Source organism: Cyprinus carpio, chromosome A25, assembly GCF_018340385.1.
Source record: "Cyprinus carpio isolate SPL01 chromosome A25, ASM1834038v1, whole genome shotgun sequence".
Classification (NCBI taxonomy): domain Eukaryota; kingdom Metazoa; phylum Chordata; class Actinopteri; order Cypriniformes; family Cyprinidae; genus Cyprinus; species Cyprinus carpio.
In genome coordinates, this window is record NC_056596.1 from 15232627 (window position 1) to 15376197 (window position 143571).

Consider the following 143571-nt stretch of genomic DNA (forward strand, 5'->3'; position numbering starts at 1 on the left):
AGCGGGGGCCCGCGCCCTCAGAGGAGAGAGATCACACACACACACACCACAACACACACACACAAGGAAGAGAGACAGGACAGTATAGACAGCCAGATAGATGATAGATAGTCAGATTGATCATATAGATAGATTAATCCAAGAATCCAAGAAATCTCCCACAATATAAAACACCAGCCACCAAAACATCATTAAACACTTCAAAATCTAAAACATTTAACTCTCAAAATCATAACAGAATGCTGACAGATTGATGGCCAAACATTAAGAGTGCAATAAATTCACCAAAAATGGAGTTGCATACAAAAATTAATTTTTCTAAAACATAAATGGGAATATCATTTCAGTTTTCACGCTGGTTTCAAACTGGTTCACCTGTATGGAAGCTATATGCTTTCGAGAGCAGATGCATAATAATAATAATAATAATAATAATAATAATAATACTAATAATAATAAAAAATAATAATAATAATAATAATAATAATAATACCCAGTAACATAATCAAACATTCAATGTAGAAGAGTGTCTGTCTGATTTCTGTAGTTCACATTCTATCACTGTGTATTAATAGTTATAATGTTTTGTAGAACATGAACATGCATGAAGAAATTAATCTGTGCTCTGAGACTGACAGCTGCCTGTTCTGTGTCTGAAGAGCATTTACATAGAGACACTTGCATGAGAGTGTTTATAGTGCTGTGAGTTTAAACACTTCATGATGAGAGCAGAACAGAACACCAATCTTCATCATCACACAAGAACAAAAACAACAACAATGAACAACATCATCATCCTCATCTGGACTCTCACACTGTTTGCCTCAAGGGTTGTAGCAAAAAATTTCAGAGACAAATAAATTTTACACAAATATACATCATTTTAATTCTTATCATTTGTTCATTTCTTTCAGAGTGTAGAGGACAGTACACTGTAACTCCGAGTCCATCAATACTAACAGCAGCTCAAAAGGACAAGAAGTCAGAATAAACTGTAAACCAGTATCTCAGTAATGTCTACAGTGATAGTAATGGGTTTCATGGATGAGCTGGTATTTACAGAAACCGGAGAAAGCTCCTAACTTCCTCATATATTATTGCACACAAGCCGTTACACTGGAACTCCATCTAGAGTCAGTGGCAGTGGATCTAACACGTGATTTCCACTCTGACCATCAGGTGGTCCAGACTGAAGATTACAGGAGATTATTACTGTCTGAGTTTTCCACTATTCAAACAGTAAGATGTGTTCACACAGTGATAAAGAGTCGTACAAAAACTCCGTCAGTCAGAGTCACAGTGACCTGCACTGATAACAGCTTGAGAGATACTGCAGCTGCTCATAAAACACAATCACAAGCAACACTGATCAGTGTGAACAAACACTAATAACACAATATCATTACACAATAAACATCAATCCGTGATGTTTCTGAAGAGAAGAGTCAGTGTTTAATGTGATCATCATGTTTTAATTGTAATATATTATCCCTGTCAATCAAAACTGAACAGACTGCATTCAGTCACATTCTGCTGGACGTGGTGCTTTCCATTTGACCCACAGAAAGATTTACATTTCTTACACAATTAATGTCAGAACGACTAATTTTTAATTCTTGATTCATGATTATTGTAATTTTTATACATTTTTCTATATATTAATAGAATAACAATATTTATCTCTCCTACAAATGTAATGATAGGTTTGTTTGTGTGCTGCATGACTACAGCAGAAGTGAAACTGGTCTGTTTCAGTTCAGATCATGTAACCAATCAAACAGAGACACTGGGTGTTACATTCAGTGACTTTCAGTTTCCTTATTTGGTCATGTTCCGTTCCTCGTTTTGTTAATTGATTACTCCCCACCTGTTTCCATTCCTCTGATTACGTTCCTTGTGTTTAAATACCCCGTCTGTTTAGTTCCAGTTTGTCCGCTATCGTTTGATGTTTGATGACATTGTTTTATACTACGATGATCTGTGTTTATTGTGATTAGGTTCTCCTGTGGATCATTAAAGTACCCTTTTCTTTTATCTCCTTCGTCGAGTTCGGTTTTACTAGCACACCAGCCCCTGTAGACACGGGGAGTGTGGACTGAAAATCTCATTTGCATTGTGAGTGTGGAGTGATTGTGATCTGAGATACTCAGATAGATACGCTCATCTTCCAGACGAGAGCAGCGCTCACTGGAGAAAAACATCAGCACTGCGAGCGGACTAACAGCAGACTCTTGTGGAACGAGGCCTCATGAGGAGCTCCATCATGTGTTACTCTGCAGACGTAAAGCTCTCCCTCTTCCCAGCGTGCTTTGCTGAGCGCGTCAGGACACTACTGCGGCTGTAGCGGCCGTCCTGCTCGCTCTCTGCACTTTTGTATAAAATGTGCTTGTAGTATTCACTGGATTACAAGAAAAACACGAGTAAAAGAGATTCAAAATCATTGACTGAACCAGAGAAAGTAAAGCTACATTTATATTTTAATGTCAATCACAGTCACACTTTATTATAAAGTCCAATTCTCTGTATTAACGAACAATTATTCACGAATTTTGCATCAATAAACTCCTAATTTGCTGCTTATTAATACTTAGTAAGTTTATGTATGGGGTTAGGTTAAAGGATTATAAATATATTGATGCAGAATAAGGCATTAATAAAAGGATTTATAAATCATTTATAAACTATTATTAACATAATTAATTTAGTTCTTCTGAATATCTAAATGTGTTTTTAAACAGTAAACAATTTAAACTATTGTAAAATTATATTTATTAATTTTAATAACATTTTAAATAATCTATATTGTATGATTTATTGGAGATTTACAAGAGACAGACGTACTGAGGCACCAGATTACTTCCTCCACCGAAAGTCCACCACAGTGATACAATCTAATGAAACACTCGTACATAAACAGTGGTTATTCTTTTTGATATCCAGCCCAGCTAACAATGACCTGTTGGTCTGCCAGTGCTGTTTTTTTTGCCCGTTATGGCGGCACAAAGTCAGCATCTTGACATGGGCTGCAACCTCCGTCTACATACCATCAGTGAGCTGACCAAAGCTCATTGAATCTTTGTTGGAAACTATTGAAGTGATTGGTGCTCCAAGATGGCGGCTCTGTTGACATCCAGTAACTGGAGCAGCTGAATCTTATGCAGCATCTTATGTGTCTCTGTGGTGGTGGCCATAGCCTGATGATCTCTTTACCTGAATATTGCTCACCATTTCTTCTCATAAATCCCTATAATCAGACACTGCTGGCTGCAGAATAAATGGGTGAGAAATATGCCTGTGAAGAGGATATTTCTACAGTGACTTCTGTGTGATGCTGCATTCATGCTGATATGTGTCAGTATAAATCACAAGGAGAAGAAGTTAACCAGCTCGTCGTAGGTGTGACAATAACGATCTGTCACTGAATGTCAGCAAAACAGAAGAGATCACTGTTGACTTCAGAATGAAGCAGATGGTTCATAATCCACTTACATTTAATGACAGTACTGTGCAGTCAGTGAGAAGCACCAAGTTCCTGGGGGTGCATATCTTGTCATGGACCCCAAATACCACCTCCTTGGTTAACCTCTTAACCTGCGCCCCTATTTTTGAGCATTTTCTGAAAAACGACATACCCAAATAAAAATGTCTGTAGCTCTTGAACCCTGTGGTCTAAATTTATAAATCTGGTATTGTCTGAAACTAGACACTAAACCTTTATTACTCTGGAGTCATAATAACTCAAACTAGTATAGGCAACAGAGTAAAACAAGGTAAAACTTACATGAAATTGACTCATGATATCTTTTTGAATGAAATTCACTAAGGGAAAAAATGATAGTGACTTTTTTGCCAAAGGCCTTAAAATGCCATAAACTAAAGCTGAATTCACTGAACATATTTTGATTCAAATTTGAAGATGATACTCCCAAAAATGTAGGTTCTGTTAAGCTTTTATTTTAAAAAAGTCTAGGGGCGTCCTTTCAAAAAAGCCATTTGGAGACTTGACCAAATAGTGACACCTGGTAACAAAATGACCCCAAATGAGTGCCAAAACTGCATAATGCATATATGGTATATCAGTTCAGAACTGCTCTGCTTCTCGCCAACCATAATAACACAAGAAAAAAAACTATTCCTTGACTCATTTGGTTCATTTTTGGGCAACCAAATTTGGGCATTTTTTTTGAAAGGACGCCTTAACTTTTCCTGATATAAAGCTGAAATAAAACATTTTAGGTGTAAAACTATGCAGAAAGTACATCTTTATGGTATTTTATTTAAAGCAAAGCTTTGGAAAAGTCATTTAGCTTCTTTTATTTCAAGAAAAGTCTATGGAATACTTTCAAAAAGGCTATTTAGAGACTCCATATGACACTGCATACTACATACACTACATATGTATATCAACTCAGAACTCCATCTACCCATGAAAACCACAAACAAAACACAAAAACTATTTTCAGAACAACATTTAAACATTTTAACTAAACTATTTATTTTTGAACAATTCTAATAATGATAAAACCAGATCAGTGATCATTTTAGAGTGAATGAACAACAAAACATGCAAAATACAATTTATTTATTTTACATTTTGTAATTGTACATTTTTTTATCTCTGCTAATTATTATGAATATCAAGTTACTGAAAAACTAAAAAGCAACTATTTACAGTATTTACAGTGTAGGAAGACACTCAAGGCAGTCACTAAAAAGGTTTGTTCTTTGACCAACAATGCACACCAAAGTCACTGAAACACAGGAAAGGGAGAAAAGAGTGTGTAACACAAAACAAATCAAAACTTGCAAAACTGTGTTTACATGTTGTATACACACACATAAATATACATACTCAATGCTCGTACACATAAACATACATATATACCAGACACACACACACACACACACACACACACACACACACACACACACACTAAAAATAAAAATACATATATACTCATGCATACGCACAAACACAAACATACTCAATATACATACACACGCACAAACATGCATAAATAAATCATGTAGCCCCCTCATATTTTCCCTCTCCGTTGTCATTTTTATAATCTAAACACAGCTAACATGAATCAAAAGCTGCAAACACATGATAAACATATATAAACCATTCAAGAGAACAGCGTTGAAACTCACGTGCTAATGCTATCCCTGGCTGCATGCAATCTCTCCGGGTCTTTCTGCTGCTCTTCGCCGCTGCTTCTCATCACGGCCTCCAAAACCCCGATCAAACACCACAAAAACTCGTCTAAAGTCGACGTTCTTTGCTGGAGAGATTCAGATGTAAGCTTTGGAGAAAATCCGCTCGCTGATAGATACCCGTATAGCGCTGCTGCGCCGCTCTGAGTGCGCCTCGGGCGTAAAGACGAGAGCGCACGAACACACAACAACTTTTGCGCTCGCTGAATCTTCTAACTGATTACGAAACGGTGCAAACTGTGAATCACTGTAAACATCCTTGTGATTGGCTAACACTTCCATCCATCAAAAACATTGCTGGCTAGGCATTGGCTTATCTTTACAAACAGCCAAAACTGAGGTGCGGTGATTGGCACCTCGCTAAAAACCAGTTCAGTGACTCCTGCCCTGTTCTGGGTTATAACAGAGCCTGTGATTGAAGGAGAGAGACGAGGGAGGGCTCATTTTGCTCGGAATAGACATTCTATAGGAAACAAAAGCTGGAATACGAATTAGAATCGATATTTCTTTGAAAAAAAATGGACGCTATCGACAACTATAACTCGAATCGCTGTCATGTAAACAAAGGAGGAGGCTCTTTCGTTTTTCCCCTATTTTTTCGTTGTTTTGGATTAAAAAGGGGATGCATCTTGAAGAGTAGACCCTTACCTTTGAAATGTGTGCTGGTGTTTCTTGGGAATAGTCCGAGCAGACCAGAACTATAGGCGATGAAAAGTAAGTACTGCCGTGCACTGTTTGTACATGTTTAAATGACCGGTATCCTTCAGCATTTATGTTAACCCTTTCCTCTCTGGTGTATTGATTTAAAAAACAAGCTCAGAACATCGATATTGAGTGTTTTAGCTTTCAAATGATATATAGTTTATGATAGTTAATTGAATATTTTTCTAAAACAACGGTTATAAAATTCACAGCCGCGCCTAGACGCGCCCTTGGTGCGGGTTAAGAGGTTAAGAGGGCTCAGCAGCGATCCCGCAAATGGACTGTTCATCCTTCTGCCTTCTGACAAACACTATCAAAGTATGCAAGGCAAGACTGCCAGATTCAGAAATAGCATCTTTCCACGAGCTATTAGACTACTCAGTTCACATTGACACACACAGATATAGGTTGCTGGACTGTTGATACATATGTATCGACTGATTTAATAATTTGTGTTATTTTTGCTCTAGGCTGCTACCTGATGGACTGATGATATATATGTACAGACTGGCTGAATCATTTATCTGGTTTTCTTCTATTCTGATATTTATGAGCAGTATTGACCATACGATTAAATTCAATTCAATTAAGCTTTATTAGCATTACTGAGTAAAACAATGTTGCCAAAGCATTAATGTGTATAAATAATAAAAAGAAAGAATCAATAAAGAAAAAAATAAATAAATAAAATCCATCTAAATAAATAAAAAGATAAAGTGAGTCAGTTTAGAGTTAACCATGTTTAACACCTAACACTGTGAATGGCTGACACAAATACAGTGTAATTAGTACAGTGTAATTACTCACAGTGTAATTATGTGCAATACACCCATTTGTGCACTACACTCATTAGTCATTATGTATAGAAATTGTATTGTTCTAGTATATTTTGAGTTTAAAATTGTCTTATATGGTGATGTTATTTGTTTGTTGTGATGTATTGTCACATGTATTTTCCTGTTATCCTTATTTGGTCCTTCCTGTGCCTGTCCTTGTCATGTAAATTCATTCCCTGCTGTGTTTCATTAATTAGTTCATTTGCTCCATATGTATATTATGTTTATTTAATGATTTGTTATTAAGTTTGCATTATCATGCACATTGATCATTGGTCTAGGAGAAACACTTTTTTTTTTTTTTCTGCTGGATGCTTGTTGTAAGGTTTGAATGACAAAGTATTTGAACTTGAACTATAATGAGAACCAGTGAAATACCCACTAAAATTGACTTAGTGATCCTTTAAAAATTACACATTTAAACCGTTGTTATCACACAATGGTTCAAAAATTGTTACTGAACAAATATAATTGTGAGAATGTAAAGTTGATAGTTCTAGATCAGTGTATATGAGTTTGTTAGCAGCTCAAGCTGTTGTAAATCCTGCCCACTTCTTTGCATCATCAGCACATGCTTCAGTGCTCTGAGAGTGTTTATAGTGCTGTGAGTTTAACACTTCATGACTGAGAGCAGAACAGAACACAATCTTCATTATCACACAAGAACAAAAAAAACAACAATGAACAACATCATCATCCTCATCTGGACTCTCACACTGTTTGCTCAAGGTCTGTAGCAAAACTTTAATAATGACCATTAATTCATATTAATTAAATGTGAAATATACATAATTTTTAAATCTTATACTTTGTTCCTTTCTTTCAGAGTGTAGAGGACAGATCACTGTAACTCAGAGTCCATCAATAACAGCAGCTCAAGCAGGACAAGAAGTCAGAATAAACTGTAAAACCAGCAGTAATGTGTATAATGGTAATTATTTAGCCTGGTATTTACAGAAACCTGGAGAAGCTCCTAAACTCCTCATATATTATGTATCTATTAGTTACACTGGAACTCCATCTAGATTCAGTGGCAGTGGATCTAACAGTGATTTCACTCTGACCATCAGTGGAGTCCAGACTGAAGATATAGGAGATTATTACTGTCAGAGTGAACACTGGCCAGGTAGCACTAGGCTGTTCACACAGTGATAAAGAGTCGTACAAAAACCTCCGTCAGTCAGAGTCACAGTGACTGCACTGATACAGCTGAGAGTTACTGCAGCTGCTGATGGCGAAGATGATGGTGAATGTTTAGCAAAGATTAAATAATTAATGTGTTCATTTATTTATTAATAGAGTAAATAGATTTACAGGTAGTTATTCAGTTTTTTCTTTAAATAAAAGTTAGTGCTGGCACAGAGGTTTTTGATGTGTTTTCAGAGTGGTTTCTTTTACCGGAGAACATGGAGAAAAAAAGAAAAAAAAACAAACTAATGAGATTGTGTCTTTGGTAAAATCACAGCTGTGCTGATAACTGCACTCTGCACACTGATCATGTGATATTGTGGCAGGATGAAAGAAAACAGCAAAACACTTTAAAACTTTTAAAGATAACTTCAGCATGGATGTGTTACTCTAATAGAAATTATAGCAAATTCTATTTGTACAAATAGCATTATCATCAGATGCCATTTATTTTAAGTGTATATAGCAAAATAAAAGTATTTAATTAGCACTAAGTATAAATAGTAGGTTTGTCTAACGCAGTACTCAAAGATTTTTTTTTTTAATATTATAAAAAAAGAAAACAAGATAAACAACAAAAATAATACATTGTTGTTATTTTTTTTTATATTTTTTGTGTTTTGTTTTGTTTTGTTTTGTTTTTGCTTTGTTTCTAAATATTTAGACAAACTAATACTGATGTAAGAGCCCCTTTTTGGATTTTTCTCTGCATTTAATGGTTTTCAAGCTGATATCTTGGTGTCAAAACTTGTAAAACTGGGTGTAAATGCCTGATCTGATTCAGATGTGCTAAATTAGTTTTAAATCGTTAAAGTGAAGCAAATCTTGTCATTGGTGGTCAAAACAAATGAACGAAAATTGGAGCACCCCAGGCCTGTGTCAGTTCTGCCGTACTTTTTACCTTGTAGACAGATGACTGTCATACAGACAGAACTAATCAATATATCTTATAGTATGATGATGATATTGTGTTAATATCTGTGTTATGTGACTGTAGGAGCATGTAGGTGTCTAAAAGTAATGACAGATAATATGTTCTCATGGAAAGAACATAATGAGAGCATGTGTAACACAACAAGGCAGAGACTTAACTTTCTTTTCCATCTTAGGTGCAAGAAAAAAATATTATCCTTTATATCTATGACCATGAGTGCTTTACAGTACTGTAATTCCATTTGGTACATAAATAATAACAAATTGTTCAAAAGACAACAGAGCCTATTGAAAAGTTACATGAATTACATTATCATAAGAACCCCTTAAAGCTGACCAGTAATATTCATAATGAATTTGTTCTTTTACTATTTAATCAGTGATACAAGGGCCCAAGATTCCATTGAGTGAGACTAAAACATTATTTTTTGCATCAAGATGACCTAGAATTCAGTTATATATCATATATCATATCTCATAATATTTATTGAAATCATACATGGATGCTGCCTTATTCTGAGCTCACTCATTAGTGTCCCTAAAGCCGACATATACATCTACCCCAAACCATATCTCCTTTAAGTAAAGATGTTCACTTTTCATTTTTATGTAAAGTAAACACTTCTCTGAGCTGAAAGGTGGATTTGAACTTGGGTCAGTCTCGTCAAAAACTTTATCCACTGTCTTTACTCTCAGAATTCATTACCTACTCTATAGTCACAAATCGTATTGCAGCATGGTATATACACAATCTAATTTTTTTTTAGTGAAGATACATTAGCATGCATTTAAATCACATCACCATAGTCCAGCACAGAAAGAAAACAACTTTGAATAATTCTCTTTTTTGCTTCAAAAGGAAGACATTTCTTTAAAAGAAAAAGAAACCCCAATTTGGGTCTGAGGTTTTTTGAAAGATTTTCAATATTAATATTAACACCCAACCTTTCATCAAGACATATGCCCAGGTATTTATAGGTATTTTTAAATTGTTGGTAACAAGTTTGTTACGAGAGCGAGTATATTTAGTTTTTTTTATTTTTATTAATAATTTTAAATTAAAAAAAAAATGAAGATTGCAATACCTGGAAGCTCTATGGCTTTTTTCATGGACTGTGCAGCTGTATAAATAATTGTATCAGTGTATAAATGCAGTTTAGCTGTAGTTATCTCATGACCTAAATCATTTATATAGATTGAAAATAAAACTGGTGCTAAAATTGATCCCTGAGGAACACTTTTCTTAATTTCTAGTTTTTTTGAAGTGAAATTTTCGACTGAGACACACTACGTTCTTTCAGATAAATAATTTTTAAACCAATTTATACTCATTTTACTAAAACCTAAGCAGCGGAGTCTGTTTAATAGAATTTTGTGATCTACAGAATCAAAAGCTTTAGAGAGAGATCAACAAATAATTTTATTATCCAAAGAATAATAATATCATTTGTGATGAGTGTTGCCGCTGTTACAGTACTATGGGCTGACCTAAAATCTGATTGAAACTCATTTAAAATATTATTTTCTGTTAAAAACTGTTTAATCTGATCATTTATAAGAGACTCAAAAACTTTTGCCATTAACTGATAACCTTCAAATAGGACAATAGTTTGTAGCAAATTAGCTCAAAAAAGGGAATATTTATAATTATAACTGGTTACAATTAATAATGAATATTTAGATTAGATTTTAGAATTAACTGTAGCAGAATTTATATTACAATTATTCGATCTGTCCGTCCACCGAGCAGACAAAATAACCACTAATCAATTCTAGAAAAGGTTATTCTCCTGGCCAAGGAAGATTAACTGTTCTACTTATGCAGTACTAGCAGTAGTTTAGCATGTAGCAAGATAACAAACATTCAGTGACTTTGAATTGTGAGCAACACACAGAGACAAATCAACTGTGAATATAAGAGATTTAATAAGTGAACCTATAGCTAGCATATAACTAAATCAAGCAAAACACATATGTAGATATACAGAATGAAGGCAAGTAACAAAAAGAAAAGAGAGAGAAGAGCAAAGGAATGGCAGTATTTCACATCAATTAACCACAACCTAATGAGAATCATCAAAGAATCAAAAATCACCTTAAAAGGGGCTCAGACTTAAACACGCATCTTAGTAGTTCTAAACAGTTACTTGCATTAGCTTCATTGCTGAACAAGAGTCCTGATGTGGTAGAAAATGGAGGTTCTTGATGAGTTCTTATTAGAAGGAAGCTGGAGATTTTCCTCTGGTTCTTCTGAAGATAGAAAAGCCCTCAGCGGTTCAACAAAGTTATTTTGAAGAGATAAACTGCCGGTAATTAAAACTCAGGAGAGTTTTGAGGAGTCTTGGAGAGTGTTCGTCTCGAAAAGCAAGGGTTTCTGAGCACAGATTATCCAGAGATAATGGCTTTTAACAGTTTCTATTCACACCCACCTTTTGGGTGGAATGCCCAATCAGAGGCATGAATTTTGAGCGGGAGAAATTTCCTTTGTCTCCAGTTTAATGGCCCATTGGCATGTTTATTGCTAGTCTAGAGAATTTGTTTCAGTTTTAAAACCCAAACTATGGTACAAATAGTATGATGCCTATTAGGATCACAGTGTACATAATTGTTTGAGGAAAAAAAAGCAGATCATTTTGTTACTAAGAACGCAACATGTAGGAGATCTTAAAGCAGAGATACACTTATATACCTGAATATAAGCACTGAGAGTCTAACTAATACAAATAAAGAATTGTAACTAGGCTACTACAATACTGAAACATACAAACAATACATGCGTATACCAGATACATTTGTAACTGATTAATTATAGTCTAAATGAATAAATGTGTTTGTGTGTGTGTGTGTTGTGAGAATGTGAACTGGCTGGTCAGCCAGGGCCATTTGGTGTCTGGCATCGAGGGCTATCTAGTTATCTCGGAATGTGTTTGAAGTTGGATGGGGAGACCCAAGAGTTGGTCTGCTCAGTATCCTCCAGATAATGGGGGGGTAAACATTGCCATTAAGCACTCATATAAATGTATAGCGTGGAGCCAGATTCTGTAATTTATATGCAAATGTCAAAAGGCTAAAGGAATCGTAAACCCAAACGATCGTACATGATCCTAAGCAGATGCTTCAAGTTATCTAATTCATAGGGGTCACCCCCTTTTAACAAGGGAAGAACCATGGCTGATTTCCATGCATAAGGGATTACATTTGAATTTAAACTTAAATTTTGGGTGAATTTGGGTTTACATTTGAGTTTTGATTTGTTCTGCTATACGATCTGCTGCAATTTTTTTTAAAAAAATATGGTTCTATATTATCAGGCCCTGTTGCCTTTTTACAATCTAAATTTAGTAGGGCTTTATGAACTTGTGCTACTAAAACAGGATTAAATGTAAAAAGCTGAGTGGAGTGGTATGTTTCAGCTTCAACATTCCCTTTTCTTATACCGTTTGTTAAATGACTAGGGTCAGGGGCTGAACCCGCAGCAATGAAATAATTATTAAAAACCTCAACAATATTTTCTTTCCCTTTTTATAATTTTCTCCTCTACTTTTAAAGAATCAGGTAAATTCATAGAGGGTTTTAGACCAGAAACTGATTTGAAACAACTTTCAAAATGTAGAGGAATCTTTCAAATTTTCATTCATCGCATTTAAATAATAATCACATTTAGATTTTTTTACCAGTTTGATGGATGTCGCATAAGGAGACAGCTTTCCATTTCCATAGGCCCACAGACATCGCAGTCCTTTTGGCCTACCTCTCAAAATGAACAGCCCCCGGCGAATAAGGTGAATCTCGAGAACCCAGGTCCTCATGGCAGTATCTCCATCAACCAACTCAGAAGTCACGGTGTTCGGAATGGTCTAAAAACACATGGCGCATATCCAGCTCTCCCTTCGGAGCTTGAAAACATGCAGTCCATTAAAATCCACAGTAGCAGGCAAATGAGCAGGCAAACGGTCACTCTGGATTTTTTGCTGTGTATGGAATACGTCTTCATTTTAACAATAGTCTTATGCATCATAAAACAGCATTGATATGCACTAATGCTGTAAATTGCATAATTGTGGGTGGTAGTCCAGCAGGAGAGGCATACACCCTTTGGAAAAACTTAGAATGACAGTCCAATCTGAATGAAAATGCTCCATATAAGCACCTCAGACGGAATAAAATTACCCAAACCGAAATGGTAATCGGTTTGAGAGGGTGGGATAACCTTCTATAAACAGAACAAAATTAAAATCCTGCCATGTAAACGTGTTAAACCGATTACTTTGTATCTGTGTAATCACATCAAAAAGTCATGGTCATCAGAATGGGAATGTGATGTCGGCAACGCTGTACATTCTGTGATTTGTAGACACCGACACTACAGTAGAGACTGGGTAATAGTGGACGTAGAAGTTAAAATTTCAATTATACAATTAACACACATTAGAAAGGAGAACACTTGCTGTGTTATGAACGGTCATATCTGCACTCATGACCGGAGCAGAAAGCTGATGTAATAAATGAAGCAACATTTACTGCTTTTCAGCTTGGAAACAACACAATGATAGTGAAAAGCTCAATGAAAATACAACTTGACCAAAATTTGCCTTTGTCATTTGTATTATTACAGATTCATAATAAAACCCATTTGGAAATGCTGTGTGATAGCTCGTTGCAGCACTCTCTGTGTTCATAAACGCTCCTTTGATTCATTGTTCAGCAACACTTTGTGAGAAATTTTGTATTTTTCCATTTAAGTACAGTAAAACTTTTTTTGTATCAGAATACAATTCATTTCAGAGCTGCATTACAGAGGGTGTTAGACTACAGTTATTTCCCTTAATGCTTTAACATTAAGAAATTAGGACGATATGATGATATAATTATCAACTGTTGAGAGCTATATCGGTTCTATATGTTGTACGATAGAAAACGGCCATAGTGTGTATGTGATCACGTTCTGGCCACATGACTGAGCGCACGATTGAACACTAGGGGTTCAAATATTAGTCTGTTTATTCCAAGCAAGTGCAAGCAGTTATAAAAAAATATTAGTGCAAATGCGTTTTTTTTTTTTTTTTCCTCTGGTGATTTTGTATCTGGTGGTTTTTGTGGTGCACTTCGCATGTCCCAAAATCGAAAGCACGGGCACATGTAAGTCATGCTGCTGCAAATATGCTTAACATTTCGCTCCTGCAACCGATGCAAAACGATGTTAACCAAGCAATATACACAGCGATATGGATTAAAAGAGCATTCACTTATCTTAGATGTGAATTTCAGATGTTCTGAAACACGCTGCAACAGTTTGATTTGTAAGCAGTGATGCCAGTTAATTGCAAGCAGCTGAAGAATAGGAATTTAAATAGGCCGCATGTGATAGGTGTCAACACTGGATTGGTACACAGATGTGAATTTCAGATGTTCTGTGATGAGAGCTTGACTAACGTGGCCTGCCTGAACTAACATGATGCTGAATTTTCAACAAAGAGGATATAGTTTGTCAGTATTAAAAGAAGCTCATGGTAAAGCCCAGTCACTGAAGAGGGATGAATTGTTGAACAAAAAACTGAAACTGAATGCAGGGTCCTAATAACAAGTTACATTTTGTCACAAGATATTGTAAAGAAGTGAGACAAATAAACAGATTATTTAAAGAAACGTATATTTTACAAGTTGATGAGACTCTAAGGGAATTTTTTAAAGAAACCCCTAGTTCTACTTTTAAACGTGCCCCCCACAATAAGAAAAAAATGTTTAGGAGTTTTCTGCTTCCAGCATCAAGACAGGAAACATGGCTAAGATGACCAAAAGGGAACTTTAGCTGTGGTCATGGATCGCCCCGGGCCTGGGGCCCGGTAACTTTTGAGGTCCTGGTAGAAATTATGACATAGATCTACAATAGTATAGGTTTCATTGGGGGTTCATCTCCCGAACGACACACAAGATCACACAAAAACTAAAATTTCAAAGCAGAAGCCACAGACATACCCAAACAACATCTTAGTGCGATGCATGATGCCACCTCCGTCTATTAACATTTGAAGCAACTCACATCAGAATATTTAACTGCTGAGCCAAGAGAGCGCGAAATAGTGAGAAGCAAAAGCTAAAGCATCTAAGAAAGGAAGAGTGGGTGGTGGGTTAGGGACTGAGAGGAAGGTGGGAGGAAAGTGGCGGCCGTGGGAGGGGGAAGGGAAGGGCGGGGGGGGGGGGGGTGGGGAGGCTCATGGGTGTGTAAGTCTTTCTTTCTGAGAACGCTTCACAAACAGTCTACATTTATGCGTAGATACAGAAGCGCACATTACATAGCATACTAAAGAGCTCAGGATAGAGTATGCAGTTGAGTAGGCTGCGAGGTTTGGAATGATCCTATCTTCTAGACCATCAAAAGGAGAAACTGACCTTTGGGAGCGTAAGGGGGTACGCGGCAAAAGATAGAATTGGGAGATTTCATCTCTACTCAGATCGTTAGGCTCCGAGCAAGAGTGAGTTTAAAAACGTGGTTTAAAAAGGGTCCGAAAGAAATTAGAGATAAAAAAGAAACTAGGAGAGAGAAGGTATGTGTTGGGGGGGGTGGGTCATCGCTCTAACAACAGAGTTCTGGTGGGGGGGGGAGAGAGGAAAAGAGAGGGCATGTGGGTGCGCCAAAATAAGATCAGACGAATCTCATTAACTTCTTAAACTGGTTTTTTGTACGTAATCGTCGTGAATGAATAAATATCCATTCGAGAGTTGAAAGAACTGAGGTTGCTCGTCAGGGTGTGGGCTGTGTTCGGTCGTTGGGAGTCTAGATCCGACTATAACTTTTAGCTAATCTTGCCGTAGGTAGTTAATGTTGCAACGCATAAATGATAATGTGTTTTGGGAAGCGGTGTGGAGGGGTCAAAAATAAAGCCACACATGTGAGTGAGGGTGCGTGGCCGGGGAGGTGCTGGGGTCTCTGGGAGCGAGCGGAGAGGGTGGGTGGGGCGCTGGATATCGGGAGGTCGGGGTGGTGTTCTCGGAGGTGTGGTGGGCTGGGGGTGAGGGCCAAGGATGGGGGGGTCGCGGTGAGCGGGAGTGAAGCGGGGGGTCGAGAGGCAGAAGAGTGGTGTGGTGGAAGCGAGCACGACGTGGTGAAGGTGAACCAAGGCATACCCTATGTGGGAGCTTAGGTCATAATCGACAGACCTCAAAAGTTACCCGCCCAGCCCGGGCGATCCAGGACCCAGCGAAAAGTGTCCCGTTTGGTCATCCTTAAGCCATGTTTCCTGCTTGATGCTGGAAGAAAACCCTAAACATTTTTCTTTATTGTTGGGCACGTGTAAAAGAGAACAGGGGAGGCTGTAAAAAATTCCCTATAGTCTCATACTTGTAAAATAACGTTTCTTTAAATAATCTGTGTAATTTGTCTCACTTCTTGACAATATCTTGACAAAATGTAACTTGTATTAGGACCCGGCATTCCGTTTCAGTGTTGTTGTTCAACAATTTCATCCCTCTTATGCTGGCTTACATGACGTCTTTTAATACTGACAAACTATAATCCTCTTTGTAGAACTTCAGCATCGGTTAGTTCAGGCAGGCCCACGTTAGTCAAGCTTCGCATTCAGCCGACAGTCACTGTTTTCCTGACGGTACGGCATCCAGTGTTGACACCTATCCCGGCGGCCTATTTAATTCCCATTCTTTCATCTGGCTTGCAATTAATTGGCAGTCACTGCTTTACAAATCATGACTGTTTGCGGCGTGTTTTGTCAGACATCTGAAATCCCACTAAATAAGTGAATGCTCTTTTATCCTATCGCTGTGTATAAGTGTCCTGGTTAACATCGTTTTTGCATCGGTGGTGAGGAGCGAAATGTTAAGCATATTTGCAGGCAGCTATTTACATGTGCCCGTGCTTTCGATTTGGGACATGCTAGTGGCCTACATACATCAAATACAAATGCCAGAGGAAAAAAAAAAAAAACGCATTTGCACTATCTTTTTTATAACTGCTGCCGTGCTTGATATAACAGACTAATATTTGAACCCCTATGTTCAATCGTGCCTCAGTCATGTGGCCGGCAGAAGGCATGACACAGTACACACTACGGCCATCTTCTATCGTACACAGCACAGAACCATATAGCTCTCCATTTATAATTATATCATCATATCGTCGAATTTTCTAATGTTAAGCTATTAAGGGAATAACTGTAGCCTATACCCTCTGTAATGCGCTCTGAAATGAGGTTTTGTATTCTGAATACAAACAAAGTTTTACTGTACGTACAATGAAAAATCAAACTCTTCTCACAAAGTGTTGCTGAACATGAATCAAAGGAGCTGTGCTTTATGACACAGAGAGTGCTGCAACGAGCTATCACATAGCATTTCCAAATGGTTTTTATTATGAAATCTGTATAATTAATACACATACAAGGCAAATTTTGTCAAGTTGTATTTTTCATTGAGCTTTTCACTATTATTGTGTTGTTTCTGAGCTGAAAAGCAGTAACTTTTGTTCATTTTTACATCACTTCTGCTCCGTTCCATGAGTGCAGATTTACAGTTCATAACACAGCATTTTCTCCATTCTAATGTTGGGTTAATTGTAGAATTGAAATTTTGGAACTTCTACGTCCACTATTACCCAGTCCTCTCGTAGTGTCGGTGTCTACAACATCACAGAATGTACAGCGTTTGCTAACATCACATTCCATTCTGATACCATGAGCTTTTTGATGTGATACACAGAAACAAAGTAATCGTGTTTACATGTTATCTGCAGGTTTTTAATTGGTTCTGTTTATAGAAGGTTATCCCCCCCCTCAAACCGATTACCATTTTGGTTTGGGTAATTTTTAATTCCGTCTGATGGCTTGTATGGAGCATTTTCATTTAGATGACTGTCATTCTAATTTTTCCAAAGGGTGTATGCCTCCCCTGCTGGCTACCACCCACAATTATGCAATTTACAGCAGTAGTGCCTAGTAATGCTGTTTTATGATGCATAAGACTATTGTTAAAATGAAGACGTATTCCATACCCGTTTGCCTGCTTCATTTGCCTGTGTACGTGGAATTTAATGGACTGCTGCTTTCAAGCTCCGAGGGAGAGCTGAATGCGCCATGTGTTTTTGGGCCATTCCGAACACCGTGACTTCTGAGTTGGTTGATGGAGATACTGCCATGAGACTGGTTCTCGAGTTCACCTCTTCGCCGTGGGCTGTTCATTTGGGGGGGGGGGGGGGAAGGTAGCCACAAGGCTGCGATGTCTGTGGGCCATGGAATGGAAAGCTGTCTCCTTATTCCACATCCATAAACGGTACAAACATCTAATGGATTATTTATAAATGCGATAATGAAATTTTGAAAGAATTCCGGCTACATTTTGGAAGTTTGTTTTCAAATCAGTTTCTGGTCTAAACCCTCTATGAATTTACCCGATTATTAAATAAAGGAGAAATTATAAAAGGGAACAAAAATATTGTTGAGGGTTTTTAATATTATTTCATTTCTGCGTGTTCAGCCCCTGACCCCTATGTCATTTACCGAACGGGAGCAGAAAAGGGATGTTTTAAGCTGAACCCTACTGCTTCACTCAGCTTTGTTACATTTATCCTGTTTAGTAGTCACAAGTGTCATAAAGCCCTACAATTTAGATTGGTAAAAAAGGCCCAGGGCCTGATAATATAAACCTTCTTTTTTTTAAATTCGCAAGATCTTATAGCGAACCTATCACTTCTTTTGTTTTAATTTAAGTTTCAAGTTTATTTAAGTTTAAATTCAGTGTAATCCCTTTATGCATGAAATCAGCCTGGGGTCTTCCTTGTTAAAAGGGGGTGACCCCTATGAAATTAAATAACTTGTAGCAATCTGCTTGAGATCTGTACTATTGTTTGGGCTTTACGTTTTAGGTTCCCTTAAGCCTTTTACCATGTGCATAAAATTACAGAATCTGGCGCCACGCTATACATTTAGATTAGTGGCTTAATGGCAATGTTTTTACCCCCCCCCCCCAGTATCTTGAAGAGACTGAAGGCAGACCCAACTCTTGGTCACCCCATCCAACCGTTCAAACACCATTCGATATAATATATAGCCCCTCGAGGCCATACACCAAATGTGCCCTGGCTGACCAGACCAGCTCAATTCTCACAACACACACACACACACCACACACACACACACACACACACAAACACCTTTATTAATTTAGACTATAATTAATCAAGTCAATGTTCTTGTATAACGCATGTATTGTTGTGATGTTTCCTATGGTTTATTACCTGTTACAATTCTTTATTTGTAGTATGAGAGCCTCTGCGGCTTTATTCATGGATGAGTGTATCTCTGCTTTAGGAGATCGTCCTACGGTTGCTTCCCGTAGTAAGCGAATCATGGACTGTTCTGGTGAGGCTTGTTATTGCCGCAACAATTGATGTAGACTGTGATCCTATGGAGGCACCATGACATGTGTGCGCAGTCTCTCTAGTACGCATAGTGTAGGGTAGGACACAAACTACCATAGAATTCTGTGCACATGTCTCGAGACTAGCAATAAACTGCCAATGGGCCATAAACTGGAGACAAAGGCAATTTTCGCCCGCTCAAAATTCATGCCTCTGATTGGGCATGTGTCGAGGCACCCACGCTCTTCTCGTTGGGGGTGGGGGTGATAGAAACTGTTAAAAGCTCATTATCTCGGGAATAATCTGTGCTCGAAACCCTTGCTTTTCGAGACGAACACTCTCCCAAGACTCCTCAAAACTCTCCTAGTTTTTACCTTTCCCGGCCCAAGTTTTTCTCTTCAAAATACTTTGTTGAACCGCTGATGAGCCTTCCTATCTTCAGAAGAACCAGAGAAAAATCTCAGTTCCTCTATAAGAACTCATCAAGAAACCTACCATTTTTCTACCACAATCAGGACTCTTGTTCAGCAACGAAGACTATGCAAGTAACCGTTAGAAACTACTAAGATGCGTGTTTAATTCTGACCCCTTTTAAGGTGATTTTTTGATTCTTGATGATTCTCATTAGGCATTGTGGTATTGAGTGAATACTGCCATTCTTTGCTCTCTCTCTCTTTTCTTTTTGTACTTGCCTCATTCGTTATCTACATATGTTTTTGCTTGATGTAGTTGGTATATGCTAGCTATAGGTTCACTTAGAAATCTCTTATAGTCACAAGTTGATTTGTCCTCTGTGTGTTTTGCTCACGAGGGGGGTGGTGAAGCACTGGAGCATGAGCAAAGAGAATCAAAGAAGGGCGGGCTCCACTCATATTTTCCCCGAAGATTCACTGGAATGGACAGTTTTTGTGAGGGGAGTGGAGTGGCAAGTGGAGATGGGCTGGAACGTGATGCGAGCTATATAGGCGAAACTACTTCTAGGACGCCTAAGAATGCGGAAAAGCCCTCAGGGGTGCGGGTCTTCCTGGCCAGGAGAATAACCTTTTCTAGATTGATTATGGTTATTTTGTCTGCGGCGGGGACGCGACATTGAATAATTGTATATCCTTCCTCACAGTTCATTCTAAAATCGAATCTAATATTCATTATTAAGTTGTACCTCATTAGATTAATCATAAATTATTCCCTTTTTTGACTAATTTGCTCAAACTATTGTCCTATTTCAAGATTAGCAGGTTAGGCACAGTTTTGTGGTCTCTTGAAATGATCGATTAAACAGTTTTTTAACAGAAAATATTGTTTTTTTTAAATGAGTTTCAATCAGATTTTAGGTCGCCCATAGCACTCTAACAGCGGCAACACTCTCACAAAATGATATAATTATTCTTTGGATACTAAAATCACTGTGCTGCTTTATTTGTTGATCTCTCTCTAAGCTTTTGATCTGTAGATCACAAAATTCTAGTAAACAGACTCCGCGCTTAGGTGTTTAGTAAAATGAGTATAAATTGCGTTTAAAATTATTTATCGAAAGAACTCAGTGTGGTCTCAGTCGAAATTCACTATGTCAAAAGAAACTAAGAAATGAGAAGGTGTTCCGCAGGGATTCAATTTTAGCACAAATTTTATTTTCAATCTATCTAAATGTTTAGGTCATGAGATAACTACAGCTAACTGCAATGATACACTGATGATACCATTATTATACAGCTGCCAGTCCCATGAAAAAAGCCATAGGCTTAATCCAGTCGTGCAATCTTCACTGGTACACATTAGATTGTTTTTAAATATTTAATAAACTAAATTATCTGCTGTTTTACTCCGCTCTCGTAACCCACTTGTGATAAATACCTAGAAACCTTGGCATATGTCTTGATGAAAGTTCGGGTGTTATATTATATGAAAATCCTTTCAAAAACCTCAGACCCAAATTGGGGTTCTTTTTTCTTTTTAAAGAATTGGTCCTTCCTATTTGAGCACAAAGAGAATTAATTCAATGTTGTAATTTTCTTTTCTGTGGCCTGGACTATGGCGTGTGATTTATATGCATGTAATGTATCTTCACTAAAAAAACTTAGTTGATATACCCATGCTGCAATACATTTGTGACTATAGATTAGGTAAGGAATTCTGCGGAGTAAAGACAGTGGAATAAGTTTTTGACGAGACGGACCCAGTTCAAATCCACCTTTCACTCAGGAAGTTGTTTACTTACATAAAAAGCTGAAAAGGAACTCTTACTTAAAGGATGATAGGGTTTTGTGGTATATGTAGGTGTCGGCCTTTAGGGACACAATGAGTGAGCTCAGAATAAGGCAGCATCCATGTATGATTTTAATAAATATTATGAGATATATGATATGATGATTATGATATATATGATATATTATATATAACTGAATTCTAGAGCTTGATGCAAAAATAAATTGTGTTTTAGTCTCATTCAATGGAATCTTGGGCCCTTGTATCACTGATTAAATGGTAAAAGAACAAATTCATTATGACTATTACTGGTCAGCTTTAAGGGGTCTTATGAGAATTTAATTCATGTACCTTTTCAATAGGCTCTGTTGTCTTTTAAACATTTTTTTATTATTTATGTACCAAATGGAATTACAGTACTGTAAAGTACTCATGGTCATAGATATAAAGGATAATAAAATAATATTTTTTTCTTGCACCTAAGATTATTGATCTGCCTTGTTGTGTTACACATGCTGTCTCTATGTTATTTCCATGAGAACATATTATCTGTCATTACTTTTTTATGTATTTTTTTTTTTTAATAGTAATAACACGTTGTGTTCACCACGGTATCAATTCAGTCACCCTTGTTCGGTTGCAATTCAGGGCTTTCCAAGTCACATAACACAGATATTAACACAGTATCATCATCATACTATAAGATATATCGATTAGTTCTGTCTGTATGACAGTCCATCTGTCTACAAGGTAAAAAGTATGGCAGAACTGAAACAGGCCTGGGGTGCTCCAATTTTCGTTCATTCGTTTTGACCACCAATGACAAGATTGAAAAGAAGCACATCTGATTCAGATCAGGCATTTACACCCAGTTTTACAAGTTTTGACACAAAGATATAAGTTTGAAATCTATTAAATGCAGAGGAAAAATCCAAAAAGGGGGCTCTTACATCACTATAAGTTTGTCTAAATATTTAGAAACAAAATAAAACAAAACAATACAATACAATACATTACAACACTGTATTATTTCTGTTGTTTATCTAGTTTTCTTTTTATTTATTATTTAAAAAATAAACTTTTGTGTACTGCGTTAGACAAACCTACTATTTATACTTAGTGCTAATTAAATACTTTTATTTTGCTATTTACACTTACAATAAATGGCATCTGATGATAATGCTATTGTAGTATTTGTACCAAAATAATTTGCTAGTAATTTTCTATTAGAGTAACACATCCATGCTGAAGTTGTCTTTAAAAGTTTTAAAGTATTTTGCTGTTTTCTTTCGTCCTGCCACAATATCACATGATCAGTGTGCAGAGTGCAGTTATCAGCACTGGGGGCTGTGACTTTACCAAAGACACAATCTCATTAGTTTGTATGTTGTTTTTTATTATTATTATTTTTTTTTTTTCATGATCTCTGGAGAAAGAAACCACTCTGAAAACACATCAAAAATCTCAAGCACTAACTCTTATTTAAAATAAATAAATAAATAAAAATAAAAAAATAACTACCTGTAAATCTGTTTAATTTATTAATAAATAAACACATTAATTATTATTTAAACTTTGCTAAACATTGTCATTGTGTTGTTTGTCATCCTCCCATCAGCAGCTGCAGTATCTCTCAGCTGTATCAGTGCAGTCACTGTGACTCTGACTGACGGAGGTTTTTGTACGACTCTTCATCACTGTGTCAACACACAGCTACCAGAACAGTGTCTACTCTGACAGTAATAATCTCCTGTATCTTCAGTCTGGACTCCACTGATGGTCAGAGTGAAATCACTGTTAATTCCACTGCCACTGAATCTAGATGGAGTTCCAGTGTAACGGCTTGTTGCATGATATATGAGGACTTTAGGAGCTTCTCCAGGTTTCTGTAAATACCAGTGTAACTCATTACCATTATTCACTTTACTGCTGGTTTTACAGTTTATTCTGACTTCTTGTCCTGGTTGAGCTGCTGTTATTGATGGACTCTGAGTTACAGTGATCTGTCCTCTACACTCTGAAAGAAAGAACAAAGAATAAAATCATGAAATTGTATATGATTAATATTTTACACTTCAAAGAATAAATAACTGATATCACACAAACCTTGAGCAAACAGTGTGAGAGTCCAGATAAAGATGAAGATGATGTTGTTCATTGTTGTTGTTTTGTCTTGTGTGATGATGAAGATTGTGTTGTGTTCTGCTCTCAGTCATGAAGTGTTAAACTCACAGCACTATAAACACTCTCAGAGCACTGAAGCATGGTGCTGATGATGCAAAGCAGTGGGCAGGATTTACAACAGCTTGTGCTGCTAACAAACTATTATACAGTACTATATATGTACACTTACCCATGGTCATAAGCTTTATACATTTGACAACATTTACTTTATATATTTATTTGATAACTTTGACCTAAATGTTAAAAAAACATTAGAAATATCTTGGCTGAGCAGACTAGGAGGGTTGTAACACAACTTTCTCCGTTTGCTTCAACAGAATCTACAAAGACTGAAAAAAAAGTACAGAAGTACAGTTTATAAGTTGACATTTGACACAATTAAAATGACAAACACACATGCAGGCATGCACACACGCACACACACTTTGTAAGGGGCATCACTCGAATTGGTATCCATAAGCAGGCTTTATTAGAATCGTGGTCAAACACCAGCAAACACAGTGACAGAGGGCAAACACAATCGTCGTCGCACAGTAAACAGGCTTAAACTCAGGGCCAGGCAGCCGAGAGGCAAACACAAGGAACAGATACGGTCACAACAGGCAGGCTACACAAACCACAGTAATACAAGACTTCACAATGAGATGGTAGGAACAGACTGCTTATAAAGGCCAGCTAATGGGCTACAGCTGGGCTGGGTGATCAGTCCTAGATACGGGGCTGATGGGGAAATGTAGTGTGAGAGTGTAAGAGTCAATATTCGTTCGAGGGAGTCCTCTGATGGTCAGAAGAGTGAACCACGGAGTTTGACACTGTGACACACACACTGTCCATCATGTAATTTAATTGTTGCCCATGTTTTATGTATTTGTTGAACCATTTTTTATTTATTTATTTTTTTTATACAATGGTATTTTATCAATTAAATAAATTAAATGTATTAAACATTAAGATACAAAGTTTAGGGATACATTTTAGATTTCAAAACAACTTTAATTTTAAGCAGGTAAATGTGGGAATATTACATCAACATCTGGGACACAACATCAACCGTGACACAAGGATATATTTTCTACGTATATTTATGCTTTGATTTGAATGAAAACAGTGCATCCGTGCAGCGCGGCTGACACAGAAGAGCGTACGATGCTTGTGTTCAGCAGAAATTCTCCAAAATGGTGCTACGGTGATGTGGAGAGACACAGAGGAGACGAATTGTTGAATGAAGTCATTATTTATGTTTTCTTCGCGTACAAAAAGTATTCTCGTCGCTTCATAACGTTACGGTTTGAACCACTGATGGCAGATGGACTATTCTGATGATGTCTTTCATACTTTTCTGGACCTTGACAGCTTAAGTTATTAGGCAGTCAGTGTATCCAAAATATCTTTAATTGTGTTCAGAAGACAAACATTCTTTTATGGGTTTTGAACAACATTGGGGTTTGAACAACAGATTTTCAATAGGGGGCTCCCATTACCTAAACAGCCCATCCCCCGATGTACATATCATACACTGACGTCTAACTGTAAAGCAATGTTATTTTAGTATCACTGAGGTTCTGTCATGGTTTTTGTTTATATTTTAATTATTTATTTTTTTCATATGCTGTCATTTTCACTGTTTACTTTTTTATTATTTTTTTCAAATGTATATATAGTTATTAATGTTTATTTCAGTTTTAGAACATCAATATAAACTAAATGAAAATTAGTAATGTTGTCTTGTCGACTAAAATAAAATAAGTTTAAGTTTTTATTTTCATTTAATATATTAATTAATTAATATCTATTCTATTTCAAGAAACGGAAATGTTTAAACTTTACAGTTTAAATATAAACTATCATGAAATTTTTAAATTTACCTTTCATGTAGTGTGTAACATAGATCTAAGTGAACAAAAACATCCTGCAAAGTTTGAAATATGACAGTGCACCGTATATAAAGTTATTGTCTTTCAAAAGTAAGAGTCGACTCTGAGTCATTTTTATGAATCGTTAGAAGACCGAAGCTTTTTCTCTGACTAGATGACGTCAACTTGTCAAGTTATTTGAATACGATACGCCCACTTATTGCGCTCCAAAGACGCCAGTGAAAACTAGAAAATATCATGGCGACGAGACGCTGTGTTCCGAAGTGCGAGTCAAAAGCAAAACTTTTTTCATCTGCCCAAGGATGAGAATTTGAAGACTAAGTGGCTACAATTCATATATACAACTGTACCACAGAAGTATAGTCCGAGCCTTGTGCTTTGTTCACGCCATTTTTGAAGACGATTGCTTTACCAACTTAAATGCAATCAAACTTGGATTCGCGAGCCGGCTGATATTGAAGGAAGGTTCAGTTCCAAGTGTATTTGCATCAGCGTCCTCCTCCGTATCACAACCTGTAAGTGTTATTAATAATTGATGCTTTTACGTTTTATGTAGCATGCTTAATAATTGTTTGGTTTGTTGTGTAAGCACTCTTTTAGCTTCTAGGTCTTCAATGACAACTGTATTGAGATATGTGAATTGTTTGTCGTTGTGTTGTCTGATCAGTATTTTAAAGTTTCAAATTGTTTCTGTGTAGTTGTAGCCCCAGGTTAAATAACTATTACTATGTTAATTTTTTTATATATGCTTTCTATCTTTTCAAAGTACATATAATGTGTTTCCAGGTAAAGAACAATATTACTGTCTTACTGAAGTAGTTCTAAAAACTGGCAGTGAACCTAAGAATATGTCGATTATTGTAGACTGACGTCGTTCTAATTACTTTGTTTAATAATAAAGAATGTAGTGTAGCACACAGACTTTATAATAATTGTGAAACTGCTGTTTATTGTGCTGCACTGGCAGTTACAGGGTTAATGCGGGAGAGATGAGTGATTTCGGCTGGTGCTCCTGTGAGCGTCTTTTGTCTGTCGTTCTTCAAACATTACAGTAGACATATTTTGGTTTACAAACTGTATTGTTTAATCAGTTAGTCACGTTAACACTCAGCTAACGTATCCACCTAGTGTTCACAGTTTAGCAGCTAAACTTTAGCTATGGGCACGATTCGCTTGCATAAGTGTTTTTGTATTTTATGTCATTATAACGGATTGATTATATTATTGTTTTATGTAAAGGTACTTTGTCAATGGTAGCGCTGGCTAACTGGCTCAAGGACTCATCTCTGTGCCAATCACAACAGGTTTGGCCAGCTGACCAATCAGAGCAGAGTAGGCATGAGGAAGGGAGGGGGCTTGCTCCGAACTTTCTTGGAACGAATCGTTTCCTAATCATTGGCAAATGACTCTAATATTAAATGTATATTCTGAGAAAATGACAATGTTTTCTGATCTTAGATGCATCTAAACCTGTTGTAGGGCACTCCAACACAATATTAGGACACTTTAAAATACCATATGACCTGCTCTTTAACTTTACAGTTAACTATAACTATATATGTCATGTTTTTGTCCAGATTAAAACCCTCAAAAAATGTATAAGTGTAAACAAATGTTTGAATCAAAAATACGGTATAAGTAGTATTTGGTGTTATTTGAAAAAAACACCAAAGTGATTAAAAATTGTGAATGGCTGTTTGAAAATATTAAAATATTTTCTGTTTGACTTCCTTTGAGCTCCGTGTTTATTTAAATGTTTTCTGTTTGACAAACAAGCCGCTGCTTTGTGTACGGGGTAACCATGGTAACGGCTGTGTTTCCTGTCAGAGAGTGAACCTGCATCTTTTTTTTTTTTAAGCCGTCTGCTGCTTTTGTTCAGATCAATGAGAAAATCTGACCGAACCTTCACGCACCAAACTTGCAGCATTGTAAAACTTAACTGGTCGATGGGAAACAAGCTCTAAAAATCTAAACCATTTGGACTGACTGCTGGGGAGTTTAGAATGGCGGCCCGGCCCTGTGTCACTGTCTTTCTTTGGTCATTGTCGAGAAAGTCTCCCATATCTGTGAGAAGAAAGTCAGGGATCTTGTTACAAACATGGGAAAATTTATTTTTATACGGAAATTTATACGAAACAAAGCAACCCTGATGATACATTCAGAAGGCTTTTGGTTACAAACTGCAGAGGTATTCAATCAGAAACATTTATTCAAACATTTATTCATGGCGCACAGCACCACAAGATTGCATCACTATGCAGAACAAAAGAACGTCTAGCACATTGAATTTGGTGACATAATTCCAGCGGAGCAGTTTTCACATCGATTTAAAGTGTTTTAAAAAGTTTTTTTTTTTTTTTTTTTTTTTTTTTTTTTTTTGGTTTTAATTTTTTTTTTAACAACTGCAGCCAGTAAACAGTATCCCTAAACTGTCTAAATTTGCATTGAGCTGCCAGTTTTTTAGAAAAAATCTGTGAAAGTTTTGTTGTGGGTTTTGGTTCTTTTGCTGTTTCAAAATATCTGAAATCATTTGGTGAATTGATATAGACATGTAATGCGGTCTAAGCTGCCTGGAACTACTTTAGCACTGCGTTTCCCTAAAAAAAAAAAAAAAAACATTATTTGCACACCTTAGAATGTTAGTCAACCAATCAGATTCAAGCATTCAGCAGCCCCATAGTATAAATGTTTATAATGGATCCCCCGTCCACTTCTCGGATTGCTCCTGCCACACTGCTGGGAATTAATTAATTAATTATTATTTTTAAACATATAACATAACATAAGTGTTCCGCACTACATCATGGCATAAACTAATGTAAACATAAATTGTGCTATAAATGAATGGATCAAACAAGATGGTGCAAACTGATGTGCCTTAAAAGGACTAAGTTGCTGAAATTACACACTTCACCTAACAAACAATCTTGCTCGCTGGTTTGTTTTTGGGTAAATGAGGAAAGATGTCATTTAAGTTGATCTTTCCAATAATTATTTCTCATGTTTTCACTAGTATGAACATGGCCTATTTTTGTGAAGATTCTATCATGGCTGAATGTTTTTCTGAGCTGAAATGCTGAAATTTCTGCAACAGTCAGTCTGGGTCAGTGTGAACCTTTAGAGCATATTTTAAACGCTGGAGTAAAGGTCCAAGCCTAAAAAGTCAGCTTTTCTACCACAGTCATCTTCTTCATTCAGTGTAAATCCTGCCTTATTCAAAGCATAACCGTGAACTTTTAAGAGGTATCATCACTCAGGTCTTTTCCTTTTTCCCCATGCATTTACTAAAAATGAGGAGTTTTAAGCTTCAGAAAGGATGCAAAAGGACCATTTTATATAATGAGGAGTTTTAAGCTTCATATATATTATATATATATATATATATATATATATATATATATATATATATATATGTATATATACTCACCTAAATGATTATTAGGAACACCATACTAATATTGTGTTTGACCCCCTTTCGCCTTCCAGAAACTGCCTTAATTTTTACGTGGCATTGATTCAACAAGGTGCTGAAAGCATTCTTTAGAAATGTTGGCCCATATTGATAGGATAGCATCTTGCAGTTGATGGAGATTTGTGGGATGCACATCCAGGTCATGAAGCTCCCATTCCACCACATCCCAAAGATGCTCTATTGGGTTGAGATCTGGATTAATATATAAAGGTAATATTATATTTATGAACCGTACAGAATATTGTACTAAGCATTAAACCTGTAACGAACTTGAAATTTTTTAATTTAAAGGAAAACTAGGTTATGTTTGTATTTCATGCCGCTCTCCATGGTCACAAACCTGATGTTAACCTTAACATTTCCATAATTTTTCACTAATTTTTCAGTGTTTGCCAAAGTTAACCCCAAATCACTTTGTCGCATTGTTGCTTAAGTCCACATGCATTGAGCTGTATGTAGCAAGTTTCCCTGGCCACATAAAATACTATCTTTAGAAAATGTTGCATTGTAATCAGGAAAGAAACATTTAGGTATCTTTAAGTATTTTGTAGATAATGAATAAAAAGTGAACTATCAACATATCAAACATCACAATAATTTCTCCTCACAAATGCAAGTGAGTTTTTACAAACTGCATTCACTTAAAAGGCCAACAGAAGACAACATGCACTACAACAATATGTGATGCAGAGAGAGATCCAGGCAGACAAAGTCTTTCCCTAAAATGTATTAACAACAATTATCATGAATCATAAGTAATAATTATAAAAGATAAGAATTAAATATTAAAATAAGGAATATATATATACAGACTACAGAGTTACATCATGTGACTACACCACACAATTTTTGTCTGATTGGTAAATGTAAAAAGTTTTTCTACATTACGTCCTACTAAGTCAAAAAAAATGACTTGGAATGATTGTACTGTACTGCCTAAACACATAATTTATACATTACATTAATGAATATGAAAAAAAACAAAACATAAGCACATTGGAAATTTGCATACACCAATAGACCAATATCAAACATAAACTAAATACTACAAAAGTAATTCCATAACATATCAAATACGCAAGACACATTTCTGGCTGTTTAAACACACTTTCAGCATAAGCTCCTATAAGAGCTTACTAACACAAATCACAAATCCATGCTTGTTCTTCTGGTGGCACATTACTGTTGAGGCACCGAACATGAAACCAATCACATTGAATCTGGAAGGGAAATATGACATGTTGTTAGATATATTTAGAAATTGTAGAAATTGTTAAAAGTAGTTGTGAAAACACTTGTTTTCAATTTACACATGTAGTCAACAGGCAGAAATGGGATAGTGAATACCCAGGTGCTTTGCTCCTCTGTTTGGCCTTTTTCTGATTTTCCACACACAGAGCAGTACACCTGTTTTGACACTGCAATTATTAGAATTTAGATAGGATTATAATTAATATCTCTGTGTCTAACATGGAAATAACCTGTTTGTTCAAAGTGCTTTATACCTGATGCCAGCAAAATGTCTTTGGCCAAACTTTTCCAGTAGTGGCACATCATCTCCATGCAATACAGCACACACATCCAGTACACATACTCTCACAGGCCGCTTTATTAGGTACACCTGTTCAATTGCTTGGTAACACAAATTGCTAATCAGCCAATCACATGGCAGCAACTCAATAAATTTAATCTATATGTGGTGAAGACGACTTGCTGAAGTTCAAACCGAGCATCAGAATGGGGAAGAAAGGGGATTTAAGTGACTTTGAGCGTTGAATGGTTGTTGGTGCCAGACGGGCTGGTCTGCGTATTTCAAAAACTGCTGATCTGCTGGGATTTTTACGCACAACCATCTCTAGAGTTTACAGAAAATATCCAGTGAGCAGCAGTTGTGTGGACGAAAATGTCTTGTTGATGTCAGAGGTCAGAGGACAATGGGCAGACTGGTTAGAGATGATAGAAAGGCAACAGTAACTCAAATAACCACGCGTTACAACCAAGGTATGCAGAATACCATCTCTGAATGCACAACACGTCGAACCCTGAAGCAGATGGGCTACAGCAGCAGAAGACCACACCGGGTGCTGCTCCTGTCAGCTAAGATCAGGAAACGGAGGCTACAATTCACACAGACTCACCAAAACTAGACAATAGAAGATTGGAAAAACGTTGCCTGGTCTGATGAGTCTCAGTTTCTGCTGCAACATTCAGATGTTAGGGTGAGAATTTGGCGTAAAGAACATGAAAGCATGGATCCATCCTGCCTTGTCTCAACGGTTCAGGCTGCTGGTGTAATGGTGTGAGAGATATTTTCTTGGCACACTTTGGGCCCCTTAGTACCAATTGAGCATCATTTAAACGCCACGGCCTACCTGAGTATTGTTGCTGAAAATGTCCATCCCTTTATGAATACAGTGTACCCATCTTCTGATAATGCATCATGTCACAAAGCTCAAATCATCTCCGACTGGTTTCTTAAACATGACAATGAGTTCACTTTACTGAAATGGCCTCCACAGTCACCAGATCTCAATCCAACAGAGCAGCTTTGGGATGTGGTGGAATGGGAGATTCACATGATGGGTGTGCAGCCGACAAATCTGCAGCAACTGCATGATGCTGTCGTGTCAATATGGACCAAAATCTCTGAGGAATGTTTCCAACACCTTTTTTGAATCTATGCAACAAAGAATTAAGGCAGTTCTGAAGACAAAAAAGGGGGGTCCAGCTCGGTACTAGCAAGGTGTACCTAATAAAGTGGCCAGTGAGTGTATGTGTTCTGTATGTGTGTGCTTAATTGCACAGAGATGATGTGCCACTACTGGAAAAGTTTGCCAAAAGACTTTTTTTTTTTTGCTTTATAAATAGCTGCTTTTCACAGACAACTAAATGTAGTAAATAAGCCAATCCCCATGGTGTAGTGTGTCCTTTGGAGTGTGCTTAATAACAAAGTGATTTGGGGTTAACTTGGGCTAACACTAATAAATAAGCCAATCCCCATGGTGATCATTTAGAGCAAATACTTGTACTTGTAAGACTTTTGATGTGTTCTACAAGGTCACATAAATATTTAGCAACTTGTTTTGTAATGGTGTGAGCCTCCTTTGGAAAGTTATTGAACTGGAAGGTGTCTCTATGAAGAAACCCATAAAATACAGAGATGTTGAAAATGTATCTTTTAGAGCAAATACTTTTACTTTCAAGACTTCTGATATGATGAAGAAGGTCAAATAATTATTTAGCAACTTGTAACAGTGTGAGCCTCTTTTAAAAAGTTATTGAACTGAAGGTGTGTCAATGGAGAAATTGAATATAGTGATGGTACTGTACTTTTGAACATCTACACTAAATACTTGTACATTAAAGACTTGATGTATGCCATTTAGGGTCAAATAAATATTTTGCAACTTAGCACTAGGTCCCTTCTTTCAAAAGCTATTGAAGTGGATTGTGGAAAAGTCATTGTGGAAACCCATAAAAAACAGTGATAGTACAAATGTAATTTATATGTGAGGCACACATTCTTTATAAACCATCTTGAAGAAAGTTTTGCCACTAGTTTTAGAAATGTTCACCCAAAATCAACATCCTGTTTGCTGTCATGATTTCTGAGTACTTGTCAATAATCTGATGGATTCAGTACCATGCAAAGTGACATTTCTGCAGGACTGTAAACATCAATCAATGCACATGAATTGTGAGAGTGTACAGTTTTTTCTGAATGCTTAAGCGCTAATCGTGATTCTTGTAGCACAATTCTAAAACTATTAATATGTATAGCAAAACCACTCACTGAGTTTGCAAAACTAAAAGCACAAACACTGCTTTGCACTCAGTTTGCAATTTTGTAACACACACATTGCAAAACTGTATGCACAATTCACTGCACAACACTCTTTTTGCAGAACTTTAAACACAACTCACTGCTTACACTCAATTACCAAATTTCCAACACACGCCTAGCAAAATTATACACTTGTATGGCTATCATTAACACTATTTTGCCAACTGTCTGGCACACTTTCACATGTAAAAACTGTTTTAGATAATTAATTCACTTTGCAATCAGCCTAAGCACTATAAATAAGCCACAGGTAAGCTGTCTGTGTGGAGTACAATGGAAGGAGCAGTAAGAGTGAGAAGAGTGAGAATCAGAGGAGGCAGAGGAGGCCGAGGGAGAGGACGTGGAGGTGAAGAAGTTGGAGGAAGAGGACGTGGAGGTGAAGAAGCGAGAGGGTTAGAGGAAGTTAGAGGAAGAGGACAAGGAGGAGCAAGAAGAGCACGAGGAGGCCCGAGGGAGAGGACGTGGAGGTGAAGAAGTTGGAGGAAGAGGACGTGGAGTTGAAGAAGCGAGAGGGTTAGAGGAAGTTAGAGGAAGAGAATAAGGAGCAAGAAGAGGACGAGGAGGGGAAAGAGGAAGGGTAAGAAGAGTAAGAAATAGAATAACTGATGACATCAGAGCTACAATAGTGGACCATGTCATCAACCATGGGATGACCCTGAGGGAAGCTGGCCAACGGGGGTTCAGCCTAATTTGAGCCGCTACACTATGGCAAGCATCATTAGGACATTTCGAAATGAGAATCGGTAAGTACTTTGTAGCACTGCCATACTCTAATGAGAAACACAACAGTACCATACATGCAAAAATTACTGAAATTGTTACTTTACAGAATTGCTAGACGTCCAGATGTTGGGGGCAGAGGAAGAATGTTCACTCCAGAGCAAGAGACCCATATAGTGAACATGGTGATTGCCAATAATGCAATAAGACTGCGTGAAATACAGCAGCGCATAATTGATAATGACACCATCTTTCAAAATATACACAGTGTAAGCATTTCTGCTCTAAGTCGTGTACTTGCGCGGCACAGAATAAGAATGAAGCAAATTTAAAGAGTTCCTTTCGAGAGAAAAACACAGAATGTGTAAAGCAACTGCGATATGACTATGTGCAGGTAAGCTATAGTGTCATTGGTTCTGAATTTGGAAGTGCATACTGTAGTGCTGTGCATGGGCCTGATGTGTTGCATTTGTTTTGTCTTGTCCAGAGAGTGATGGAACTAGAAGCAGATGCCATGGGACATGAGCTACTTTTTGTGGATGAGGCCGGTTTTAACCTCAGTAAAACCAGGAGACATGGCAGGAACATTACTGGACACCGTGCCATCATCAATGTCCCAGGACAACGTGGTGGTAACATAACCATGTGTGCAGCTATAAGCCAAAATGGTGTTGTTCACCATCATGCAACCATAGGCCCATACAACACTGCACACATTATTGCATTCCTGGACACCTTACATGACATGCTCACTGTTCAGAGACCAGAGCATACCCGATATGTCATCATATGGGACAATGTTAGTTTCCATAGGGCTCCTTTGGTCCGCAACTGGTTACAGACCACCCATCCTTCAAGGCACTCAACCTCCCTCCATACTCTCCATTCTTAAATCCCATCGAGAAGTTCTTCTCTGCCTGGCGCTGGAAAGTGTACGACCGTCATCCTCATCAACAGGTAGCCCTTTTACAGGCAATGGAGGAGGCATGTGGAGATATTGACCAGGCATCATGTCAGGCCTGGATACGGCATTCAAGGAGATATTTTCCCCGGTGCCTTGGACTGGAGGATATCGCATGCAATGTGGACGAAATTTTGTGGCCCGGACCCAGAAAGACGACATGATGCAGGCTGATTGCCTTTTTTTTCTTTTTTTTTTTTTGTGAAATTACTATTTTGTGTTCTGACTTTGTCTTGGTTTTATAAGTGTAAATAAACACCAATACTTGAAGTTTGGATCCTTGTATGTTTACATGACACTATGACAAAAGTATGACCTCAAATTGACACAAATCTGTACCCAGAGAAAGCAAAAGCAAGATGTGTTTTGTATTCATACCATCAGTGTGTAGTTGGCACATTGTGTGCTTAGTAGATGATGGCTTGTGTTTAATGTTTGATACGAAAACACCATTTTTTACGAAGGTGTGAAGAGTTAATCTAGCTGTGTTCGCTTTTGCAAGAGAACTACAATGTTTTGATAATTGGGTGAAAGGTTTTTTTATTTGTGTGTAGAGTTTTGCAAAAAATAGCCAATAGTTACAAAAATGTGCTTAAGCAATCAGAAAAAACTGAGTTTAATGTTAAACAAAGATGTCATAAAACAGGAAAACATAAAAGATAGTTTAGCCATTCTTTTCATTCAACACCTGGAGAACACTTTTACACTGTTAAGTCTTTATCTTTATCTTATACTTAAAATCAGAAAAACAGAGGTGAATAAAACAGCAAGACATGGGCTGTAGTATGTTCTGCAGGGTCCAGACAAGATGTTCCAACTTGCTTCAGAGAAGTTGACCCATGCTTTCAAAACCTGTTGAAATAAATCATATGTCATTGTTAAAACCAAGACATCAACACAGTTCTTGTTCATCTGGAGGCAAATAAATAAATAAAAACAGTTGCTTTAACTATGCCATAAACTATGTTCAGGATATTACAAATGATTTTCCACTTGACTGAATTGTTACCAAATTACAGTACATTCTTTTTAATTTCCTAAACATCTTTTCAAACACCATCATTATGATGCAGTTTTTATTGTTGCTAAAGGAAAATCTATAGCATTAGAAGACATAATGTAAGTTATATTTTCTGTTACATCTGTAGTTGGCTAAAGAATATTTGTCTGTTCGCACACAATGAAAAACAATTAGAACTTCTTAGACGGTGCCTAACGAATTTCCCACACTACATTGGACATTCAGTGGACATTCGCAAGTAAATATGCGATCAATATTTGGTCATTTTGATCGATTGTGAAAACAATGAAGTAGGTTGACAATGATGACGCTGATTAGAATTTGCAAAAAAAAACTTTATTGCATATATATTTTGAAAGTTATTGAATGCGGAAATGTGTGAAAAGTTGTAAATGTGCAAATATATAACCAACTGTACCCAAGTTCGAAATAGCACTGTTTCACACACTTATGTGGTATACTGTATGTGCATTGCACACGTGTGTTAGTGCGTATGTGCATGCATGCGTTCATGTTTGCTCGTGTAACGTTATGTGTGTGCATTTGTGTGCATGCATGCATGTGCATATGTACGTGCATGCATACAGTATATCTCTCTGTGTGTATAGGTGTGCGCGCGCGTGTGTGCATGTGTATATGTATGTGTGTGTGTGTGTGGGTGGTTGGGTATATCTCTCTGTGTGTATAGGTGTGCGCGCGCGTGTGTGCATGTGTATATGTGTGTGTGTGTGTGTGTGTGTGTGTGTGTGTGCGTACGTGCATGCGTATGTGCATATGTTTATCTGTATGTTTGTGTGTTTGAATGTGTGTATGTGTATATCTGTATGTGTGTAAAGGTGAGTGTGCATGCGTATGTGTGTGTGTATCTTGTACAGTATATAGTGTGTATGCGCATGCATTTATGTGTAATTATGTGTAATCTGTATATTTGTGTATGTGTGTACGTGTATGTGCGCGTGTGTGTGTATATAAGTGTGTGTGCATGTGTATATGCATGTCTTTGTGTAAAATGAAGCTGTTGGTCACTGCAATGTCCAGGAAGTGCTGGAAAATTGTCCCTCACTTTTGGCAGATCCATCACACCCATGTAGAGAAGCAGACCTACGTACTTATTTATTTCTTCAGGGTATACATCAGGCCATGTGAATTTCTTACTCCTCTCCAGATTTCTCACCACATTCTTGTTTGTGTTTGCACACAAGATGTATATGTATGTGTGTGTACATGCATTCATGTATGCAAGCATGTGTATATCTGCATGTTTTTGTAAAGGTGTGTATGTGTGTGTGTGCATGTACGTGTGGGTGTTTTTGTGCATATGCATGTGCAACTGCAGGCTTTTTTTATTGTTATTTCATTGTTATTGTATTATTATAGTATTTTTTATTTTTTTTATTATTATTATTTTTTTTTTTATTTTTTTTTTTTCTTATTATTTGTTTTATTTTTAATGGTATTTTTTTTTATTTATTTTTAGTTTGTTTGATATGATTTTATTTTTTTTTTTCCCCCAATGTGGCTTCTCCAGTTACCTAGGAAGGAGCAAATGGGCCGTCCACATCGAACACAACACCATCTCAGAGGTGCCGTGGTCACAGCTGTAGCTGTAAAATAAGTACATGGGAGGAGCTGACACCTCCAACAAGATGCTCGGAACAAAGTCGGTGCACCATTAAACACAGAAGTGGTACATAATTTTCCAGCACTTCCTGGACATTGCAGTGTCCAACTGCTTAATTTTATACAAAGAGCTGTGTGTCATCCACCATGACAAGCACATGACATGGCAAAACTTTCAGGAGCTGCTAGCTGCTTAGCTCACAGGTGTTCTCCTGGATGGCAGCTCGAGAGAGAGATGCGATCATCTGCCTGTTCCTGTGAGTGAAACTCAAGACCTTTTACACAGTTGCATACGATGCAAAAGGAGCACCCCATGGAAGTGCCAGGAATGTGGTTCTATGCTTGCAGTTAGACAGGAACTGCTTCAGAGAGCACCACATTTAAATGACTGGATTGAAGGAATCCAAAAACGTGTGGAGAACTGGGGTAAAACAAATGGCTCCTGAGTGAAAACTGTGCAATCTAGTGTCCCAAAAAGACTTGTATATATGTATTATAGTTCCTTTGTCAATATTGAAGCATTAGATTCTTTCATTCATGAAATTTTAGATTTTTTTTAATAAAAACCAGTAAAATTTTGTCACTTTTTTTGTCTAATTAAATTATATTTACTAAAACACCACACACAATAATGTACAATAACTGTAATTTCCTGAAAGCCATTGATTTAAAAAAAAAAAAAAAAAAAATGACACCCTGCACTTGAAGATACCACATTGTGTTATAATTTTATACTAAAAAAAACAAAAACAAAATGAGTGAAACCCACCTATTTTAGCTTTAGGTTCTAAAGGGTTAAAGTTCATGGTATATGTAGTGTATTCCTTCTCAGCTCTTCCCAGACATTGCTGTTGATTTAACTGGGTTATATTGTTTAAGAATAAAGCAGAACGTTTTGATCAAAGTCCCTTTGTGTCCAGTACATTGTGTGCAAAAGCTTGAACGTTCATGTTCATATTCATGTCATTTCACAATCATGCCATCATTGATAACAAACTGTTTATCAGTATTCCAAAGGACCAAGTCACTACTTTAGTTGAGGGGCCACACACATGATGAAGTCACATGATGAAGCTTAATAAATCATAAATCACGATGATGTACTCACCTTACTTAATGTCTTAATAAAGGTGTTGTTCATCCATGAAGTCATGAATGAAAGATTATGAGCTCATGTTAGTTCCTGATAATTCATGAGATATTAATGCATGAAGTAACGCATAATTCACACATTAATTTATGCATTAATTCATGGTATTTTCATAATTCATAATTCATAATTTGTGTACCCTTACCGTAAAGTGTTACCAAAGTTTTAAAGTGTTTTGCTGTTTTCTTTCATCCTGCCACAATATCACATGATCAGTGTGCAGAGTGCAGATATCAGCACGGCTGTGATTTTACCAAAGACACAATCTCATTAGTTTGTATTAATTTTTTTTTTCTTTTTGTTGTTGTTTTCCCCATGAACTCTGGTAAAAGAAAGCACTCTGAACAATCAATCTGAAAACACATCAAAAACCTCAAAAACTGTTATTTAAAGAAAAGAATAACTACCTGTAAATCTATTTACTCTATTAATAAATAAATGAACACATTAATTATTTAATCTTTGCTAAACATTGTCTGTGTTGTTTGCCATCAGCAGCTGCAGTATCTCTCAGCTGTATCAGTGCAGTCACTGTGACTCTGATTGACGGAGGTTTTTGTACGACTCTTTATCACTGTGTGAACACATATTTACTGTTTGGATAGTGTAAACTCTGACAGTAATAATCTCCTGTATCTTCAGTCTGGACTCCACTGATGGTCAGAGTGAAATCACTGTTAGATCCACTGCCACTGAATCTAGATGGAGTTCCAGTGTAACGGCTTGTTGCATAATATATGAGGAGTTTAGGAGCTTCTCCAGGTTTCTGTAAATACCAGGCTAAACGATCACCACCATACACCGAACTGCTGGTTTTACAGTTTATTCTGACTTCTTGTCCTAGTTGAGCTGCTGCTATTGATGGACTCTGAGTAACAGTGTACTGTCCTCTACACTCTGAAAGAAAGGAACAAAGTATAAGATTTAAAAATGATGTATAGATCACATTTTAAAATAATTAATTGTCTCTATGAAAGCTTTGCTACAAACCTTGAGCAAACAGTGTGAGAGTCCAGATGAGTATGATGATGTTGTTCATTGTTGTTGTTTTGTCTTGTGTGATGATGAAGATTGTGTTCTGTTCTGCTCTCAGTCATGAAGTGTTAAACTCACAGCACTATAAACACTCTCAGAGCACTGAAGCATGTGCTGATGATGCAAAGAAGTGGGCAGGATTTACAACAGACTGAGCTGCTAACAAACTTATATACAATGATATAGAACGATTAATTCTATATTCTCACAATTATACTTGTTCAGTAACAATCTTTGAACCATTGTGTGAAACTTAATGGTTTAAATGTGTAATTTTTAAAGGATCACTAAATAAATTTTAGTGGGTATTTTACTGCTCATTATAGTTAAAGTTAAAATACTTTATTGTCATTCTAACCTTAAAAAAAAGTGTTTCTCCTAGACCAATGATGTGCATGATAATGCAAACTTAACAAATAACAAAACACCATTAAATAAACATAATATACATCACAACAAAAAAAATAACATCACCATAAGACTTTTAAAATCAAAATATAACAATACAATTTCTATTAATAATGAGGGTAGTGCACAAATGGGTGTGTGTATTGCACATAATTACACTGTGAGTAATTACACTGTACTAGCCGCAAAATTTGTGTTAGCTATTCACAATGTTAGGTGTAAAAACATGGTTAACTCTAAACTGACTCACTTTATCTTTTAATTTATTTAGATGGATTTTATTTATTTTGTTATCTATTGTTTTTTTCTTCTTATTTATTATTATACATGTTAATGCTTTGGCAACATTGCTTTACACAGTAATGCTAATAAAGCTTAATTGAATTTAATTGAATCGTATCAATACTGCTCATAAATATCAGAATAGAAGAAAACCACATAAATGATTCAGACAGTCTGTACATATATATCATCAGTCCATCAGGTAGCAGCCTAGAGCAAAAATAACACAAATGATTCAATCAGTGGATACATATGTATCAACAGTCCAGCAACCTATATCTGTGTGTGTCAATGTGAACTGAGTAGTCTAATAGCTTGTGGAAAGATGCTATTTCTGAATCTGGCAATCTTGCCTCGCATACTTCGATAGTGTTTGTCAGAAGGCAGAAGGATGAACAGTCCATTTGCGGGATCCCTGCTGAGCCCTCTTAACCAAGGAGGTGGTATTTGGGGTCCATGACAAGTCTGCAGTGATATGCACCCCCAGGAACTTGGTGCTTCTCACTGACTGCACAGTACTGTCATTAAATGTAAGTGGATTATGAACCATCTGCTTCATTCTGAAGTCAACAGTGATCTCTTCTGTTTTGCTGACATTCAGTGACAGATCGTTATTGTCACACCAGACGACGAGCTGGTTAACTTCTTCTCCTTGTGATTTATACTGACACATATCAGCATGAATGCAGCATCACACAGAAGTCACTGTAGAAATATCCTCTTCACAGGCATATTTCTCACCATTTTATTCTGCAGCAGCCAGCAGTGTCTGATTATAGGGCATTTATTGAGAAGAAATGGTGAGCAATATTCAGGTAAAGAGATCTCAGTATGGCCACCACCACAGAGACACATAAGATGCTGCATAAGATTCAGCTGCTCCAGTTACTGGATGTCAACAGAGCCGCCATCTTGGAGCACCCAATCACTTCAATAGTTTCCAACAAAGATTAATGAGCTTTGTCAGCTCACTGATGGTATGTAGACGGAGGTCCACCCGTGTCAAGATGCTCACTTTTGTGCCGCCCAGTGAAGACACTGGCAGACCAACAGGTCATTGTTAGCTGGGCTGGTTATAAAAGAATAACATTGTTTATGTACGAGTGTTTCATTAGATTGTATCACTGTGGTGGACTTTCGGTGGAGGAAGTAATCTGGTGCTCAGTACGTCTGTCTCTTGTAAATCTCCATTAAATCATACAATATAGATTGTATAAAATGTTATTAAAATTAATAAATATCATTTACAATAGTTTAAATTGTTTACTGTTTAAAAACACATTTAGATATTCAGAAGAAATTATTGTTAATAATAGTTTATAAATGATTTATAAATCATTTATTAATGCCTTATTCTGCCTCATTATATTTATAATCCTTTAACCTAACCCCATACATAAACTTACTAACTATTAATAAGCAGCAAATTAGGAGTTTATTGATGCAAAATTCATAAATAATTGTTCGTTAATACAGAGAATTGGGCTTTAAAATAAAGTGTGACTGTGATTGACATTAAAATATAAATGTAGCTTTACTTTCTCTGGTTCAGTCAATGATTTTGAATCTCTTTTACTCGTGTTTTTCTTGTAATCCAGTGAATACTACAAGCACATTTTATACAAAAGTGCAGAGAGTGAGCAGGACGGCCGCTACAGCCGCAGTAGTGTCCTGACCCTCAGCAAAGCACGCTGGGAAGAGGGAGAGCTGTACGTCTGCAGAGTAACTCATGATGGAGCACAAGAGTCATTAGTCGCTCGCAGGCCTCGTTCCACAAGAGTCGCTGTTAGTCACTCGCAGTGCTGATGTTTCTCCAGTGAGCGCTGCTCTCTCCTGAAGATGAGCGTATCTGAGTATCTCAGATCACAATCACTCCACACTCACAATGCAAATGAGATTTTCAGTCCACACTCCCAGTGTTACAGGGGCTGGTGTGCTAGTAAAACGCTCGACGAAGGAGATAAAGAAAAGGGTACTTTAATGATCCACAGGAGAACCGGGGCACAACCAAACACAGATCATCGTAGCATAAAACAATGTCATCAAACATCAAACGATAGCGGACAAACTAGAACTAAACAGACGGGGTATTTAAACACAAGAAACGTAATCAGAGGAATGGAAACAGGTGGGGAGTAATCAATTAACAAAACGAGGAACGGAACATGACCAAATAAGGAAACTGAAAGTCACTGAATGTTACACCCAGTGTCTCTGTTTGATTGTTACATGATCTGAACTGAAACAGACCAGTTTCACTTCTGCTGTAGTCATGCAGCACACAAACAAACCTATCATTACATTTGTAGGAGAGATAAATATTGTTATTCTATAAATATATAGAAAAATGTATAAAAATAACAATAATCATGAATCAAGAATTAAGAATTAGTCGTTCTGACATTAATTGTGTAAGAATGTAAATTTTTCTGTGGGTCAAATGGAAAGCATCACGTCCAGACAGCAGAAGTGATTAAATGCAGTCTGTTCAGTTTGATTGACAGGGATCATATATTACAATTAAAACATGATGATCACATTAAAACACTGACTCATTCTCTTCAGAAACACACGATTGATGTTTATTGTGATGATATTGTGTTATTAGTGTTTGTTCACTGATCAGTGTTGCTTGTGATTGTGTTTATGAGCAGCTGCAGTATCTCTCAGCTGTATCAGTGCAGTCACTGTGACTCTGACTGACGGAGGTTTTTGTACGACTCTTTATCACTGTGTGAACACATGTTTACTGTTTGGATAGTGGAAACTCAGACAGTAATAATCTCCTGTATCTTCAGTCTGGACTCCACTGATGGTCAGAGTGAAATCACTGTTAGATCCACTGCCACTGAATCTAGATGGAGTTCCAGTGTAACGGCTTGTTGCATAATATATGAGGAGTTTAGGAGCTTCTCCAGGTTTCTGTAAATACCAGCTCATCCATGACCCATTACTATCACTGTAGACATTACTGCTGGTTTTACAGTTTATTCTGACTTCTTGTCCTTGAGCTGCTGTTATTGATGGACTCTGAGTTACAGTGTACTGTCCTCTACACTCTGAAAGAAAGGAACAAATGATAAGAATTAAAATGATGTATATTTTTAAAATTATTTGTCTCTGAAATTTTTGCTACAAACCTTGAGCAAACAGTGTGAGAGTCCAGATGAGGATGATGATGTTGTTAATTGTTGTTGTTGTTTTGTCTTGTGTGATGATGAAGATTGTGTTCTGTTCTGCTCTCAGTCATGAAGTGTTAAACTCACAGCACTATAAACACTCTCATGCAAAGTGTCTCTATGTAAATGCTCTTCATACACAGAACAGGCAGCTGTCAGTCTCAGAGCACAGATTAATTTCTTCATACATGTTCATGTTCTACAAAACATTAGAAGCATTAATACATAGTGATGAATGTGAACTACAGAAATCAGACAGACACTCTCTACAATGAATGTTTGATTATGTTACTGGGATGATAATAAACCTAATTATATTATTATTATTATTATTATTATTATTATTATTATTATTATTATTATTATTATTATTATTATCATCTGCTCTCGAAAGCATATAGCTTCATACATGTGAACCAGTTTGAAACCAGCTTGAAAACTGAAATTATATTCCCATTTATTTTTTAGAATAAATTATTTTGTATGCAACTCCATCTTGTGAATTTATTGCACTCTTAATGTTTGGCCATCAATCTGTCAGCATTCTGTTATGATTTTGAGAGTTAAATGTTTAGATTTTGAAGTGTTTAATGATGGTTTGGTGGTCTGGTGTTTTTATTTGTGGGAGATTTCTTGGATTCTTGGATTAATCTATCTATCTGATCATCTGACTATCTATCTATCTATCTGTCTGTCTATCTGTCTGTCTATCTGTCTGTGTGTGTGTGTGTGTGTGTGTGTGTGTGTGTGTGTGTGTGTGTGTGTGTGTGTGTGTGTGTGTGTGAAATGATGAATAGGTGTTTTGCATGCATATATAATCAAAATAATCCAACATTGTTTATAAAAACAGATAATAGATAATCACAATATTCATCAATATATGCTTTGTGAAAAGTATGTCACTGGAATTAATGAATTCCTGAATATAAACATGTTGAGTGCTTTACTTCTTCAGAACCATAAGGGATATTTGTGGCTGTTCTGTAGTTTGATGCATTTGTTCACATTGTGCTTGAATTTAAAATGAACTGAGAATTATAAAGTTTAATGCATTTAGGGAAATGTTTTTGTTTGTATGGATATATTTATAAATCGTTTATAGGGGCATTTCAGAAATCTCCACACATTTTTATAAATGAGGCCCCAGAATTCAAGCTCATATTTTATAATCAGATGTCACTCAGTGGACCATGAAAACACCTGCAGATGAAGGAAATAATGAAAGAAGACTGTGTAGTCAAATTATGAACCTCAAACACTGAAACATTTCCTAAGATCACTGTTGGTTCTCTGTTTGTTGATTTGGTGAGGTTTTACTGTATCATGAAGCTCCTGTGAGGACGCTGAACATCTGCTGATGGAGCTGCTCTATTCTGAGAGGAACACAATCACTCAAATATGAGTTTGACTGTTTGACTCTTTATTCTCTGAAATGAGTCAGTAGAGTTGGACTAATGGAGAGATGAGGTTTGTTCTTATTCATCAGTTCACACTGAGACTCTCAGCAGTCAAACTGACCTCTGAATGTTTGAATCAACTGTTGAGTCTGTGATGAGACGCAGTGAATGATTCATTCTGATGTGTGTCCTTCAGTGTCTCTGTCACTCACAGCTGATGAACTAAAGCCATTCATGCTGAAGTTGTGTGTGAAAATCAGATGAGAGAATCAGATTAGCCAGACAATAAGTTACTGGTGAGACTCGATCATGAGTGTACTCAGTCTGTTATAATAATGTATTTGTTTATTGCTGATGATTTTTCTGTTGAACAAAAACTTACTCTGAATCCCTCAGAGCTCCAGTCAAATCTAGACAACAAAATATTGTAAAGACAAGGCAAATTTTTTGAAAATTGTTAATATTGTGGAGGGAAGTTTTGATGAACAAGCAACACACATTTTATTTTTCTTCTAGACAATGTAAGAGATATACATTGTGATTATATTAGGTATATTGTCACACCCTCTGCCACTTATTTGCAAAGCCCTGACATGTTGTTTGTTTCTCTGCCTGTTTGCCTTGTGTTTGACCCTTGCCTGGTTTTGACTACTATCTCCTTGTTTTAATGAATTTCTGCACATGGATTCAGACCCTCACTCTGCTTCACAATTATATCATATTCATAAATAAATAGTCTCTGAAATGTTTTATACATTTTATGATTTTGTTTTTAGTCATCCTCTCATCAGCAGCTGCAGTATCTCTCAGCTGTATCAGTGCAGTCACTGTGACTCTGACTGACGGAGGTTTTTGTACGACTCTTTATCACTGTGTGGACACATGTTTACTGTTTGGATAGTGGAAAACTCTGACAGTAATAATCTCCTGTATCTTCAGTCTGGACTCCACTGATGGTCAGAGTGAAATCAGTGTTAGATCCACTGCCACTGAATCTAGATGGAGTTCCAGTGTAACGGCTTTTTTTGCAGTATATATGAGGAGTTTAGGAGCTTCTCCAGGTTTCTGTAAATACCAGGCTAAACAATTACCATTATACACATTACTGCTGGTTTTACAGTTTATTCTGACTTCTTGTCCTGGTTGAGCTGCTGTTATTGATGGACTCTGAGTTACAGTGTACTGTCCTCTACAATCTGAAAGAAAGGAACAAAGAATAAAATCATGAAATTGTATATGATTAATATTTTACACTTCAAAGAATAAAGAATCAAAGAATAAATAACAAAATAAAATAATATAAATTTTATTGCACAAACCTTGAGCAAACAGTGTGAGTGTCCAGATGAGGATGATGATGTTGTTCATTGTTGTTGTTTTGTCTTTTTGTTGATGATGAAGATTGTGTTCTGTTCTGCTCTCAGTCATGAAGTGTTAAACTCACAGCACTATAAACACTCTCAGAGCACTGAAGCATGTGCTGATGATGCAAAGAAGTGGGCAGGATTTACAACAGCTTGAGCTGCTACAACTAATACTGTAATATTTTTCTTTCACAGTAATGTTTTTAAACCTTTTACTGATAATTGCATTGCTTAATTGTAAAATATTAGTTTTGTTCATTTCTTATTGCACTGGCTGATGTGACACTAGTCTTAGTCTTTATATTCTCATCTATCAGTGTGGATGCAACATTTTCAGTTTCCAGTGTCACTGTAATAACATTTTCACATTTTCTAGTCATTCATGATTCATTTATTTATTAAGCGGAAGTATCTGATAATAAATGTGTTATCAAGAAAAAGTGAATAGTATTCAGCTGCATTTAGATTAAACGAGTAAAAGTCCATTGTGTTCTTTTTAATGTTGAATCAGTGTTGCTATTTGGGACCTATTATTTTTTTTTCTACTTGTATAAATATCATCAGGACTCATAATTGTTTGTGTTGAGTGTGTATTGAATGATGTATGTATGTATGAATTATTTTGTTTTATGATGCTGGTTTTTTTCTTTTATTTGAATTTATATTGTTTAGTTTGATGTTAAGAAAGGCATAATTTTGAGAAACTCCATAACATCATCCATGATAAAAGAGGTCAAAGGTCATCAAATTTATTTCCTTAAATAGTGTTATTGGCACACAATGAAACAATGAATGAGAAATATAGGACATAAAGTCAAACTGAATCATGACTTCTGTGAATGAGAATAAACTCTTCAGCTGATAATGAAAAGAATAACATTGTCAGCAGCTGAGCTTCTTCTGCTCTCAGTGTGTTGAAGTGTTGTTTCTCTCTCTCTGCTGGAGTTTGTGTTCACTCGAGTGGAATAGAGGTTTTTGTACGAGTGTTTCATTAGATTGTATCACTGTGGTACACATTCGGTGGAGGAACTAAACTGGTGCTCGGTAAGTCTGTCTCTTTTAAATCTCCATTAAAACACAATTTAGATTGTATAAAAATGTTTTAAAAATTAAAACAACAAAATTAGTATTTTTGAAATAATAATAATAAAAAAATAGTGTCACAATAAATATTTTATTTAAAATATTCTCATGTAACATACTCAGAACAACTGAATTATTCACTTTTTCATAATGTGGCTCATTGTGACTTTTATCAGTTTATCATGTTTTTCTTCCATTAATTTCTATACTGTGTTCACATATACATAATCTTTTATTGTAGATATCATGGACAAACGAGATCTGGCATTAAAATATAAATGGAGCTACTTTCTGTAGATCAATCAATGATTTTGAATATATTTTGGTCATTCTGTGCTTATAGTTTAGTGCTTATTTATTGATTTATTTATTGTCAAACAATCTCTGTTTGAAACTGAGTTACATTTTGAGTTGAATATATCACCTAACTAAAATGTAAAGACTATTTAGGGATATAAAAAGTACTGGAATTAAAGCAGTAAATATCTTAGTATGTTTTGTTATATTTATAAGGTTTCATGGGAATGTGTAGTTTGTATATCAGCTCACTTAAAATGTTGATCTGGTTGTTTTCTAATCTAATCAGCAATATACTTTTCACTTGATCTGAGCTGCAGTCATGAAATTTAAGTTTGAAATCGAGTTAAACTTTAAGACGTATAAACAAAAGAAATTGTAAGAGTGGAACATCTAACATAAAATTTAAAAATCTTTATGTTGGGGTACAAAAACTACACAAATTAAATTCTTTGTAAGTTTGTTTAATTCTTGAGGTTTGATTTAAATGTATGTAGTGATTGTGTAGTTTGTATATTGTGTATATATCAGCTGCAGTGATGTTGAATAAGATGAATGATGAGATTGTTGTGATTTTTACTGCGTTCCACACGTCTGCTGCTGAAAGTCATGTTGAAATGATGTGAATGCTGCAGGGCAGAAGAGTGCTGGAGCTGCAGTGTGTTTTCTTTGTGTTTGTGAATGTGTTGTGTTTGTCTCCTGCAGCTGGTCCCACAGTGAAGCCCTCAGTGTCTCTGCTGCCGCCCTCTTCTCTGCAGATCTCTGGAGACTCAGCCGCACTGCTCTGCCTGCTCAGCTCTTACTCTCCACAGGGGGCGCTGGTGAGCTGGACACTGGACGGCTCAGAGGTCACCGAGGGGGTTGTGACCAGCGCAGAGAGCGAGCAGGACGGCCGCTACAGCCGCAGTAGTGTCCTGACCCTCAGCAAAGCACGCTGGGAAGAGGGAGAGCTGTACGTCTGCAGAGTAACACATGATGGAGCTCCTCATGAGGCCTCGTTCCACAAGAGTCGCTGTTAGTCGCTCGCAGTGCTGATGTTTCTCCAGTGAGCGCTGCTCTCTCCTGAAGATGAGCGTATCTGAGTGTCCTGTGTCAGGCAGGATTCACATGAGTCTAGTGCTGCAGCTGTAGTCATTTACAACTCAATACTGAAAGAGAGCTCTAGTGTCAAAGCACTGGCTGATCTTTCAATCTGCTGTGTTTGCTGCAACATTCAATAAAGCTTCTCAATAAACTCCATTTGTGTCTGACAACATCATTCAACTAACAGATGAAGATGCATGTAGTGTTTGTCCCAGGTGTTTTTCAGAAGCTCGATCAGTAGCAGTAAATCTAGTCAAATAAAGTTCTTGGGGTTTGAACATGGTCTCTGGAGACAGAGCTGCTCTATTCTGAGAGGATCACAATCACTCCACACTCACAATGCAAATGAGATTTTCAGTCCACACTCCCAGTGTCTCTGTTTGATTGTTACATGATCTGAACTGAAACAGACCAGTTTCACTTCTGCTGTAGTCAAGCAGCCCAGGTGAAAAGGAAATGTATTTAAATTGTGCTTTTTTTGGATGTACTTATACACCTGTGACTATACATTTTCAGGATCTGACTACTAGATGTCTCTTGGGAGTTTCTCAAACAATCCAAAAAAACTTTCACATATAAACCAAGAATAATAAAGTGAAAAATACAATATACTCACAAACAATCCCAAAATAATACGGTTAAAAAGGATACATATATCACAATTTAACATATAAAAATAAAAATAAATTAAAAACCATCACAGATAAATCTGACAGAGTGGAGAAAAATCAATATCTTCATTAAGACCAGGATATGAGAGAGCATTCAATTTATGTATTCTCACCGTTTCAACCATCTTAGTCTATCTCCAGCTCTGCTATTTAATGTCACACGTCCAATTCCAGTGACCTACTATCACTACCATCGGATAATTCATGCTACCAGTCCGTACTGCATATCTTTGTTCAGCTAATCTGTCACATAACCTCCTCTTAGTGAGGCCCACATAAAAACAAAACACAAACATTGCAGTCTCTAAATTACATGTCTGGAGTTACACTTAATAAAATCTGTGATCTCAAATTTCTTCTTATTTCTTTTGTCCTCAAAAGTATTAGTCTAGACCATATTTATGCAGTAATTACAATTATCACAGCTAAAATCCCCTTTTGGTCATCTTAGCCATGTGTCCTGTCTTGAAGCTGGAAGAAAACTCCTCACCAATTTGTCCTTTATTGCTGGGGCAATTTTAAAAGTAAAACTAGCGGTTTCTTAAAAAAAAAAAATTATAATCAACTTGTAAAATATTCCAATTCCTTTGAACAATATGTTTAATTTGTGTCACTTCTTTACAATATCTTGTGACAAAATGTACTTGTTATTAGGACCCTGCATTCAGTTTCTGTTTTTTGTTCAACAATTCATCCCTCTTCAGTGACTGGGCTTAAACCATGAGCTTCTTTTAATATTGACAAATTATATCCTCTTGTGTTGAAATGGAATATTCTTAATAAACCCACAGATGATGAAAACTTTTCATGTAGAATAGTATTTCGATCAGTAGGTTTTCTATAGACAGAAGTATGAAGATTCACTTGTGCATCCTTTCTGATGGTTAAATGAAAGATTTTCAGTCTTGTCATATTCCATGTTCAGTCTCAAATTTTCATTACTTGAATTAGGCACGGAAGTCCAGCAACTCTTTCTTACTGCCTGCAAAAATAAATAAAAAATGTCACCTATATAACATCCCCACCAAACAATTTTCTTTCTAAAAAACATTACTGGTGGAGTACACAAATCTTTCTTTCCATAAACCAATAAATACATTTTCATAATTTGAGGTGAAACTTCCCATTGCAGTACCTTTTTCTTGTCTATACAGGCAGTCTTCGAACAAAAAACATTGTTTTTTAAAGTCCATTCTGTCAAGTGCACAATAAAATCACTGGGAGGCAGAGCATCTCTTTTGATCATGATTTTAAATAGTACCTCATAGATTCAAAACCTTCATCGAAGAGATTCCACATCCATTGTCACCATAAAACAGTCACCAACCTACACGTTGGTATCTTTTTAATATGTAGCCCTGTCTTAGTCTGTGAAGAATCAACAACTGCTGACGATCTGAATGTGTTTTTACTGCCGGTTTGAAAAGCCCAGTCTACCATTCACCAACACCCTCTCTGATCTGCACTTCACACATTCACCTACCCCTCCTGCAACCCCTTCCTGCCTCCCCCACCATTCAACCTGTGCTTAAGGTCTGTATAGAGAATGTGAACTTGGGGTCTTCAGAGGACAGATATCTAAGAAAGCTTCAGGCCCAGGACGGTCTTTCACCTGCCTGTCTAAAAAATCTGCGCTGACCAACTGGCCCCCATCTTCACACAGATCTTCAACAAATCTCAGGAGCAGTGTGTGAAGTTATTTCTTGCTGCTTCAAATGCTCCACTATCATTACAGACCTGTCACATCTGTGATCATGAAGTCATTTGAGAGACTGGTCTTGGCTTATCTAAAAGACATCACTGGACCCTTGCGGGATCCTCTTCAATTTGCCTACAGTGCAAACAGGTCTGTTGATGATGCAGTCAACATGGGACTGCATTATGTTCTGCAATATCTTGATAGACCTGGGAATCAACACAAGGATTTTATTTGTGGACTTCAGTTTGTGGCCTTCAATACCATCATACGTGACCTTCTCTCAGCCAAATTGACCCAGCTCTCCGGGCCCACCCCAATCTGTAAGTGGATCACCCGTTTCCTGACAGATAGGCAAGCAGCTAGTGAGGCTGGGTGAACTCACATCCAGGGACTCACACGATCAGCACTGGCGCCCCTCAGGGATGTGTGCTCTCCCCACTGCTCTTCTCCTTGTATACAAATGAATGCACTGCAAAAGATCCATCTGTCAAGCTCCTGAAATTTGCAGATGACACTACCATCATCTGCCTCATACACAACGGAGACGAGTCTGCTTACAGACAGGAGGTTAAAGAGCTGGCTCTCTGCGTGCAGTCTTAACAACCAGGAGCTCAACACGTTCAAAACAGTGGAAATGATTGTGGACTTTAGGAGAAACCCCCCAGAGCTCCCCGCACTCACCATCATGGACAGCACTGTGGCTGGAGTAGAGCCATTCAGGCTCCCGGGCACCACCATCTCTCAGGACTGAAGTGGGACCACATAGACTCCATTGCTAAAAAGGCCCAGCAGAGGTTGTTCTTCCTTTGTTAACTGAGGAAGTTTAACCTGCCACAGGAGCTGCTGAAACAGGTCCATTGTTGGCGCGCGTTGCTATTTTGAGGAACAGAAAATTGACTGTGCCATAGAACAATTCAAACCTAGTCTGAAGTCTAAAGTCAGTTTTGTTTTATTTATTTATTTTTATTTGTTATTTAAAGAGCTTTTGAACAAAAAACAATATTTTGTTTTTGTTATTTGTTATTGTTTGCAGTTAGTAGAAAATGCGCCTCTAGGCGGGTCCACAACTCGCGTTCACTTTGCTTATTAAACACAGGGCAGCAGCACACAAACATTTTTAAATATGAAACATTAAAAGATTAAAATGTAAAAGATTGTTATTGTGTAGGGTACATGAATATAAAAAATGCCTACATGTCATAATATATTGCCATCGCATTTATCAGAATTAGGCTACCTATTGCTTGCACATGAGCAGCTCCGTTTCATCTCTGGAGATGCATTCAGTCTTTGCTCTTGCAAATTCCGCCGTGTAAATATCAAATCCACCACGGCATGAGCGTAACTGCCATTTAAAGACAATGGGAGATGACACTCTGATTGCTTCAATTTCACGTTTACGTCCAAAAAACACCCATTACTCATTAAGAGAATAGGGACAACCCATTTAGACCATGCGCCCGGGCCGTTTTCCCGTCGTTAAACTAGCAAAAGTGGATTCAGACATGCCCTGAGTGCTCCTGCGCCGTGCACTTTAGACCATGCGCTTAGATTGCTAAAATAGGGCAAAATAGGAAATAATTTCTCTTCTGTCATGATATTGTGTTATTAGTGTTTTGTGATCTGACCAGTGCTGTGTGTGAATTGTGTTTATGAGCAGCTGCAGTATCTCTCAGCTGTATCAGTTCAGTCACTGTGACTCTGACTGACCGAGGTTTTTGTACCACTCTTTATCACTGTGTGATAACAGCTTGACTGTTGATGTAGTGAGCACTCTGACAGTAATAATGTCCAGCATCTTCAGTCTGGACTCCACTGATGGTCAGAGTGAAATTATTTCTGGATCCACTGCCACTGAATCTAGATGGAGTGTTTGAATCTCTTTGGTTTGCTGAATGAATCAAGCGTTTAGGAGCTTCTCCAGGTTTCTGCTGATACCAGGCCATACAAGTATATGAACCCCTGCAGGCATCTGTCACTTCTAAATTTGTTTTTGCAGTTTATAGTGACTGATGTCACCGATCTGAACTGTTTTAAACAGAGGGAGTCTGAGTCACAGTCACCTGCCCATTGAAACCTACAAACAGAGTTAGAGTTAGAAAAAGCAGGTTCCATGTGATTGTGGTGTCATTCACTATTCATAACATTATTTGTTATTATTCAGTTTTAAATTAATTTTAATTTACCTTGTGTACATATACACAGTGTCCAGATGAGGATGAGGATGTTGTTCATTGTTGTTGTTTTGTCTTGTGTGATGATGAAGATTGTGTTCTGTTCTGCTCTCTGTGATGAAGTGTTAAAACTCACAGCACTATAAACACTCTCAGAGCACTGAAGCATGTGCTGATGATGCAAAGAAGTGGGCAGGATTTACAACAGCTTGAGCTGCTAACAAACTATTATACAGTACTGTATATGTAAAATTCTGAGTTCTTACCCATGGTCATAAAGCTTTATACATTTGACAACATTTACTTTATATATTTAGTTGACAACTTTGACCTAAATGTTAAAAAACATTAGAAATATCTTGGCTGAGCAGACTAGGAGGGTTGTAAACACAACTTTCTCTGTTTGCATTTCAACAGAATCCTACAAAGACTGAACAAAATGACAGTACAGTTTATAAGCTGACATTTGACACAACAATTAAAATGACTAGCATGTACGCATGCACACACGCGCGCATAACACACACACACGCACACACACACACACACACGCACGCACACACACACACACACACACACACACACACACGCACGCATGCACACACACGCACACACTTTGTAACGAGGCATCACTCGAAGTGGGATCCATAAGCAGGCTTTATTAGAATCGTGGTCAAAACACCAGCAAACACAGTGACAGAGGGCAAACACAATCGTCGTCAGTAAACAGGCTTAAATTTGGGCCAGGCAGCCAGGGAGGCAAACACGAGGAACAGATAAGGTCACAACAGGCAGGCTACACAAACCACAGTTAATGTAAAACTTCACAATGAGATGGTAGGAACAGACTGCTTATAAAGGCCAGCTAATGGGCTACAGCTGGGCTGGGTGATCAGTCCTACATACGGGGCTGATGGGAAATGTAGTGTGAGAGTGTAAGAGTCAATATTCGTTTGAGGGAGTCCTCTGATGGTCAGAAGATGTGAACCACGGAGTTTGACACTGTGACACCACACACTGTCCATCATGTAATTTAATTGTTTTTAATGGACTATTCTGATGATGTCTTTTCATACTTTTCTGGACCTTGACAGCGTAAGTTATTAGGCAGTCAATGTATCCAAAATATCTTAAATTGTGCTTTTACGGGTTTTGAACAACATGGGGAATATATTTTGAACAACAGATTTTCAATAGGGGGCTCCCCATTACCTAAACAGCCCATCCCCCAATGTATAATCATACACTGACGTCTAACTGTTAAAGCAATGTTGATTTTAGTATCACTGAGGGTTCTGTCATGGTTTTTTTAAATTATATATATATATATTGTTATATATATATATATATATATATATATATATATATATATATATATGCTGTCATTTTCACTGTTTTTACTTTTTTATTATTATTTTTTTAAATGTATATATAGTTATTAATGTTTATTTCAGTTTTAGTTATTTTAGAACATCAAGATAAACTAAATGAAAATTAGTAATTGTGCCTTGTCGACTAAAATAAAATAAGTTTAAATTTTTATTTTCATTTAATATATTAATAATTTAATATCTATTCTATTTCAAGAAACTGAAATGTTTAAACTTTACAGTTTAACTTTACGGTTAACTATATATATGTCATGTTTTTGTCCAGATTAAAACCCTCAAAAAACTGCATAATTGTAAACAAATGTTTGAATAAAAAATATGGTGTATGTAAGTAAGTATTTGGTGTTATTTGAAAAACACCAAAGTGATTAAAAATTGTGAATGGCTGTTTGAAAATATTAAAACATTTTCTGTTTGACTTCCTTTGAGCTCCGTGATGTGTCAGAAACAGAAATGTGTGCTTGTGCAGCGCTGCTTTGTGTACGGGGTAACCATGGTAATGGCTATGTTTCCTGTCAGAGAGTGAACTTGCATCTTTATCAGCCGGCTGCTTGCTTTTGTTCAGATCAATGAGAAAATCTGACCGAACCTTCACGCACCAAACTTGCAGCATTGTAAAACTTAACTGGTCGATGGGAAACAAGCTCTAAAAATCTAAACCATTTGGATAATAAGATATTTATTTAAGAATTATTCGCGTATTTTGAAGTGCCCACAGTAACAGTACCATTCTTGTTCATTACTGTACGAATGACAGTCGTTACATTGGCATTTTAACAATATACTTTCAAAATCACATCAAATCCATTTGCTCACTTTCTTTCCTCTTTTTCCTCTTCTCTGCACCAGACTGATAGTGCCACCTCTTCATTTTCAAATATTAACACACGTGACTTTACACAAGCAAACTTTATCAAAACTATTATTACCAAGCATTACTGTCTGAACCCTGACAAGTGTCCCCCTGGTGGCCACGGGGCCCACTGCAACCACATATTTTACATATTATGTAGGGCCAAGCGCTGGTTCCAGATGTTACAGCAAAAGGGATGCACAAATCCCAGGTCCCCTATTAACCTGCCATACATTTATTGAAATGTTTGCGGTGTTGTTCTTTTTTTGTGTAGTATATCAACATGCTGAAACAAAACATTTAGAATGTGTCTCATGACAAAACATTTTTGATTTCCAATTTACAGCTTTAAATAATGTTGATGTTTTGCCATACAGATCAACAAGGACTCTCAAAGTCTATGGGTTTGTGAATGGTGAGGCCTGATTATTTATTTATTTATTGGTGAAACGGGTTTTTCGTTGTTTGCTACATATTAAACAAGATAATAACTGTAGGTTTACTGAAATTAAACAGTTTTTAGGTAGAAACTAACCTGCACCACCCTAGCAAAATACTAGACTAGAACATGCTAGCAATGACTAACAACATGATACAAATGGACTTACAGAGAAATCCTAGAACACAAACACATGCGGGTGCGTCTCAATCAGCTCCCTAGTTCAGGGAGTTGGCCATTTTTAAGGGCTGTCTCAATCACAAAATCCTTCCAGTGCACTGATGAAATGAACCATTTGTTCCCCTAAACAGTCCACCATGCCACTGTTAAAAACCAGGGGCAGCATCAATGCTCACTATGTTACCTAGTCAAATCAATACACATGTGACGGAGTTTAGGTTTGAATTTGGAGTTTGAATAGTCTTGGCTTATTTGAACGACAGTCAATGTAAAGTCTTTGGGATTTTTGGTGGTTTTGATGAAAGTCTGGTTTCACGAAAACCATAAGCCAGATCAGTTAGAAAAGATATGATTGTGATTATGTTTATGAGCAGCTGCAGTATCTCTCTCCAGCTGTATGGTACGTCCGCTGTAACTCTGACTGGCAGGAGGAGTTTTTTGTCAAACTCATCACTGTGTGAACACCCAGCCACCACTGATCTGGTGTAAACTTTGGCTTAGTAATAATGTAGCTATCAGCTGCGTGCGGACTCTGCAGGTGATTCGAGTAGAAATCTTTCGTCCAGTATTAAGCTGTTCCCCTGCCACTGAATCTAGATGGATTTCCTGACTGGAGGTGTTTATATGATATATGAGAAGTTTAGGAGCTTCTCCAGATTTCTGCTGATACCAATATAAGTGACATGGCGTATCCCAATGTCAATCGACACTCTATTGTAGCGCTGTTTGACCTTGTTGGACATTTTTTTCACTTCAGGTTGAGTCAAAGTGACTCCCTGGATGCTGAAGAAAGAGAAAATAAAGTTAATTTGTTTGTAAATCACCTTTATAGCAGAATATTGTAATGGTCAAAAAAGCAATAAAAGCTTATTAAACATATCAAAAAGTAACATCACACCTTGAATAAAAGCTGCAATGGTCCAGATGAAGATGTGTCCACTGCGAGTGTCTGTTCTTGTCTCTCCCTGGGCGGCTACTAGAGGTCTCACTTCCATGTGTCCTGCCCTTCAGAACTACATTTCCCACTAGCCTTATCTGCTCATCACTGTTCATTGTATTCAGCACAATGCTCACTTACATTGTTTGCACCTGTGTATAAATACTCTGGTTGTTCTGTCATTGTTACTGAGTCCTTGTTGAATGTCACCCTGGTTTTTCGTGTTTCTGGATGTTGTTTATGTTTCTTGTTTTGGACGGATTACCTGGACTTTGACCTTTGCCTGGCTGGATTATGATATTTGGTTTGCCCCAATAAAGATACTGCACTTGGATCTACCTTTCTGTGTGCGTTTCGTGACAGAAGATGATGAGATGTTGTTCATTGTTGTTGTTTCGTCTTGTGATGTATGAAGATTGTGTTCTGTTCTGGCCTCAGTCATGAAGTGTTAAACCTCATTGTTAATTATAAACACTCTCATGCAGTGCAGTTCTATGTAAATGTTCTTCATACATTAGAACAGGCAGGTAGCCGTCAGTCTCAGACCTCAGATGAATTTCTTCATGCATGTCTATGTTCTGCCAAAACATTACAAGCTTTAATACTTTGTGATAAATATGAACTCTCACAATGAATGTTTGATTATTTTACTGGGTTGATAAACACCACAATATTAAAGATCATCTGCTCTCAAAAGCATATAGATTATCACATGTGAACCAGTTTGACACGACTGAAAAACTGTGTCTATATTCCTATTTATCGCTTATAATAAATTATTTTGTGTGCATCATCAGTTCACACTGAGACTCTCAGCAGTCAAACTGACTCCTCTGAATGTTTGAATCAACTGCTGACTCTGTGATGAGACGCGAGTGAATGATTCATTCTGGATGTGTGTCCTTCAGTGTCTCTGTCACTCACAGCTTATGAACTAAAGCCATTCCTGGCAGTTGTGTGAAAATCAGATGAGAGACTCCAGATTAGCCAGACAACAAGGTTACTGGTCACAGTGTAGTGAGTCTGTTATAATAATAGTACTCTTGTTTAGACTGATGACAAAAACTTACTCTAAATTTCTCAGAGATCCAGTCAAATCTAGACACCTCAAAATATTGTAAAGACAAGGCAAATTTTTAAAATTGTTAAAAAGTTTCATGAACAAGCACAACACATTTAATTTTTTTCTTCTACAATTGTGAAATCTAGTAAGTGATATACATTATGATTATATATGCTATATTGTCACATTGACTCTGCCACTTAACTCCACCACCAGAGTCTTATTATTAGTCTAATTCACTGCTATATATTTAATCAAACCAGATAAAATTCTAAACTATCCAAGTTGACAGAATGTATAAATATTTATAACAGTGGACGACCAGTAATTTGAGAGGTTATGACTTATTGGACCAAAACCTGCACACAGAATCTCTCAGAATACAATTTGCAGCTAGAAGGGGATGTACTGCTATGACATGTAGTAGTACCTGATATCTAAGTCCACTAATGGAGGGAGAGCATTTTCATCTGGCCTCAAACTCTGGAATAGTCTCCTGATAATGTCCGGGCTCATCACACACTCTCTCTGTTTAAATCTAGATTAAAGACACATCTCTTTAGCCAAGCATTGACATAATGAATCTCAATCTCACCCTTGTTCCCAGTTAGATCAGATAAAAGTCACAAACATATTTCTTGCTTTTTGAAAAGTACACAGCCACTCCTTTTCCATTTGCCTTTCTGTTTCCATCTGGAGGTAACTAGAGATTAGCACCTGCTCCAGTGTTGATCCAGACTTCAGATGACCCAACACCTGTGAAGAGATGATACTGACCCCTGCAAGGACCCTAGATACGCCAACTGAATCGACATCCATAACTGCCAAAATGTGTCTATATTGTAATTATTAATATCACACTTGTACAATCGCTTTAATGAGCTTCTGCCTAAAATAAATTCATGTTAGCGAATCCAAGGATTCTATTATATTGAACTGTCTATTTGTGAAATGAACATTACTTGATGCATCTACTCTCTGATGTAACAAATCACTCTAAATTGAAATGTAATACATGAATTTTTTCTGTAAAGCTGCTTTGAAACGATGTGGATTGTGAAAAAAGTGTTATTATACAAATAAATTTGAAACGAATTGAACCAACTAGACTGGCCTATTGAACTTGACTGCTTGTTCACTCAGTGAAGTATTGTTTGTTTAACACTGTACATGATTAGATTTATGTCTGTTTCATTACAGCCCATGCATGTTGTTTGTTTCTCTGCCTGTTTGCCCTTGTGTTTGACCCTTGCCTGGTTTTGGCTAATTTCTTCTGCACATGGATTCAGACCTCACTTTCTGCCTGATGCTTTACAATTATATCATATATGAAAAATTAATAGTCTCTGGAAATGTTTGATACATTTTTATGATTTTTGTTTTTAGTCATCTCATCAGCAGCTGCAGTATCTCTCAGGCTGTATCAGTGCAGTCGCACCTGACTGACGGAGGTTTTTGTACAACTCTTTATCACTGTGTGAACACATGTTGATGTTGTGAACTGTGCTTAGAGCTTCTCCAGGTTTCCTGTAGGTACCAGGAGAGACAAGACTTACACCAACCTCTGACTGGTCTCCAATGGAGCTGCTGGTTTTACAGGTCAGAGGACTGCTTGTCCGCTCTGAACATGTTTCTGTTGGAGTCTGAATTACAGACACCTGTCCTGCAGAACACCTAAAGACACTACACTTCAGGAAGTGAATCAATATAATTTTTGAATTTCAACCCAAATAATCTAACTATAAAATATAAACAAAAGTGTCTTACATTGAAAATACATCTCACAAGATCGAAGATGATGAATACTTCATTGTAGTTATTGTTTCTGTTATGATACAACAGTGTTAAAACCTATCAGCTGTCACGGGTCCTCAGGCAGGAAGGGACGAGAAAACGCTGGAAAATACTTCCAAAGTCAGTTTTATTCAGGAAACAAGGAAACAACAAATCAGGGATGACATTTTAACAGCAGACAAAGAAAACTTGGGTTGGGAACACCATTTAAAACAGACATGACTTGGATGAGGGGAAGACGAGGGACACCTGGGATCCAATTTAACTAATAACTCAAACAATCAGGGAGCAGGAACACACACAAAACACAGGACAGAGTCTGACAACAGCACTATAAGCACTCTTCTTCTTCTTCTTCTTCTTCTTCTTCTTCATACATGCTTTCAAGGCAAACCAAATATAGGCATTTCCACCACCTTCTGGGATGGATGAAGCCTCAATGATGAAGAAAACTAAAAAAAAAAAAAAAAAAATATATATATACTGTTGATTAAACCCATATCTCTCAAATATTTTATAGTCTTACACCTTTGACTATTTCTGAGCATTCTGAAATACATTTTAACTGAAAATACACTAATTTCCCTCTTATCTCTTAGCTTAACAAGTTGGTTTCTTTCTCTCTTCTTATATTTTCTCACAATGTAATAAAAACATGTTCCTGTTTGATTGACTCTATATATTCTGTAATATTTCATATAATATATCCCGTCTAGATGCTGATTTCCCAATATCTAAACTGTTTAACACTGAATAAGAGTCTGAACACACTACAACACTTGAAGGATGAATTTTCTCCACCCACTGCATCAGCTAATAGAATTGCCATCATTTCTGCTGTGAATACAGATGCATGTGATTAACTAACCTCTTAACAATACTGTACTGAAGTACTGAATATATATGGCTGCTGCTGTATGCCCACTGTCCGATTTTTTCACTCCATCCGTGATATTTGAATACTACTGAAATATTTTTTTGCTTCCAAATATTGATCCACTATTATTTCTTAGGCATACACCTAATCCTTATAATTTATTTTGCCATGCAACTGTAGCTCTACTATCGGCATTTGGAACAGCCAAGGATGTATCACAGGTATTACTACTGTAGAACTTATTTCTTTTTATACCGGGCTTCATTCCTATTTCATTGGCATCATTATCAGCATTCCATCCAAAAACTACTGTAGTATATATACTCATGTTCCCAACATTTTTGTAAAACTTCTTGACTGGATGGGTATCTACTTCTGTCTCTTGCATAAGAACACCAAAATGCCATCTTTTAACTTTAATCTTTGAGTTTTAATGGTATAAACTCTGCCATTTCCACCTGCATAGCTGAACCGGCAATGTTTCTTAAATGCCCCACTTCCTATTCTTAGTGCTTGTGACTGTATCCCACTAACTTTCTTTTAGCATAGATTCTGATGCCAACTATATATCAAACTGCCATAATCTATTATTGGTCTTATCATTGCACAATATACTCTCTGCAATGCCTGTCTGGTTGCACCTCAATCTTCCCTGCCAAAACATCTTAAGATATTTATTCTCTTTACATTTGTCTATTACTTTTATGTGAGATGCAAAAGTTAGTTTAGAATCCATCCATACTCCAAGGAACCTAATTTCTGCTACCCGCTGTAATGTTTGCCCGCGGCAATTTTAATTTTACATTTGAAGAATTTTTCTTTTTGGGAGAAACATCCTTTTAGTTTTTCTATAGACAGCTCCAAAACCCAATTATTAACCCATTTTCCCCCTTCATTAACTGCTTTCTGCACACTTTCCACAAACTCAACATTTATTCCCCTTTTCCACAAGGCACCATCATCTGCATATAAAGATTTTACTCAATTCCTTGTCCTACCATTAAAAATATATCATTTATCATTATATTAAATAATACTGGCCGTACACACTACCTTGTGGGGTCCCATTTATCTATCGGATATATACTAGAATAACTTGTTCCTACCCCATTTGTATAGTCCTATTAAACAAAAAAAATCCATTATCCAATTGTACATTTTCCTTTAATTCATATCTTATCTAATTTAATTAAAAGTCCCTCTCTTCCAAAAGCATATCATAGGCCTTTTCCACATCAAAAAATAATTCCCTAATAACACCTCTTTTATTTACTGTTGCCTTCTAATTTCCCCAGACTCTAGACTTATTATTGAGTCTATTGTATTTCTCACTTCCATTTCTAAAGCCACTGGTAATGGCTTAAAAGTTTTTCCTTTCTATTACATAATTCAGTCGTGTTACTATCATCTTTTCATTATTTTACATACTAGCGCAACGCAATAGGTCTATAATTTGATGCTATTGTATGATCCTTTCCAGGCTTTGCACTATAAACACTCTCAGAGCATTGAAGCATGAGCTGACAGTGCAAAAGGTCTTTCACCATCTGAATAATTTACCTGAAGCCTGATGAGTGGAGAATGTGTGCTCAACATTAAACATGGACTGACCTACTGATAAAATGTATATATAAAAAAGATAATCACAATTTGTTAAAAAAAAAACAGCATTACTTTTTAAAAAATAAGTTTATGCTTTCCCTGTGGCCAATGAGAGGGTAGGGCTCAGGTGGAAATCTCCTGCAATCACATCCCAAGCCCTCGAGGCAGGATGATTGGTTTCAAGGTACGGGCGCTTGGTTCTCAGTGCCCCACCCTGATGCCTTTCTTCCGAAGTGCATGATGAGCTCACCAGTCGTGGATGGCACCTTACCGCCAGAAACCGGCTGGTGGGCTCCTCCTCCCTCACCACCCCTCGATGGCTAAAAGTGTTTAAGGGCTATCTCGATTCCCCAGTGGAGCCGGGCGGTAGCGCATGCAATTGTGTCCTAAGTCTGCCTCCTGCTGGCGGGAGACCCTGTGCTTCCTTCCGGCCTCTATAGGCACTGGCTCAGTCTGACCGGGCGGAGCCTATATGGCTTGCGGGAAGCTGCTTCTGCTCACGCTTGTATATGCGATTGCAGGTGCACTAGGCCAAGGCACTGGAAGGACCTGCACCAGGGTGGTCACGATCCAGAAGTTCTGAAAGAACTCAGAACCGCCACTGGCCTTGGCGCCCGAAAGCAATTTTGAATGGCTAAAATATTTTCTGTTTGACAAACATGATGTGTCAGACAGGAGAAAGGTGCACTTATGCCAGCCGCTAAGCTTTATGCAGGGGTAACCATGGTAACAGCTAGATTCTGTCTGAGAGTGAACTTGCATCTTCATTCATGCCGCTCTTGTTCAGATCAATGAGAAAAATCTGACTCCAACCTTTATGCACTAAACTTGCAGCGCGGTAAAACATAACTGGTCGGCGGGAAAGTTCTAAAAATCTAAACCATTCAGATAATAAGATATTTATTTAAGAATTATTCACATTTTGAAGTGTCATCTCAAGTGATTTTATATTGTCTCTAATCACTAAATCCTTCCAGTGCACTGAAACATTTGTTCCCTAAACATCCCACACAATGCACTGTGAAAAGCAGGGGAGTATCGATGTCACTATGTTCCCTCAAGTCAACTCCAATACACATTGTGACACAACTGACACAGTTTGGTAAAAACAAATCATTATTTAATTATATTTCAGCATAAGCATGCATTGCTAGACAGGTAGTGAACATAATCTAGCCACATTTATTATTATTAATACAGCCCTTCATTATCAGTGGATCCAGCAGCATTCATGGATTTGTCTGTCTTCATGTCTTTTCTCTATAGATTTGCTGATGGAAGTAAATCATAACCTGCACTCTCACTTCCCAGAGCTTCTAAACCTCACAAGACTTCTGTTTAAAACTTCCTGTGAAGACACATGTTTAGTGATTTCTCCTGATTGCAAAAAACTTTCAAAATCTTTCTTAGACTAAAGCCCTATTCAGACGTGGGATTAGTATTATCTGGGACCTTGTGTGATTTTGAATTACCCCACATCTGGAATTTCGTGGTGCATTCGCACAGGATAAGAGAAGCCTGTGTTTTTGCATTCTCAATATACTGACTTATCTCCTGACACCCGATGTCAAGGCTTTTAAGAGTCCTGTTCTATGGTTCAGATGGATTTAAAAAAGATAAATTAATATAGCTTTGGCGCTTGTACATTTACATTTCACCTGGTTAAAATAATATCTCAGCTGCTATGCTTGATTTATTGTAACACATTAACCTCAAAACCTTTTCAGCTTTTCTGCAACTTGTATGGTGCAGCGACAGCACCCAAAATACTATCAAACACTCCAACACAGCTCCATTCTTCGCGAAAAGATGGGATAAAAAGGCGACAGGAAACAAAACCTCGAAAAATTATATACCACCTCAAGAAAAATCCAGGTGGTCAAATCACAGAGATGTTGATCTCAAGATGGGACTCACATTATCACAGGAACCGTGTTCGCCAAATATGGCACAGACATTGGCCGATTCGCATCAAGTTAAGACGATCACAGACAACCTCCACACCATTACAAATGACTGAGGTCACCAGGTATCAATAGGCTAAAGTTAACTCTTTCGCCCCACAACCAACCAGAGGAATCCAGCTGGAGCTTGTCCTCTCTTCACCAATGGAGTTCATTTTGAGCTTCTACAATTTCCATTATAGATATTCCACTTTATTTTTTTCTTTGTTTACACTATAAAATAACTCAGTTTCATACAGCATATTTGTAACTGGAGATCAGATCAAGTGAAAATTATATTGCTGAATGATTAGATTAGAAAACAACCAAATCAATGTTTTAAATAAGCTGACAAATTGAACTATATTTTGAGCTTTTAATGACTCAGGTGTGATTTTTTTTTTTTGCTTTCTGTGTGAGTAAGTAAACCTTCAAACATAGTCAAGACTACTTAGGACGCCAGCCCTTGCCAGGATTTCTATACTGCCTGAAATAACCAGGTTTTGGCTGTTTTGCACTGTGCAGATTGATCATTGTATGACATTCATAAGAGCCACAGAGAGCAGAGCAGACGGCCGCTTATATCTCGCGATCACTTCTTGGTACTTTGGTGTTATACTGTACAATGATCGGTGCGCAGTGATCGCCCAGCTGCTGAACGAACGAAAAACAACACACCTAATATGTAATGCATTTGTGCATTGCTTTGATCAAGTTTCTGTAGATTTCACCTTCTCACACGCCATAATTTACTGGTCGATTATGTACAATACCTGCATGTTATTGGTCAAACCACTTGGATGTTTTAGGCAACATAGAAACTGCATGATGCCTGGGAAAATGGCTCGTGATGGTCACCCTAGCTTTCACCCCACGCTACTCCTGTAGCTTCTGTAATTATTGAGTTTGAATTTGGCTTCCTCTTTTGTGAATAGGTTGATGAGGTCCTGGTTTCAGGTGCTGTAAAATACAGCTACACTAAGAACTATATTAAAACATTTGAGAATGGTCCATTTTGAATTTGTGGATCTTAATACCTCATTTATATTATTTAATTCAGATTGTGAACCATGGGCAGTATTACTGGCTCAATAATGATCCACTGCTTGTGTGAATCCTCATTTGTAAGTTGGGATCTACACGTCTCCTCCTCACTGTCTGACACCTCAGATCGACTACATTATCCCAGAAAAGATAAACAGAGATCAGCACTGCCTCCTCAATCTGAATAAAAGAGACATCGCAAAATGCTGTTTATGGACTATAAATCAGTTCCTATGCTTGATATATATTCACACACAGTCCAATTAACACTACTCACTGTTTATATAGGAACCACTGGAAGTGCTTAAAAGTAGCACTGAAGCGGTTTTTGGAGTTAATTAGATAACAAATGACACTGACCAATGATTGAGCATTAATAATGATACCTGCTGTTAACAAGTAGAATCACTGAAAGAAAGAGAAACAACAAGATCCAAAAAAAAGGATATAAAAGCAGAAACACAACTACAAATTGATCTCATGCCACAGCTTTAGATGAAAACACCTGAAATAAAAAGATCCAATCTCTCAAGATCTCAGCAGACGATGATTAAACAGCTACACAAACAGCATTTCCATCTACATTCATTATAAACCTACTGCCTTTATTTTTCTAATGCTGTTTCTATAGAGCACGAGGTTTAGCTCTAGTTTGTTCATGTTCTATTGAAAGTACTGGTTTCATCTAAAAGTGCTTGATCTAGTTTAATTAATCCATTCAACATTATTCAAACATTTGCAATAATATTTTAGAGAACATCTGTGCATTGAGAAAGAAAGAGATTGATGAAGAAGAAGCTCACGGAAGTTGCCTGTTTACAAATATCTTGTGATGATTGTCATAAAGTGGTTTAAGTCTAATGGTTTGATGATTGACTAAAGTAAAGAATAGAGAGATTGCCTATCATCGAACTGTAAACATGTTCTAATAAACAAAGCAGCTGCTAGTATAGGAAAGATCACCGTAATGCATTTAGATCAGACTAGATTAACAGAGATCATCTCTCAGAGACACAATGACATTTCTGTGCACATTCTTTTTCACTGAGACTAACACTCATCATACAAACCTCAGCACAAACATTCAGATAAACAGATCAACTCTGAACCTCACAAAACAAGCTACTGAAAATTCACAACAGCAATGATGATAATAATAATACACAATACCATTAATAATAATAATAATATTAGCCAATGCAGCTAAATTATCATTTAGCTGCATAATTTGGTCTACAATACAATGCATGCTGGGAAACATGGATGATTTTTTTGCTTTTGTGAAAAAAATTTCCATCATGCACTGCGACATGAAGCTATTTATTGATTGAAAGTGTCAGAGCTTTAGCTTCTATTTTACAGATAAATATTAACTTACCCCAACAGCTGCAGAAACAGAATGGTAGTCAAATTATGAACATGTGGTGACCTGAGAAATTTTCAATTTAATATTGTCCATATGAAAGTTTTGCTACAAACCTCGAGCAAAAACAGTGTGAGAGTCCAGATGAGGATGATGATGTTGGTCATTGTTGTTTTGTCTTGTGTGATGATGAAGATTGTGTTCTGTTCTGCTCTCAGTCATGAAGTGTTAAACTCACAGCACTATAAACACTCTCATGCAAAGTGTCTCTATGTAAATGTTCTTCATACACAGAACAGGCAGCTGTCAGTCTCAGACTTCAGATTCATTTCTTCATGCATGTTCATGTTCAACAAAACATTAGAAGCTTTAATATTTTGTGATGAACGTGAACTATAGAAATCAGACAAATACTCTCAACAATGAGTATTGACAATAAAAGCTAATAATTTTAAAGATCATCTTCTTAAAAAAAAAAAAAAAAAAAAAAAAAAAAACAACAACAACTACAACAAAACGTGTATATTCATACATGTGAACCAGTTTAACTCGACTGAAAACTGAGGTGATGTTCCTATTTATCTTTTATAATAAATGATTTTGTGTTCAATTCCACATTATGGCCTTCAATCCTTCAGTATTCTGTTGTGATGATGTTCAGATGTTGAAGTGTTTAATGATGGTTTGGTGGTCCGGTGGGTTTGTTTGTAGGAGATTTATTAGATTAATATTAAACAAATTAATATTTACAGAAGTCAAAATAGATGCACAGATGAGTGAAATGTTATCCAAATCTATAGATTAAAAACATTTAAAAAAAGTTGAAACTATTCTGTTATATACAGTAGTCAACATTTGAAGTGGATCAAAAAAGTTCATCAAAGTTGTCCTAAAACAAGACCACATTTTGGTTTTAGGTTTAGGACAGCTTTGATGAAAGGTTTTGATCCACTTCAAATGCTGACTAGTGTATATATATATATATATATATAAAGGATGGTTGCTGATCATCTACTGTAGTGGTGGGACGGTGAGTTTTTTTTTTTTGTTTCTTTTATAATGTGGTGCAAAGAAGGGCAGGGCTCGTATTATTGTCTTATAGTTTTCTATTTGAAGTCCCTTTGAGTTGTGTCATGTAGACACTGTGTGAAGTGACTAGTGTGTCCAGAAATGTGGTTTGTGTTCTGGAGGTCACGGATACCACATACCAGAAAGAATAATTAGTTGCGTGATGTCATCTTCTGGACATGTCATGTGGCTTTAATTCCAATACATTTACAGTGCATCAAAATACCAGAATCACTCACTATCTGTTCGCGGAGAGAAACAGATTAATGTGGTCAGTTCATAGGTGTGGGTCATTAGGGTCCTAGAATCACACCCCAGAATCATCTTGGGCTTTCTAATGAACTCAGGATCTGGGTTTATCTTCTGAAGGACTCTGGCCATTTACACTATCATTTATAGTTTATAGCAGGAGTGTAATGATACAGTAATTAAATGATTGATCATATGATGTAACAATATATACTTTTAATGAGGCATAATTGGACTCTCTCCACATCTTTACACAATGCCTGTCTTCTGTTCTAGACGTTTTTGTTCTGCACACTTTGTTTAATATATATTTATTATTATTATTATTATTTTTTTTACAAATGTTGTACCTCATTTTGTTGTGCTATGTCAATAAATAATTTAATACAATTAATTTAAATGATATAATCTCTAGAAACTTTGCTACTTTGAGTCATTGTGATATTTGTTATCCTACCATCAGCAGCTGCAGTATCTCTCAGCTGTATCAGTGCAGTCACTGTGACTCTGACTGACGGAGGTTTTTGTACGACTCTTTATCACTGTGTGAACACTGGACCACTGTGGTAACTCTGACAGTAATAATCTCCTGTATCTTCAGTCTGGACTCCACTGATGGTCAGAGAGAAATCAGTTCCATAGTTTGATCCACTGCCACTGAATCTAGATGGAGTTCCTGACTGAAGACTATTTATGTCATGAATAAGAAGTTTAGGTGCTTCTCCAGGTTTCTGCTGATACCAGGCTAAGTCACCATATGCTAATGCTACATCCATTCTACACTCTATTGTAACTCTTTGACCCTGTTGGACAGTTTTAACTTTAGGTTGAGTCAGAGTGATTCCTCTGGATTCTGAAAAAGAGAAAATAAAAACAATTATTGAATATCTGTTGTTGCATAAAGTGTATTAAAAATAATAAACATCCCACCTTGAATAAAAGCTGCAATGATCCAGATGAGGATGATGATGTTGTTCATTGTTGTTGTTTTGTCTTGTGTGATAATGAAGATTGTGTTCTGTTCTGCTCTCAGTCATGAGTGTTGTTAAACTCACAGCACTATAAACACTCTCAGAGCACTGAAGCATGTGCTGATGATGCAAAGAAGTGGGCAGGATTTACAACAACTTGAGCTGCTAACAAACTCATGTACACTGATATAGAATGATTAATTTTACATTCTCACAATTATACTTGTTCAGTAACAATTTTTGAACCATTGTGTGAAACTTAACGGTTTAAATGTGTACTTTTTAAAGGATCACTAAGTCAATTTTAGTGCAAAATTTGTGTTAGCCATTCACAATGTTAGGTGTAAAACATGGTTAACTCTAAACTGACGCACTTTATCTTTTCATTTATTTAGATGGATTTTATTTATTTGTTATCTATGTTTTTTTTTCTTCTTTATATTATTTATACACGTTAATGCTTTGGCAACATTGCTTTACACAGTAATGCTAATAAAGCTTAACTGAATTTAATTTAATTGTATCAATACTGCCCATAAATATCAGAATAGAAGAAAACCAGATAAATGATTCAGCCAGTCTGTACATATATCATCAGTCCATCATAGCAGCCTAGAGCAAAAATAACACAAATTATTAAATCAGTCCATACATATGTTTGGACAGTCCAGCAACCTATATCTGTGTGTGTCAATGTGAACTGAGTAGTCTAATAGCTCATGGAAAGATGCTATTTCTGAATCTGGCAGTCTTGCCTTGCATACTTTGATAGTGTTTGTCAGAAGGCAGAAGGATGAACAGTCCATTTGCGGGATCGCTGCTGAGCCCTCTTAACCAAGGAGTGTGGTATTTGGGGTCCATGACAAGTCTGCAGTGATATGCACCGCCAGGAACTTGGTGCTTCTCACTGACTGCACAGTACTGTCATTAAATGTAAGTGGATTATGAACCATCTGCTTCCTCCTGAAGTCAACAGTGATCTCTTCTGTTTTGCTGACATTCAGTGACAGATCGTTATTGTCACACCAGACGACGAGCTGGTTAACAACTTCTCCTTGTGATTTATACTGACACATATCAGCATGAATGCAGCATCACACAGAAGTCACTGTAGAAATATCCTCTTCACAGGCATATTTCTCACCCATTTATTCTGCAGCCAGCAGTGTCTGATTATAGGGCACTTATTGAGAAGAAATGGTGAGCAATATTCAGGTAAAGAGATCTCAGTATGGCCACCACCACAGAGACACATAAGATGCTGCATAAGATTCAGCTGCTCCAGTTACTGGATGTCAACAGAGCCGCTATCTTGGAGCACACAATCACTTCAATAGTTTCCAACAAAGATTAATGAGCTTTGTCAGCTCACTGATGGTATGTAGACGGAGGTGCACCCGTGTCAAGATGCTGACTTTGTGGCGCCCAAAAAAAACACTGGCAGACCAACAGGTCATTGTTAGCTGGGCTGGTTATAAAAGAATAACATTGTTTATGTACGAGTGTTTCATTAGATTGTATCACTGTGGTGGACTTTCAGTGGAGGAAGTAATCTGGTGCTCAGTACATCTGTCTCTTGTAAATCTCCATTAAATCATACAATATAGATTGTATAAAATGTTATCAAAATTAATAAATATCATTTACAATAGTTTAAATTGTTTACTGTTTAAAAACACATTTAGATATTCAGAAGAACTAAATTATTGTTAATAATAGTTTATAAATGATTTATAAATCATTTATTAATGCCTTATTCTGCATCAATATATTTATAATCCTTTAACCTAACCCCATACATAAACTTACTAACTATTAATAAGCAGCAAATTAGCAGTTTATTGATGCAAAATTCGTAAATAATTGTTTGTTAATACAGAGAATTGGACTTTATAATAAAGTGTGACTGTGATTGACATTAAAATATAAATGTAGCTTTACTTTCTCTGGTTCAGTCAATGATTTTGAATCTCTTTTACTCATGTTTTTCTTGTAATCCAGTGAATACTACAAGCACATTTTATACAAAAGCGCAGAGAGCGAGCAGGATGGCTGCTACAGCCGCAGTAGTGTCCTGACCCTCAGCAAAGCACGCTGGGAAGAGGGAGAGCTGTACGTCTGCAGAGTAACACATGATGGAGCTCCTCATGAGGCCTCGTTCCACAAGAGTCGCTGTTAGTCGCTCGCGCAGTGCTGATGTTTCTCCAGTGAGCGCTGCTCTCTCCTGAAGATGAGCGTATCTGAGTGTCCTGTGTCAGGCAGGATTCACATGAGTCTAGTGCTGCAGCTGTAGTCATTTACAACTCAATACTGAAAGAGAGCTCTAGTGTCAAAGCACTGGCTGATCTTTCAATCTGCTGTGTTTGCTGCAACATTCAATAAAGCTTCTCAACAAACTCCATTTGTGTCTGACAACATCATTCAACTAACAGATGAAGATGCATGTAGTGTTTGTCCAGGTGTTTTTCAGAAGCTCGATCAGTAGCAGTAAATCTAGTCAAATAAAGCTCTTGGGGTTTGAACATGGTCTCTGGAGACAGAGCTGCTCTATTCTGAGAGGATCACAATCACTCCACAATCACAATGCAAATGAGATTTTCAGTCCACACTCCCAGTGTCTCTGTTTGATTGTTACATGATCTGAACTGAAACAGACCAGTTTCACTTCTGCTGTAGTCAAGCAGCACACAGACAAACTCACCATTACATTTGTAGGAGAGATAAATATTGTTATTCTATAAATATATAGAAAATTTTATAAAAATAACAATAATCATGAATCAAGAATTAAGAATTAGTCATTCTGACACTAATTGTGTAAGAATGTAAATCTTTCTGTGGTTCAAATGGAAAGCATCACGTCCAGCAGAAGTGACTGAATGCAGTCTGTTCAGTTTGATTGAAAGGGATCATATTTTACAATTAAAACATGATGATCACATTAAAACACTAACTAATTCTCTTCAGAAACACACGATTGATGTTTATTGTGATGATATTGTGTTATTAGTGTTTGTTCACTGATCAGTGTTGTGTGTGATTGTGTTTATGAGCAGCTGCAGTATCTCTCAGCTGTATCAGTGCAGTCACTGTGACTCTGACTGACGGAGGTTTTTGTACGACTCTTTATCACTGTGTGAACACAGCTTTACTGTTTGGATAGTGGAAACTCTGACAGTAATAATCTCCTGTATCTTCAGTCTGGACTCCACTGATGGTCAGAGTGAAATCACTGTTAGATCCACTGCCACTGAATCTAGATGGAGTTCCAGTGTAACGGCTTGTTGCAAGATATATGAGGAGTTTAGGAGCTTCTCCAGGTTTCTGTAAATACCAGCTCATCCATGACCCATTACTATCACTGTAGACATTACTGCTGGTTTTACAGTTTATTCTGACTTCTTGTCCTGGTTGAGCTGCTGTTATTGATGGACTCTGAGTTACAGTGTACTGTCCTCTACACTCTGAAAGAAAGGAACAAATGATAAGAATTAAAATGATGTATATTTTTAAAATTATTTGTCTCTGAAATTTTTGCTACAAACCTTGAGCAAACAGTGTGAGAGTCCAGATGAGGATGATGATGTTGTTCATTGTTGTTGTTGTGTCTTGTGTGATGATGAAGATTGGGTTCTGTTCTGCTCTCAGTCATGAAGTGTTAAACTCACAGCACTATAAACACTCTCATGCAAAGTGTCTCTATGTAAATGTTCTTCATACACAGAACAGGCGGCTGTCAGTCTCAGACCTCTAATAAATGTCTTCATACACGTTCATGTTCTACAAAACATTAGAAGCATTAATACATTGTGATGAATGTGAATCTTTAGAAATCAGACAGACACTCTCTACATTGAATGTTTGATTATGTTACTGGGATGATAATAAACCTAATTATATTATTATTATTATTATTATTATTATTATTATTATTATTATTATTATTATTATTATTATTATTATTATTATCATTATTATCTGCTCTCAAAAGCATATAGCTTCATACATGTGAACCAGTTTGAAACCAGCGTGAAAACTGAAATGATATTTTCATTTATGTTTTAGAATAAATTATTTTGTATGCGACTCTATCTTGTGAATTTATTGCACTCTTAATGTTTGGCCGTCAATCTGTCAGCATTCTGTTATGATTTTGAGAGTTAAATGTTTAAATTTTGAACTGTCTGTCTGTCTGTGTGTGTGTGTGTGTGTGTGTGTGTGTGTGTGTGTGTGTGTGTGTGTGTGTGTGTGTGTGTGTGTGTGTGTGTGTGTGTGTGTGTGTGTGTGTGTGTGAAATGATATGAAATGTCCTTAGGTGTTTTGCATGCATATATAATCAAAATAATCCAACATTGTTTATAAAAACGTAAAGAGTAAAGGTAAAACATAGATAATCACAATATTCATCAATATATGCTTTGTGAAAAGTATGTCACTGGAATTAATGAATTCCTGAATATAAACATGTTGAGTGCTTTACTTCTTCAGAACCATAAAGGGATATTTGTGGCTGTTCTGTAGTTTGATGCATTTGTTCACATTGTGCTTGAATTTAAAATGAACTGAGAATTATAAAGTTTAATGCATTTAGGGAAATGTTTTTGTTTGTATGGATATATTTATAAATCGTTTATAGGGGCATTTCAGAAATCTCCACACATTTTTATAAATGAGGCACCCAGAATTCAAACTGATATTTTATAATCAAATTTCACTCAGTGGACCATGAATACACCTGCAGATGAAGGAAATAATGAAAGAAGACTGTGTAGTAAGATTATGAACCTCAAACACTGAAACATTTCCTAAGATCACTGTTGGTTCTCTGTTTGTTGATTTGGTGAGGTTTTACTGTATCATGAAGCTGCTGTGAGGATGCTGAACATCTGCTGATGGAGCTGCTCTATTCTGAGAGGAACACAATCACTCAAATATGAGTTTGACTGTTTGACTCTTTATTCTCTGAAATGAGTCAGTAGAGCTTGGACTAATGGAGAGATGAGGTTTGTTCATATTCATCAGTTCACACTGAGACTCTCAGCAGTCAAACTGACCTCTGAATGTTTGAATCAACTGTTGACAATGTGATGAGACGCAGTGAATGATTCATTCTGATGTGTGTCCTTCAGTGTCTCTGTCACTCACAGCTGATGAACTAAAGCCATTCATGCTGAAGTTGTGTGTGAAAATCAGATGAGAGAATCAGATTAGCCAGACAATAAGTTACTGGTGAGACTCGATCATGAGTGTACTCAGTCTGTTATAATAATGTATTTGTTTATTGCTGATGATTTTTCTGTTGAACAAAAACTTACTCTGAATCCCTCAGAGCTCCAGTCAAATCTAGACACCAAAATATTGTAAAGACAAGGCAAATTTTTGAAAATTGTTAACGTTGTGGAGGCAAGTTTTGATGAACAAGCAACACACATTTTATTTTTCTTCTAGACAATGTAAGAGATATACATTATGATTATATTAGGTATATTGTCACACCCTCTGTCACTTCTTTGCAAAACCCTGACATGTTGTTTGTTTCTCTGCCTGTTTGCCTTGTGTTTGACCCTTGCCTGGTTTTGACTACTATCTACTTGTTTTAATGAATTTCTGCACATGGATTCAGACCCTCACTCTGCTTCACAATTATATCATATTCATAAATAAATAGTCTCTGAAATGTTTTATACATTTTATGATTTTGTTTTTAGTCGTCCTCCCATCAGCAGCTGCAGTATCTCTCAGCTGTATCAGTGCAGTCACTGTGACTCTGACTGACGGAGGTTTTTGTACGACTCTTTATCACTGTGTGAACACACAGCTACTAGGACAGTGTACACTCTGACAGTAATAATCTCCTGTATCTTCAGTCTGGACTCCACTGATGGTCAGAGTGAAATCACTGTTAGATCCACTGCCACTGAATCTAGATGGAGTTCCAGTGTAACGGCTTGTTGCAGCATATATGAGGAGTTTAGGAGCTTCTCCAGGTTTCTGTAAATACCAGTGTAAGTAACTACCACCATGCACAGAACTGCTGGTTTTACAGTTTATTCTGACTTCTTGTCCTGCTTGAGCTGTTATTGATGGACTCTGAGTTACAGTGTACTGTCCTCTACACTCTGAAAGAAAGGAACAAAAAATAAAATTATGAAATTGTATATAATTATTATTTTACACTTCAAAGAATAAAGAATCAAAGAATAAATGACAAAATAAAATAATATAAATTTTATTGCACAAACCTTGAGCAAACAGTGTGAGTGTCCAGATGAGGATGATGATGTTGTTCATTGTTGTTGTTTTGTCTTGTGTGATGATGAAGATTGTGTTCTGTTCTGCTCTCTGTCATGAAGTGTTAAACTCACAGCACTATAAACACTCTCAGAGCACTGAAGCATGTGCTGATGATGCAAAGAAGTGGGCAGGATTCACAACAGCTTGAGCTGCTACAACTAATACTGTAATATTTTTCTTTCACAGTAATGTTTTTAAACCATTTACAGATAATTGCGTTGCTTAATTGTAAAATATTAGTTTTGTTCATTTGTTGTTGCACTGGCTGATGTGACACTAGTCTTAGTCTTTATATTGACATCTATCTGTGTGGATGCAACATTTTCAGTTTCCAGTGTCACTGTAATAACATATTCACCTCTTCTAGTCATTCATGATTCATTTATTTATTAAGCGAAAGTATATGATATTAGATGTGTTACCAAGAAAAAGTGAATAGTATTCAGCTGCATTTAGATTAAAAGAGTAAAAGTCCATTGTGTTCTTTTTAATGTTGAATCAGTGTTGATGTCGCTATATGGGATATCTTTCATGAGACCTATTATTTTTTTCTACTTGTATAAATATCGTCAGGACTCATAATTGTGTCAAATGAGTCTAGACTGAAAAATGTATATCTGAAAAATTAAATTGTCTGAAGCTGCAGGTTTTTTTTTCTGTGAATCATAATTATCAAAACTTCATATGACGATCAAAAGGCATAATTTTGAGAAACTCCATAACATCATCCATGATAAAAGAGGTCAAAGGTCATAAAATTTGATCAAAAGGCATCATTATGTTGGAATACATTGAATCATTGATTGTGAAATATAGGACATAAAGTCAAACTGGATCATGACTTCTGTGAATGAGAATAAACTCTTCAGCTGATAATGAAAAGAATAACATTGTCAGCAGCTGAGCTTCTTCTGCCTCTCAGTGTGTTGAAGTGTTGTTTCTCTCTCTCTGCTGGAGTTTGTGTTCACTCGAGTGGAATAGAGGTTTTTGTACGAGTGTTTCATTAGATTGTATCACTGTGGTACACATTCGGTGGAGGAACTAAACTGGTGCTCGGTAAGTCTGTCTCTTTTAAATCTCCATTAAAACACAATTTAGATTGTATAAAATGTTTTAAAAATTAAAACAACAAAATCAGTATTTTTGTAATAATAATAATAAATATATAGTTTCACAATAAATATATATATTTTTTTAAATATTCTCATGTAACATACTCAGAAGAACTGATATATTCACTTTTTCATAATGTGGCTCATTGCGACTTTTATCAGTTTATCATGTTTTTCTTTTATTAATTTCTATACTGTGTTCACATATACATAATCTTTTATTGTAGATATCATGTACAAAAGAGATCTGGCATTAAAATATAAATGGAGCTACTTTCTGTAGATCAATCAATGATTTTGAATATATTTTGCTTATAGTTTAGTGCTTATTTATTGATTTATTTATTGTCACACAATCTCTGTTTGAAACTGAGTTACATTTTGAGTTGAATATCTCACCTAACTAAAATTTAAAGACTATTTAGGGATATAAAAAGTACTGGAATTAAAGCAGTAAATATCTTAGTATGTTTCGTTATATTTATAAGGTTTCATGGGAATGTGTAGTTTGTATGTCAGCTCACTTAAAATGTTGATTTGGTTGTTTTCTAATCTAATCAGCAATATAATTTTCACTTGATCTGAGCTGCAGTCATGAAATGTAAGTTTGAAACTGAGTTAAACTTTAAGACGTATAAACAAAAGAAAATGTAAGAGTGGAACATCTAACATAAAAATGAAAAATCTTTATGTCGGGGTACAAAAACTACAGAAATTAAAAATTCTTTGTAAGTTTGTTTCATTTCTGAGGTTTGATTTAAATGTATGTAATGATTGTGCAGTTTGTATATTGTGTATTATATCAGCTGCAGTGATGTTGAATAAAATAAATGATGAGATTGTTGTGATTTTTATTGCATTCCACACGTCTGATGCTGAAAGTCATGTTGAAATGATGTGAAATGCTGCAGGGCAGAAGAGTGCTGGAGCTGCAGTGTGTTTTCTTTGTGTTTGTGAATGTGTTGTGTTTGTCTCCTGCAGCTGGTCCCACAGTGAAGCCCTCAGTGTCTCTGCTGCCGCCCTCTTCTCTGCAGATCTCTGGAGACTCAGCCGCACTGCTCTGCCTGCTCAGCTCTTACTCTCCACAGGGGGCGCTGGTGAGCTGGACACTGGACGGCTCAGAGGTCACCGAGGGGGTTGTGACCAGCGCAGAGAGCGAGCAGGACGGCCGCTCCAGCCGCAGTAGTGTCCTGACCCTCAGCAAAGCACGCTGGGAAGAGGCGAGAGCTGTACGTCTGCAGAGTAACACATGATGGAGCTCCTCATGAGGCCTCGTTTCCACAAGAGTCGCTGTTAGTCGCTCGCAGTGCTGATGTTGCTCCAGTGAGCGCTGCTCTCTCCTGAAGATGAGCGTATCTGAGTGTCCTGTGTCAGGCAGGATTCACATGAGTCTAGTGCTGAAGCTGTAGTCATTTACAACTCAATACTGAAAGAGAGCTCTAGTGTCAAAGCACTGGCTGATCTTTCAATCTTGCTCTGTTTGCTGCAACATTCAATAAAGCTTCTCAACAAACTCCATTTGTGTCTGACAACATCATTCAACTAACAGATGAAGATGCATGTAGTGTTTGTCCAGGTGTTTTTCAGAAGCTCGATCAGTAGCAGTAAATCTAGTCAAATAAAGCTCTTGGGGTTTGGAACATGGTCTCTGGAGACAGAGCTGCTCTATTCTGAGAGGATCACAATCAGAACCCACTCCACACTCACAATGCAAATGAGATTTTCAGTCCACACTCCCAGTGTCTCTGTTTGATTGTTACATGATCTGAACTGAAACAGACCAGTTTCACTTCTGCTGTAAAACATATATGATATATAAAAAAAAATCCATAATCAATTATCAAGAATGTAAATCTTTCTGTGGGTCAAATTGAAAGCATCACATCCAGACAGCAGAAGTGACTGAATGCAGTCTGTTCAGTTTGATTGACAGGGATCATATATTACAATTAAAACATGATGATCATGTCTCTTTAGATGTCTCTTGGGAGTTTCTCAAACAATCCAAAAACACTTTCACATACAACCCAAGAATAATAAAGTGAAAAATACAATATACTCACAAACAATCCCAAATCAATATGGTAATATATATATATATTTATATATATATATATATATATATATATATATATATATATATATATATATTATATATATATATATATATATATATATATATATATATATATATATATACATACATATAATAGGCTAGTATTAGTTAAATGCAAGATATTATTTATTAATAATTGCTTTTAAGAATAGAGATCATGGTTCTCCCACGATTCTGAAAATAAAACATTAGACAAAACCAAAATAATATCTAGACTAATTCACTTAGACTTCTTAAAAACTGTTTTTGAATGAATCTCTTGATTGAATAAATTTACAATCTATATTTGAAGCGTAACATGAGCTCCAAAGGTTAGTTTTTCATTTTGAGTCTATATCCGGACTATAAACTTTTATCCTAATACTTTCCTTATTATTTAATGTTTGCAACGCATAAATGTAGACTGTTTGTGAAGCTGTTTCAGACATAAAGCCTACACAATGAGTGCCGCTCTCTCTGGATCAGCAGATTTAAATATTCTGATGTGATTGTGATTTCAAATGTTTAATAGACGTAGTGGAATCATTGTCATAGCAATAAGATTGTGTGTGTTTGAATCGAGATTGTGATCTTTTAATGATTAACCCATATGAGCCTATACCTTTATTTTTGTATCTTATGTCATAATTTCTACCAGACCTCAAAAGTTACCCATGCCCAGGCCCGACCGATCCATGACCACAGCTAAAGTTGCCTTTTGGTCATCTTAGCCATGTTTCCTGTGAATCTCGTCCTCTTCGCTTAAGTAAGCGTGTATGTGCTTTAGATCTGTGTCCGTGCGCCATGGCCAAGTACTCTTCTCTTCGATTTCTTTTTCTTTTGCTCTTTTCATAAACGCTGTCAAAACGGCAACAACAATCAGAAATTAGCTTCAACGACTGACCAATGAAAAACGCGGACATAGTACATGGAATCTTATTGGTTGATATTGAACGCACATGGAAAACATGGAATAAGTTCACCCTGAAGTCAATCAAAGACGAGCCGACTCCGAAATGGATCCGCCGAATCGACGATCTCAGGTAACCAGTTTTATTTGTTTGATGTTAAATAATGTCAAAATGTATCTTTAGAAAATGTCTGGGAAGAGGGCCGATTGGATTATTTTACATATAAATTACCTAGACTGTCAACCACATTGTTCACACTACGTGCCATGGCCCATTGAAAGTGAGTTTTTTTTAGCCAAATCGATTTGAAAAGCCGATTCCAAAAGGCAAAAATAATATTTTACGTCTGATAATTAACACATTGTCTCGTGCAATCACACCAGTGATTAAACATTAAGTACGTAGCGAGATCAACTGCTATATTCAAATCTGAACAAATATTTCGGGGGAATCTAAGATAAGGGGGCAAAAAGCCCCAGTAAAATTATGTTATCTATGGCTGTCACGAATGAAATGACGTGAAATTAATGAAAAGTGTCATCTGCAATAGATTGTTCTTTATCGCGGATTGCAGCGTTGAGTTGTTATAATCAATCACGGAAATTTTTTTTTTTTTTTTTTTTTTTCTAAAAAAATCTCACTTTCAGTGGGCATGGCACATAGTGTGAAACAGTGGTTGATAGTCTATGTAATTTTATATGTAAAATAATCCAATCGCCCTCTTCCCAGACATTTCTAAGATTACATTTGACATATTTAACATCAAACCAAATAAAACTGGTTACCTGAGATCGTCGATTCGGAGGATCCATATTGGCTCATCTTGACTGAAATTCAGTGAACTTATTCCTAGCTGTGTCCCACAAAGTGCGTGTGCACACTTCGAAGGCCACGGACTTCGAAGACCAGACCTCCGAAGTGCACGAAGGGTGCTCCGAAGTGCGTGAGATGCTCCGCCTTCACAGGATTTCCTAATTCCGTCACAAGGTGTTTCCGATTAGCGCTCTGTCGCATAGCAAGCCGGTGCGAGATGAGCGCTTGACTTGAGAGGACAGTCCTACCAGGACAGGTGCAGCCAGAATTGCTCGGTCTTTGTTTTTATGATTTACTCATAATGGAGGAGACAGCTGATGAACCTCTCAGGCTTAACCAAGACCGAGGCCAGGTAAACCTACACTGGTTTGCTGCGATCTTCGTCGGATTACAACTTTAAATGCAGGTACTGGCTTGGAGCCTTACTTGAATAATGTAATGATACATATGAAAAACTACAAAAATGCACACATAGCAGTTCAAATGCTTGACTGATATCTTACAAAGGTGTGATTTTATGTAGCTTTATTTGTCTTGACCATATAGTAGACAGGTTTGCAACCTGTATTTTTTTTAGACAGTTAAACATTAAAAATAAAACTGTATTTTAAAAAAAAAATAGAGCATAGTACAGCTTAATGTCCAAGCACGAACTTGAAATTTAATAACCTTGAACATATTTAGAAGTAAACTGCAACATACAATAGAAGTGCAGCAGTATTATTAATGTAAAAACCATCCTGACAAATTCTTTTTTTCAAGACAATACTGCACATTACCTTTACTTTTACTCTCAATACCTTAAGTATATTAGAGGTATGCAGATAATACTTTTACTTAAAGCATAGTTCAGCCAAAAATGAAAATTGTGTAATCATTTTACTCACCTTCAGTTGCTCCAAGTTTGTTATTTATATTTTTGGACGTGAACTATCTCTTCAGCTAAAGTTGTAAATATAAGTAGTAGTTTTCCCCAATATGGTATTGTAGTTACTAAAAAAGTAGCTTTTACTAAAGTATGTCAATATTTCTTTCTAAAATGACGTTGTCATAGCTCTAAACAATTTCTCTTTTCCTTCTTTCCCTAAATCAGACCAGACCCCTGTACTGCAGGATAAGGCCTGAATGTGGCAGTGCTGGACAGGTGTTTAATGGTTTTGTTCTGAGCCAGGGAGACCCTGACTGTGCTGCTGGATCTACTGGAAGAGAACGGCAACAGTGATGGTGTGCCACGATCCAGACCCTGGTGTTTCTCTTCTGTCTGCCAGCGGTACCATCATACAGATGGTCTCCAGAGTGTTTGACATGTGCCTCGTTCCACTGTCACCACACTGTCCTCCGAGTCTCTGAGGAGGTGCTGGCCTTCACCAAGAGACTGACCTCCTGAAGACCCCAGAAACACACGGAGGCAGGCCGGGCTCAAACCGATGGTGTTTTTCTGAGTTAAACCTAGCTATGTTGTAAATGGTGTGTTAAAAAGTACTTTCTATTTTATGTATAGAACAATTTGTTTTTAATGTGTAAAAAAATATTTACAGGACAAAAAAATAAACATATAGAGGAATGTTTTGTGAAAAAAAATTATAAGCTGCATTAAAAAAAAAAATACACAATGTACATAAGCACTTTTCTTTATTTACACATGTGAATATGCAAAACAAAAATACAAATGGTACAGAAAGTACTCAGGCTTATATACGAAAAAATTACACACACTAAAAATGACGAACAATGTAGTACAATTTATGCATTTCATTTTTAACTTGCGTCACAAAAAATACACTATAGAAATTAGGTCGGGTTCATTGATAATATGACATTTACAAAAAAATATATTGGAAAAACTGTAATGTACTCATTTTTTCCCCACTGTTTTTCTCTTGGCTAATGCAGAATGTATTTGTTTGAGTTTGATGTCCTCCCTGTCCACTGGCTCCCTCCACCTGTCTCAGGACACTTCACAAATAAACCATTGCCTGTTAACAACAAAAACACATGCTCACTTTCTCCAGAATAGTATTAAAACAAAAGAAAATGGAAACACGTATGAAAAAGACAGGTTTGCGATCTTAACATTAGAAAATATGACACAGCAGGACATGCATACAAAATACTGTAGTGCTTAAGTTTGGTTAAAAAACATTTGTAGACATCTTTTGCATGACAGCTCTTCAAAAACACACCAAACAAAGGGGAAAGACCATTGCCTTATATATTGGCTGTCTTATTTTTTGTGGGCTTTATGTTAAAAAAAAACCCTGGCTTTAAACTCTTTCGCTAGGTATTTGAGTTAATTGAAAACACAATACTTACATTTCAATGTGAAGTCCTACCACAGAACTCTCCCACCTGCCTCTGAATAAAAACCCTTCGTCATATGCTCGCAAGTGTTTTCTGGGATATGGAAGGGTGCGAAGTGTCCCATAAGGTGTACACTTCATTTTCATGGGGAAATGAAGGGGCGCATTTGAAGTCGCTTTTGAAACTCGTCAGTCTTCATCGCACCACGGTGACGCATTCGCACTTCAAATGCAGTCTTCGGCGTGTGCATTCTGACTTTGGGACAGCTTACGTCGTGACGCAGTCGCACTTCACATCCATACTTCGGAGTCCACACACTTCAGTTTGGGACACCCTTCGTCGCGCCACTGTGACGCCATTCCGCACTTCAAATGCGCACTTCGGAGTCTGTGCACTTAACTTTGGGACACAGCTCATGTGTTCCATGTGCGGTTCAGTATCAACCAATAAGATTCCATGTACGATATCGCTGTGCGAGCGCGAATCTCTCTGCTCGCGCACGGAATAAAATTTGCCGTTTTTGACAGTGTTTATGCCAAGAGCAAAGAGAAAGAAATCGAAGAGAAGAGTACTAGGCCATGCGCGAACGCACTGGACACAGTCTAAGCACATACACGCTTACTTTAAGCGAAGAGGAGAGATTCGGCGATTGCACTGAACACGTTTTAAGTGCAGGCATACTCTCTGAGCGAGCCCAGAGAAATTCTTACAAGAGCAACGTGTATTCTGAGACGTTGCCCAGGTTCCCACTGCGGAGCTGAGCGGCCCGGCGCCCAGTTCCCACAGAGCGAGCAGAGATTCGCGCTCCGCACGTTATATTCCGCGCTCGAGGAGAGAGATTCGCGCTCCGCACATATATTCCGCTCTCGAGGAGAGAGATTCGCGCTCCGCATATTATATTCCGCTCTCGAGGATGGAGAGATTCGCAGCTCTCCGCACGTTATATTCCCACACGCGAGTCAGAGAGATTGTTGTCGCTTTGGTGCTCGCGCATTATATTAATGTACTTTCGCGCGTACTACTATAATGTGCTCTCGACATTTGACAGGGAAATAACGCCATAATTCCGGTAAAAAATTCCCTTAGAGTCATCATCAACTTGTAAAATTAAATAATCTGTTTATTTGTGTCACTTCTTTACAATATCTTGTGACACAAATGTAACTTGTTATGAGGACCCTGCATTCAGTTTCTGTTTTTTGTTCAACAATTTCATCCCTTCAGTGACTGGACTTTACCATGAGCTTTTTTTAATACTGACAAACTATATCCTCTTTGTTGAAACTGCTTGTAAAATAGTAGATTGCACCTGAAAATCTTCATCAGAGAATGATATTCTTAATAAACACACGGACGATGAAAACTTTTCATGTAGAATAGTATTTTCGATCAGTAGGTTTTTCTATAGACAGAAGTATGAAGATTACCTTGTGCATCCTGTCTTCTGATGGGTTGAATAATAATAAAAAATAAAAAAAATCCAATATTCCAGGTTTAGTCTCAAATTGTCATTTCTTGATATAGTCACGGAAGTCCAGCAACTCTCTCACTGCCTGTAAAAATTAAATAAATAAATAATAACAAATATAAAATAAAAAATTAGAAATTAAATTAAATAAAAAATATCATCTATATGACATCCCCCACCAAACAATTTTCTCTCTAAAAACATTACTGGTGGAGTACAAAAATCTTTCTTCACAAACCAAGAAATTAATTTTTCGTAGTTTAGAAACTCCCCCTTGCAAGTACCTTTTTCTTGTCTATGCAGGCAGTCTACGAACAACAACAACAACAACAACAACAAAGTCCATTCTGTCAGGCGCACAATAAAATCACTGGGAGGCAGAGCATGTTTTGATCTTGATTTTAAATAGTACCTCATAGATTCAAACCTTCAACAATAGATGCAACAGGATCCACCTATTATTTTGAATATTTTGTTCCCTTTCTGGAGCACACATAGTTTTTGCCTGCGAGTACCTGATGCGCCCATGGTCAAGAGTTTTTTTTAATTTTTTTTGATTATCATTTAAAATATTCTTTTAATACTTCATTTTAATGTGATTCAATAACATTTCAATAGCTTTTCAGCTCATTAGAAATGCATTAGCATTACATTACTACTTTATTATTAAGCTGTTTTTTTTTTCAGTATTAAAAATATTATAAAAGGTGCAAAAACCATCAAACATAAATGATTTAACATAAATACATTTAAAAAGTACAGCAGCATTTATCTTGACCAAAATACATGATAAAGGAAACATCTCTGAAATGCTATGGCAGAGCTCTTTTTATATCCATTTGTAGAACATTCAGTTATGTCTGCATTACTGAAAAAGTACACTATGAATATTACATCATTGAATATAAGCATCAAAATGCAAATCTCTGGGGGAAAAAAAGTTACTGAAAACAAAGTGCAAAAGTGAATAGCACATTTTCAATTTTTGTTTTGTTTGTTTTGTTTGTTTTTTACAAACTTAAGCCTGCAAATGGCTGAGCAAAACAAAGAAACAGAAGAGTTTTAAAGTGGATTTTCACTTCTTTGAAGTCACTTCATCATCAAGAAAGACTGTCACAAGTGTCAGAGATGCAGCGGTGCTGTTCAAATGCATGTACAGACGCAGAGCATTTCATGAACAACTTCTGACCTCAAACGCATCAACTAGGACTTTTCAAACTCTGCTGCATTGTGCTCACTGAAACCTGGCTGAGTGAAGCCATTCCAGGACAACGCTCTTCATCTGCCGGGCTTCCAGCTGTTCAGAGCGGATCGCAGAGAAACCCGGGGAAAACAAGAAGCGGTGGATTGGTGATTTTCTACATTAATGAAAGTTGGTCTTCAGATGTAACAACTCTGAAAAAGATGTGCTGCCCTAATTTAGGAGCCACTCTTCATAAACTGTAAAACCTTTCTACTCGCTGCAGGGAGTTTCCCTCTTTCAGCTGATGACTGAACAAATAACTGAAATGGAGCATAGGTACCCAGACTCTCTTTTATTCATTCTTGGCGATTTTTAACAAAGCAAATCTTTCCCGTGAAGTGCCAAAATACAGACAGCACATTACATGTCCTGCCAGAGTCAGAAATATATTGGATCACTGTTACACCACAATAAAGGATGCATATCACTCTGTACCACGGGCAGCTTTGGGGCTCTCTGATCACTGTCTGGTCTAATACAGACCTACAGGCAGAAGCTGAAATCAGCTAAACCTGTAATAAAAGAAACAAAAATCACCAAAATTACAATAAGCAAAATCACCCAAGCCACCCCACACTGATCGTCCTCCAGTTGTTTGCCCAGCAGCCTCACATATGTCCCTGTAAATATTTGTCAGTCCCTCCTCGACTCTATACACTATTCCATGGGATCAGGCCACTCTGACATGTCACAGACCCTGTCATTCCTGCCTAATTGCTACTGATGCTCACACATTTCCAGAGATGTTTGTTGCTTTGTGCAAACCTGTCCTGAGTGAGCTACATACAGGACTCCTCGGCCCATTCTCTGTCGTCCTTGGTCAACCCGTGGCAGAATATTTTATCACAAACACCACACACAATCTGACAGCTTCCTCTATATCCTAGTCTCCATCAGGGCAGTAAAAACTTTTATTTCCACTGATCTGCATGTGTGCTAGGGCTGTCAAACACAATTATAATTCTGAATATTTAATTTTAAAATAAAAATCCACATTCAAATGCAAAAACTGTTTTCGAATTCACTGCACCCTATAGCCACAGGAGACAAAAGCTTTTCCCTCTAACTGAAATTATGACTTTTAAATCTGAATATAACTAAAATATTATTAATAATATTTAAGTATAAAAATTCTTAATTAGTTTTTTAGCCATTTTGACACTGATGTCCTAATGTACTGACACACAAATGACACATTTCATGGGATATACTTAATTTTTCACAGCGCTGTATTCTATATCTTTGAACACACTAAGTCTTAAACACTTCCAGAGCACACAAGACACCAGTGTATTTTTTGAATTAATGAAACCATATGTAATAGGCATCAAAACAAATCTTTCAAATAACAGCATACATTGCTGAAAACTGAATTCAGTAATTCAGTGCAGTCCCATATAATCTCACAAATAAATAGTTATTTTGAATTTATATAAAAGTTTTTGCTCCTTGACTTGTCTGTTTACAAATGTTTAAAAATCATGGTTGATTGCATTTGTTATATCGGAACTAGAAATTCAAGCATAGCATTGTGGGATGCAGTATTCCACATAGTGTGATCTGTTGTACACTGTATATTTGGGCAAATAGTGTTGTTCATTCAGTCATCTTTATGTTTGATTCATTTTGTCAAAATGAAACCATGAAAACACCAGCAGATGGAATAAATTGCATGAGCGTGTCTAGACAAAACACCTCAAACCTGTTTAACCTGGAAAAGTATTTGTTATGGAGTTTTTATTTATGCCTTGGCTATTAACACTAAACTCCACTGTCTGGTTGAGCCAGACACAATTATAAAAGACACAAGGAAGACAGTAGGTAATGAATTCTGAGAGTAAAGACAGTGGATAAACTTACAATGAGACCGACCCAAGTTCAAAATGCACCTTTCAGCTCAGAGAAGTGTTCACTTTACATAAAAATGAAAAGTGAACATATTACTACAGGCTGATTTGGGGTAGATGTAGGGGTCAGCTTTATAAAAATATTTTTTTTCTTGCAGCTAAGATGAACAAGAAAATAAAGTATCTGCCTTCTGTTACACATGCTCTCTCTATGTTCTTTCCACAAGAACATATTATATGTCATTACTTTTTAGACACCTACATGCTCCTACAGTCACATAACACAGATATTAACACAATATCATCATCATACTATAAGATATATCGTTTTTTTTATAATCTATCAATGATGTAGATGCTGCGCTGCTCAGCGCATTGGGAAACGTCTCGTTCGTGACCAGCTGTGGATAATGTGTGTAACACACATCGATAGAATTGACCCGGCGGCAATATAGCCTCGGTTGATGACGTCATCTGAGCGCGCCCGCAACACGGGGCTATAAAATAGATAAGCCACAGGTGCATCAACAGGTCTTTTGTCTTCAGATCATTCTGTGCATGTGTGCGTCAGGAAGATTCTTTTTGTCTACTACAGATCTTCGTACGATGACCCAACGAAACAGTAAGTGTTGTGTTCCTCCATGCTCTCGTCCTATGTGTGAGCTGGATACCCATGATTACTGTTTTGTTTGTTTGGGGGAAGAGCACGCGGTTCTGGCTTTAGAGACGGGCGAGTGCGAGCATTGTGAACTGCTCTCAGTGAAGATGCTTCGTGCTCGTCTGAACTATTTTCAGACCGCACCCACCTTTTCGTCGGAGGGCTCTCGTGTGGGTCTGTGTGACGAGCGAGCGACAGGCCCGTCCCTTTCGCTTACAGTGTCACCAGATCCACGCATCCTCTCTCGTGATCTCGAAGCGCGCTCCGGTGCTTCTTCGATTCACGAGGAGGATGATATATCTCTTGAGTCTTCGGGCATCCTCGGTGAAGAAACCTACTCTCCCCACTAAACCTTGTAGAATTACATCATCGCTAGTGCGTAAAGTTTATCAAGCTGCAGGTCAGCCTGGTGCTGCGCTGCACACTATGGCAGTGTTACAGGCATACCAGGCTGACCTGTTGAAGGACTTGAGTGTGGGCAGTACAATCGACGAGGAAGCATTCGCTGAGCTTCGTCGGGCCACAGATTTGTCTCTCCGGGCGACCAAGCAGACGGCTCGTGCCATTGGCTGGTCGATGTCAGCTTTAGTCAGCACGGAGAGGCATCTGTGGCTTAATTTAAAAAAAAAAAGACGGGCATTAAAGAGAAGGAACGTTTGTTTCTTTTTAGACTCCCCTATCTCTCCATCTGGCCTGTTTGGCGATTCAGTTAATATGGTCGTCGAAAGGTTTAGGGAAGTAAAGAAACATGAAGAAGCATTCGTTCAGTTTCTTCCTTGCCGCACTCAAGGGGATGGGCCATCAGCCACCCAGCCTCGCCCCGGTCCTTCAAAAACCAGGGAGGTTAAAAAGCAGAGAGTGGCAGACCGTGCTCCCCCAAGTAGGGATTGGGGACAGGTTCGCCGTGCTCAGCAACCTCCCAAGCCAGACCTCAGGACTTTTATTAATAATAAGAAGAAGTCCTGACGCCATGAAAAAAAACGCCCATGCTGGTGGGGGTAGTCCCTCACGGGGTGGTGCGCGCTCGAGAGCTTTTCGCCCAGCCCCGTTACCCTCACAAAACCCCTCCATCCCCGCTGCTACTGGTGCCCTGGGGGGCCGGGGTTTTCCAGCGAGATATTAGATGTGCCAGTGCTTCCTGCCGTCATTCAGGACACGGAACATCTAACATCCCCTCAAAAGGAGGTATTGAAATTGGTACCACTCTCAGAGAGTCTGGCAGCGTGGAAACTTCTGCCAGGCATTTCTGCATGGGTGTTGAGCACAGTTACGGATAGGATACAGGATCCAATTTATTCGTCATCCTCCACGTTTCAACGGCGTGGTTTCCACTTCCGTGAAACCGGAGCTGATGCAGGTACTGTCTCAAGAGCTACAAACTCTTCTGGGCAAAGAGGCCATAGAACATGTTCCTCTTCCACAGAGAGAGTTGGGCTATTACAGCAGATACTTCCTAGTTCCCAAAAAAGGGTGGGGGAGTGCGTCCAATCTGGGATCTTCAATGCTTAAACCATACAGTCCAAGCACTCAAGTTCAACATGTTAACCGTCAAGACGGTCGTGTCGCAAATTCGGCATCGCGATTGGTTCATCACGATCGATCTGAAGGATGCATATTTTCATATAGAAATTTTGCCACAACACAGGAAATTCCCTGAGGTTCGCTTTCGGGGGGCGAAGCATACCAGTTTCGGGTTCTTCCTTTTGGCCTAGGCCTTATCACCCCGCACGTACACAAAAATGCATGGATGCAGCGCTGGCTCCATTACGACTCCAGGGCATTCGCATTTTTAATTATATCGACGATTGGCTGATACTAGCGCAATCGCGAGAGATGGCGCTACAACACAGGGACATCGTGTTAGCTCATCTAGTTTCTCTGGGGTTGAGACTCAACAACAAGAAGAGTGTTCTCTGTCCGGCCCAGAGAACGACTTATCTCGGGATCGTTTGGGATTCGATCATGATGCAGGCACAACTGTCTCCCGCTCGGATCGAGACCATTCGGCAGACCATGAGCAAGGTCAGGCTAGGCCAGGATCGCACTGTTCGTCAGTATCAAAAGATGTTAGGTTTCATGGCTTCAGCATCCACGGTGATTCCTTCGGGGCTGTTACACATGAGACCGTTTCAGTTGTGGCTAAAAGCCAGAGGATTTAATCCGAGAGCCAATCCTAAAAGGCGAATAAAAGTGACGCGCCGCGGGCTTCGTACACTATCTCTGTGGCTCAGACCCCGGTTCCTTGCCTTGGGTCCCACTCTAGGGGCACCGTGTCATCGCAGACTGCTAACGACAGATGCCTCCCTGATGGGCTGGGGAGCAGTCTTGGATGGCCACCCAGCTCAAGGGGAATGGGGGGTCATCAGCTCGATTGGCACATCAATTGCCTCGAGCTGATGGCCGTATTTCTGGCTCTGAAATATTTCCTCCATCATTTGAGAGGCTGTCATGTCCTAGTACGGGTGGACAACACAGCAACAGTCTCGTATATAAATCACCAGGGGGGGTCTGCGCTCACGCAATCTGAACAAAAATAGCGAGGCAGATTTTTCTTTGGGCCCAGGACAAGCTCCTGTCACTCAGGGCAGTTTACATTCCGGGGGCGTTTTGAATGTGGGAGCGGATTTACTGTCCAGACAGACACTACCGACAGGGGAATGGAAACTCCACCAAGAGGTAGTGAAACAGATTTGGGAAAAATTTTACGAAGCAGAGGTGGACCTCTTCGCCTCCCATCAGACAGCGCAATGTCCCCTCTACTTCTCTCTGAGTCACCCAACCCCCCTGGGTCTGGATGCGATGGCGCACACATGGCCCAGAATGCGCCTGTATGCGTTTCCTCCAGTTTCTCTGCTCCCGGGAGTCCTAGCCAGAGTTCGCCAACAAGGGTCTTGCCTCTTGCTGATAGCGCCACGTTGGCCGAACAGGGTATGGTTCTCGGAGATAACATCTCTCCTCGACGGCTCGCCATGGGCGATTCCGGAGAGGAGGGACCTTCTGTCTCAGGCAGGGGGCACGATATTCCATCCCAGGCCCGACCTGTGGAATCTTCATGTTTGGCCCTGAAGGGTCCCAGCTGAGGAACACAGGGCTGTCGCCGGGTGTTATTGATACCATCCTTTGTGCTAGGGCTTCCTCCACCAGACAGAGTTATGCCAGTAAATGGGGTGTCTTTGACAGGTGGTGTGTGGTACACAATATAGATCCAGTCAACTGCCATATTGTTTCAGTTCTGGACTTCATGCAAGAGAAATTGTTAACAGGCACATGCCCTGCTACTATTTAGGTTTATGTGGCCGCTCTTTCGGCTTGCCACACCTTGATTGATGGGATGCCACTCGGGAGACACCCTCTGCTCTCTCGCTTCCTTCGTGGGGCCAGACGACTGAGGCCTACAGTAAAAACCAAGAGGCCTTCTTGGGACTTAGCTATAGTTCTCGAGGGTCTGGTTGAAACCCCCTTTGAACCTTTAGAGTCAGCGTCTGTTAGACTTCTAACTCTAAAAATGTTTTTTTCTCATGGCAATAACTTCTTTTGAAGAGAATTGGGGATATGCAGGCTCTGTCTATCTCACCATCATGCTTAGACTTTGCCCCAGGGAGCGTGAAAGTGATTCTGCATCCTCATCCTTATTACCTGCCTAAGGTTCCGTTTTCGGCTGTACATCCGGTCATTCTAGAGGCCTTCTGTCCTCCGCCGTTCACAGCGCCGGAGCAGGAGAAATCTTATAGACTGTGTCCAGTCCATGCTCTTCAGACTTACGTCCACCGCACTAGCCAGTGGCGTAAGTCGGACCAAACTGTTCGTCTGTTATGGTGGTGGTAACAGAGGAGCAGCTGCCACCAGGCAGACCATGTCTCACTGGGTCAGGGATGCTATTGCTTTGGCTTATGAGGCGCGCGGTCAAGCTTCGCCTATAGGTCTTAGAGCTCACTCCACAAGGAGGGTCACCTCCTCTAGTGCTTTTAGCAAGGGGTGCCCCCTTACAACAGGTTTGTGATGCGGCAGGTTGGTCCTCTCCGCACACATTCATAAGATTTTATAGTTTGGATTTTATAGTTTTATAGTCCATGCTACTCCGGGCTCTCATGTCCTTGAGTCAACATCACAAGCTAATGTCTGAGGCCTTGTGGTTTGGTAGCACACCTGCACAACCTTAGGGGTCTAGACATTTTCAAGCACGGCGGCGTGGGTATTCTCGTTCCCAATGCGCTGAGCAGCGCAGCATCGACTGTAGCTTTCGAAAGGGAATGTTCCCGGTTACTTAGCTGTAACTTGTTCCCTGAGAAAGCGGAAAGAGATGCTGCGCTGCGTTGCCGTACTGAAATATGTCCCAGGGCTGCTCTTCAGACAAAATTTCCTGTTGATGCACCTGTGGCTTATCTATTTATAGCCCTGTGTTGCGGGCGCGCTCAGATGATGTCATCAACCGAGGCTATATTACCGCCGGGTCAATTCTATCGATGTGTTACACACATTATTCACAGCTGGTCATGAACAAGACGTTTCCCAATGCGCTGAGCAGCGCAGCATCTCGTTCCGCTTTCTCAGGGAACAAGGTTACAGCTAAGTAACCGGGAACGTTCTGTCTGTATGACGGTCATCTGTCTACAAGGTAAAAAGTATGGCAGAACTGACACAGGCCTGGCGTGCTCCAACTTTCATTCATTTGTTTTGACTACCAATGACAAGATTTGCTTCCCTTTAACAATTTAAACCTAATTTGTGAGAAAAGAAGCACATCTGACTCAGATTTGCATTTACACCCAGTTTTACAAGTTTTGACACAAAGATATCAGCTTGAAATCTATTGAATGCAGAGGAAAAATCAAAACAACAAAAAACAAAACAATACAATACATTACAACACTGTATTATTTTTGTTGTTTATTAGTTTTCTTTTTATTTATTATTTAAAAGAAACTTTTGTGTACTGCGTTAGTCTATCCTACTATTTATACTTATTGCTAATTAAATAATTTGATTTTGCTATTTACACTTATAAACAGCATCTAATGATAATACTATTTGTACAAATAGAATTTGCTATAATTTCTATTAGAGTTAAACATCCATGCTGAAGTTATCTTTAAAAGTTTTAAAGTGTTTTGCTGTTTTCTTTCATCCTGCCACAATATCACATGATCAGTGTGCAGAGCGCAGTTATCAGCACAGCTGTGATTTTACCAAAGACACAATCTCATTAGTTTGTATGTGTATTTTTTTTTTCCCCATGAACTCTGGTAAAAGAAACTCTCAGCTGTATCAGTGCAGTCACTGTGACTCTGACTGACTGAGGTTTTTGTACGACTGTGTGAACAGCCTAGTGCTACTCGGCCAGTGTAAACTCTGACAGTAATAATCTCCTGTGTCTTCAGTCTGGACTCCACTGATGGTCAGAGTGAAATCACTGTTAGATCCACTGCCACTGAATCTAGATGGAGCTCCAGTGTAACAGCTTGTTGCAAGATATAAGAGGAGTTTAGGAGCTTCTCTTTGTTTTGTTTTTTTGTTGAGGTTTCTGTAAATACCAGTATAAGAAATTACCATTATACACTGAACTGCTGGTTTTACAGTTTATTCTGACTTCTTGTCCTAGTTGAGCTGCTGTTATTGATGGACTCTGAGTTACAGTGTACTGTCCTCTACACTCTGAAAGAAAGGAACAATACCATTAAATTAAAAATGATGTATATTTCACATTTAATTAATATGAATTAATGGTCATTATGAAGGTTTTACTACAAACCTTGAGCAAAACAGTGTGAGAGTCCAGATGAAGATTCAAGAATGATGTTATTCATTGTTGTTTTGTCTTGTGCGATGATGAAGATTGTGTTCTGTTCTGCTCTCAGTCATGGAGTGTTAAACTCACAGCACTATAAACACTCTCATGCAAAGTGTCTCTATGTAAATGTTCTTCACACACAGAACAGGCGGCTGTTAGTATCAGACCTCTAATAAATCTCTTCATACAGGTTCATGTTCTACAAAACATTACAAGCTTTAATTATTTTTGATGAATATGAACTATAGACTCAACTATAGACAATGCGTGTTCGAATTCATATTTGTTCATATATATATATATATATATATATATATATATATATATATTGTGATAAAGTACAGCTTGATACTTAACAGTTTTGTTTCTTCTGGAAAGATCTCTATCTCTAATATAAGCTATATTAAAACATGTATTAAATGAATTATTTATTGAAAACTTATATTTAAAAATAATAATATGAATTATAATTTATTTGTACTTGAAAACAATTTTAAAGATACTTTTTGAAGATAGTTACACAAATGTTGTAGCTAATTCTTACAAATTTTTTTTTTTTTTTTTTTTTTTGCAACACATGACAAGTATGATTGGTAAAATTTTAGGCTATCCAAAACAAAATGCAGAATGATAGCTTTCAACAGCTACTATGAATTTAATTATGTTTGAAATCTTTGTGTTTTCTTTTGTTTCCTAAAATATTTGTGAGCAGAGAAATAAAGGCCAAACACTGTTGTGTTGAGATTTGTTCTCTGATTGTCAGTCTTCATCTCTTCTACAGTGAGTGTGAAGAGATTTCCACAAAGATCAGCAGCACTGATGTGAGAGACAAACACGAGCTTCTCTTCAGACTGGAGCCGGAGCTGAAGGTGTTGGGGAACATCAGGTCTCAGGACAGAAGGACGTCTGAACAGCTGGAGCAGCAGTCTGACTCTCTCATGAGGCTCTCAATGAGCTGTGAGGAGAAGTGAGGAGAGATCAGTGTTCAGAGCAGATCCACTCACTCTCTCCTCTGACTTCTCACTGATGTCTCACATGGAGACCAACAGCACATGAGAGACTCATTCATTCTCACACTGAGCTTCACTCTGTATCATCTGACATCTGCTCTGTTTTTTTTTCACAACAAACATCAGACACGACTGCATGTCTGCTTTTATTCAGCACTGATATGCTTTAAAATCAGTAATCAAAAAAAATATTGTCTTCATGTGTTTGATATCTACAGTCTGTCTTGAGATTTACTGTATCATGAAGCTCCTGTGAGGACGCTGAACATCTGCTGATGGAGAGCTGCTCTATTCTGAGAGGAACACAATCACTCAAATATGAGTTGGACTGTTTGACTCTTTATTCTCTGAAATGAGGTCAGTAGAGTTGGACTAATGTAGAGATGAGGTTTGTTCATATTCATCAGTTCACACTGAGACTCTCAGCAGTCAAACTAACCTCTGAATGTTTGAATCAACTGTTGAGTCTGTGATGAGACGCAGTGAATGATTCATTCTGATGTGTGTCCTTCAGTGTCTCTGTCACTCACAGATGTTACTGAATCACTCTGACTGCTGTTTCTCTGTGCAAGAATCTCCAGCTTTCAGTGGATTTTTTATAATAAATGATGAACTACATTCATCTACAATGAAGCTGTGTTTGAAAAACAAATTAGAAAAGCTCACAAATCGGTATGACAAGAGTTCTAAAGCAAAAAACTTAATTGTAATACTAATGGAAAAAAAAAAAAATCTGTTATATTATATTAATCATAAATTTATATTTGGAAATGCTAAGTCTCCTTAAACATAGTTTAGACCAAGTTGAGTTTTTAGTCATCCTCCCATCAGCAGCTGCAGTATCTCTCAGCTGTATCAGTGCAGTCACTGTGACTCTGACTGACAGAGGTTTTTGTACGACTCTTTATCACTGTGTGAACACATATTTACTGTTGATATAGTGATAACTCTGACAGTAATAATCTCCTTTATCTTCAGTCTGGACTCCACTGATGGTCAGAGTGTGAAATCACTGTTAGATCCACTGCCACTGAATCTAGATGGAGTTCCAGTGTAACGGCTTTTTTGCATCATATATGAGGAGTTTAGGAGCTTCTCCAGGTTCTGTAAATACCAGTGTAAGTAGTCACCATTATACACCGAACTGCTGGTTTTACAGTTTATTCTGACTTCTTGTCCTTGAGCTGCTGTTATTGATGGACTCTGAGTTACAGATCTGTCCTCTACACTCTGAAAGATAGAAACAAAGAATAAAATCATGAAATTGTATATGATTAATATTTTACACTTCAAAGAATAAATAACTGATATCACATGAACCTTGAGCAAACAGTGTGAGAGTCCAGATGAGGATGATGATGTTGTTCATTGTTGTTGTTTTGTCTTGTGTGATGATGAAGATTGTGTTCTGTTCTGCTCTCAGTCATGAAGTGTTAAACTCACAGCACTATAAACACTCTCATGCAAAGTGTCTCTGTATGTAAATGCTCTTCATACACAGAACAGGCAGCTGTCAGTCTCAGACCACAGATTAACTTTTTCATGCATGTTCATGTTCTAAAAAATATTAGAAGCTTCTCTGTATGTGAATGTTTTTGTTTCAGACCACAGATTAACTTTTTCATGCATGTTCATGTTCTAATTTTTACTGGGATGATAATAAACCTAATGACCTTATTTTTATTATTATTATTATTATTATAATTGTTATTATTATTATCATTATCATCTGCTCTCAAAAGCATATAGCTTCATACATGTGAACCAGTTTGAAACCAGCGTGAAAACAGAAATTATATTCCCATTTATGTTTTAGATTAAATTATTTTGTATGCACCTCCATCTTGTGAATTTATTGCACTCTTAATGTTTGGCCATCAATCTGTCAGCATTCTGTTATGATTTTGAGAGTTAAATGTTAAGATTTTGAAGTGTTTAATGATGGTTTGGTGGTCTGGTGTTTTTATTTGTGGGAGAATTCTTGGATTCTTGGATTAATCTGTCTATCTGATCATCTGTCTGTCTATCTGTCTGTCTGTCTATCTATCTGTCTGTCTGTCTTTATGTCCTGTGTGTGTGTGTGTGTGTGTGTGTGTGTGTGTTTGTGTGTGTGTGTGAAATGATATGAAATGTCCTTAGTTGTTTTGCATGCATGTATAATCAAAATAATCCAACATTGTTTATAAAAATGTAAAGAGTAAAGGTAAAAAATAGATAATCACAATATTCATCAATGTATGCTTTGTGTGAAAGTATGTCACTGGAATTAATGAATTCCTGAATATAAACATGATGAGTGCTGTCAGTAGCGTACCGTGGGGTTTCAGTCAGGGCCTTCAGTAAGCAACTGTAAACTACAAACCTCTACACATATCTCTGTAACAGCTAACCCAGCCATATGCATATAATTCGCATATTATGACGCACACAGGATCTCAACGACAATGTAAGATGATCAACAATTTCAACAGTAGACTAGATGGGGGTGGGTTAAGATTCAGAGTAAATTTCCCTACATGGATCAGTTAAAGTAATCCACCAACAGACGGCTCACTATGAACATTCACGTCACTCTAAAATGACGACGCGCCCACAACAACAAAACTGTACAAATGCTGGACATCCACACACCGCCACAGTATTATCAACCATCATGTACACCTCCATAACAATGTGCATGAATCAATACTCGTCAAATAATAAAGCACTGTCACTTGTAAATAAAGTCTGTGAGTATGTCACTCCATGTCCCTTTACTCGTATTAAAAAAATAAACATGGCCAAATAACTTGTTGTGCTCGGTGCTAGCCGTTAGCCACTCATCGATGCAATCTTTGAAATGGCCCACAAAACCGTTGTTAGCGAATTCAGTTTAAGTAGTTTATCCTTCAGTTATTCCTCTTTTGTCTGCAAAAGAGTGCCTTGAAAAGGCAGATCGGCAACAAGGTCTGGTGTAGGCGCCGGCGACAGCGGCATGGAAATTCCCTACTAAACGCTGTTGCCAAATTGGGCTACTTTAACAATGTTGCCGCGGGTTGTTTTTCATGTCTGCTGGTTGAAGTGACCTCAGTGACGTGATATTTAGCCCCTGGAAATAATGTGTATTTTACTCCTGGAACGCGATTTTTAATGGGGACACCTCGAAACACAATTGAGTGGGTTTTGTCAAGAAAACCTGGCAACCCTAGCTGGGGGAAGCACTGGGCACGTCGCTGGACCCAGAGAGTTTGCTGGTCCCGGAAGGTTGCTGGTCCCGGAAGGCGTGCTGTCATGGAACGTCAAAATACAAATGAGATTCAACGTCTTTGAACAAAAGGGAAGCACTACTCTGTAGTGCTGGCCCTGTTTTTATACAGTCTATGTGCTGGCCGCAGACTTTTTTTTATGTCTGATTTTCCAGTTCAACCTCAACGAAACTAATCATAGGCCATTTTGTGGACATTACACAAGTGAAAATGATACCTAAATAATAATAATAATAATAAAAAAAAATGTACACCTTTTTTTCATAGGGCAAGCAGAGAAGGCCCTGCTGGCCCTGACAGCCCACCACTGAGTGCTTTACTTCTTCGAACATAAAGCGATATTTGTGGCTGTTCTGTAGTTTGATGCATTTGTTCACATTGTGCTTGAATTTAAAATGAACTGAGAATTATAAAGTTTAATGCATTTAGGGAAATGTTTTTGTTTGTATGGATAGTTTTATAAATCGTTTATAGGGGCATTTCAGAAATCTACACACGTTTTTATAAATGAGGCCCCAGAATTCAAACTCATATTTTATAATCAGATGTCACTCAGTGGACCATGAAAACACCTGCAGATGAAGGAAATAATGAAAGAAGACTGTGTAGTCAAATTATGAACCTCAAACACTGAAACATTTCCTAAGATCACTGTTGGTTCTCTGTTTGTTGACTCGGTGAGGTTTTACTGTATCATGAAGCTGCTGTGAGGACGCTGAACATCTGCTGATGGAGCTGCTCTATTCTGAGAGGAACACAATCACTCAAATATGAGTTGGACTGTTTGACTCTTTATTTCTCTGAAATGAGTCAGTAGAGTTGGACTAATGGAGAGATGAGGTTTGTTCATATTCATCAGTTCACACTGAGACTCTCAGCAGTCAAACTGAACTGAATGTTTGAATCAACTGTTGACTCTGAGATGAGACGCAGTGAATGATTCATTCTGATGTGTGTCCTTCAGTGTCTCTGTCACTCACAGCTGATGAACTAAACCCATTCATGCTGAAGTTGTGTGTGAAAATCAGATGAGAGAATCAGATTAGCCAGACAATAAGTTACTGGTGAGACTCGATCATGAGTGTACTCAGTCTGTTATAATAATGTATTTGTTTATTGCTGATGATTTTTCTGTTGAACAAATGCGTCTAAGGTTACGTATGTAACCCTGGTTCCTCGAAGGAACTCGAGCTGCGTCGGTGACGCTTTGGGGAACGCCCTCAGCGTGAACCGCTCTGAATCACGTGTGTAATCAGTCCAATGGATGGGCGAGACGTCATAGGCGGGTGACGTCAGAGACCAGGAAGCTTAAAAGCAAGTGCGGCGAAGCCGGCATTAGCCTCAAGTGGATGAAGCAAGCGCTGGCAGAGATGCCGGAAGTGTGGCACTGCGATGCAGCATCTCGTTCCTTCGAGGAACCAGGGTTACATACGTAACCTTAGACGTTCCTCTTCAGGAACTCAAGGTGCGTCTGTGACGCTTTGGGGAACGAGAATGCCCACGCCGCCAGACTTACAAATCTCTGCCTAGTGTGGGAAACTGCACAGCTAAAGCAAGAGAAGGAGTCAGGACCCTGACAGTAATCGGGACAAACCGCCCAATGGCCAAACTTCAGAGGAGTGAGTCTTGACCCCCAAGAGAGGGGAGATCAGAGGACTCGAGGCTTTAGGATAGCATCCTGATCCACCGCTTAGCATAAGCTTCTTCTGGGCTGAGGCCTTAGCCTCAGCGCACTGCAGAGGAAACTTGTAACCAGAGGGTGTCTGCCCACTGACTGGCCACCGAGAGGGGCGCGGTAGGTCGCAATGGCCGCCACGTAGACCTTCAGGGTGGAGTGGGTCAACCCTGCGGAGAGAAGGGCCTGCAGGAACTCCAGCACTGTACCAACCGGGCAGATAACTGGGTCGAGCTGGCGGTCTCCGCACCAAGAAGTGAAAAACTTCCACTTCAAGACATACAGTTTTTCCTCATTGAGGGAGCTCTGGATTGGAGAACAGTCTCAACAACCTCGGTTGAGAGACCGGAAGCTAAGAGTTGTGCCTCCTCAGAGACCACACCTCCAGCCTCTAAGCTCCATGCGGGGGCGCACCCTCCGCCTGCGAGAGGAGATCTCTCCTGACGGGAACCTCCCATGGAGTGCCGTCAAAAAGAGAAATCAGGCCCAAAACCATACCCGGCCCGGCCAGAACGGGGCTACTAACAGCAGCCGGACTCAGTCCCAGCGCACTCTCTCCAGAACTCCCGGGAGCAGAGCAATCGGGGGAAAAACGTACAGATGAAGCCTCGGCCACATCTGTACCATGACGTCCAGCCCCAGTGGAGCTGGGTCAGAGGAAGCCAGAGGGGACAGTGCAATGTCTCTCGAGTTGCTAACAGATCCACCAAACAGAGTCTGGCCAACCTCTCCAACTGTGCTTCATCACCTCGGTGTGAAGCCGTCATTCCCCGGGCCTCAGCCCCTGCCTCGACATGATGTCCATTCCCATGTTAGATGCCCAGGAATGTGGACTGCTCTCAGCAAGAGGAGTTCGTCCTGGGACCACACAAGGATCTGGTACGCTAGTTTGTACAAACGGTGTGAGCGCAGACCTCCTTGGTGGTTGATGTAAGAGACCACTGCAGTGTTGTCGGTGCACACCAACACATGGTGACCTATCAGGTCCAGGTGCTCGAAGCACAGCCAGCATCTCCAGGCAGTTTATGTGCAATGTCAGATGGCCAACACTCCACAGACCGCAGGCAGGGTGGCCACTCATGACCGCACCCTAGCCGGTGAGGGACGCGTCCGTCCACGGCCAGCAACACGGCGACAAGGAGCTCCCAGCACCGGGCCCCCTGAGACAAGAACCAAGGCTTTCTCCACATGTCCAAAGCACGTAGGCACCGCCGCGTGACCTTTAGCATGCGAAGTGGGTTTCCCCTCTGGGGAGAACCCCTTGGTCTTGAGCCACCTCTGTAGGGATCTCATGTACAGCAGGCCAATAGTATTCACGTTGGACGCAGCTGCCATCAGACCCAGCAATCTCTGAGACTGCTTGACAGAGAGTGACCCGGCTTCTCTCTCACTCTCACGACTGGAGTGGGGATCGACTCGATCCGAGCAGGTGACATACGTGCCTGCATCGTGGTCCAATCCCACACCACGCCCAGATAAGTGGTTCTCTGTACTGTAGAATGCACACTTTTCTTGGCGTTAAGTCTTAACCCCAGCTCTTTCATGTGAGCGAGAACGACATCTCGATGCCGAACCGCCAACCGCTCTGATTGAGCTAATATCAACCAATCTTCGATGTGGTTGAGTTGTGAAAGCGTGGGGTGAGAGTGCAAGGCCAGAGGAAGAACCGTATTGGTAGGCTTTTGCCCCCAAAAGCAAACCTCAAGAACTTCCAATGAGGAATGATGGAGAAGTGCATCTTATGATAGCTCATGACACACCAGTCCTCGGACTTGGTCTGTGCAAGCGTGCTGAACTTCAGTCCCCTGACTGAGCGGTTCAAAAAAAGCAGATCTAAAATAGGACGCAACACCTCATCCTTCCTCGGAACAGTGAAGTACCGGCTGTAGGACCCGGACTCTGCAACGGGAGGAGGGACCACCTCAATGGCCTCCGTCCTCGGAGAGTGTCTACTTCTGTTCCATTACCAGAGCCTGCTCAGGGCCCACCAAGGTGGAAAGGTCCCCATTGAATTGAGGCGGAAGAGAACCGAACTGGATTCTGTGGCCTCTCACTACAGTGTGCAGGACCCACTGAGACACATTTGGCAGTAGTTTTCACGCTGCCAAATAGTCTACTAAGGGAATCAGCCTCTCGAGACTGATCTCTGGTGTCATCAGAGCAGTTACCTGGGTGATATTATGCTGAGGGAATCAGCCTCTCGAGACTGATCTTTGGTGTGGTAAGATCAGTGGGGGTCGCAAGCCTCTTAGCACCGCTACGTTTCCGGGCGGTAACTGAGAGAAGTGCTCGCCGGAGATCGCTGCGCCCTGGAACACCGGCAGAGTTGGTAGGTTTATGTGCTGTGGGTGATGAGGAGAGACGGGCACCCTGTAATGCGGTGTATACCGCTCTTCCCCAGAGGGGCCTGCCCTCTGAGGTCCTGAGCCACAGCATCAGGACTCTCATAGCTGAAGTCTCCTAAAACGACGGTCCTCAGACCCACGTCGTCTGCTAGGAAGACTAGACCAGATCCTGCTCGGGGCAGGACCCCATGAAGTACACTTGGCAGGGACTCCCATACCGCCATGTGACCTCGTAGGGGGAACCAGTCTCGCGAGACGACCGTACTAGCTGCTCTAGGGACCTCCGTAGAGATCGCAAGCCTCTTAGCACCGCAACGTTTCCAGGAGGTTACTGAGATAATCGCTCGCCGGAGATCGCTGTGCCTTGGAACACTGGCAGGGATGGCAGATCGATCTCCTGAGGGCCCCGTGTAATGTGGTGTACACCGCTTTTCCCTAGAGGGAGCTGGCCCTCAAAAAGTCCTAAGCCTTATGCGTCAGGACGTTATGACGAAGGCTCTCCAGCGAAAATGAAGGTCCGCAGAACCGCTTTCCACTAGAAGCCTTCAGCCTGAGAGCGCCACTCTGACTCTAGCATCAGCGGAGTACAAGAAGTGACACCCCTGGCGCGAGGGGCTGGAACACAGTAGGGCTGGGACTGCTCCGCCCAGCAGCCCCTGACCACCTCAACCTCCTCAGAGGAAGAGAGGTAAACACGTGTTCTCACTCGAGAAATTACAACCCAGGAGCCACTGTACATCTAACTGTCATAGTCAGATAAATATTTCAATTTATTCCTGAGAATTAAATGTAGTCAATAACCAGACAAGTAAACACGGTCTGGTGTAGAAAGATTCACAATCAAACGAAACCAAGAAATATACACGTTGCCTCGGCAGCGCTCCTGGTTTTTATTTTTGTTTTTTTGCACTCAGTCACACAAACAACATCAATCTCCTCAGAGAAAGATGAATGCTGCAGCGAGCTCCGCATCAGAGGGGGAAGAAACCGCAGCGCAGGAAGAAACCTCTTCCGGGCGGTAACTGAGAGAAGAGCTTGGGTGGGGATAGGACGAGCCGTCTCCAACCCGTTCGCCAGATCATGTGCGATTCCCGTGTTCTCGGTCGCCGCCGTGCCTCAGCAGCAGTGGGACCGCAACCGCGAGATCGCACGCACGGACACACTCCTCGGAGCGTGCCCGGCGAGAGCGGAGCGCTTAACAGCGAGAAAAGCACAATCAGCCCCCCGAGAGCCGACTGCGCGAGCTCCACTCCTCATTAAAGCTGCTCATTATAATATCAGCATAATATGCTTGTGTAACTGATGCTTGTGTAACTGATGCTTGTGCAACTGGCGAGCTCATCGACGCCTTCCACATCAATCCCCTCAGAGAAAGACAGGAAGAGCGTCGCGCCCTCTCACCAGGGAGAAAGTACCGCAAACGCGGGCTTCCAAAACCCCGAGAGCGGGCGTCAGATCCGGTGGTTAAGGAAGAAGATAGGGACTTGCCCGTCTACATTCCTTCCAGCGGATCCGAAAGCGAAACCCGCGAGCACCACCCCCGCTCCGCCTCGGCGAAAGCGGGGCTGGCACTGCGAGAAACGCCAGTGAAGGCTCCCTCCTCAAAGAGAGCCTTCTGAGAGTGAAGCAAAATGCTCGCATCGCAGCCGTCAACTCCCTCGAGAGCTGATTCTGCGCGCTTCACTCTCAAGCAGACAATATACAAACTGCGTGTGTCCCTACCCTTTTTCTTTGCGGGCAGGGAAAACACACAGCCTGAACGCTGCCTGCTCTCGCCCAAGACTTCTCTTGATTGAAGTCTTTGACAAATGGAGCTTATCAGTGGACAAAAAAAACACTAAATAATGACTCACAAACAGATAGCAACTGACACACACAGAGCGCTTGCTGAAGACAGAAGGCTGATGCCGGCTTCGCCGCACTTGCTTTTAAGCTTCCTGGTCTCTGACGTCACCTGCCTATGACGTCTCGCCCATCCATTGGACTGATTACACACGTGATTCAGAGCGGTTCACACTGAGGGCGTTTCCCAAAGCGTCACCGACGCAGCTCGAGTTCCTGAAGAGGAACCTACTCTGAATCCCTCAGAACTCCAGTTAAATCTAGACAACAAAAATATTGTAAAGACAAGGCAAATTTTTGAAAATTGTTAACATTGTGGAGGCAAGTTTTGATGAACAAGCAACACACATTTTATTTTTCTTCTAGACAATGTAAATGATATACATTATGATTATATTAGGTATATTGTCACACCCTCTGTCACTTCTTTGCAAAGCCCTGACATGTTTTTTGTTTCTCTGCCTGTTTGCCTTGTGTTTGACCCTTGCCTGGTTTTGACTACTATCTCCTTGTTTTAATGAATTTCTGCACATGGATTCAGACCCTCACTCTGCTTCACAATTATATATCATATTCATAAATAAATAGTCTCTGAAATGTTTGATACATTTTATGATTTTGTTTTTAGTCGTCCTCATCACATCAGATGCAGTATCTCTCAGCTGTATCAGTGCAGTCACTGTGACTCTGACTGACGGAGGTTTTTGTACGACTCTTTATCACTGTGTGAACACTGGACCACTGTGTAAACTCTGACAGTAATAATCTCCTGTATCTTCAGTCTGGACTCCACTGATGGTTAGAGTGAAATCACTGTTAGATCCACTGCCACTGAATCTAGATGGAGTTCCAGTGTAACGGTTTGTTGCATAATATATGAGGAGTTTAGGAGCTTCTCCAGGTTTCTGTAAGTACCAGGCTAAATAAATACCACCATGCACTGAACTGCTGGTTTTACAGTTTATTCTGACTTCTTGTCCTAGTTGAGCTGCTGTTATTGATGGACTCTGAGTTACAGTGATCTGTCCTCTACACTCTGAAAGAAAGGAACAAAAAATAAAATTATGAAATTGTATATGATTAATATTTCACACTTCAAAGAATAAAGAATCAAAGAATAAATGACAAAATAAAATAATATAAGTTTTATTGTACAAACCTTGAGCAAACAGTGTGAGAGTCCAGATGAGGATGATGATGTTGTTCATTGTTGTTGTTTTGTCTTGTGTGATGATGAAGATTGTGTTCTGTTCTGCTCTCAGTCATGAAGTGTTAAACTCACAGCACTATAAACACTCTCAGAGCACTGAAGCATGTGCTGATGATGCAAAGAAGTGGGCAGGATTTACAACAGCTTGAGCTGCTACAACTAATACTGTAATATTTTTCTTTCACAGTAATGTTTTTAAACCATTTACAGATAATTGCATTGCTTAATTGTAAAATATTAGTTTTGTTCATTTGTTGTTGCACTGGCTGATGTGACACTAGTCTTAGTCTTTATATTGAGATCTATCAGTGTGGATGCAACATTTTCAGTTTCCAGTGTCACTGTAATAACATATCTTTTAAAAAGACACCAACGTGTATCAGCCCAAGCAGGCCTTCATCAGTGTGTGAGACAATAGAGCAGGGGTGTCAAACTCAATTCCTGGAGGGCCAGAGCCCTGAAGACTTTAGATTCAACCCTAATTAAACACACCACATTATTTATTAAGCTATGGCTCTGGATAATTGATCACGGTTCTCCCACGATTCTGAAAATAAAACTTTAGACAAAAACAAAATAATATCTAGGCTAATTCACTTAGACTTCTTAAAAACTGTTTTGAACGAATCTCTTGATTGAATGAATTAGACATCAAATGCATTTTAACAGTCAATGGTCACTACTGGCATAATGTAACATTTTCAATCTATATTTGAAGCGTAACATGAGTTCCAAAGATCAGTTTCTCATTTTGAGTCTATATCTGGACTATAAACTTTTATCCTAATACTTTCGTTAATGTTTGCAACGCAGAAATGTAGACTGTTTGTGAAGCTGTTTCAGACATAAAGCCTACACAATGAGTGCCGCTCTCTCTGGATCAGCAGATTTAAATATTCTGATGTGATTGTGATTTCAAATGTTTAATAGACGTAGTGGAATCATTGTCATAGCAATAAGATCGGTGTGTTTGAATCAAGATTGTGATCTTTTAATGATTAACCCATGTGAGCCTATACCCTTATTTTTGTAGCTTATGTCATAATTTCTATCAGACCTCAAAAGTTACCCATGCCCAGGCCCGACCGATCCATGACCACAGCTAAAGTTGCCTTTTGGTCATCTTAGCCATGTTTCCTGTCTTGATGCTGGAAGAAAACTCCTAAACAATTTGTTCTTTATTGTTGGGGCACGTTTAAAAGTAGAACTAGGGGTTTCTTTAAAAAATTCTCTTAGAGTCTCATCAACTTGTAAAATATACGTTTCTTTAAATAATCTGTTTATTTGTGTCACTTCTACAACATGTAACTTGTTATTAGGACCCCTGCATTCAGTTTCTGTTTTTTGTTCAACAATTCTTCCCTCTTCAGTGACTGGGCTTTACCATGAGCTTCTTTTTAATACTGACAAACTATATCCTCTTTGTTGAAACTGCTGTCTAAATAGTAGATTGCACCTAAAATCCTCATCAGAGAATGATATTCTTAATAAACCACGGACGATGAAAATTTTTCATGTAGAATAGTATTTCGATCAGTAGGTTTTCTATAGACAGAAGTATGAAGATTACCTTGTGCTTCCTTTCTGATGGTTGAATAATAATAATAAAAAAAAATCCAATATTCGTACAATTTAGTCTCAAATTGTAATTTCTTGATATTTGCACGGATGTCCAGCAACTCTCTCACTGCCTGTAAAAATTAAATAAATAAATAAAAAAAAAAATAATTAAATTAAATTAAATAAAAAATATCATCTATATGACATCCCCACCAAAAAATTTTCTCTCTAAAAACATTAATGGTGGAGTACAAAAATCTTTCTTCACATAAACCAAGAAATTAATTTTCGTAGTTTAGAAACTTCCTATTGCAGTACCTTTTTCTTGTCTATGCAGGCAGTCTTTGAACAACAAAAACAACAACAACAAAAAAGTCCATTCTGTCAGGCGCACAATAAAATCACTGGGAGGCAGAGCATGTTTTGATCTTGATTTTAAATAGTACCTCATAGATTCCAAACCTTCATCAATAGATGCAACAGGATCCACCTATTATTTTTAATATTTTGTTCCCTTTCTGGAGCACCCATAGTTTTGCCTGTGAGTACCTGATGCGCCCATGGTCAAGATTTTTTCTTTGTTTATAATTTAAAATATTATTTTAATACTTTATTTTAATTTTATTGTGTTTCATTAAAATTGCATTTTCTTTTCATTTGATTTGAATTGGATTTGCATTACTATTTTATTTTTTTGCTGTTTATTTTTTCAGTATTAAAATGGTATAAAAGCTGCAAAAACCATTAAACATAAATGATTAAACATAAATATAAAATGCTAGAGTACATTAAAAAAGTACAGCAGCATGTATCTTGACCAAAATACATAATAAATGAAAGATCTCTGAAATGCTATGGCAGAGCTCTTTTTTATCAATTTGTAGAAAATTTCAGTTATGTCTGCATTACTGAAAAGTACACTATGAATATAACATCATTGAATATAAGCATCAAAATGCAAATCTCTGAAAAAAAAGTTACTGAAAAAAATGTGCAAAAGTCAATAGCGCATTTTCATGTGTGTGTTTTCATGTGTGTATTTTTTTGTTTGTTTGTTTGTTTTTTACAAACCCGAAATTGCTAAAGTAAAATTTGCATTAATTGTAAGTAATGTTAAATTTACTCCTATAGACTGCCACAAGTGTCAGAGATGCAGCAGTGCTGTTCAAACGCGTGTACAGACGCAGATGAACAACTTCTCCTCAATGCATCAACAAGGACTTTTAAAACTCTGCTTCATTGTGTTTCACTGAAACCTGGCTGAGTGAAGCCATTCCAGACAACGCTCTTCATCTGCCGGGCTTCCAGCTGTTCAGAGCGGAATCGCATCGCAGAGTTAACGGGGAAAACCAAAGGCGGTGGATTGTGTTTCTACATTAATGAAAGTTGGTGTTCAGATGTAACAACTCTGAAAAAGATGTGCTGCCCTAATTTAGAGCCACTCTTCATAAACTGTAAACCTTTCTACTCGCTGCAGGAGTTTTCCTCTTTCAGTTGGCTGAACAAATAACTGAAATGGAGCATAGGTACCCAGACTCTCTCTTATTCATTTTTGGAGATTTTAACAAAGCAAATCTTTCCCGTGAAGTGCGAAAATACAGACAGCACATTACATGTCCCGCCAGAGTCAGAAATATATTGGATCACTGTTACACCACAATAAAGGATGCATATCACTCTGTCCCACGGGCAGCTTTGGGGCTCTCTGATCACTGTGTGGTTCATCTAATAGAGACCTACTGGCAGAAGCTGAAATCAGCTAAACCTGTAATAAGGACACAAAATCACCAAAATTACAATAAGCAAAATCACCCAAGCCACCCACACTGATCGTCCTCCAGTTATTTGCCCAACAGACCTTACATATGTCCCAGTAAATCTTTGTCAATCCCTCCTCGACTCTATACACTATACTGATGCTTGCCTACAAGATGACCACTGGCACGGCACCAACATACCTACACTTTAAAAAACACAGGGTTAAAAACAACCCAATTTGGGTTGTTATTAACCCAAGGGCTGGGTAAATATAGGATAGAACCCATTTTGGGTTAATTTTACCCAGCAAATTATGTTGTTTATTTAACCCAGCATAAGGGGTTGATTTAACCCAGATAAAGTTTATTATTTCATTTTTACTAAATTACTAGCTTATTTTTTACTTAAATAATGTTTACAGATTTAATTAATTTATATTTTTCTAAAATAATCCACACAACCACTGGTTATCATTTACAGCATTGTTTATATCGTTTTAAAAGACTATACATATTGCCCATATTTAAACTCATTTAACAAACAATAAAACTAAAAATTAAATGTTAAACAGAAGTAATTTACGTGTTATTAACCAGTCTCTGTGGTTCTGTTTCCACCGTAACTGCGCTGCACCGCGTTGGTTCTCGTACCCGAGCTGGAGTCGTGTTCAGCGGGGAACTGATCACGCCTGAGGCCGCCCCCCTGCCTTTCACTCATAGCCGAAATATACTGTGATTGCCTTTATAACCTGCCCAAAAACAAACAGTAAACAGCTCTGAGGGAATATGTGTATTCTGTATCTTTATGAATAAAATCGTTTATTTTATGCAAAGCATCAGGCTTTTCCATCACTTGAAAAGATCGCGACATTCGTTAAAGGTGATTCATACCATGCGCCTGTATGTTGCTCTGCATAAAATTGAACGATATTCAGCACAGTAATGATTTTATAGATAAAATAAAATGTATACAAACCTGTATTTTACCGACGAATGCGTCAATTCGATGGCGCTAAGAACTGCTCTTTCCAGAAGAGAAGTAATCCCCGCCATAAATAACTCAACTGCTGGGTTAAGTCTGACCCAGGATCTGAGTAATACAAAAACTACCCAAACATTGGGTTGTTCCATTTGACCCAGGTGCTGGGTTGTTACGTTTGACCCAGGAGCCGGGTAACACAAAAACTACCCAAACACTGAAAAAATAACCCAAAAAAATTACCCAAAAGGCTCAACTCAGCAACCCAGAATTTTTAGAGTGTAAGCTCATTAGTTCAATCTTATGCACCCTCCAGAAGTTTGCGCTCTGCAAGTGCACTCAAAAAAATAAATCGTTGGTCTAACTTAATATAATTATGACACCTATTTCCACACATTTGAATGGTGTTGTCTCAACTTAATTTAGGCAAATTGAACCCAAGAGCAAAATTCATCTTGAACCAACAAGATCAAATCATTTTCATTTGAATCATATTTTGGAATTTATCTGTAAACTATTTAATCTTGTTGAGCCAATTAATCTTAATCACTTAATTTAGAAAACCAGAAATATTTTGTTAACTACTACTGTTAAGTTAATTGTACAACTTTATTTACTTTAAATGAATGTTTAATTAACGACATGTATATCAAAATGTAATTTAATGCACAAATAAAATGTTCTCAAAGTGAATATCACAAGTTTTTCTTTATTCTTGTAATTTGACCATTTTTCCAGTGAAAAACAAAAACTAAAAAAATATCATTCAAGAAAGATGAACAATATTGATATTTCAATGGGCAGGCCACAGCTACTACTCCAGCATCTTGTTCTTGAGGGCTTGTACCTTTGGTGAAAATTTTTGTCCATCCAAGTTAAAAAGAACACTTTCTGGTATAAGTAAGTCCAAACAGCATGGCCACTGCTACAGCTACGTTCTTCAAAGAGCAGAGAACCTCAGTCCCTTCAATCACGATACCAACGTCCACAGGCTTATCCCCTGGTTGGTGTCCTTCGGATCGGACGATGTAGATCCCCATTACCATCTGCTCTATGGCTTTTTTGGCATTCACCCAGTCGCAATCCTGTGCAAAACAAATAAAATGTGTTTCATTTGTAGAACAAAAATCTTTAATAATGACAGTAAACATTAGGGGAGCAATGGTTTAAAATGCTCACAGTTCGGCTCGTATCACGGTTTTAGGGTCACGGTTTCGGTACGGTTCGGTATGTGCTATGTTCAGGGAACATAGGACTACTGTCAAATAAAAATTAAGAAAATAAGAGCAAATAATCAAACTACAAGCAACATTACAAATAAATACAGTAGAGCAAAGATTCAATAAACAGTGCTTTTCAGTTTTTTTTTCAGGTATCTAACAGTAGTTTTTTTAGCTACAGAAAATGGATAGAGTAATCAAATATAAATAAACACTGCATATTATCTTCACTGAATAAATTAAATAAAGATGAATCATTATTGAAGTTACAAAAGCTATTCAGTCAAGAGCCGTGAGTGATTTCTTTGTCATTTGTTGTTTGATTTAACATTAAAAACACAGCAGGAATAGTTTTTTTTCACGATCCAGTACATACTGTTACACATGCGATGTCTTTCTCGACTAATATACATTCACTTAAGACATATCAGACTATGTTTTCTAGGATAATCGCCAAGATGGGCATGTTGACATAATTTTTACATGAATTTGGCCACTGAAGCACAAGACTTGAAAGAGAACTCAGTATTTGCACGCTGTCTGAAAAAAGCGTGTGCGCGCTTCGGATGAGCGCACACAAATCTTCTCACAGTTATCTTTCGCATCTTGCTCCTGAATGTATAAGTTAGCAAGGCTTAAATGAGTTTAGTTTAAACAAAGATAGCAAGGGCGTACATGGCTGGACATTAGAGCAGCATACGGCACTCGCATTCAACAAAGTTTACAAAGAGGGACTGTTTTGTCCACGCACCCCTAGTAAACATATGAAACCTGTAACAAGCGTACAAAACATAACGTAAACATGAAAGTGAAGAAGAGAAAAGCATTTGCTTACATTGTACTCATTGAGCAGCTGAGCATAGTCCTCATTTAAGTATACACACAGTGCTTTGAGGATGCATTCTCTTCGCATGTCTATGCTGTTATTCTGTTAAAAAAAGGCAAAAAAACATTGATTATTCGACCATAGCATATCGATAACCAAGTATAACAGTACATAAAATCTGTATGAAAGTTCACTCAATAAAAATTCTGTCATTAATTACTCACCCTCATGTCATGCTGTAAGACTTTCGTTCATCTTTGGATCACAAATGAAGATCTTTTTGATGAATTCTGAAAGCTTTCTGTCCCTCCATAAACAGCTATGCAACTGAGACTTTGACACTTCAAAAAGTTCATAAAGAGATCATAAAACTACCTACATTAACCGAGCAGTTTAGTCCAAATTTTCTGAGACTCGATCGCTTGATGAAGAGATTTAATTTAGGATTTACTCACATAGAAACATCAATCAGCTAACAAAAGCAGAAGCTCAACCAAAAATGAACAACGCTTGAGAACAAACCTCTTCGGAAGTTTTAAATGTGCTGTGTAACACACAAGAATGAACCTCATTCTCTGCAATAAACTTCTGCACATTTGAGCTTCCGGAAGAGGTTTGTTCTTGCACGTCATCCAGGTCCGGTTGAGCTTCTATATGTTTGCTGATCAATGTTTATATTTGAATAAAAGCCTAAATTAAATCAGTTCATCATCTAAAGTGATAGAGTCACTTCAGAAAATTTGGACTAAAGAGCTCAATTCATATGGATTAGTTTTATGATCTCTTTATGAACTTTATAACACAAAGTTGCAATTGTGCAGCTGTCTATGAAGGGACAGAATGCTGTCAGATTTTATCAATAAGATCTTCATTTGTGTTCTGAAGATGAATGAAGGTCTTACGGGTGTGGAACAACATGAAGGTGAGTAATTAATGACATGATTTTCATTTTTGGCTGGACTAACCCTTTAAGATCATTACTTAATACAACCTTACCACGTGAAAAAGTAGACTAAAACCCAAGCATAGGATGCGGTTAATTAAACTCTTGTAAAAACCTGTAAAATAAAAAATTTAATTACAGCAACTGTAACAATAATAAAGCGTTATACAATAAGGTGCAGTAGAAATTACAACAGACAACACAGTGATAAGTTTAAAGTATAAATATCACGTTTAAGATCATAACTATAAAACATTACGAATTTAAACGTAACAGGAGTGAGGGAATCACTTATCATCGCGTGCATCCACTGTCTTGACCATCGTCACGTGACATATGTGCTCTATACTGTATTCCACACCGCCTGGTTGCTTTTTTGATTTACATCAAGCATATAATTGTATTTACATTGACATCATTGTTTGTTAATTTGTTTTACATTAATTCGCAGTGTTCTCGTCTTTACTTGTACAGATCTTACATCACCTACAGCACGCTCAACAACAGTCCCCCGAATGAAATGCCCAAATTATACGTTAACTGAAACAATCTAGCAAAATAACACTTACAACATGAGTTAGAACTAAGCGACTACCGCATTAATGCTAAATTATGTACCTTACATACACGCAGGCGTTTATATCAATTTACTATGTTTCAATCGAGTATGAACATGTGACTAATAGAGTAGTTCAAATATTCCAATAAGCGCTCAAATATCCGCTTAATGTCGAATTCTGACTGATTTAAATACTTTTTACTCTCTGTTCCAACAATGCAGACAAAGATGATAAAAGATTTTTGAACTTACCAATTCTACAGCATTCCACCCATAGACTGGACTCCACCAAGTTGATGGCGCCCGCGGTAACTGACGAGGTCACGTGGAGTTCCTGTCATCAGCGCATGCGCAAAAGTAGTAGTTCGACTCGAATCATTCTTTTTCGTTGTTTCGACAGAAATGAATTGAGCTCTTTTAAGGTTGTATGGATTTAGTTCAGGCTGATTTAAAATAACTGTGTACATCCCTTAAACTGATTAATTTTATTTGTTTCAAAATGCTCTATTTATTTTGATCTAACAACACCCAGATTTCATTTTTTTGAGTGTGAATGACCCCTTGTGGTGCCATCCCAAAGAGGTTCAAAATCACTCTCACGGACTTTTTCCTGGACTGCGCCCAGCTGGTGGAATGACGTCCCGATCTCAATTCGAACAGCTGAGTCTTTACTCATTTTCAAAAAACATCTAAAGACTTATCTTTTTCGCCTGCACTTAACCAACTATTACTAGCACTTACCTTTTTTTTTCTTGTCTATCATATTCTTAATAAAAATAAAAAAAAACCCTGGCTACGTGTTCTGTACTAGACTAACTGAGACTTGTCATAGCACTTGTATACCGTTGTTGTTCTCTTGTTGATCTGATTGCTTCTATTGTTCTCATTTGTAAGTCGCTTTGGATAAAAGCGTCTGCTAAATGATTAAATGTAAATGTAAATGTAAAATGTATTCCATGGGATCAGGCCACTCTGACATGTCACAGACCCTGTCGTTCCTCCCTAATTGCTACTAATGGTCACACATTTCCAGAGATGTCCGATGCTTTGTGCAATTTATAAAAGTATAGTATAAAATTTTTCAGCCATTTTGACAGCCCTAATGTTTGCATTTTAAGAGGAAATGATTGAAGACCAAACATTTGGATAACAATTTAAAACTGTCAGTGGGCAGTATATTATTGGTCAATACCAGCTCAGAAGTGGAGAAATCAAGAAGAAGATGATGAATGTCATTGTAGTCATTGTGTGTGTTATTATGATAAACAGTGTTAAACTCACAGCACTATAAACACTCTCAGAGCACTGAAGCATGAGCTGACAATGCAAAGTGACTCTCGTATTTAAATAATCTACCTGAAAACTGTAGATCTCCCACAAACTCATTTCAAAAACAAATACCAATAGGAGATGAACATCTAAACTCCTATGTACCATAATGTACTATGGTCACCATGATTTTACCAAGACAGACATGATCCTGGATCAACATCTTTTGATGATCCTGCATCAACATTATTGTCCAAAAATATAGACTTAACCCAATCCCTACCCCTAAACCTAACCCTACCCTTAATTTATTCCTAAAATCAGTTGGAAAGGATAGCTGATTATCTAGGTTGTAGAAGCACCTAACCCTGATTGTAAGCCTAAAACAGATATTTCCTGAAAAGGAAACACTTTCACATAAACACTTTCAGAGCACAAAAGACACCAGTTTATTTTTTGAATTAACGAAACGATATGTAATAGGCATCAACAAATGTTTCAAATAACAGCATACATTGCTGAAAACTGAATTCAGTAATTCAGCGCAGTCCATATAATCTCACAAATTAATAGCTATTTTGAATTTATATCAAAGTTTGTGTTTCTTGACTTGTCTGTTTACAAATGTTTAAAAATCAAGGTTGAAATTACTGCCAGTGAATTTGTTATATTGGAACTACAAAGTCAAGCACATTGCATTGTGGGATACAGTATTCCACATAGTGGCAAATAGTGTTGTTCATTCAGTCATCTTTATGTTTGATTCCTTTTGTCAAAATGAACCATGAAAACACCAGCAGATGGAATAAATTACACGAGAGTGTCTAGACAAAACACCTCAAACCTGTATTAACCTTGGAAAAGTATTTGTTATGGAGTCTCTATTTATGGCTTGGCTATTAACACTAAACACCACTGTCTGGTTGAGCCAGACACAATTATAAAAGACACAATGAAGAATGTAGGTAATGAATTCTGAGAGTAAAGACAGTGGATAAAGCTTACGACGAGACCGACCCAAGTTCAAATCCACCTTTCAGCTCAGAAAAGTGTTTACTTTACATAAAAAATGAAAAGCGAACATATTTACTACAGGCAGATATGGTTTGAAGTAGATGTAGGGGTCGGCTTTGGGTACACTAATGAGTGAGCTCAGAATAAGGCAGCATCCATGTATGATTTTAATAAATATTATGAGATATGATATGATATGATATGATATGATATATGATATATATGATATATGATATATAATTGAATTTTAGGTCAGTTTGATGCAAAAACAGTGTTTTAGTCTCACTCAATGGAATTGTATCACTGATTAAATGGTAAAAGAACAAATTCATTATGAATATTACTGGTCAGCTTTAAGGGGTTCTTATGAGAATCTAATTCATGTACCTTTTCAATAGGCTCTTTTGTCTTTTGAACATTTTTTTATTATTTATGTACCAAATGGAATTACAGTACTGTAAAGCACTCATGGTCATAGATATAAAGGAAAATAAAATAATATTTTTTATTTCCTGCACCTAAGATGAAAAAGAAAATAAAGTACCTGCCTTGTTGTGTTACACATGCTGTCTCTATGTTATTTCCACGAGAACATATTATCTGTCATTACTTTTATTTATGTATTTATTTTTGAATTGTAATAACACGGGTGTTGTCAACACGGTACCAATTCAGTCACCCTTGTTCGGTGCAATTCAGGGCTTTCCAAGTCACATAACACAGTATCATCATCATACTATAAGATATATCGATTAGTTCTGTCTGTATGACGGTCATCTGTCTACAAGGTAAAAAGTATGGCAGAACTGAAACAGGCCTGAGGTGCTCCAACTTTCGTTCATTCGTTTTGACCACCAATGACGAGATTGAAAAGAAGCACATCTGAATCAGATCAGGCTTTTACACCCAGTTTTACAAGTTTTGACACAAAGATATCAGCTTGAATTCTATTAAATGCAGAGGAAAAATCCAAAAAGGGGCTCTTACATCAGTATAAGTTTGTCTAAATATTTAGAAACAAAACAAAACAATACAATACAAAACAATACATTACAACAATGTATTATTTCTGTTGTTTATCTAGTTTTCTTTTTATTTATTATTTAAAAAATAAACTTTTGTGTACTGCGTTAGTCTATCCTACTATTTATACTTAGTGCTAATTAAATAATTTGATTTTGCTATTTACATTTACAATAAACAGCATCTGATGATAATGCTATTTGTACAAATATAATTTGCTATAATTTCTATTAGAGTTACACATCCATGCTGAAGTTATCTTTAAAAGTTTTAAAGTATTTTGCTGTTTTCTTTCATCCTGCCACAATATCACATGATCAGTGTGCAGAGTACAGTTATCAGCACGGCTGTGATTTTACCAAAGACACAATCTCATTAGTTTGTATGTTGTTTTTTATTAATTTTATTTTTTTCCCATGATCTCTGGTAAAAGAAACCACTCTGAAAACACATCAAAAATCTCTGTGCAAGCACTAACTCTTATTTAAATAAATAAACAATCTCATAACTACCTGTAAATCTGTTTAATTTATTAATAAATAAATTAACACATTAATTATTATTTAAACTTTGCTAAACATTGTCATTGTGTTGTTTGTCATCCTCCCATCAGCAGCTGCAGTATCTCTCAGCTGTATCAGTGCAGTCACTGTGACTCTGACTGACGGAGGTTTTTGTACGACTCTTTATCACTGTGTGAACACAGCTTTACTGTTTGGATAGTGGAAACTCTGACAGTAATAATCTCCTGTATCTTCAGTCTGGACTCCACTGATGGTCAGAGTGAAATCACTGTTAGATCCACTGCCACTGAATCTAGATGGAGTTCCAGTGTAACGGCTTGTTGCAGCATATATGAGGAGTTTAGGAGCTTCTCCAGGTTTCTGTAAATACCAGTGTTACTCATTACCACCATACACATTACTGCTGGTTTACAGTTTATTCTGACTTCTTGTCCTCGTTGAGCTGCTGTTATTGATGGACTCTGAGTTACAGTGATCTGTCCTCTACACTCTGAAAGAAAAAACAAAGAATAACATTAAGAAACAACTGTAAATGATAAATATTTTACACTTCAGAGAATAAATAATCATTGTTTAAAATTTTACTACACAAACCTTGAGCAAACAGTGTGAGGGTCCAGATGAGGATGAGGATGTTGTTCATTGTTGTTGTTTTGTCTTGTGTGATGATGAAGATTGTGTTCTGTTCTGCTCTCAGTCATGAAGTGTTAAACTCACAGCACTATAAACACTCAGAGCACTGAAGCATGTGCTGATGATGCAAAGAAGTGGGCAGGATTCACAACAGCTTGAGCTGCTACAAGACTGATATACTAGACTAGAGTTACAGAATATATTATTCTATAAATTCTATTAGATGAACCAACACCTCTACAAGAAGAGACTGAATTGTGAGTTTGTTCATAAAGTATCAGGACTGACTGTAAATCTCTAATCAGAGTTCATGGTGTCACTCTGTCTATCATGAATCCTCATGTGAGCCTGAAAATGTAAAATGGACAGGAAACATTCTGTTAAAAATGGTGACAGATTAAAACTTTAGTTTTAGCTGGAGATTCACAACAAGGCCAGATACTTTTTTTTTTTGGTGACAGATTAAAACTTTAAACAAATGTGTCTGTTGATCATAATTGTTTATAATCAGTTCATATGAGTCTAAATTGACAATGTTCATCAAAATTGTTTAGAATTTGAAGATCATCAGGACTCATAACATCATCCATGATGAAAGAGGTCAAAGGTTACGTCAGAGGTGACAAATCATCAAATATATTTCTTTAAAAAAAATGTTATATAAAAACAGATGACAGGAGAATTAATGAGAACTATAGAATATGAATTCAAACTGAATCATGTCTATAGTTAATAGCATTAATAAATTCTTCCACTGATTATGAAAAAGAATACTATTGTTTATCAAGCAATAACAAATATTTTGAAAATATTTTGTCTTTGTTCTTACTTTTTGAAAAGCGTTTTGTCAAACTAAATGACTGAGTGTTGTCAGCAGCTGAGGTGTTTCTGCTCTCAGTGTGTTGAAGTGTTGTTTCTCTCTCTCTGCTGGAGTTTGTGTTCACTCGAGTGGAATAGAGGTTTTTGTACGAGTGTTTCATTAGATTGTATCACTGTGGGTTGACTTTCGGTGGAGGAACTAAACTGGTGCTCGGTAAGTCTGTCTCTTTTAACGGTCTTGTACAAAATTATTGAAATTTATATATTTTTAATGTTTAATTGAAATTATTTTATTGTCACCATAAGAGCTTCAAAATAACTTAATTATATATACTCAGCAAACAATTATTGTCCAAACACATTTCCATAATGTCTCACTTTGAGTTTTATCAGTTTATCACAGATTTATTTTCATTTAGTTTTAAACTGATCATATAAAGTTCATTTTTTATTGTAGGTATTACACATGAAAAAAGAGATTTGTCATTAGGATGGAAATATAGTTTTTGTAGTTCAAAGATTTTAAATCTCTTTTGCTCATATTGTGCATAAAAAAAAACAGACAAAATACAAAATATGTGAATGTTTAGAAATGTTTTTGAACTCTTATGAAATAATTTGCATTGTAACAGTTTGAAAAGTGTAAAAAAAATAAAAACAAGAGTCTGTAAAAATTTTTAAGTTTAAGTAAGATGTAATGTAAGAACTTTATGACGATATTAAATTATACTGGAATTATAGCAGTGTCTGTACATTTAATTTTATTTTATGAATTTTATTTATGTAGTATAATATGTATATAGTGATTGTGTAGTTTGTATATTGTATATGTAAGAACTTTATGATTAATTTTGAATAACATGAATGATGAGATTGTTGTGATTTTTACTGCGCATTCCACACGTCTGCTGCTGAAAGTCACGTTTGAAATGATGTGAATGTTGCAGGGCAGAAGAGTGCTGGAGCTGCAGGGTGTGTGTTTTCTTTGTGTTTGTGAATGTGTTGTGTTTGTCTCCTGCAGCTGGTCCCACAGTGAAGCCCTCAGTGTCTCTGCTGCCGCCCTCTTCTCTGCAGATCTCTGGAGACTCAGCCGCACTGCTCTGCCTGCTCAGCTCTTACTCTCCACAGGGGGCGCTGGTGAGCTGGACACTGGACGGCTCAGAGGTCACCGAGGGGGTTGTGACCAGCGCAGAGAGCGAGCAGGATGGCCGCTACAGCCGCAGTAGTGTCCTGACCCTCAGCAAAGCACGCTGGGAAGAGGGAGAGCTGTATGTCTGCAGAGTAACACATGATGGAGCTCCTCATGAGGCCTCGTTCCAAAAGAGTCGCTGTTAGTCGCTCGCAGTGCTGATGTTTCTCCAGTGAGCGCTGCTCTCTCCTGAAGATGAGCGTATCTGAGTGTCCTGTGTCAGGCAGGATTCACATGAGTCTAGTGCTGCAGCTGTATTCATTTACAACTCAATACTGAAAGAGAGCTCTAGTGTCAAAGCACTGGCTGATCTTTCAATCTGCTGTGTTTGCTGCAACATTCAATAAAGCTTCTCAACAAACTCCATTTGTGTCTGACAAACATCATTCAACTAACAGATGAAGATGCATGTAGTGTTTGTCCAGGTGTTTTTCAGAAGCTCGATCAGTATCAGTAAATCTAGTCAATATAAAGCTCTTGGGGTTTGAACATGGTCTCTGGAGACAGAGCTGCTCTATTCTGAGAGGATCACAATCACTCCACACACACAATGCAAAATGAGATTTTCAGTCCACACTCCCAGTGTCTCTGTTTGATTGTTACATTATCTGAACTGGAAACAGACCAGTTTCACTTCTGCTGTAGTCAAGCAGCCCAGGTGAAAAGGAAATGTATTTAAATTGTGCTTTTTTGGATGTACTTATATTTAAATCATACCATATTAAATGTATTATTTTGAAATAATAAGTATATCAAGCATATTTTAACTTTAGTTTATTTGCAATATATTTTAATATATTAAATTGTGCTAAATTGTAAGCACTTCAATTACATTTAGTGCAATTTAAGTGTATTTCTTTACAGTTAATTTAAAATATTCAAAAAGATAGGTGGATCCTGTTGCAAAATAAATAAATAAATAAATAAATACATAAATAAAACATTCACGTCCAGGCACTCACATAGTCAGCAAAGTAGTAAAAAAGCATTTATTTCTAAGACAGGGCTCGTTTTAAAAAGACACCAACGTGTATCAGCCCAAGCAGGCCTTCATCAGTGTGTGAGACAATAGAGCAGGGGTGTCAAACTCATTTTGCTGGAGGGCCAGAGGCCTGAAGACTTTAGATTCAACCCTAATTAAACACACCTGATCCAACTAATCAAGTCCTTCAGGCTTATTTGTAAACTACGTGGTATGTGTGCTGGAGCAAAACTCTGCAGGGCTCCGGCCCTCCAGGAATTGAGTTTAACACCCCTGCAATAGAGAATAAGAAGTAGCTAAATAGATACAGTACACTTGTGACTATACATTTACAGGATCTGACCACTAGATGTCTCTTGGGAGTTTCTCAAACAATCCAAAAAACTTTCACATACAACCCAATAATAATAAAGTGAAAAATACAGTATACTCACAAACAATCCCAAACCAATATGGTAATATATATATATATATTATACTTTACAGGCAGTCTTCGAACAGCAACAACAACAAAAAAAGTCCATTCTATCAGGCGCACAATAAAATCACTGGGAGGCAGAGCATGTTTTGATCTTGATTTTAAATAGTACCTCATAGATTCCAAACCTTCATTAATAGATGCAACAGGATCCACCTATTATTTTGAATATTTTGTTCCCTTTCTGGAGCACCCATGGTTTTGCCTGCAAGTACCTGATGCGCCCATGGTCAAGATTTTTTCTTTGATTATCATTTAAAATATTCATTTAATACTTCATTTTAACATGATTCAATAACATTTCAATAGCTTTTCAGCTCATTAGAAATGCATTAGCATTACACTACTAGTTTATTATTAAGCTGTGTTTTTTTTCAGTATTAAAAATGGTATAAAAAGGTGCAAAAACCATTAAACATAAATTATTAAACATTAATATAAAATGCTGGAGTACATTAAAAAAGTACAGCAGCATGTATCTTGACCAAAATACATAATAAATGAAAGATCACTGAAATGCTATGGCAGAGCTCTTTTTTATCCATTTATCCATATGTCTGCATTACTGAAAAGTACACAATGAATATTACATCATTAAATATAAAAAAAAAGTTACTGAAAACAAAGTGCAAAAGTGAATAGCACAGTTTTTGTGTTTGTTTGTTTTTTACAAACTTAAGCCTGCAAATGGCTGAGCAAAACAAAGAAACAGAAGAGTTTAAAGTGGATTTTCACTTCTTTGAAGTCACTTCATCATCAAGAAAGACTGCGGAAGAGTTTAAAGTGGATTCGGTGCTGTTCAAATGCGGTACAGACGCAGAATGAATAACTTCTCCTCAACAAATGTCCGTTACCTTCTTAACAAGACGGATGAACTTCTTCTCCTGACATGCATCAACAAGGACTGCAAACTCTAGTTCTTTGTGTTTCGGTGTTACATGTGTTAGTGGAGGATTTCATGGCAGAGTTATTGGTGTAAACTAGAGAGGCGGTGGATTTGTGTTTCTACGTCAATGAAAGTTGGTGTTCAGATGTAACAACTCTGAAAAAGATGCTGGTGCTGTCCTAATTTAGAGCCACTCTTCCTAAACTGTAAACCTTTCTACTCGCTGCAGGAGTTTTCCTCTTTCAGTTGGCTGAACAAATAACTGAAATGGAGCATAGGTACCCAGACTCTCTTTTATTCATTCTTGAAGATTTTAACAAAGCAAATCTTTTCCTGTGAAGTGCCCCAAAAAATACAGACATCAGCACATTACATGTCCCGCCAAGTCAGAAATATATTTGGATCACTGTTACACCCACAATAAAGGATGCATATCACTCTGTCCCCACGGGCAGCTTTGGGGCTCTCTTGATCACTGTGTGGTTCATCTAATACAGACCTACAGGCAGAAGCTGAAATCAGCTAAACCTGTAATAAGGACACAAAATCACCAAAATTACAATAAGCAAAATCACCCAGCCACCCCCACTGATCGTCCTCCAGTTGTTTGCTCAACAGACCTCACATATGTCCCTGTAAATTTTGTCAGTCCCTCTCGACTCTATACACTATTCCATGGGATCAGGCCACTCTGACATGTCACACAGACCCTGTCGTTCCTGCCTAATTGCTACTGATGCTCACACATTGCCAGAGATGTTCATTGCTTTGTGCAAACCTGTCCTGACTGAGCTACATACAGGACTCCTCGGCCCATTCTCTGTCGTCCTTGGTCAACCCTGGCAGAAGATTTTATCACAAACACACCACAATCTGAGAGCTTCCTCTATATCCTAGTCTCCATCAGGGCAGTAAAAACTGCTTATTTCCACTGATCTGCATGTGTGCTGTGGGCTTGGTCAAACACAATTATAATTCTGCATATTTATTTTTAAAAAAATAAAAATCCACATTCAAATGCAAAAACTTTTTTCGAATTCACTGCACCCTATAGCGCCACAGGAACAAAAGCTTTTCACCTCTAACTGAAATTATGACTTTTAAATCTGAAATATCAACTAAACTATTATTAATAATTTTACGATAAAAAATTCTTAATTAGTTTTTTTAGCCATTTTGACACTGATGTCCTAATGTATTGTGCACACACAAATGACACATTTCATGGGATACTACTTAATTTTCACAGTACCGCTGTATTCTATAGCTTCGTTTGAACACACTAAGTCTTAAACACTTCCACGAGGCACACAAGACACCAGTGTGTTTTTTTGAATTAATGAAACCATATGTAATAGGCATCAAAAAATCTTTCAAATAAAACAAGCAGCAACCTACATTGCTGAAAACTGAATTCAGTAATTCAGCGCAGTCCATAGTAATCTCACACAATAAATAGTTATTTTGAATTATATATAAAAGTTTGTGCTCCTTGGACTTGTCTGTTTACAAATGTTTAACAAAATCATGGTTGATTGCATTTGTTTACTATTGGAAAACTAGAAAGTCAAGCACATTGCATTTGGGGATACAGTATTCCACATAGTGTGATCTGTTGTACACTGTATATTTGGGCCAAATAGTGTTGTTCATTCAGTCATCTTTATGTTTGATTCCTTTTGTCAAAATGAACCATGAAAATACCAGCAGATGGAATAAATTACATGTGAGTGTCTAGACAAAACACCTCAAACCTGTTTAAACCTTGGAAAAGTATTTGCTATGGAGTTTCTATTTTATGCCTTGATTTTAACACTAAACACCACTGTCTGCTTGAGCCAGACACAATTATAAAAAGACACAAGGAAGACAGTAGCTAATGAATTCGGAGAGTAAAGACAGTGGATAAACTTACGATGAGACCGACCCAAGTTCAAATCCACCTTTCAGCTCAGAGAAGTGTTCTATTTTACATAAAAATGAAAAGTGAACATATTTACTACAGGATGATTTGGGGTAGATGTAGGGTCGGCTTTAGGGACACTAATGAGTGAGCTCAGAATAAGGCAGCATCCATGTATGATTTTAATAAATATTATGAGAGATATGATATGATATGATATGATATGATATATAACTGAATTCTAGGTCATCTTGATGCAAAAAATAATGTTTTAGTCTCACTCAATGGAATCTTGGGCCCTTGTATCACTGATTAAATGGTAAAAGAACAAATTCATTATGAATATTACTGGTCAGCTTTAAGGGGTTCTTATTTACATTTACATTTACATTTAATCATTTAGCAGACGCTTTTATCCAAAGCGACTTACAAATGAGAACAGTAGAAACAATCAGATCAACGATAGAACAACAACAGTATACAAGTGCTATGACAAGTCTCAGCTAGTCTAGTACAGAACACGTAGCCAGGTTTTTTTTTTTTTTGGAATATGAATAGAAAAGAAAAAGAAAAAAGGTAAGTACTAGTATTAGTTGATTAAGTGCAGGCGAAAAAGATGAGTCTTTAGATGGTTTTTGAAAATGAGTAAAGACTCAGCTGTTCGAATTGAGATCGGGAGGTCATTCCACCAGCTGGCGGAGTCCAGGAAAAAGTCAGTGAGAGTGATTTTGAACCTCTTTGGGATGGCACCACAAGGCATCGTTCACTTGCAGAGCGCAAACTTCTGGAGGGCACATAAGATTGAACTAATGAGCTTAGGTATGTTGGCACCGTGCCAGTGTGGTCGTCTTGTAGGCAAGCATCAGTACCTTGAATTTGATGCGAGCGGCTACTGGTAGCCAGTGTAACCTGATGAGGAGAGGAGTAACATGAGCTGTTTTTGACTCATTGAAGAACAACCCTCGCTGCTGGCATTCTGGATCAGTTTGTAGAGGCTTGATAGTACACATGCAGGAAGGCCCGCCAGGAGAGCATTGCAACAGTCCAGTCTGGAGAGAACAAGAGCTTGTACAAGAAGTTGGGTGGATTGCTCTGACAGGAAGGGTCTAATCTTCCTAATGTTGTATAAGGCAAATCTGCAGGACACGGGTCGTTTGTGGCAATATGGTCTGTGAAGCTTAACTGATGATCCATCACAACTCCTAGGTTTCTGGCTGTCCTGGAAGGAGTTATGGTTGACGAACCCAGCTGTATAGAGAAGTTGTGATGAAACGATGGGTTAGCTGGAACCACCAGCAGTTCAGTCTTAGTAAGGTTATCTTATGATAATGTAATTCATGTACCTTTTCAATAGGCCCTGTTGTCTTTTGAACATTTTTTTATTATGTATGTACCAATGGAATTACAGTACTTTAAAACACTCATGGTCATAGATATAAAGTGTAAAAAATATAAAAATATTTTTTTTCTTGCACCTAAGATGAACAAGAAAATAAAGTATCTGCATTGTGTTACACATGCTGTCTCTATGTTCTTTCCACGAGAACATATTATCTGTCATTACTTTTAGACACCTACATGCTCCTACAGTCACATAATATAGATATTAGCACAGTATCATCATCATACTATAAGATATATTGATTAGTTCTGTCTGTATGACAGTCATCTGTCTACAAGGTAAAAAGTATGGCAGAACTGACACAGGCCTGGGGTGCTCCAATTTTCGTTCATTTGTTTTGACCACCAATGACAAGATTTGCTTCACTTTAAGAATTTAAACCTAATTTGTGAGAAAAGAAAGCACATCTGAATCAGATCAGGCATTTTACACCCAGTTTTTAACAAGTTTTGACACAAAGATATCAGCTTGAAATCTATTAAATGCAGAGGAAAAAACCAAAAAGGGGCTCTTACATCAGTATTAGTTTGTCTAAATATTTAGAAACAAAACAACAAAAAACAAAACAACACAATACAATACAATACATTACAACACTGTATTATTTTTTGTTGTTTATCTAGTTTTCTTTTTATTTTTATTTAAAAGAAACTTTTGTGTACTGCGTTAGTCTATCCTACTATTTATACTTATTGCTAATTAAATAATTTGATTTTGCTATTTACACTTACAATAAACAGCATCCAATGATAATACTATTTTGTACAATAGAAGATTTGCTATAATTTCTATTAGAGTTACACATCCATGCTGAAGGTTATCTTTAAAAGTTTTAAAGTGTTTTGCTGTTTTTCTTTCATCCTGCCACAATATCACATGATCAGTGTGCAGAGTGCAGTTTATCAGCACGGCTGTGATTTTTTGGATGTGTTTTTTTTTTTCCCCATGAAACTCTGGTAAAAGAAACTCTCAGCTGTATCAGTGCAGTCACTGTGACTCTGACTGACTGAGGTTTTTGTACGACTCTTTATCACTGTGTGAACAGACTAGTGCTACTAGGACAGTTGACACTCTGACAGAAATAATCTCCTGTATCTTCAGTCTGGACTCCACTGATGGTCAGAGTGAAATCACTGTTAGATCCACTGCCACTGAATCTAGATGGAGTTCCAGTGTAACGGCTTGTTGCAGCATATATGAGGAGTTTAGGAGCTTCTCCAGGTTTCTGTAAATACCAGTGCATGTAATTATCATTATACACTGAACTGCTGGTTTTACAGTTTATTCTGACTTCTTGTCCTGGTTGAGCTGCTGTTACTGATGGACTCTGAGTTACAGTGATCTGTCCTTTACACTCTGAAAGAAAGAAACAAAGTATAAGAATTAAAAATGATGTATATTTCACATTTAATTAATATGAATTAATGGTCATTATAAAGGTTTTACTACAAACCTTGAGCAAACAGTGTGAGAGTCCAGATGAAGATGATGATGTTATTCATTGTTGTTTTGTCTTGTGTGATGATGAAGATTGTGTGTTCTGTTCTGCTCTCAGTCATGAAGTGTTAAACTCACAGCACTATAAACACTCTCATGCAAAGTGTCTCTATGTAAATGCTCTTCATACACAGAACAGACAGCTGTCAGTCTCAGACGTCAAATAAATGTCTTCATACATGTTCAAGTTCTACAAAACATTACAAGCTTTAATTATTTTTGATGAATATGAACTATAGACTCAACTATAGACAATGCGTGTTCGAATTCATATTTGTTTACATATATATATATATATATATATATATATATATATTGTGATAAAGTACAGCTTGATACTTAACAGTTTTGTTTCTTCTGGAAAGATCTCTATCTCTAATATAAGCTATATTAAAACATGTATTAAATGATTATTTATTGAAAACTTATATTTAAAATGAATAATATGAATTAAAATTTATTTGAACTTGAAAACAATTTTAAAGATACTTTTTGAAGATAGTTACACAAATGTTGTAGCCAATTCTTACAAAATAGGTTTGTTTTTTTTGTTTGTTTTTTTTTCAACACATGACAAGTAAGTTTGGTAAAAATTTTAGGCTATCCAAAACAAAATGCAGAATGATAGCTTTCAACAGCTACTATGAATTTAATTATGTTTGAAATCTTGTGTTTACTTTTGTTTGCTAAAATATTTGTGAGCAGAGAAATAAAGGCCAAACACTGTTGTGTTGAGATTTGTTCTCTGATTGTTCAGGCTTCATCTCTCCTACAGTGAGTGTGAAGAGATTTTCCACAAAGATCAGCAGCACTGATGTGAGAGACAAACACGAGCTCTTCCCTTCAGACTGGAGCCGGAGCTGAAGGTGTTGGGGAACATCAGGGTCTCAGGACAGAAGGACGTCTGAACAGCTGGAGCAGCAGTCTGACTCTCTCATGAGACTCTCAGTGAGCTGTGAGGAGAAGTGAGGAGAGATCAGTGTTCAGAGAAGATCCACTCACTCTCTCCTCTGACTTCTCACTGATGTCTCACATGGAGATCAACAGCACATGAGAGACTCATTCATTCTCACACTGAGCTTCACTCTTTATCATCTGACATCTGCTCTGTTTTTCACAACAACATCAGACACGACTGCATGTCTGCTTTTATTCAGCACTGATATGCTTTAAAATCAATAATCAAAAAACATATTTGTCTTCATGTGTTTGATATCTACAGTTTGTCTTGATTGTTCTTCAGGTGTGTTTTGAGATTTGCTGTATCATGAAGCTGCTGTGAGGACGCTGAACATCTGCTGATGGAGCTGCTCTATTCTGAGAGGAACACAATCACTCAAATATGAGTTTGACTGTTTGACTCTTTATTCTCTGAAATGAGTCAGTAGAGTTGGACTAATGGAGAGATGAGGTTTGTTCATATTCATCAGTTCACACTGAGACTCTCAGCAGTCAAACTGACCTCTGAATGTTTGAATCAACTGTTGAGTCTGTGATGAGACGCAGTGAATGATTCATTCTGATGTGTGTCCTTCAGTGTCTCTGTCACTCACAGATGTTTACTGAATCACTCTGACTGCTGTTTCTCTGTGCAAAAATCTCCAGCTTTCAGTGGATTTTTTATAATAAATGATGAACTACATTCATCTACAATGAAGCTGTGTTTGAAAAACAAATCAGAAAAGCTCACAAATCGGTATGACAAGAGTTCCATAGTAAAAAAGTTAATTGTATTACTAATGTAAAAAAAATCTGTTATATTATATTAATCATAAATCTATATTTGGAAATGTTAAGTCTCCTTAAACATAGTTAGACCAAGTTGTGTTGTTTGTCATCGTCTGATCAGCAGCTGCAGTATCTCTCAGCTGTATCAGTGCAGTCACTGTGACTCTGACGGAAGGAGGTTTTTGTACGACTCTTTATCACTGTGTGAACACTGGACCACTGTGTTCACTCAGACAGTAATAATCTCCTGTATCTTCAGTCTGGACTCCACTGATGGTCAGAGTGAAATCAGTTCCAGATCCACTGCCACTGAATCTAGATGGAGTTCCTGACTGGAGGCTGTTAACTCTATATATCAAGAGTTTTGGAGCTTCTCCAGGTTTCTGTAAGTACCAGGACAGACATGGTGGGCTGCAGCCTGTTAAAGGAGTGCTGGCGGTGCATCTCATCACTACAGTCTTTCCTGCTTCAGTTGTTTGAACTGCAGGAGTTTGAGTAACTGTGATCTGTCCACTGGAGCCTGAAAGAGAAATATACAGGATTCATATACAGTATGTGCATCGAGGCAAATACAAACATTTGGTTCCATATTATAATGTACAGTTTATGTTAGCTAACATTATTAATTATACTGCTTCATCAGCTCTCATTATGTACCTTGTATACAGCAAAGCAATGTCCAGATGAGGATGATGATGTTGTTCATTGTTGTTGTTGTGTCTTGTTTGATGATGAAGATTGTGTTCTGTTCTGCTCTCAGTCATGAAGTGTTAAACTCACAGCACTATAAACACTCTCAGAGCACTGAAGCATGTGCTGATGATGCAAAGCAGTGGGCAGGATTTACAACAGCTTGTGCTGCTATCATGTATCTCTGCTATCTCATGTACACTGCATAATGGAAGACGAACGCTGTGCCAACATCCAGTGTGCATTTTCTGCTAAACTGTAGCGTATATACAGGTCCTTCTCAAAAAATTAGCATATTGTGATAAAAGTTCATAATTTCCATAATGTAATGATAAAAATTAAACTTTCATATATTTTAGATTCATTGCACACCAACTGAAATATTTCAGGTCTTTTATTGTTTTAATACTGATGATTTTGGCATACAGCTCATGAAAACCCAAAATTCCTATCTCAAAAAATTAGCATATTTCATCCGACCAATAAAAGAAAAGTGTTTTTAATACAAAAAAGTCATCCTTCAAATAATTATGTTCAGTTATGCACTCAATACTTGGTCGGGAATCCTTTTGCAGAAATGACTGCTTCAATGCGGCGTGGCATGGAGGCAATCAGCCTGTGGCACTGCTGAGGTGTTATGGAGGCCCAGGATGCTTCGATAGCGGCCTTAAGCTCATCCAGAGTGTTGGGTCTTTCGTCTCTCAACTTTCTCTTCACAATATCCCACAGATTCTCTATGGGGTTCAGGTCAGGAGAGTTGGCAGGCCAATTGAGCACAGTAATACCATGGTCAGTAAACCATTTACCAGTGGGTTTTGGCACTGTGAGCAGGTGCCAGGTCGTGCTGAAAAACGAAATCTTCATCTCCATAAAGCTTTTCAGCAGATGGAAGCATGAAGTGCTCCTAAATCTCCTGATAGCTAGCTGCATTGACCCTGCCCTTGATAAAACACAGTGGACCAACACCAGCAGCTGACATGGCACCCCAGACCATCACTGACTGTGGGTACTTGACACTGGACTTCAGGCATTTTGGCATTTCCTTCTCCCCAGTCTTCCTCCAGACTCTGGCACCTTGATTTCCGAATGACATGCAAAAATTTGCTTTCATCCGAAAAAGTACTTTGGACCACTGAGCAACAGTCCAGTGCTGCTTCTCTGTAGCCCAGGTCAGGCGCTTCTGCCGCTGCTTTTCTGGTTCAAAAGCACACGCCTGTGCATGGTGGCTCTGGATGTTTCTACTCCAGAGTCAGTCCACTGCTTCCGCAGGTCCCCCAAGGTCTGGAATCGGTCCTTCTCCACAATCTTCCTCAGGGTCCGGTCACCTCTTCTCGTTGTGCAGCGTTTTTGCCACACTTTTTTCCTTCCCACAGACTTCCCACTGAGGTGCCTTGGTACAGCACTCTGGGAACAGCCTATTCGTTCAGAAATTTCTTTCTGTGTCTTACCCTCTCGCTTGAGGGTGTCAATGATGGCCTTCTGGACAGCAGTCAGGTCGGCAGTCTTACCCATGATTGCGGTTTTGAGTAATGAACCAGGCTGGGAGATTTTAAAAGCCTCAGGAATCTTTTGCAGGTGTTTAGAGTTAATTAGTTGATTCAGATGATTAGGTTAATAGCTCGTTTAGAGAACCTTTTCATGATATGCTAATTTTTTGATAATTTTTGGGTTTTCATGAGCTGTATGCCAAAATCATCAGTATTAAAACAATAAAAGACCTGAAATATTTCAGTTGGTGTGCAATGAATCTAAAATATATGAAAGTTTAATTTTTATCATTACATTATGGAAAATAATGAACTTTTATCACAATATGCTAATTTTTTGAGAAGGACCTGTAGAGATGAGTTTAGTATGTGCAAAATAATGATGCATCATCTAATCTATCATTAGAGGAAATAAACAGAATAGTTGAATAGCAAATTTATTTTACAAAATTTAGAATATAATAACAAAAACAAAAGCAACAGCATCAAAATATTTATGGTTCCTCAATGTTAGAATTCAAAGACAAGATAAATATTTAGATTCAATGTTAGACATTAATGTTAACTCAACACTGAAACAATGATATGCTGCTATCTGGGAAAGAGAGCTGACAGAATGTAAACATATCTGTCTTGTTATCCTTTATTATTTGCATAATTTCCTATCAGTGTTTTGTAGGACTGTGTAATGTTCATAAATACAGTTTAAATTAAAGTCTGTTTTTTGTTATTGATAAGCTAGTTATCATTTGGCACACACAAAAAAAAAATATAACAAAGGTGCTGTGCTGTTGTTATCTGTGTGCAGTGCACAGGTTTGTGACGGTTGTATTGAAGCCCGGTGGTGTCTCTAGCAGTGACTGTGATGTGCTCGCTGTTCATGATCTACAAACTCCATCCAGCTCCTGCTCATGAATAAACTTCCTCTCTCTCCACCTCAGCCTCCCAAAATCACAGTGTTAGTGAAATACTGGACTAGATTTTAGAACCTTTTCTTTCATGATTTCATGCAGGTCCTCATTACAGTGTTAGTAGTGCTTCCTAGATCTAAACCTCTACTGAAAGATGACAGATAACAAGAACCGAGTACGAGGCCCCCTTCCTGGTGGTTTGTTACGTCACAATATTGGAAATATTTATATTTTAAACCATGAAGGCTGATGAGCAAACTTTGCGCAAGAGTTATGCCGGTGAACGTCTTAACCTCAATGAAAGTATTAGTGAAAGTATACAAAGTGAAAGTATTAACGCTGCTTTAACGGCACATATTTTCTCAGAGAAAACAAGAGACGAATCTACTCCAACATATGCTGATAACGGAATATAACTGTCTTGAATTATTCCCTTAATATTTCTCTTGTGGCCCATACATAGGCCAGTGAAGAAAAAGATAAATGTATTTTGTGTTAATTAGGTTGTTTTTGAAAGTCGGTGCTTGAAATAAAGCTGCTCTTAATTTTGATTGATGACTGCAGTGTTAATAATTTTCATTATAGGCCTATAATTAATTGTATTAATTAATAGACCTATTTTAAAAGACCTTTTTAAAAACATTTTCAGTGAGGAGTAAGCTAATAGCCTAATCTTTTATTATCCTCACAGTGCGACAGTTATGCGGTGATGCGCTATGAAATTATTGCGGGGCAAATTAATTGCAATTTAATAATAAAAGTAGCCTAATGATAATAATAATTGGCCTAATAATAAGAAGATTGTAACTGGCCTACATTAATTGGAAATGCCAAATCCTCTTAATATTGCCAATATTTGATGCTTTTTACAATATCTATACTGCTACGCCACTGATCCCCAAACCATCACACCTCAAATGTGCTTGACTGCTGGGACTGCTCTTATGAATGGAAGTCTTTGGTTTCTGATAAACATAACAGGAAGTCTTGAGGATCATCCAGGTGCTTCTTATCAAATGTGTTTTTGACTTCACAGCCCGACTCCACGCTGCTGCACAGCCACCATATATGTGTTTTGATTCTCAAATTATTTTTAAATATAATAAATGTTAATTCAGTTTTTGACTGCAACTCTGTGTACAATGGATGATATTTTGGGATGTTGAGCATCTGCCTTTATTCTGTTCGGCCTCTATAGTGGTTAAACTAACTGCTACACAAGTCAAAGACCACTTTCTACAAGCCAGAGAAAACTTAATTTTAAAGTCCAATTCTCACAATTAACCAACTATTAACTACAACATTTGCCTGAATAAACTCTTATTTGCTGCTTATTAATAATCATGGGGTAAGATAAAGGGATCTAAAATATAGTCATGCAGAAAAAAGCATTAATATGTGCTTTATAAGTATCAATGAACAGCCAATATGCAATAATATGCATGCTAATTAATAGTGAGAATTGGTTTTTGTACGAGTGTTTCATTAGATTGCATCACTGTGGTACACTTTCGGTGGAGGAACTAAACTGGTGCTCGGTAAGTCTGGCTCTTTTAAATCTCCATTAAAACACAATTTAGATTGTATAAAATGTTTTAAAAATTAAAACAAAATATATATTTTTTTAAACAATAATAAACAAATAGTTTCACAATTAATATATATTTTTTTAAAAATATTCTCATGTAACATACTCAGAAGAACTGAATTATTCACTTTTTCATAATGTGGCTCATTGTGACTTTTATCAGTTTATCATGTTTTTCTTTCATTAATTTCTATACTGTGTTCACATATACATAATCTTTTATTGTAGATATCATGTACAAAAGAGATCTGGCATTAAAATATAAATAGAGCTACTTTCTGTAGATCAATCAATGATTTTGAATATATTTTGCTTATAATTTTGTGCGTATTTATTCATTTATTTATTGTCACACAATCTCTGTTTGAAACTGAGTTACATTTTGAGATTTAAAGACTATATAGGGATATAAAAAGTACTGGAATTAAAGCAGTAAATATCTTAGTATGTTTTGTTATATTTATAAGGTTTCATGGGAATGTATGCATCAGTTGTGTAGTTTGTATATCAGCTCACTTAAAATGTTGATTTGGTTGTTTTCTAATCTAATCAGCAATATACTTTTCACTTGATCTGAGCTGCAGTCATGAAATTTAAGTTTGAAATCGAGTTATAAACAAAAGAAAATGTAAGAATGGAACATCTATCATTAAATTGAAAAATCTTTATGTCGTGGTACAAAAAAATACAGAAATTAAAGCAGTCAGTGTCTTTGTAAGCTTGTTTCATTTTTGAGGTTTGATTTAAATGTATATAGTGATTGTGTAGTTCGTATATTGTATATTATATCAGCTGCAGTGATGTTAAATAACATGAATGATGAGATTGTTGTGTTTTTACTGCATTCCACATGTCTGCTGCTGAAAGTCATGTTGAAATGATGTGAATGCTGCAGGGCAGAAGAGTGCTGGAGCTGCAGTGTGTTTTCTTTGTGTTTGTGAATGTGTTGTGTTTGTCTCCTGCAGCTGGTCCCACAGTGAAGCCCTCAGTGTCTCTGCTGCCGCCCTCTTCTCTGCAGATCTCTGGGGACTCAGCCGCACTGCTCTGCCTGCTCAGCTCTTACTCTCCACAGGGGGCGCTGGTGAGCTGGACACTGGACGGCTCAGAGGTCACCGAGGGGGTTGTGACCAGTGCAGAGAGCGAGCAGGACGGCCGCTACAGCTGCAGTAGTGTCCTGACCCTCAGCAAAGCACGCTGGGAAGAGGGAGAGCTGTACGTCTGCAGAGTAACACATGATGGAGCTCCTCATGAGGCCTCGTTCCACAAGAGTCGCTGTTAGTCGCTTGCAGTGCTGATGTTTCTCCAGTGAGCGCTGCTCTCTCCTGAAGATGAGCGTATCTGAGTGTCCTGTGTCAGGCAGGATTCACATGAGTCTAGTGCTGCAGCTGTAGTCATTTACAACTCAATACTGAAAGAGAGCTCTAGTGTAAAAGCACTGGATGATCTTTCAATCTGCTGTGTTTTGCTGCAACATTCAATAAAGCTTCTCAACAAACTCCATTTGTGTCTGACAACATCATTCAACTAACAGATGAAGATACATGTAGTGTTTGTCCAGGTGTTTTTCAGAAGCTGGATCAGTAGCTGTAAATCTAGTCAAATAAAGCTCTTGGGGTTTGAACATGGTCTCTGGAGACAGAGCTGCTCTATTCTGAGAGGATCACAATCACTCCACCCTCACAATGCAAATGAGATTTTCAGTCCACACTCCCAGTGTCTCTGTTTGATTGGTTACATGATCTGAACTGAAACAGACCAGTTTCACTTCTGCTGTAGTCAAGCAGCACACAGACAAACCTATCATTACATTTGTAGGAGATAGTGAAAACATATATGATATATCAAATAAAAAAAATCCATAATCAATCATCAAGAATCAGTCATTCTGACATTAATTGTGTAAGAATGTAAATATTTCTGTGGGTCAAATGGAAAGCATCACGTCCAGACAGCAGAAGTGTCTGAATGCAGTCTGTTCAGTTTGATTGACAGGGATCATATATTACACCTAAACATGATGATCGTATTAAAACACTGACTCATTCTCTTCAGAAACACAAGATTAATGTTGCTTATAATGATATTGTGTTATTAGTGTTTGTGTTGATCAGTGTTGTGTGTGATTGTGTTTATGAGCAGCTGCAGTATCTCTCAGCTGTATCAGTGCGGTCACTGTGACTCTGACTGACGGAGGTTTTTGTACGACTCTTTATCACTGTGTGAACACAACTTTACTGTTGATCCAGTGTCCACTCTGACAGTAATAATCTCCTGTATCTTCAGTCTGGACTCCACTGATGGTCAGAGAGAAATCAGTTCCATGATCGGCTCCATTTCCACTGAATCTTGATGGAGTTCCAGTATGAAGGGTTTTGATGCTGTAAACTAAAAGTTTAGGAGCTTCTCCAGGTTTCTGTAAGTACCAGGAGAGACAAGACTTACACCAACCGTTTGAAGGGGTTCCAATGGAGCTGCTGGTTTTACAGGTCAGAGTGACTGTATCTTTGTTCTGAACATGTTTCTCTGTTGGAGTCTGAATTACAGTCACCTGTCCTGCAGAACCTGAAGAACAATTAAAAAACATTAAACTTTTGAACTGAATAAAGAAAATAAAGTCTCTGAATTGCAACCTAAAATAATCTAACTATAAAATATAAGCTATGAACTATAATGTCTTACACTGAAAATACATTCCCAAGATCAAAAAGAAGATGATGAATGTCATTTTAGTTTTTGTGCCTGATGAACAGTGTCCGTCATGAAGTGTTAAACTCACAGCACTATAAACACTCTCAGAGCTCTGAAGCATGTGCTGATGATGCAAAGTAACACTCAGTATTTAAATAATTTACCTGAAGACTGTAACTCAAACAGTGGAGAATATGCATAACATTAAACATGGACAAACTTACTGATAAATGTATAAAAATTATAATAAAGAAACTCAATAATTGGTTACAAAAACAGTATTACTATGACTATTTGAGAGAGAGAAAAAAATACACTAAAAATACACTGCTTTAAAATGATAAATGTTTAGAGTATGTAGTTTTGCTATAGTTAATTAGAAAATACATAGTCATAAAATGTATTTGTTCAAAAATGTGTAACTGTCCATTAATTCAATATAGTATATAAGAAAGAAAGGAAGAAAGAAATTGTATATAACTTTTCATGATATACATCATTTCACATCAGCTTTACAGAAAGTAAATGTTTCTACATTTCAGTTAAGAGTAATCTGTTATCAGAGGTGACTGTGTCAAAGTAATGTTCATATGGCAGGAATGTACAGTTCTCAGACAATACAAATCATGCAGTAAACATCACATATTCATTCAAGCAGAAACGATGAACAAGATTAAAGCAATATGTACATACTGTTGTCATGATGACATAAGAAACATTTGGTAACACTTCAGAATACTGGTCTGTCGTGGATGAATAACTACACAGGAACAAATAACTAATGCACTAATAACATTCTTGTAACTATTATTAACTAACAAGAAACTCTGATTAACAGTTTAGCAAGTAACAGCACTCAGCTGAAAGTGGTAGTTCACTATTAGCTAATCAGTAACTGCTTTTTTTTTTTTTTTTTCATATATCCCGGTGAATACTAAGAGCTACTATACAGGTTCATAATTAATGTGAATTATGCATAATGTAGAATTCATTCTAAAGTGAAGATCATGGTAACCTAATACTAGTAATGACTCAAGTATTACCATATTCTTCTAAAGGAGCTACTATTTATTTGATCAGTATTCTAAAGTGAGAAGCATGATAACTCCCTGATATTGACTGACGTCATTGTAAGCTTTTGAGATAGTATTGACACAACTGTTACTGCATCCTTCTAAAGCAGTGTTTTTCAAACCAGTCCTGCAAGCACCCCTAGCACCTCACATTTTGTATGTCTTCCTTTATCTGACACACACATTTCAGGACTTGCAGTCTCTACTAATGAGCTGATGAGTTGAATCAGGTGTGATAGATGAGGAAGACACTGAAAATGTGCAGTGCTGGGGGTGCTCGCAGGACCGGTTTGAAAACCACTGTTCTAAAGGAATTACTAATTATCTGGATCAGTATTCTAAAGTCAATACTGATCCTAAGTACAGTATACAGTATTCCAAACTTCCTGTTTGTCTCGAGTTTGAGCTCTGTCATGGTAATTCTTTATTGTCTATTTTTTTAACCTTAAAGTATATTTTATACACCATAATTTTCGTTTCTATACCATGTGAATATATCCTCTATCATATTCTACAACAAAAACAATCAGAGGGCCTAGTTTTATTTTGACTTCCCGAGTCCACTATTAGCTTATAGCCCATTAGCATCGCCAGCGTGGTTGGCGCTAATCCCGCGTGCATTGCTAATACTCTATTCACACACATTACCATTGCTTTACTTACTGTTACTTGCTTTAATGGCGGATGTATGTCTACCTTTGAGTGCAGGTGACGAGACATTCGAGCTGCATTCGGTACAGCTTGAGGTGGAGGCCGTGGAGAAGCAGATACGGGTACAATGCAAATGAGATTTTCAGTCCACACTCCCAGTGTCTCTGTTTGATTGTTACATGATCTGAACTGAAACAGACCAGTTTCACTTCTGCTGTAGTCAAGCAGCCCAGGTGAAAAGAAAATGTATTTAAAATTGTGCCTTTTTTTGGATGTACTTATATTTAAATCATACCATATTAAATGCATATTAAATGTATTATTTTGAAACAATAAGTACATCAAGCATATTTCAACTTTAGATTATTTGCTATATATTTTTATATATTAAATTGTGCTAAATTGGAAGCACTTCAATTACATTTAGTGCAATTTAAGTGTATTTCTTTACAAATTTAAAATATTTAAAAAGATCTTGTTGCAAAATAAATAAATAAATAAATAAAACATCCACGTCCAGGCACTCACATAGTCAGCAAAGTAAAAAGCATTTATTCTAAGACAGGGCTACATTTTAAAAAGACACCAACGTGTATCAGCCCAAGCAGGCCTTCATCAGTGTGTGAGACAATAGAGGAGGAGTTTGTAACTATAATGTAGGAGGGCCAGAGCCCTGAAGAGTTTAGATTCAACCCTAATTAAACACACCTGATCCAACTAATCAAGTCCTTCAGGCTTATTTGTAAACTACGTGGTATGTGTGCTGGAGCAAAACTCTGCAGGGCTCCGGCCCTCCAGGAATTGAGTTTAAAACCCCTGCAATAGAGAATAAGAAGTAGCTAAATAGATACACCTGTGACTATACATTTTCAGGATCTGACCACTAGATGTCTCTTGGGAGTTTCTCAAACAATCCAAAAAACTTTCACATACAACCCAAGAATAATGAAGTGAAAAATACAATATACTCACAAACAATCCCAAATCTTCAGTGATTAATATATATATATATATATATATATATATATATATATATATATATATATATATATATATATATATATATATATATATAATAGGCTAGTATTAGTTATATGCAAGATATTATTTATTAAGCTATGGTTCTGGATATTTGATTTTAAGCTGTGGCTCTGGATAAGATCACGGTTCTCCCACGATTCAGAAAATAAAACTTTAGACAAAAACAAAATAATATCTAGGCTAATTCACGTAGACTTCTTAAAAACTGTTGTTTTTTTTGTAGGTTTATCATTTGAAAAAAAATTAAAGAAGACTTGTTTTGTTCAGAGATTAATTCTGTAGAAAAATCACATTTTTCAATCTATATTTGAAGCGTAACATGATCTCCAAAGGTCAGTTTTTCATTTTGAACCCAGCTGCCGCAACATCAGAGTCTATATCCGGACTATAAACTTTTATCCTAATACTTTCCTTATTATTTAATGTTTGCAACGCAGAAATGTAGACTGTTTGTGAAGCTGTTTCAGACATAAAGCCTACACAATGAGCACCGCTCTCTCTGGATCAGCAGATTTAAATATTCTGATGTGATTGTGATTTCAAATGTTTAATAGACGTAGTGGAATCATTGTCATAGCAATGCGATTGTGTGTGTTTGAATCGAAATTGTGATCTTTTAATGATTAACCCATATGAGCCTATACCCTTATTTTTGTATCTTATGTCATAATTTCTACCAGACCTCAAAAGTTACCCATGTCCAGGCCCGACCGATCCATGACCACAGCTAAAGTTGCCTTTTGGTCATCTTAGCCATGTTTCCTGTCTTGATGCTGGAAGAAAACTCCTAAACAATTTTGTTCTTTATTGTTGGAGCAAGTTTAAATGTAGAACTAGGGGATTCTGTAAAAAATTCCCTTAGAGTCTCATCATCTTATACCAGTTGTTATACCAGTATACCAATATACCCGTTTCTTTAAATAATCTGTTTAATTTGTCTCACTTCTTTACAATATCTTGTGACAAAATGTAACTTGTTATTAGGACCCTGCATTCAGTTTCTGTTTTTTGTTCAACAATTCATCCCTCTTCAGTGACTGGGCTTTACCATGAGCTTCTTTTAATACTGACAAACTATATCCTCTTTGTTGAAACAGCTGTCTAAATAGTAGATTGCACCTAAAATCCTCATCAGAGAACGATATTCTTAATAAACCATGGACGATGAAAACTTTTCATGTAGAATAGTATTTCGATCAGTAGGTTTTCTATAGACAGAAGTATGAAGATTACATTGTGCATCCTTTCTCATGGTTGAATAAAAAAAATAAATAAATAAATAAATCTTGTCATATTCCAAGTTCAGTCTCAAACTGTCATTTCTTGATATAGGAACGGAAGTCCAGCAACTCTCTCACTGCCTGCAAAAAAAATAAAAAATAGGAACGGAAGTACATCCCCACCAAACATTTTTCTCTCAAAAACATTACTGGTGGAATAGAAAAATCTTTCTTCACATAAACCAAGAAATTAATTTTCGTAGCTTGGTGTGAAACTTCCCATTGCAGTACCTTTTTCTTGTCTATGCAGGCAGTCTTCGAACAACAACAACAAAAAAGTCCATTCTGTCAGGCGCACAATAAAATCACTGGGAGGCAGAGCATGTTTTGATCTTGATTTTAAATAGTACCTCATAGATTCCAAACCTTCATCAACAGATGCAACAGGATCCACCTATTATTATGAATATTTTGTTCCCTTTCTGGAGCACCCATAGTTTTTGCCTGTGAGTACCTGATGCGCCCATGGTCAAGATTTTTTCTTTGATTATCATTTAAAATATTCTTTTAATACTTCATTTTAATGTGATTCAATAACATTTCAATAGCTTTTCAGCTCATTAGAAATGCATTAGCATTACACTACTAGTTTATTATTAATGAGTTTTTTTTTTTCAATATTAAAAATGGTATAAAAGGTGCAAAAACCATTAAACATAAATGATTAAACATAAATGTAAAATGCTAAAGTACAGTAAAAAAGTACAGCAGCATGTATCTTGACCAAAATACATAATAAATGAAAGATCTCTGAAATGCTATGGCAGAGCTCTTTTTATCAATTTGTAGAACATTTTAGTTATGTCTGCATTACTGAAAAGTACACTATGAAGATAACATCATTGAATATAGACATCAAAATGCAAACCTCTGGAAAAAAAAAAAGTTACTGAAAACAATGTGCAAAAAGTGAATAGCGCATATTTTTTGTTTGTTTGTTTGTTTGTTTTTTTACAAACTTAAGCCTGCAAATGGCTGAACAAAACTAAGAATCAGCAGAGTTTAAAGTGGATTGTCACTTCTTTGAAGTCACTTGATCATCAAGAAAGACTGCCACGAGTGTCAGAGATGCAGCGGTGCTGTTCAAACGCGTGTACAGACGCAGATGAACAACTTCAAAACACAAAAATTGTGTTTTATGTTCGGTCACCAGTTGTGACCCGTAGGATAAGGTGAGAACTGAATGTTGTTTTTTTCAGTATTAGAAAATAGTTAAAAGGTGCAAAACCATTAAACTAAATGATTAAACATAAATATAAATGCTGAGAACTTTAAAAAGTACAGCATCATGTATTCTTGAGCAAAATACATGATAGATAAGATCTCTGGAAATGCTATGCAGAGCGCTTTTTTATCAATTTGTAGAACATTTTAGTTATGTCTGCCTTACTGAAAAGTACACTATGAATATTTCATCATTGAATATAAGCATCAAAATGCAAATCTCTGGGGAAAAAAGTTACTGAAAACAAAGTGCAAAAGTGAATAGCACATTTTTTGTTTGTTTGTTTGTTTGTTTGTTTTTTACAAACTTAAGCCTGCAAATGGCTGAGCAAAACAAAGAAACAAAAGAGTTTAAAGTGGATTTTCACTTCTTTGAAGTCACTTCATCATCAAGAAAGACTGTCACAAGTGTCAGAGATGCAGCGGTGCTGTTCAAATGCATGTACAGACGCAGATGAACAACTTCTCCTCAACGCATCAACAAGGACTTTTCAAACTCTGCTGCATTGTGCTTCACTGAAACCTGGCTGAGTGAAGCCATTCCAGACAAACCGCTTCATCTGCCAGGCTTCCAGCTGTTCAGAGTGGATCGCATCTCAGAGTTAACGTGGAAAACGAGAGAAACCTGGCTGAGTGAAGCCACTTCAGTGAAAGTTGTTGTTCTGATGTAACAACTCTGAAAAAGATGTGATGCCCTAATTTAGAGCCACTCTTCATAAACTGTAAATCTTTCTACGCGCTGCAGGGTTTTTCCGCTTTCAGCTGACTGACAATAACTGAAATGGGCATAGACCCAACTCGCTTTATTATTTCATTCTGGAGATTTTAACAAAGCAAACTTTCCCGTGAAGTGCCAAAATACCGACAGCCACATTAACTGTCCCGCCAGAGTCAGAATAAATTGGATCCTGTTCACCACAATAAGGATGCATATCCCTGTCCCCACGGGCAGCTATGGGGCTCTCTGTCTGTGTGGTTTCTCTAAAGACAGACCTACAGGCAGAAGCTGAAATCAGCTAAACCTTATAAGACACAAAATCACCACAACATTACAATAAGTCAAAATCACCCAAACCACCCACTGATCGTTCCTAAGTTGGTTGCTCCACAGACCTCACATATGTCCCTGTAAATATGTCACGTTCCCTCCCCCACCCTCCTCAGACTCTATACACTATTCCATGATCAGGCACTCTGCACATGTCACAGCCCCTGTCGTTCCTGCCTATTTGCTACTGATGCTCACACATTTCCAGAGATGGTCATTGCTTTGTGCAAACCTGTCCTACTTAGCTCATACGGACTCCTCGGCCCATTCTCTATCTTCCTTGGCACCCTGGCAGAAATGTATCACAAACACACCACATCCTGAGAGCTTTCCTCGATAGCCTCGTTTCCCTCCAGGCCGTAAAAACTTTTATTCCCTGTCTGCATGTGTGGCTAGGGCTGTCAACACAATTATAATTCTTAATATTTAATTTTAAATAAATCCACATTCAAATCAAAACTGGTTTTCGAATTCACTCACCCTATAGGCACAGGAGACAAAAGCTTTTCCACTAACTGAAATTATGACTTTTTAGGGGACACTGCAGGCAAAACAGAGTTTTTCATGCAACCTGTCATATATTAGATTTTTGGGCTTTTTTGCTTTTCATAAATTTGTTTCCGACTTATGGAAAGAAACAGCAAAAGACCTGTTAATGTTTCTTTTAATAGCACTTTATCTTTTGGTGTCAATAGATTTTCAATACAATACATATTTTTAAGGCCGTTTTCTCAAAATGGTTTTTTCTCCAACTCTGAGCCATAAATCTCCACTTCAATGACACTTACCACACAAAACGTTACCTTTTTATTCCTGCTATATTCTTATTTCTTCAGGTTTCCTGAGGGATTTTCTTCATATATCGTTTCTTGATTATATACAAACTTTTTATTCCCACAAAAATGGGTGAAATAATAATTGTTTTCCCCTAGCTGTTTCAAACAAGATTTTCTGAATGAGAGTGGACAAAATAGCTGCCCAGATTCCTTCTTGTAAAAACATTGACTCTACTATGTCAAAAAAAATTACACAAGAATTTTGAACTGCTTCATCCTGTGTTCAGATTTTTGTGTACAGAAATTAATTTATGCAAATTGCGCATTATTTTATTAAATAATGCCTAATTTGCATATTTAACATTAACATTTTAGGAAACTGTAATACAAAAAATGTTTTCAATTTAATCAATGAATCCATCAAGATTGGTGAGTAGGTGCATAACTATTATTTATTATTCATAATCTTCATAATTATAGGGCAAATTCGTTCATTAGGTTTTTAGGCCATTTTGACACTGATTTGTCCTAATGTCGCTTGACACACAAATTTAACACATTTCAGGGACATACTTATTTTCACAGCGCTGTAATTCTATATCTTTGAACACACGAATTCTTAAACCTTCAAGCACACAAGACCCATGTATTTTTTGAATTAAGTGAAACCATATGTAATAGGCATCAAAAAATCTTTTCAAATAACCATACCTACATTTGCTGAAAATGAATTCGTGATTCAGTGCATTCCCTATAATGTCCATATAATCTCACGACAGGCCCCCAAATAATAGTTATTTTGAATTTATATAAAATTTGTGCTCCTTGACTTGTCTGTTTACAAATGTTTAAAATCATGGTTTGAGTGCATTTGTTATATCCGGACTAGGAAAGTGTTCAAAACACATTGCATTGTGGGGGGGGGGGAAAATTTACAGTATTTATACACTGCATATTTGGGCAAATAGTGTTGTTCATTCTCATCTTTATGTTTGATTCCTTTTTGTCAAAATGAACCATGAAAATACCAGCAGATGGAATAAATTACATGAGAGTGTCTAGACAAAACACCTCAAACCTGTTTAACCTTGGAAAAGTATTTGTTATGGAGTTTCTATTTATGCCTTGACTATTAACACTAAACACCACTGTTTTGTTTATGCAGACACAATTATAAAAGACACAAGGAAGACAGTAGGTAATGGGTTCTGAGAGTAAAGGCAGTGGATAAACTTACGATGAGACCGACCCAAGTTCAAATCTACTGTACCTTTCAGCTCAGAGAAGTGTTTATTTTACATAAAAATGAAAAGTGAACATATTTACTACA

General features: G+C 37.6%; 2 long non-coding RNA genes and 5 gene segments (V, D, J or C); 3 read left to right on the forward strand and 4 right to left on the reverse strand.

The window, feature by feature from the left end:
- Positions 1 to 2951: 2951 nt before the first annotated feature.
- Positions 2952 to 70918, forward strand: LOC122135692. The segment is given in 5 exon segments: positions 2952 to 3004; positions 7586 to 7886; positions 46966 to 46999; positions 48041 to 48279; positions 70841 to 70918. Coding segments are annotated over 5 exon segments (702 nt in total).
- An 862-nt stretch (positions 70919 to 71780) lies between these two features.
- On the reverse strand, positions 71781 to 72348 carry LOC109109141 (the record flags this gene model as incomplete). The annotated part of the segment is given in 2 exon segments: positions 71781 to 72200; positions 72282 to 72348. Coding segments are annotated over 2 exon segments (402 nt in total), but the record flags the coding sequence as incomplete, so codon positions are not given.
- A 3606-nt stretch (positions 72349 to 75954) lies between these two features.
- On the forward strand, positions 75955 to 77258 carry LOC122135729. The gene is made up of 2 exons (XR_006153658.1): positions 75955 to 76086; positions 77124 to 77258. It is a non-coding gene; the product is annotated as an uncharacterized LOC122135729 (long non-coding RNA).
- A 26844-nt stretch (positions 77259 to 104102) lies between these two features.
- Positions 104103 to 104609, reverse strand: LOC122135625. The segment is given in 2 exon segments: positions 104103 to 104419; positions 104543 to 104609. Coding segments are annotated over 2 exon segments (366 nt in total).
- Positions 104610 to 117513: 12904 nt separating this feature from the next.
- Positions 117514 to 119270, forward strand: LOC122135626. The gene is made up of 2 exons (XR_006153629.1): positions 117514 to 117933; positions 118741 to 119270. It is a non-coding gene; the product is annotated as an uncharacterized LOC122135626 (long non-coding RNA).
- Positions 119271 to 127981: 8711 nt separating this feature from the next.
- LOC122135627 lies at positions 127982 to 128532 on the reverse strand. The segment is given in 2 exon segments: positions 127982 to 128304; positions 128442 to 128532. Coding segments are annotated over 2 exon segments (372 nt in total).
- A 6068-nt stretch (positions 128533 to 134600) lies between these two features.
- LOC122135730 lies at positions 134601 to 135252 on the reverse strand. The segment is given in 2 exon segments: positions 134601 to 135022; positions 135140 to 135252. Coding segments are annotated over 2 exon segments (396 nt in total).
- Positions 135253 to 143571: the final 8319 nt, after the last annotated feature.